The following is a 144,179-nucleotide window of genomic DNA, read 5'->3' on the forward strand; positions in this document are numbered from 1 at the left end:
AACGGGTCTTCTTGCGCTCGAGCAGAGATTGCACGCTCCTAGTATTTTGGTGCTCTACAGAACTTCTGCAGGCATGTTTTTCACACTCGAGCGGGTTTCTTTGCGCTCGAGCGGTGGGGCTTGAGCGGGTCCTCTGGCGCTCGAGCGGGTAGTACTTTTTGGTGTAAGTTCTGGGAGGGAGAAATCTACACTCGAGCGGACTGGTTTTCGCGCTCAAGCGGATGTACTTTATTCTTGTGTCTTGGCGCTCGAACGGGCCTTATTGCGCTCGAGCGAACCTAGTTTTTTGTTCTTGACGCTCGAGCGTTGTGTTCTCCGCTCGAGCGGGAATGTCGTATATCAGTTGGCAGCTGGGCATTTTAAAATCACTTTTTACATTCTCTCTCTTTCTCTCTTACTTTCTAAAAAGACATTTTGAGAGTTCCTCTCTCTAGAAACTCCCTTCTCTCTAGGGTTTGATCTAGTTAGAGTGTTTCCTTTTCCTTCGGCCTTTGTAATAGTTGGGTTGATCGTCGAGGGCTACGTTTTGATCCGAGAATATTGAGTTTTGGAGCACGTTGAGTTTCTTCATCTTCTTTCCTTGAGCTTCGAATTTGAGATAGGGATTCCTACTCACTCTTATGGTCTTTGACCTAGATTTTTGGTTGTTTTGATAAAGTGTTGAAGTTGGGTAAATTTTGGGACTTAGGGTTTCAAAATGTTAAAAGAGGATTTGTTATTTTGAGTCTAAAATGTGTATTGTGGGTTCAAAATAATGATATCATTATTGGTTGTTGATATTTATACCATTGGGTCAATATTTGGAAATCGGGTGGAAAACCCTAATTTTGGAAAAATTGTGACTTTATGGAATTGAGTTGGAAATAATGAAATTGGTTCATTATATGGTTGAATAGTGGAGTTAAATTTATTAATCGCTCACTTTTGAAAACATTAATATTTTATCTGTTGGAGCTTTTATTATCTGTTTAGAAATAATTGCTTGGGCTACCGATGGAGGGTAGTTTTGATTGTTGTAGACAATGCATGATGATTAGGCAAACTAAAACTAATCAATTGGATATGTCATAGAGTATGACAGTTGATAAAATACATTAACGTTATGTATTGATTGATTGTGTATATGACCTTTGTGTATATACGTTGTGTGTGTGGGAGGAGATAGGGGATGTACTCCACGGTTTAAGGGAAGATAGGGGATGGACCTCTAAACCGGATGTTGTTTGGGAGGAGATAGGGGATGGACTCCACTGATACAGCTCATATGCTTGTCAGATAATGTGTTGATATAGCTCATATGCTTATCATTGGAAGTGTTGATATAGCTCATATGCTTATCTTTGGAAATGTTGATATAGCTAATATGCATATCTGTTGAAATGTGGATACAGCTTGTATGCTTATCTGTTGAGATGTTGATACAACTAGTATGTTTATCTATCATAAAAATGGGAAATGTTTAATATGAGTCACTGTCTCATATAAGTGGTTGGCCAGGTTCTGAGCCGTTGATGTAAATTGTGAAATTGATAAGAAATGGAAATTGAAATGAAACATGATCATAGTGGCCATGAAATGGAAATGGGTTATGAATTGGTTTATGAAAATTGAACATTTATCAATTACAATGTCTTAGTCATTGCTCATACTGTGTTTAGCATATCTCTACTGGGCGTTGGCTCACCCTTTATGGGACATTATTTTCAGGTACAGGTAGTATGCCACCTCCAAGGGCATAGCTTGGATGATGATGAGAGTTGAAGACTCTTTTTTTTGTTTATTCTGTTTGTATTACATGTATATCAAGCCAAGAGCTTATTTTGTATAGAGTTAATACTCTTCTTTTGTGTAACCAGGTGTAGACTTGGAAAGCTGTAAGCCCATAGGGCATTTGCTTTTGTTGTTAACATGTAATACAGTTGTAAGAATTACTTTGATGAATAGAAATGGTTGGTTTCTTTTATATCAATGCATGTCTAAAATGTTGAGTTTTATGTATTATTTTGAGGGCGTTACACGTGGCCTTAGGCAAACGAGTCGAGGTTTCCTAAATTCCCCCAAAATAAATTATTTTGGTGGCGACTCTGTATCTGGCAAAGCAGTCCATGTTTGGCACTTCTTTACAAAAATCTGTTTTCCAAAACGATTTGCCGGATTTGGACTCTTTGGTGATTTATCAATCTCACATTGCACATTGTGAGATCAGATTAAGAACCGACACAAATCTTGTCCGAACCGTAGCATGAGGCCTAAGGCTGCGTCTACAGTTTCTTTATCAGCTTAAGATGTGTGTTTGTATATATCGCAAAATCAGATCAGAGAAATATATATATATATATATATATATATGATTTTTCCAAAGCACGTGATTTTTTTAGATATTTTTTTTTTTTTTTTTTTTTGAAAATTTAAGCTCAAATCTGGAAAAGGATCATCTGTTTGTGTGTGTGTGTGTGTAGATAATCATCTAGATCCTCCTCTCTTTTTTTGGTAGTTATTGTTTTTCTCGTTGTTGTTGTTGTTTATGCGTTATTTGTTGATGATGAAATACATTGCAGATCCATATGTTTGATTTGAACAGATAGTGTATGGTTTTCTAGCGAGAAAAGACTAACTGGAGTTGTTGAATTTGAATAGATAGATAATAGGAAGAGATATAGATTTTTAACAGATAGATTTGTTATTGTTGTTAGATTTTCGACAAATAGATTTGTTGTTGTTATTGAATAGATAACAAAACTGGAATAGATAGATTTAAATAGGTAAATGCAAAAATTGAACATATAAAAAAGTTTGGACAGATTAAGGGAAAATTGAACAGATTGTCAAAATATTTGAACAGATAGATATAAATTTTAACAGATAGTAAAAAAATCAAACAAATAAAAAAAAGTTAATCGATAAATTCTAGGGTAAATTTGAAAACAAAATGTCATCCAAAACAAGCAAAAGGACTTCTCATCAAACTAAATTTACAAAAGGTGGACCTATTACTAACAAAAAAAATATCCACTGGACCTAATGCCTCCCTTCTTATATTGGATTTATTACCAATTTTCTCAATTATTTATTAGAATTGTTTTATGCATATTTATGTATATATACAGTATAGTGAATATATAATAAATGAGAGTACCTTTTTTACTTTGGAACTTAAGCGAGTACCAAAGTTACCGATCTCTTCAGTTGGCACTGCTCTTTCTTTTAATTTATTTATTGATTTGTTTTTATTGGAGAGAGGATACATCCATAACAGAGGTGACTAGGCATGCAATCATCTCATTTCTCAATCTAGCCTAGCCACGAACTTCACGTAATCATAATTTCATATTCAAATCAAGGTTTCTTTTTTAAATCAAAACATAGATTCTAGATATTTACAAATATGAAACTACCTCTAAATATGAAGACCAAAACATCAAGTCATCACATAATGCCGCAACACTTCCATTGTCTCCATCAATCTTCAATTTGGGCTCTTTGACATAGTTAAGGAAATATGGGATTTCTAAAGACTCGTTATAGCACCACTACTCTTGCTCGCCAATATCAGCTTCTTAGTTAACTTCATCACATGCGCCAAGAGTCTGGTCAGTATATCAATCTTATTCTCTCCCAGATGTATGTCGTTTAGGATCAATCGTCTTTGTCTGAACCTGAATAAAAATGCAAGGAAGATGCTAGTTAGGTCTCCACCTATCAAGATGAACAACACTTGATCTCCTTTTTAATGGCCCTTCAGGATGATTTTGAACTTGTTCATGCTTCTCTTCTCCACCGCCATCCGCTTTCGACCTTGGAACATGCCATCTTAGAGCTCCTTTCTGGAGAAACTCATCTTGGCTCTCTCAAATCTCCTCATCTTCACAATGTTTTTGCCACTTCTCATCAGCCTAGTAAATCACCTATTCCACAATCATGTACTTATTGTCATACTTCTAATCATGGCTTACTTACATGTCCAATTCAAATTTAAAAATGGTGCACCAAGACTAGCCTTAGCCATTATTAGAGTGACTACTTCAAGAATCCCAATAGCCAGCCTCATGACAGTCATTCCAAAGGAAGTCAATCTCAATCTCATCACCACTATCGGCTCTCCGCACATTCTCATTATGTTGCTGCTACTGCTGCCACGTATTCCTCCTGTGTTACTCATCCAGAGTCCACCCAAACCTTCACTCTTCATGACATTGAATCCATAGTCAAATAGGCTCTATCTATTTTTTAGTACACCCTCTACTGCTCTTTCGTAACCTCAGGTAGTTCCTCATGTTTTTTTTTTTTTATTTTGCTTATTGCAATCATTTGATACCTGATTCTACTATTTTTTTTCCTTCTACCATGTCTACTTCTAATATTTCTACCATCTACACTGCTAATGGCTCTCCCATGCATGCTAGTCATATAGATCATGTCTCTACTAATACTTTTTCCCTTCCTAGCACTTACTTAATTTCTCATCTTATTTCAATATTATTTCTATTAGGCAATTTTGTGGTCTTGGCCTTATTGTTCTCTTATCTTCCTCTGGTTGTATTGTTTAGGACCACCGAATAGGACAGATTCTTGGGATCGGCCGTAAAAATGGTCATTTTTCCAAGTTCATTTATCTTCACATTCCATCTCAGCCCTCTCCTTCTACACCTATTGTCACCGCTTTCACCTAGTACTCTCAACCTTTGGCATTCTTGTCTAGGCCATGTGTCTTTTAGTCGTTTACAAAATTTAGTTTGAAGTGGTCAGTTAGGTCATGTTACAAATAACTCAGTGTATTGTTTATCTTGTTAACTTGCCAAACATCCATCTTTACCATTTAATAAAATTGTTTCCATGTCCCATGCACCTTTTGATCTTATACATTTTGATATTTGGGGCCTTCACCACATCATACTATGGGGGGGATCTACTTATTTTGTAATTTTTATGGATAATTTTACTCGATTTACCTGGTTATTTTTAAGGAAAAATCATTCTGAATTACAACAACACTACTATGATTTTGCCAAGATGGTCAAGACCCAATTTTCTTGCACTATCAAAATTTTTCATTTTGACAATGCCCAAGAATATTTCAAAAAAATAACAATATTTTTTTGAAATTTCTCCATCAAAACAGCCCACTCACTCGCTCCTCTTGTCCTGGCACCTCTTAACAGAATGGTCGTGCCAAACGCAAACATCGTCACCTTCTTGATATTGTTTGTGCTCTTTTAATATCTACTCCATGTCCTCACTGCTGCTTACATTATTTATTCTGTTCCCTTTCTTGTCATCAACAATCAAATCTGATATAAGTGTCTCTATAGTAAGCCCCCAATTTATTATCATTTCCATGTTTCTGGTTGTGTGTGTTTTTTCTTATTATGGCCACATGAACGTAACAAATTAGAACCTCGCGCTCGTCTTTGTTGCTTCTTGGGCTATGGCATTGAACATAAAGGCTATCATTGTTGGGATCTCATCTCTAAACATCTTTATGTCTTTAGACATGTGGTCCTTCGAAAACACAAAATGTTCTCCTCCATGTCTCCATTCCAAAAATCTAATTCTCCTACTATACCCTTCTTTACAAATCTCTCTATTCCTTTATTTGTTTTATGTTGAGCTTGATATAGGTACCGATAAGCTTGCTGCAGCCTTGATTCCTTCTCCTAAACCTGACTCTCCTGACAGTCCTTCATCTCCATCCCCTATGCTTCATCCTCCTGCTAGTGATCCTCCTACTTTTCTTGAAGTCCCTACATCCATTGACCCTCTGGAGAGTCCCAATAAGTCCTATGTAATTCCTAGTACATCTCTTTGCCACATTACCCGAGTAAAATAACCTTCTATCTTTCTTTGTGGTTATCATTGTTATTCTAATATTCTTTCTCAAAATGAAGCTCTCTCTTATCATGAGACCAGTATTAACCCACTTTGGCAGCAAGCAATGGAATAAGAGTTACAAGCCTCGTACTAAACTGGCACATGGGATTTGGTTGACCTACCTCCCAACAAGCCTTTGGTTGGTAGCAAATGGGTCTACAAGATCAAGACACATTCTAATAGAGAATGTTATAAAGGTCACCTCGTTGCTAAAGGCTTTACACAGGAGTAAGGAATTGACTATAAAGAAATTTTTGCTCCTATGGCTCATCTCACTTTTGTTCGAAGTTAACTTGTTGCTACAATTCAAAAATGGCAATTATTTCAGACGGATGTCAAAAATGCCTTCTTGAATGGTTATTTTCAAGAGGAAGTTTATATGTAACCACCTCTCAGATATCCTCACTCACCTAATCAAGTTTGTAAACTTTGAAAGGCACTCTATGGACTTAAACAAGCTCCTTGAGCATGGTTTTCTAAATTCACTTTAACTATCTAGGCCCTTAGGTTCTCTTCCAGCTCTTATGATTCTACTCTTTATCTGCAAATCTCAGCATGGTACTGTTCTTCTTCTTATTTATGTGAATGATATGATTCTCATCAGTGATGACATTAAAGGAATTTCTGCACTCAAGAAAGCTCTTAGTTAACACTTCGAGATGAAGGATCTGGGTACTCTAAAATATTTTTTGGGTCTTGAGATCCCCTCTAGCTCTGATGGCTATTATCTCTCTCAACCCAAATATGTTTTGTTCTTCTCATAAAGGCTGGCCTTACTAATAGCAAAACTATCTCCACTCCTCTCGAGCCTAATACTTGCCTCTAACCACTAGAAGGCACACCTCTTATCAATGCCATCTTATATCGGCAGTTAGTAGGCAATCTTGTTTATCTCACTATATGTTGTTTAGCTTGTCAGTCAATTTTTGTCAACTCCTCAATCTACCCATTATGCTATTGTGCTTTAAATTCTGTATTATGTCAAGGGAACTTTTATTTCATGGTCTTCATTACTCTTCTCATTCTACTCTCTCATTACGTGCCTATTCGGATGGTGATTGGGCTGGGGATCCAATAGATCGTCACTCTACTAAGGATTCTATTTCTTCTTGGGTGATTCTCTCATATGTTGGTGTACCAAGAAACAAACCTTGGTCTCTCACTCTAGCACCAAATCTGAATATCGTGCTTTTGCTGATACCGCTCAAGAGCTTATTTGGCTTTGATGGTTACTTTCAGATATGGGTGTTGCTTCTTCAATTGCCATTCCTTTGTTCGTCAACATGTTACTCAAGGCACTATTCAACTTCTTCCTATTTCTTCTGCTAATCAAATTGATGACATCTTCACCAAAGCCCATCCGCCATTACGTTTTTAAGATTTAGTTTCCAAACTCAAGTTGATTTCTACCTTGCCACCTTGAGTTTGAGGGGGGATGTTAATATATATGACACTATATGAAATATATATATTAATATGATATTATTTTGTCAAATATTTCTTATAAATATATTGTATTTCTTCCATAGTCTTGTAGTGTTATATACATCAATTGAATATAATTCTCTCTCTCTTTGCCCATTCTCCTTTTCTTAGTTTACTTTATTTTGCTTTCAATTTTTATATGTGATAGTTACACAAAACTACTTTTCGAACATGTCAATCAACCCAAACATGGCTTGATCAAACTAGTTTCAAAAAAATAAAAAATAATAAAAAAATAAAATAAAATAAAATAAATAAATAAATAAAAATTAAGGATTGAAAATCAAAATTTAAATTCCACAATAACATCACAAATTATGTGTCAACTTTAAATTTGTTATAAAAGGCAACTTTATTTTCATTTTATTTTGAGTGAATTGTCTAACTTAAATTATGGGGGTCTACATTTCCAAACAAAAAAATTAACTCAAAATTATTATATTTTTAATGAAAAAAAATGAATTCCAAATATAGCCTTAACTAATAACTAAGCTCAACTGATAGATCTTCATTTATCATATCATTTGATAAAATAAAATAAAAAACAAAACCTTAAAGATTACACACACTTTGTAAGGTAAAAAAAAAAAAAACTATTTGGGAAAATAGTTTTTTAATGGGATAGCTTTTAATGGGATAGTTTAAAAATAATTGCTGATAAGTGGCGACATATACTACACATTTAGGCCCCATAAAATACACTTGTTATGCCCATAATCGTTGTTATTTTATTCTAATAGATTTGTTTATTGTGTAGGTCATTCAAGTTTTTGCGATGAAAGTGTGTCTAAACGAGAGTACTATAGGACCAAAGTACCAATCTAATCGAAATTAAAAACTCCAAGTTAAAGTGCTAAAACACAAGGTAAGCTTAGGCGCAAGTCGTGCTGTGCCCGAGTGCACACCCATGTGTTTACTGATTATGTTAGCCCGAGTGCAGATTATGGTGAGCCTAGGCGCAAGAGATCTTATTAGCTCAGGCATACGACGTGTTAGGACAATGAAGGATGACATAGTTTTTTTTTTTTTCATAAAAAGGGGTTCTCACAAAACAAAAGACGACACAAGAGGAAAGATGAAGGAAACTCAAGGTTCCAATGATGGAGTTCTCTACATCCATAGCATTCTTCATCTTCTCCATAAGCAACTAATCTTCTTTCTTAAGGTGTAGATGAAACCCTAGTCAAGTAACCTTATTTTTTTGTATTTTACTTTGGGATTATTTGTTAATACAATGATTGTATAACTTTGAGATAATTTTCTATTCAATTAAATTCATTCTTCCAATCGTGTTTGATGTGCTTAATTTCTGCAATTTTAAATACATGGCTATACAATGGTAATCTTTGTACATGTATGTAAGAGTTGAGATAACTCACACCTAAAGAAAACAAGATGTCCTGCAACCCTAGTGTAGCATAGATTTTTTATACTAATCGAAGATGAGTCATGCTTAATTCTTAAAAACATGAATTCTCTTGAAGACATCGTTAAGGCTTGTAGCCATAATTGTTCACTATTGTGTTAAGCAATTAATTCTCAAATTGATACAATGATTATGGCTATGTGTGGAAACCACGCCTTTCGGGTGCACCCAAACATCGTGCCTAAATCAAAATTCATTTCATCTTATCGCACATAAAATGTAAATCATATGATCTATAGTGGTATTAAATGATTTATCCTATAGATTACCAAAATAGGTCGATTCACGACAAAGAGTTGTCACTTAGTTTTTTCTGGAGGACTAAGAAAATTGTTTGACCCTGAAACAGACATATAGGCACTAATCCATCATAACCAAAAACCTTGGCTTGGGAGTTTAGGTACGAAATGGAAAGAGCACCCCTTTCGCCCAATCATTTGATTGGCTTCTACCAATCCTTTACTTTATCAGATTTTATGATTCAATTGACTCACATAAACTCAATTATTAACCCTAAAACCTTTACTAAGCTATCAACTACATGATTAAATAAATAAAATAAATTGGAAACATGAATACAACTATATAAGCCATTGATTTTCACAAAACAAATCAATTTTCTTACTAAAAAGACATGGCTTAACCAAACATGGCTATAAACATGACTGCCAACTCAAGCAATATCACAAAACAACCAAAACACACAATTCAACCATCTAAAAGATATAACTTGCATTATTGAAAACAATACGTCAAGCAAGCAACATGCTATGAAGAGAAAGGACTTACCTAGTACTCTTCAGCACCATGCCAATAAAACGTGTAACAATATACAATGATCCTAAACATGGTAACTAATGCATGGAATATGAACCTATAACCTAGTAAGGTTGTTCATGGGTCGGATTTGATCGGTTTTTGATCAATCCGCCGACCAACCCGACCATAGTGGGTTGATGATGTAATCAACTACTTTCGACCGATGTGGTGTTTGAATCAACCGTGTCAGAGATTTGGTTTTGCGATTGGCTTTGGTTGAGTTCCACGGATCGCAAAAAATCATAAACACAAAAAATAGCACACACGGGCGCACGCACACACACACAAGAAGAAGAAGAAGAAGAAGAAGAAGAAGAACGATTTCAATTAGAAGTAAAAGAAGATAACATGTAAAACTAAAAATTAAAAGGGGTTTTAAGAAATGCTTCATGAGAGAGGAAGAAATCATAAAACAACAAAGGTAATAAGATACGAAGACACACAAAGAATCATTAAGCGTTCAACCATTTTGTTAAGTAGTTTTCGATTGGTCGCTATTCAACATCAACTAACCAGGAATAGCATAGTTTAAGGTTTGGCCCTTTACCATCGAGTTAAGGATAAGTTTTGGAAATTAGAATAATCGAAGTAGATGAAGGTTTTTTTTTTTTTTTTTGAAAGGGGAATAGGAGGGAAAAGAGAGAGAGAGAGAGAGAGAGAGAGAGAGAGAGAGAGAGAGATACAATTAACGATGGATTCTGGAAATCATAAAATCATTTTTTGAGAGAGAGCAGAGAGAGAAAAACTTGAAGAGGCCTGAGGGAGTAAGATTCACGAATGAGTTTTGAAAGTCGGAATAATCAATTTCTTTATTGGGGGAGATAGAGAGAGAAAGAACTGAAGAGATATATATGAGAGAGGAAGATATACCATCCTAGATGGGTTTTGAAAATCAAAATAATCAAAAAAAAAATTGGGAAAGTGAGAGAGAGAGAAAGAGTGAGAAAATACTAAAGGGGCATGAGAAAAGAAGATACACAAGAAAAGAAAGGGAGGCAAAGTGACCTCATTGTTAGGCTATACATATCACCTATGACCTACTCTTTAGTCTATCAAAATCAAGAGCTAAAAAGTTATTGTCACTGTCAGGTTATAATGCTTAGAGATAATGGTAATATGGAAAGCCATAATACAAAAACACGAATGATAGTAAATATCAGTCATATCAGTTTTTGTCGATTTCAATATATATTGAACCATAGCTTGCCTGAAAAGGTCAAATTTTTTTATTGAAATCACCCACAGCTGACCGTTCTTCACTATGAAACCTTTCATGAGTTGATATTTTGATTTGGATTAGTCAATTTTGCCAGATGATTCAGGTTTTTGTACAGCCCTATAACTTGGTTAGGCAACTGACATAACGAATATACAACGACACTAACACTTAACATATAATAATCAAAACAAAGATAACATGTATAAAACATGATAAATCTAAGAAACCTAACTAAGCATGTTAACATGCAACAATAATCATGAGATTAAACTAACAAAATAAAACTAAATCTAACACACACGAAACTACATCTAGCCTACATGATAACATGCAAGTATATGACCATCTAATCTTTATCAAACATAAAAAACATGACAAAAATATACTAAATCAACCAAAGTTTAGAACAATACTTGAGATTTGAGTATCAAATCAAAGAACGCAACTGAAAAGGTGAGAAAACTTGCTCAAGTGCTTCCCTCAAGCTTTGGTTATGGATTGATCAACTTGTCTTGATTCTAGATCAACTTCAACTCACTGTTTTGTTGTTGTACTAGGGTTTGATTTTTGAATTTGGGGCTAAAGAATGAAATTCTTACTCTTCTAGTTCAACTTAACTCTCTTTTTAACTCAAACTCTTGGGATCTTCAAAAAGTGAGTGAATGAGGAATATTTATAGGATTGAGCAGCTGTAGAGTCTAATCTTGGATGTCTTAGGGTTGCCTCATCTCTTTCTCACGGCGCCTCCTGCTTAATCAATCAATGATCCTAAACGAACCACGATTCTACACCATTGAAACACTAGTGTGGCCACCCTTTCACACGTGCAGTCGCACCACTCTTATGCGGTCACACCTAGCCTCTTAAGTAGTCAGGAAAGTGATGTGAAGCTAGAGGTGCTCTAGTACAGGTTGACTTCCTAAGTGTGGTCGTGTGTTGGTTAGCCTACATGTCCACTTGATCATGAGTCGACTATTCTGCTCATGAGCTATCTTGTTGCCTAAGAAAGACCAATTCACTTCAAATTGAAGTTTTTAAAGAAAACTTAGCTAATACTTTAGGAAAACTTTGTCAACTCGGTCTTAACTGGACCTCTCCCCTCCCTCCCTCTCTCTCTCTCTCTCTCCCTCTCTCTGAAAAAGGCCAAAAAGGTAAGTGGCAGGTAAAAATAGTCATCGAGGTAAAATGGTCATTTTGGAAAAAAATAAATTTTGGACATGAAAAGGTTGATACAAAAACTCACAGTAATTCAAAGCATCTCTAAGATCAAAGTTCACCATTTTTATAATTGGGAAGCATTTAAGCGCCTGAGTCTTAATGGTCAGTTAAAATGAGATATCTACGCTACATAGTTAGTGGTGGATTTGAATCCCCTAATCTTTTCATATTGAATTAACCATTTAACTTAAGTTTTTAATTAATTTTTATACTTCAGTATTTAAAATCTCAATAGCTTTCAAATTAATTTAAGAAGGAATTTTCGAATTTAAAGCAACTCAGCCTTCTAGTCCCTTGATAATCAATATCTGAACTTGTCATTGTTCTAGAGAATTAGGATATAATTTAATATTTTACTTTTGGTTGCAAAGAAACCGATCAAATTTTTGTGCCATTGTCAGATATTATTAGTACAGTTGCTTGAATTTTGAGACTTTATTTATATATTAATTCTTAGTTTAAAATTTTTTGTAAATATTCTTTTTACTTTATTTTGTTTGACGAGGTATTCAAGTTATGATGCAAATGTTGACACTCTATTTTGACTGATCCTAAGACTTCAGGTACTTGTAAAACTCCCGATGATAAAATCGTAATTACTTCATCTTTAGAATACTTGAGGTTGTTTAGAGTAGCTATGTAGCCCCGTTTTAGCCAAAAATTAACTTCTTATAAAAAAATGACGATTTTACCCCTAAACCTATTTTTTGCTAAAAAATAGCTTTTTAACCCCAAGAGAGAGAGAGAGAGGCCCGATTGTGTGTTGATTTATGACATTTTCCAAAATTATTGATTTGTTGCATCAAAAATGTTGATCAAGAGATAATTCAGGCTTACTTTGTTCACAAGCAAGCCAAGGGCATGGGACTCTGCACTTGTGGATGCATAAACGACGCAAACACTAAGGCAAATTGAGCACATGCACTTGAGTTATACGCGCGCACCTATCTTGTGCGTATGTACATATGTTGTGTGCTTGCACGAGCTCTGTGCGGACGCACTTCCATCTGTGGCATAGCTAGTTTTGGTAACTCAATTTTGATGCAATTGCGAAAGGAGGCAACAAGAGGAAGCAATGGGGAAGCCCTAGGGTGCTCCCTAAGGCTCCTCATTGCCTACAAAAGGAGCCTCTCCCCTCTTCTATCAACAGGTTAGACTTTTGAGCAAAACTTATGAGTTCTTGAACACTTAAAAACAATCCAAGGCTTGAAGAACTCAAACATAATCAGAAACCTAAACTTGAGGGAGACTTGCAAGCAAGAAAACTTGGGTTTTGTTGTCTTTTCTTCACATTTCTTCGGTTTATTCAAACTAGCGGGTAAACCTCTGTTATTTTCCTTATTTCAGTAATCTTATGGTCTATTTTTCAGTATTTAATCATGTAAGGTTGTTAGCATGGCATGATCATCATGTAGTTCATTGATTCCATCAAATTTTTTTGCCCTTTTTTTGGCATGTTTTATTTATTTGCTTTAAACAGCATGTTAAAATAGGGTAATCATGTAATATTCATTCATATAGCCTGATTTGATCAGCATGTAATATTCATCATATTTTTCTTTTTATTTGTCAAGTGTCGTATTTTGTGCATGAAATCATGTTAGTAGCCTCAAACCGGGCTTAGGTTCATATTTTGTATGTTTAGATGAATGTTTGGCTCATATTTATTTCATGTAACGCATACAAGATGCTTTGAGTGGGCATCCGAGTAAGTTTCCTCTATTCTTCATAGCATGTGCTTATTCTTTGCATTGTCCTTTTTAATAATCCAAGTTAAATTATTTTCCATGTAAAATTAGATGTTTTGAGTGTTTTTATAAATATTATTTGCTTTAGGTTAAGTTTGTGGCCATGGATCATTAAAAATCCATTTTTATTGAAAAATAATTATGTTCTGGAAAATGTGGCTTTATTCTTTAAATCTAAAATAAATGATATTTATTTTATTTAAATCACCTAGTTTTAGGTTAGTAAAGGTTTTAGGCTTAATAATGGCTTGTATGAAATAATTAATCACTAAAATCATAAATATTAGTAAAGGTCAATTTTCGGATTTAAGACCACGGAGTTTGGTGGGAGTCCATTATTGTTTCAAAAACCACTCATCTTACTTGGTTTCTCATCTCACACCTCTTTATTCCTTTATCTCTCTTTTGTGTTTTTAGCACACCCCAACTTACTTTTTCCACTCATCTCACACCTCTCTATTCTTTTGTCTTTATTTTCTTTTTCTCTCTTTTCCCAAATATGGTTGATGGAAAATTAAAGGTGCTGAAGGCTTCTACCCCTTAGTCGGCAATTTCATACCATGCTCGAGCCCAACTAGTGGAGATCGACTCCGTTAAAGAGTGGTACGGTTGGATAAGCTTCCGAACTCACAAAGACATAGCTTGGAGTTCCTCTTGGTTAGCACTTCTAGTCATGACTCGAGAGATGTCCCTATTTCCAAGTGTAGAGGTGGTTGGCGTAACCCATATGGTCCATTATTTTCCTTATCGGATTATTCGGCAATTTAGATGTGAGCAAGTGGTTCATTTGGGTTCTCTTTCATACCCTCCTTCTTTTGCTTTATGGGCTTCTCACTTAAAGGCAAATGCCAAGACTTGACAAAGCAGAGACCTTATGACCACCGAGCAAGGCTTTTGTTGCAGACTATCACAGGCATTCATTGAGTGGCTCGAGCATGAGATCCAGTGGGCCGAGACACATAAGAAGAGACCATCCAAGAGGATAAAGATCGAGCAATCCTGACTTGACTCACAGTACCTTTAGTTTAGTGTTTAAATCCCATTTCTCTTCTCTCTTTCTCTCTCTATCTCTCTCTCTCTCTCTTTTCCTTTTTTTTAGCTTCTAAAGACCTTAATTGAAAGAAAATTGGTTGGCTTTGCTTTCATTTGTCATTTTTGAAATTATCATTAATAAAATAACGCCATGAAGTTCATTCCTTTTGTTTTGAAAAGTGTTTGTGTGTTTGGTCTATCAGAAGGGAACACAAATTGCTTAATCTTCTCATTAGAAACTATCACAGTGACAATTTTCACAAGCTCACTAATCAGGCAATTCTTTAGCCAGACCCAATGGATAATGCAACCAAATCCCTTTCTTCTAAAAATTAGACATTCCAATGCTAACAGGTGCCGGTGGATGATGAAATCTGAATGGGATGGGGCAGAACTCCACGGTGAAGTTGCCTACATATCTCAACGGTGAGAATTAAGCCATTCGTAGTTCAGGATCAAGTTCACTCGGGTATTGACATTCTCCTTTTGTGTTCTAACTTTTGCCAAGATCACTTTTTTTGAGTTTCCAATCTTACAAGTTTTTCTTTCTTTCTTTTACTTCTTCTTTTCTTTTCTTTTCTTTTTTTCTCTTTTTTTCTTTTTTTTTTTTTTTGGTTTTTTCTCTTTTCATGCTCTAAATTTTACTTAGGTTGCCTTTTTAGGGTTTTCGACCGAACGAGCTCTCACAGGGTCAATATATTGTGTGAATTTCATCCCATTCAGATTTGTTAGTACCGGTGGTTCCTTCCTAACATGCTGGCTTAACCTCTGCTTGACTTGAATGTCCTTCTTAAATCACATTCTCAGAATGGTGCTAGCCTCGTGCTTTCGTCTCTTATGATGGGAGGGCGCTCTTTACTTTGTGCTGGGGAATGGAAAATTACCCCAGTTTGATCAATGCTTGATGCTCTAACTACGGATTTGGTTTTAGGGTCTAAAAGAGCCTCCGCGTTGCAAGGTCTTTGAATCAATTCCAAGCATGCCTTTATAGGATTATAAAATGGTGTTTTTTTGAATTCTTTTTGAAAGAGCAACTAAGAGTTTATGTTCCGACAAGATAGTATGGATCTAAACTAGACCAGAGAAGGATTTCCATTCGTTATAGCTAGTGTATCCCTAGATGTCCTTTTTTTATACAGTTTTCCTCTGCAGAGGATTTACTGAGTGGCTAAATGTCGAATGGCTCTCTTGTCCTTCTCCGTTGCCCCTTATGGATAGACCTTATTTTCTATGAAATTCTATATGTCGTAGTACCAAGGATGTCTATCTTAGGCTTCTTCCACTGTAGCAATCAACTCATAGGTTGGTACATATTTCTGTTCTATGATGATTGGTCTCATTTTGATGCCTTCAAAGATGTCGACCATGGATGCTAGGGTAGCCAAGGCATCGGCAAACCGGTTGTTCTCTCTTAGCGTGTGGGTGAATGTGACTTTCTCAAACCTAGGTAGCAAACAATCCAGATTTTGGTGATACACTATCATCATTTCTTCTTTGACTTTTCAATCTCCTTTAGCTTACGTGACTCCCAAATTTAAGTCACCTATGACATCCAACTGCCTTGCCCCTAGTTTTAAGGTTGCTTCTAGTCCAGGAATGCAAGCTTCGTACTCTGCTTGATTGTTTGAAACTTCAAAACAAAGCTTGAAAGCCAAAGGCATATGGTATTCATCGAGGGCAATGAGGAGGACCCTCTTCCATAGCCAATTTGGTTCGAAGCTCCGTCAAAGTACAATTTCCAAGTCTCTTCTGTTACTTGCATGATCTCCACATCTAGGAACAAAAACTTTGAGTTGCATTCTCCACAAATTGGTTGGTCTTCTAGGAACTTTGCCACTGCTCTGTCTTTCAATGATTTTCTGGCTATGTGCTTCAAGTCAAACTAAACCAGAAGTAACAACCAACGTGCTAACCTTCCAGTTAGTACTGGTTTTTCGAATAGATATTTGATGTGGTCTAATCTCAAAACCAGCACCACTAAGTGGGTGAGCAAGTAATGTCATAACTTTCTAGTGGCCCACACTAATGCTAGACAAGTTTTCTCTAATGTGTACCGAGCTTCATAGTCTAACATTTTCTTGTTGAGGTAGTAGATGGACTTTTCTATCTTCACTTATGACTCTTGTGCTAGCATACATCCCATGGTTGAATCCGTTACAAACAAGTACAAGATTAGAGGTTTCCTGGGTTTTGGTGGCAATAACACTGCTGGAGTCTGAAGGCACTGCTTAATTTGCTTGAAGGAGAATTGACATTGCTCATCCCATTGAAATTTGGTCCCCTTCTTCAAAAACTTAAATTGTGGTTCATAGGTCGATATCAGTTTTGCAATGACTTGCACTTTGCCTAGGAAGCTCCTTACCTCCTTTTCAGTCCTTGGCGTAGGCATTTTTAACATAGCTTTGATTTTTGAAGGATCCACCTCTATCCCTCTTTATGTGATTAGGAACCCTAACATTGTTCCAACTGTTATCCCAAATGTGCATTTTTGTTGATTTAACCTCAATCTATACCCATAAATCCTCCCGAAGAATTTCTCTAGTGTAGTGCAATGACCTATTTCTTGGATTTGATGATCATGTCGTCCACATAAACCTCAACCTCTTTGTGAATCATATCATGCAATAGCGTGGTGGTAGCCCTTTGTTAAGTTGCTCCGATATTCTTCAACCTAAACTACATGATCCTATAATAGTACGTTCCCCACGGTGTGGTGGAAGCTATCTTTTCTTTGCCTTCTAGTGCCATCATAATTTGATTATACCCTAAAAACCCATCCATGAATGACAGAATTGCATGCCCCTACTATGAAGTCTACTAACTCATTAATGTGCAGTAGTGGAAAGTCATCCTTTGGACTAGTTTTGTTCAAATCCTGGAAGTTAACATAGACTCTAATTCTACCAACTTTCTTAAGGACTAGAACTATGTTTGCTAACCACATCGGATACTCTGACACTATTAAGAACCCAACATTGATTTGTTTAGTTACCTCTTCTTTGATTTTAAGTGCCCAATCAGACTAGAATCTTCTCAATTTCTGCATTACGAGTTTAGCTTCGGAGTCTAGAAGGATTTTATGTGGTACAATCTCAAGATCAATTCTAGGCATACCTTCATAGGACCACACAAAAACATCTTTGAATTCTTTCAAAAGAGCAACTAGGCACTTCCGTTCCTCTAAAGACAGCGTGGACCTAATCTGGACCATGTGAGGATTTTCCTCATTGCCTAGGTTTATTGAAATTGTCTCATCCATTACAGGTTTAGAGTATTTCCTTTTTCTATTTAATTAAGTCTTTTATGCTTTGAGGAATTTCTTCCCTTAAAATCATTTTCATTTCCATTTTCAAAATCAATGGGGTTAATGTTGTTAACTATTGGCACCGCGAAGTACTCAGAATCACTAGTTATATTATTAATTGAAACAAGGGTGTTTACATCAGACTCAAATTCAAAATACATAGAATACTTAGACTCGATTCCTACTCCAAGATTTATAAGCTCCAGGCCACTCGAATTGGATGATGTGTCAGAATCTAATAGGCCAGATTTTGACTCACTACTAGACTCACTGTCAAATTCATAAAGAAGACAATTTTCAATGATCCAGTTTTGTTGTTGCCCTTTCATTCCATCCACTATGTCCTTGGTGGCATCCTTTCCTAATGCTCTATTTTTCAACATTATCATAGAATTGAAGTTCCCCAAGCCAATGTGGTTAGTCTCAATAATTAAGCTAGTCTCAAAGTTAGCCCATGTTAATCAGTCTTGCCCATTTTTTTGAATCAGTAGGAATTGGTTTTCTTTTGAATTAAATTAGTCTTTTTCTAGACTAGATAGGCTGGCCTTTTTTGGGTTAGATGGACTCTTTTTTTTTTTTTTTTTTGAGAGGGGGGGGATGAACTTTTTCTAAACTAACTGGACTTTTTCTGGGTTGGATGGAAAGCTCAGATGGGCTTGGGTTGTCGTTTGCAAATCTTCTTCTTTGGTAACTTGAGTGACACTAACACGGGCTTTTCCGTTGACTATATTTTGAGTACGAGACAACCGATTGAGTCTGGCACACTTGGTTGGGAAACTTCTTTCAAGGAGTGATGGTTGCAAACAAACCTAAAAATAGGCCGATGAACCCTAGTCAAATTCTATATAAACTTACCATAGGAATTCAAGATCATCATCACCAATTAGGCAATAGTTTCCCAACCAAGGATTTTTGAGGAATTAGAGTTCTTACCAAAGTGATCAATCAAATAATTACCTTCCCATTCATATCATCTATTTAAGGAATCTAAATTCTATTCAAAAGTATATGATCAAATCACAGCTTCTTTATTTCAAAATCATTCAAGGGGTCGAATTTTATTCCAAGAAATCAATCAAATAACCATCTCACAGTCAAATACATTTTAAGGGAATTCAAAATTTTATTCAAAGTGGAAAACTCGGTCACCACTTCCTTGTTTAACACTTTTCCATAAAATTAAGATTCCCACAAAGTCAATAACTCAAAGATTATTATTCAATCAAACATTTTCCATAATTTCCAAAACTCCACTCAAATTGGAAATTTTTTTTTTTTTTTCCTTCTCATTTTTAGGAAGTTGTATCTTGATCATATAGTTTCTCATAGAATTGGGATTATGCTTGAATTCTATGTTCGGGGAGGTAATTATTCCTTATTGATCACTAAGGTAAGATTTAAAATTCAAACTCAAATTCTTTAATTAGGAAACTATTTTCTAATTTATCATTTATTTCTAGAATCACAATCACTACCTAATTGAACCCAAATTTCCATAATCAAATCATTGCCTAAATGATCCCCAGATTTCTAGAATCAAATCACTACTCTGAATAACCTCAAATTTTCAAAATCAAATCACTGCCTTTCTGACCACTGATTTTCATAATCAAATCACTGCCTTTCCATTTTTGACAAGATACCATATAAGCACATAATTTGCATTCATGCCTATTTGGGATGGGATTGCCCTTTCCTAATTTTGAAAGAAAATCTAGGGATTCATTAATTCATACAAAAAGGCAACAATGCAATCTTGAAAACGGAAATTTCATGTCCTATTTTGATAGATGCTAAAGCTTTTTATATGCAAAGGATAGGTTTATTCAAGATGGTACATTAGCTATGACAATCAATATTCCTCTCATGCAACCTTGGAGTGCCAGGAGATGATCAAATGGTATTAACAATCAAACTCTGACACTTGCTTGTTGATATTAACATAAACCACGAGTGGCAAGCCATCCAGGATATTAGCAATAAAGTGATTTTTTCAAGCCCACAATGGTGCGATGCAATTAAACAATTAAGACACTAATCTTATAAAATAGAAAATTTCAAGTCAAGCTCTCTTAAATCTCCCTAGCAAAGTCACCAATTGTGGACATCGTGCCTTTTTGGCTATGAGTCATGTTTCCACCCAAGTGTGGTACCAACTCGCTTATCCCACATCAAAAAAGTTGCCATTTAATTTTATGACGAACTAAGAAACCTTTAACAATGAAAACTAAGCTAAAGACCTGATCCGTCATAACCAGAGATTACCAGTTCGGAAGCTAAGGTACAAAAGGGGAGGTCATTGAAAGAAAGTACCCCTTTTTGCCTAATGTAGAGATTGGCCTCTACTAACTTTCTATTTTATAATTTTAATCAATAATTATTTCACACAATCCATTTTAAGCCTAAAACCATTACGACCCTAAACCTATGTGATTTAGATAAAATAAATATCATTTATTTTACATTGAAAGAATAAAACCATATTTTTTTCAAAAACAGTGATTTTTCCATAAAATGGATTGTTAACAATTCATGGTCATAAACTTAACCTAGAATAAACAGTATTCATGAAAATCATCCAAAACATGCAATTTTGCAAGAAAAGTATTTAACTTGGATTATTGAAAGACAATACATAGAAGAAGTACGTGCTAAGAAGAATAAAGAAGACTTACTCAGATGTCCACTCAAGCATCTTTCATGCACTACACTAAATAAACATGAACCTAATATACAACTAAACATACAAATGATGGCACTAAGCCCGATTTGAGGCTACTAGAATGATGAAGATGCACAAAAAAAAAACTAACAAATAAAAATGAAAAATATGCAGAATATTATGTGATTACTTAGTCGTAAACATGTTTTAAATAAAATAGATGAAACATGCAAGAAAATGCGAAAAACTAAAAATTAAAATAAATAAATAAAAAGTGATTAACTACATGATGATCATGCCATTCTAACACCCATACATGATTACATATTAAGGGGAAGAAAAAAAATAAAAAATAAAAAAATAAAAATAAAAATAAAAAAAGGCACTGAAATAAAGAAAAGACAAGGGTTTACCTACTAGTTTCAAAGAACTGAAGAAATATGAAGAAAAACTAAGCTTTTCTTAGTTTGCAAGCCTCCCTCAAGCTTAGGTTCTTATTTTAGTCCAAGTTTTCATGCCTTAGATTATTTTTTTTATTGCCTTTAGTTGCTATTAGGTGAGAATTTCAGAGTTAGAGTAAGAAGGTGGAAGGAGACAATGTTTTCACTTTCAAAAGTTGTCAATATGCACTAAAAGTTCAACCCATGAAAAAGGGGGGGGGGTGAGCTTTTATAGGCACAATGAGCTTGGGAAACAAGCTAAGCAAGACAACTAGGGTTGGTCATCGCTTTCTCCCTAGAGCCTCCCTCCAAAGTCAGTTTAACAGCCTTGAAAAGTATCCAATTCTGGATGTTGAGGGAACGTGCGATCGTGCATATGAACTGTGGCCGTGCATAAGAAGTGCGGTCACACAAACCAGATGAGACCGCATAAGGCATGTGCGGGCGCACGTGCAGTCGAGAGTTTAGGTGTCAACTTGCATGCCTACATACGGAATTGCATGACTTTGGCTACCTTCACTGCAGGAAATTTAGCTTTTAGAGACGTTTAAAAAACATCGCTATAGGTCTAAAGAATGCCACTAATACCTTTTGTGATGCTTAGCACCAAACACTGAAGTCACGACCGTCGCCGTCTGAAGAAACGTCGTTATATTATTAAAGGCGGCATTTTTAAAAACACCACTAAATATTGTACATAACAGTGAAATGACGTCACACTGATATTTAGCAATGTTTTAAAAATTTTGTCACAGCGTTTTTTTTTTTTTTTAATCTAATCGTTGTGTAGTGGCGTTTTGAGAAACGCTGTTACATCTTCTTCTTTTTTTCAAATTGTACTAATTTTATGTGGTTGAACTAATTGAACTAAAAAAAGGCGTGTAAGAAAGCTAAAAATAACGCTAATATGAAACAATAACTCCTATTCAAACACAAAATGCAGCATTAATTCACTTTCCCATTCAATTCAATTCAATATCCAATCCCCATTAACCACAAAATAACATATCCACAAATCATGTTTTAGCATAGAAGCTGATATAGAATAGAAGCTGTAGTCTTCGGTGGTCTGGATGCCTGCATCAGAACATCGAAATCAGAATGAGAAAACTAAAATTCTGGTTAATGAATGAGAAATAATTCAAGTTTAAACTTTAGATACATCAGTTGAAATCAAAATGGTCAAAAATAAGTCAAATTACTTAAACTTCAAGAGGTTTTTTTAAGGGCATTGATAAACAAAAAATAAAATAGTTGAAAATTCTTAACTATACTTACTTTTGTAAAGAATGAACAACAATTCAAAACTTGTTAACAAGGGAAAATGATTAGCCATTCACAAGAACCGATACTAGTTAATAAAATCGTCATGGAGCATATTAAATTCAAGGCATACAAAAAAAGAATGGATCAAATTGTTTCCATGTTTGATTGCTAACTTAGGGGGAAAATACATGGAAAGATTGATAACAAGATGATTATGCTAATTGTTAATTGTCCACTTACAGTAAGCACAATACTTCAATTTTAAAACACACAATTCACACTGGCACCTCATCAACTGCTTATGAGTATATAGTCCATCAGACTCGAACCAAAGATCCATAAATAAAACCTACAATACCTAATTTTTGGATCAATATCCCCTAGATTAACCACTTTCAAGAATATAAGGAGAAATTGAAGCTTTGGTAGGTCATGCAATTTATCGAACAGTTAATGGACGAGATAGTGAAATCATATGTTCAAGTTGATAGCGGAAAGGGAAGTAGCTGCATAGATTAAAAACCAACAATGGCTACATAGACAAAGTGATTAGGCTTCTTCCATTTCACCAACCTTCCCCACAAAGAACATACAACACCATGATTAATGTTTTAAGATACTAGCTAAAATCAAAATTCCCACAAAAACAAAATTTAAAGCAACATACATTTGAATAATGTTTTAACCTTCATCAGACATTATCAAGACAGAACATGGAATCATTAAACTTTAAACAATGTATCAAACTTCACAATTCATGGGTTACTAGAAAAGAACATTTTACAGATTGGTAAAATCATCATGGTTTCAAGCATCAAATACTGGGTCCATTTCTTCTCAAAATGCTAATCTCAAAATGGCAATGGATGGATTTCCCAAAAAAAAAAGCTAAACATGACTCAACCCATGCTGAGTGGAGTTCAATACTAAGATCTCCTATAGATCTAAGGTCTTGAAAAAATGGTAATTAAAATATATCACTTTCTCCAGTTCAAGAAAGCCAATCATGACTCAACCTATGCTCAATGGAGTTCAATACTAAACTTCACAAACAACGAAAAGACTTCTTTCTTGCACATAAATTGCAATTATCAATAGCAAACACATATTAAATCAATAACAAAGTATAATTCTTTATCTATATAAAGCTGTTATATCCACAAAATCCATCACAAAACAATAGAGAATCAAAACAAAAAAAAATCAATCCAAAGCAATGACACAATGCAAATACTAAAAACATAACCATGATGATAAAGATGTAGCAAAAAAGAATGTCCCACAATTATAATCTCTAACATTGTAAAAGACAAAGAAGAGTGTGAAATAAGTGTTTCTTTACATGCAAGAGTGTAGAAAAGCTTCCCATTGTTAGTTCTTCTTCTTCTTATACTTCTTTGTCTCTTTATTTGAAATGTGAACCTACATTTAATAAGAGCAAGTATTTTAATTAATAAGGTCTTATCTTTTCAAAAAGGCTTTGATTAAATGATTACCCACCTCTTGGGATGAAAATGTATGAGATTGTTGTTGATGTGGCATTGGCTGAACAGTAGGATGACTACTAAGTGAATCCACAACCTATAATTCAATACGAGGCTTCAGTTGTATAGTAGCTCTACTCAATTTAAAGCAATAACTAGTAGAAATAGTTACAGATAATATACTTGTTGCCTATGTAATGGGTTTGAGGGTGCAACAATTGGTGCAATGGGTACGCCTGCAGCTTGCAATTGAGATTCTAAAAACTCAATTCGTGGTTGAAAATTTGTGCATATAGCCTGAATTTGTTTCTCCATTATGTCATTCATCTTCGACTCTAATAGTATTTGATACCATTGAAGTTGCTCTTCAACTTGTTCTTGAACTCGAGTTTGGAAGATATGCTCTTGTGATTGCCTATATCTACCTCCAAAAACATTAGTGGAGGACGATCCTAATCCAAACGTTCAAACACAACCAGGTTGCTCCGGGCCCATAACTGTGAAGATCTGCTAATTTAATACAGCAGGGTCAGTAGAAGATCCCTCTATGTGCTCCGTTAGCTCATTCATTTGAGTCTGCAGTTTTGAATTCAATAATTAGCCTCCAATATAAATCATATTAAAAGTCTAGAAATAAAGTAGTATCACATACCATAACCTCATTAATTGGATCACTACTTTGCATCCCATCTTTCATGTATGCGGCCATCCACACCTATAGTCGACTAGCAGGAACCCCATTATTCTTTTTTGTCTCCTATAAATAAAAGACAGATAAAACAAAACATTAGAGTGAAATCAAACAAAAATTCTGAGAATGACAATGTAATAACCCGGCCCTCTCATGTGCTCAAATTCCCTCATTATTTGTGTGATTATATGTGTGTTTATGTGTTTGATGTGAAATTCCATGTTTAAATGTGTGAATTATTAGTTTATAAAAGTATATTTGTTGGTTATGAGAAAATCTGTTCAAATTGTGACTTTTGGACAGGAAATTGGAAGCCTTAGAAGCGTAGTAAACTGAAATTGACTTTACGATTATGATTAGCATGATTTTTAGGACATTATATGAAGTTTTGTAAAAGTTTGATTCATAACTAATTAATTAGAATTATTTAGGCTCAATTTTTCATGAACCTTAATTTGGACTCATAACTCAAGTCATGGTGGAAATAAAGGATACATATATGAGCCTAGAGTAAACGCTTAGACTCAAAAAAAAAAACATATCCCCTGGGAGAGTTCTAGAGAAAAAAGAGAATAGAATAGAGAGAGAGGAAGAAGAGACCAACCAAGAGCTTAGAGATTGGAGAGTTTGGAAAGGGATTTCAAGAATAGAGTTCAAGGTATGTGTAACTCAACTAAACTACCCTAATTTTCTGTTCAATTGATTAGCATCAAGCCTTAAAATGAAGTCTTTACACTCTTATAAGCTAGGGTTTTGATATAATGATCTTGCTTGAGTAAATATCCATGGAAATCATCAAGATTCATTGTAATTGTTTTATTTAAGAGTTGATTCTTGTATTTTGAGTTTGTCTTGAGTTAGCTTAAGAGGAATCACCTTCTAATATTTAGTTTTTGCATGCTTTGCACTCATATATGTGTATGTGTTTGTATATGTTTTGGCAAACCATGAAAAGATGAAGAAATGAAAGAAGAGTGGCAATTTGAGTTGTATATATGCAATTAAAATAGGTTATGATCTAATTGAGCTTAAAATTTATGGTTAATTATGATCTTATATCATGATGTTGAAGTGCATTCGCTTGTATTAGACCTTAGGAATGTATTAGGAAGTTTGATTTTGACGAAGTTTCGGACTACTCAAACAGAGCCCAGGACTGCACGTGTGGGGCTCATGGCCGCACATGCGAGATGCACAGCCGCACGTGCGGGGCTCACCGCCGCACATGCAGAAAACAGGGATGGCAAATTGAGCATTCTGAAATAAAAGCACGTGCGGCCAGTGGAAAAAATTCTGTCAACTTCTTTTGCTCCTTTTGACCCTCTGAATTTGTTAATGTGTCCATTTGATCCTTTTGAAATGCTTAAAAATGAATGGGAATTTAATGAATCGGACAATTGATTAAAGAGAAAAGGCTAAGGAAAAGTGACTTACTTACAAGTTGTGTGCCATGTGCAGGTCACGTACCGGAAAGGACCGTTGTACAACTACATCACTGTGAGTAATAGTAGTGTAACGATATGTCTTATTTACGTATTATGCTAATACTTTATATACTTTTGCTCGTGAATGGCATATGTTATGTAAATTGTGTTTTGATTGGAATAATTGGAATGATCGAGCAATGGTATATGAAATGGACCTAAGGTCATTTTGTTTCTATCATAATTGATGGGCCTAAGGCCGTTATGATATTGACTGTTTATGATGTATGGCCTCAAGGCCGAGGGAGATGGAGACATGCCGATGTTCCATCTATCCTATAATGTTACGAATAGCTGTTGATATGTTGGGCCCAAAGCCATTCTGTATTATGTTAGGCCTGAGGCCGTTCCGTCTTACGTGGGCCCTAGGCCATTTTGGAATGAATTCATGACTAAGACAAGCACATGACTTATGAAAATATTCTTCAAGGCTTATGCTCATTCACATGAACCTCCTTACATTGCTATTATTCACTGAGCCTTGCTCACTTCGTGTTTTTGTATATGTATGTGGGTGACCAACTTGGAGGCCAACCTTAGGTCAGCTCCAGGAGCCTTTTGTTGACCCTGTTTTGTTGAGCCTCCCCAAGCGAAGTCTTTTGCCTTTTTGTGGAGTTCCCTCTTATATCACACATTGTTGGGTCATTGGTGATTTTGTTGAATATTCTGTTAATATGTATAACTTTTGGATTATCAGCTTTTGTGTACACCTACATAACTTGGACTAGTATATATGTGGACTGTGTATGACGTATATATATGATGACATATGTTGTGAATCCTGGCATTTACACACTGCTCAATGGACGTTCTGCAATTAGGCCCCGTTATTGTATGAATATTTTGTTGAAATTTTGCTTTGAGGCCCCAGTACAAGCCGGTCATGACCTAAACTTTTAAGGGCGGGTTTGGGTCATAACAGATAAGGTACATAGAGTAGAACAAGGTAAGAGTAGGTCGCAGGCATGTGTTGTCCACTCTTTTTCCTAATTTAGCAAATATTCCTAATTACATGATAGAGTGGGAAATGATATACATTAAATCAAATGTGGCAATAAATTGCAAAATATATATATATATATATATATTAAAAATAAAAATCAAAGCAACTCCTTTCAATCCGTTAACAGTAAGGGCATAGTAGACCTTACCACAAAATTAAATCAATTAAAAATAAACAAAAGCAAGAGATGGAGAAGTGGAGAATTAGTTAGTTGATAAGGAAGAACATAAAAAGAGGTTGCATCTTTCAGATGTTGGTTCAAACACCAAAAATGCCACAGGTAACAACCCTACTAGGTTGAGTAACAACTTGATGGTCTAGTGAAAAATTTATTATCACTCAATTTACAAAGGAAAGTAAAAGACTTTTAATTGATGTGAGAAAATAATTATACCTCCACTCGAACTACTGAGAAAGGCCTTCTGTCTGTTTTATGTTGTAATGTCTTCTTCTTCCGAATTTTTCTATTATTCTTGCTTGATTTCTGTTACATATGACATTCATTGAAGATATTATCAAAAAATATCATATATAAACATTTTTTTACATAAATAAAATTGTACTGATGCACTTTGAGTGCCCTAATAGTATACCAAGGCCAACAACTGATCCTCATGTACTCTATCCGGTCAATTAGCCAACCTATCTGCATTATTCTTGAAGGGTTTGTATCCCAATTTTTTCACTCGGCTTTTCTAATCTCTCCATTTCTTCCCAAATGAAGTCATTGTTATTTTCATAGATTCATCTGCATCCATATGAGCCTGCATTACAATTATACAAACTTGTAATATACAATATCAATTACACTTGATAACAAATTTTCATGAGGACCAATATTCCAATACAAAAGCTTCACAAATGCATTCATATTTACCTTTATCTCCCTCCATATGTTATCTTTGTTTTGTTATGGGACATAATGCCAATTCGTAAAAGTAAGCGGTGCCAGACTCCCATCTAGTGCCAAAACACCCAAATGTGAAGCAAGGGATATGTATCCTTCAACTACTTGATTCAACTCATTTGAAACAACTTTAAAATGCCATCAGCACTTGTACCCCATGGACCATGCACATATGTGGAGCCCCTCGTTTGCTTTTATGTGGCATGACTTGAACTGGGACCTATAAAAAAATCAAAAAATGGGGCCAAAGATCAGTCACAAAAGAAATAACATCTCAGGATGAATAAATTAGTGGCAAACATAAAAAATGGGTTAATGACGGTCTGTATAACCAAAATACAATGCACATATGTACAACAAAGTTTAGGACTCTGTTTCAACCAGGTAAACCACAAGAATTATTGCAGCATTTACATTCACCTAACAAAAGTATCAATAGAAGTTGGAGGAATGTCGGGTCAAAGATAACTAACCTATATAAAAGAAATATCAATGGATTCACTTCAACAGAATCATTAACATAAAAGCTTATACGTACCAGCTGAAACTAAGCCACATGATGTACTACGGCTACATGATCTGGTAGGAAGACTGCCTAGCTGATACCATGATGCTGGTGGATTAGGTATGACTCTCATCTTAAGTGTGGTCTGCGTCTCATCTGAACTAGAACTATTAGAGCTTGATTGCTCACTCTCACTAGAAGAACTCTCAAAGCTAGAACTCATAAATAATCTGTAAAGAAACTACAAACACAAAAGTAAGGACATGATAATCTGTAAAGAAACTACAAACACAAAAGTAAGGACATGATAATCTATAAAGAAACTACATTAATAAATATACAAAGGATGCTACATCTAATTCAAAGTACATAAAAGGAAAAAATGGCCATTTAAAGAACGCTACAATACATATATATACACTTATGTGCAGCTGATATAAAGGATAAAATCAAAGGAAGGATTTTATTAATATGAATATCCATATAGAAAACACAAATGTAAAAGTGAATATGCGACCAATTACAATATCATATCCTTTCTTCATTAGCTTCAAATTGTGCATCTGTCGATGCTTCAAGAGGTCTAATAGTTTCGTCAACAGTTTTTCCATCAATACCTTGCTTAACCCAATTCATGTCCTTCCCACAATTAAAGGAAGCTGCATCTAACTCTTGATCACCAAATCCTTTCATTTCGTTGTGATGTAGCCCTTCATTAATAGTTGGTTGTTCTCTATACACCTCATACAAGTGTCTAGGTTTCATCTTGACTAAAACATTCCAATCTTCTTCAACAGAATCATTAACATAAAAGACTTGTTGTGCCTGAGATACTAATATGAATGGCTCATCACTGTCTTGTTTCTTTGCATATAACAAGTGATTGAAATTAACAAGTGTAAAACCAAAATCATCATACTTGAGTCCCTTATTGTTATCAATCCAGTTGCACATGAATAACATGTATCTATGGTCGTGTGAGTAATACAATTCAACAATATATGTCACATACATATCTTTGGCACTTGCATAGCTAGAAGTCTTTGCCCTCACTAAAACCCCACTATTCTGAGCTTTTCTTCTCAACTCATGACTCCTCGTATGATACCTAGTACCATTAATTATATACTCACTAAATCTGGTGGCCTTTCGACTAGGTCCCAAAGCCAAAATTTTAATCTCATTTGACAACGCTACATTTTCAGTAGCTAACTGCTCTGCAGCCTATTTTTTTTAAAAAAATTTATCAATGTGGGTGTTTGGGAAGTTGCTATTTTAGTTTTTGGCTATTTTAGTAAGCTAAAATTTTTGTATTTAGGAAGATAATTGGATTTTTTTTGTAGTTGGATGTGATATTTGTGAGAAAAAAAAAGTGAAATGATTATGGGTTTGATGTAACATTTTGTTTTATTAGCTATTTTAGCATATTTTGTCTTTTTTTTGGATTTTAGCCTAAATTAGGCTAAAATCTCACTTCCCAAACAGCCCTGTATTAAACATCAATTAACAACTTCAAAAAATATAGAAACACAAGGATTTAAAAAAATAGAATCGTGAGAATTGGAAATTGTAAACATGTAAGTTATCAATACTTACATGACAATTGAACCATTTGGGAAACTCATCATTGTGACGATGATCTACATCATAATCTTTGAGACGACGATATGACCGCTTAATAAATTCACGATATTCCCTACACAATTAAACTATTTGTATAATGCAAGATAATTATAGTTGGTATAAATAAATTCACGATGAGACAAAGGTCGCGTCTATCTTACTCTCAATATGGGACAACCACAGTAGTGTTAAATAACACATACCGATGAGCATGTACCCATGTTATGTTATCAAGCACAAACCTTTTTCCTTTTCCAAACGCCCGCCCCATTAATATCTCAGGATTGTCGCTAACATCACAATTACTTAATGGTTGATGCAATTTCGATTCGACATCATGCAAGTACCTTGAGCAAAATGTCATACATTCTTTGACTACGTATCCTTATGCATTTGAACCTTCATGACGACTTTGATTACGCGTGTATAATTTAAGCTTCATAAGGTACCTATAAACAAAAAATGCATACATGACTTCCAAGTATAAACAAGCAAATATATATAAAATAGACATTGGAGTAGAATTACACACCTTTCTACAAGGTACATCCATCAATATTGTACTGGACCGGCAATCTTCGCTTCTTCTGCTAGGTGAATGGACAAGTGCTCCATTATATCGAAAAATGATGGAGGAAAAATTCTCTCAAAATGGCAAAGTGTAAGAGCAATTTGGGACTGAAGACGATCTAGACCATCCACCTTTAGGGTTTTGCAGCACAACTGCCTAAAGAAATTGCTTAACTCAATTAATGGTTCAACCACTTTATTCGGTAACAAATTTCGCACTACTATTGGAAGTATTTGTTGCATGAGTATATGGTTATCATGGTTTTTCAGTCCAAATATGCTATGCTGTTTGAGGTTAACCCGACGAGAGATATTGGATGCGTAACCATCTGGAACTTTGATATTCTTCAAAAGTGTACAAAATAGACTTTTCTCTTTGTTGTTCATGGCAAAACATGCAGGAGGCAAATAATACTTGTTCCCAACCCTTTTCGGGGGATGTAGTGCCTTTCGAATTCCCATATCTTTCAAGTCTCGACGAGTATTTAAGTTTTCTTTCCCTTTCCCATCAACATCTAATATCGTCCATAATACATTATCACACATGTTCTTCTCAATATGAGTCATATCAAGATTGTGGCAAATCAAATAATGCTCCCAATATGACAGTTCAAAGAAAATACTCTTCTTCTTCCAATTGTGACCTGAGTCCTCCTCATTTTCCTCATTTTCCTTCTCCTTTTTATTCCATTTGCTAGATTGTTGACGCTTAGAATTCAATTTGAACTTAGGCTTAGGCCCTAATTTTCGTAGAACATTAACCCTTGATAACTAAGTTGGACATGGTTCAAATTCAAGAGTGCCATCAAAAGACGCACCAGCTTTTCAAAATTTATGACCCGCATTCAACCAGCGATGATACCGCATGTAACAAAATTTCCTTTTGTTCTTCAAATATCGAGAATGAGTATATGTGTTACAAGGACAAGCTAAAGCGCCTTTTGTGCTCTATTTAGACAAAATTACATAGGCAGAAAAATCATTTATAGTCCACAATAACACCGTATACATTCGGAACATCTAATTAGTTTCCGCATTGTATGTGTCAACACCATTTTCCCACAATTCTTTCAATTCATCCACTACAAGGCGTAAGTAGACGTCAATGTCACTTCCAGGTAAAGAAGGACCATCAATGAGCAATGTCAACATCATATGAGGCTACTTCTTGCACAACCATGATTGCACATTCTATGGTATCACAATAACTGGCCAACTGCTATGAGCGACATTCATTGCCTTGAATTTATTAAATCTATCCACTGTTAAACCTAGTCTGACATTGTAAGGCTCACTTGCAAACTTGGGATACAAATTATCAAAGTTTTTCCAAACATGAGAGTTAGCCAGATGTCTTATTTTGTTATCATCAATTTTGCCCTCTGCATGCCATCTCATTGAAGAAGATGTTTTGGATGACATAAACAATCTTTGAAGCCTTGGAATCAAAGCAAAGTATTTGACAATCTTCTGTGGAATTCTTTGTTGCGTCTTCTTAACATTATTCTCCTCCCCTCAAACTATTTGTATCTAGGCATATGACACACTATGCAATTATTCATACTAGTTGTTTCCTTCCAATATAGTGAGCAATCTCTTAGGCATGCATGTACCTTATGATAATCGAGGCACAAGTCCTGAGGAGTTTCCTAGTTGCATAAAATGACTTTGGCAAAGTTTCACACTTTGAGAACGCATCCTTGAAAAGCTCAAGCAACATCATGCAAGACTTGTCACTCCATTCACTAAGGCACTTGATATGCAATAACCGAACAACAAATGAGAGCATTGAAAACTTCTGACACCCAAGATACAACTCTCTTTCAGCCTCCTTCAATAAATTGAAGAATTTTTTAATTTTTTTCATCTGGACCTTATTTAATACCAGAACTTGCTGCTTTGTGAATAAAACTTGGTGAAGGAAGTTCAAATCCCTCATATAGTATTTCATTCGTTTCATCACCATCTTTCGAATCAGTTTGCCCAACATTCAAATTGTGTGGCACAGGCGACGACAATTTCTCCCCATGAAAAATCCAATTGGTGTAACTTGGAAGAAACCCGTTGATCATTAAATGTTCCCCTAAGAGGCCATTCTCCACTAATTTGATATTATGACACTGTTTACATGGGCATGTGACTTCATTCAACAACGACTTATTTTCACATGCAAATTTAATAAACTCCTTAACCCCTTGTATGTATTCCGGATGCAACCTATGCTGATTTATCCAACTTTTATCCATCTAACTCTGTCTTACACTACAAATGTCACTGCCAAATCAACAAAGTTCAAAATTACTATCTCATTTTAATTAATCTCAACCTCAATTAAGTACCTTATAATGCATGCGACATGACATCATTCACCTCTAACCGGTCTCTAATATGTTAGTTCATCCTACTTTCCCATTCAAGAATGCACGGTCTATATTGTAAAAAACAGTTCATACCACTCTGTTCATCTCTAATGAAATTTCAGCAGCTTCTCCCCATAGTTCTCCAAGTACACAACATAGACTGGGTGTACTACTACAACTTGTCTAGTATGCACCCGAAGAACATGATGAGCCGCTACACAAAATCTCTACGAGATGGACTGTAAGCGGTAGAACTACTAATTACAATATAGACTTGTGCTCCTAAACTGTCCAAACTAGACAATCCAAAAAGAGCTTCATCAAAGATGACTAGGTGTCTCCAATTAAGATTCTTGGACGGGCCTAAGGCTATTTATGCATGCATGCACCATTAATGATTGCATGCCGACGGTGCAATCTAAATCAATACTATCAAGCATACTAGAAGCATTTCTAGCATGAAGCATATTAATGAAGAAACCAAAAGTTTCTACAATGCTCTTGAAAGATTATGATAGATTCAAGAAATAAATTGCTGTCACGACCCGAACCCGCCCCCATGGGTTAAGGACGTAACCGGCCAGTAATCCTAAGATCACCTACGGCCTCAAACCGAAACAGACTTAACACATCAGAGTAAAGGGGACCAAAGGGAAGCCAAATTTAAAACTTTGTCCATAGAGCTGTGCTTACATGGCACATCAAAACAAACCATACATATGTACGTTAATAACTCACAACAAAAAGTGTAATGACATAAGATTCTATACAGACAGGATCATCCAAACTAAGTCAACCCATGAAAACTATACACAGACGTATTCAAAACTTCGCCGACCTGACAAAATGTAAATATATAACAAAAGGGCGAAGACGGGTCTCGTGCGTGAGACACAAGGGCTGACTCTCTCAAAACCTTAGTTGCTCCATACAGACTTCACTGAGGCTGGGTCTGGACTTCTCTTGGCTCACCTACAAACACATGAATGAGCGTGAGCGAAAGCCCAGTGAATAATATCAAATCAGATACAGGAGTTACATAACAATGTAGAATAACATGTTCCAAACGGCCTTAGGCCCAATTCCTATTTCTATTTAACAGATATATAACCATACGAAATTCAAATCAAGTGACTGTAGCTCCAAACATTCTGACTTTTGGCCCATTCAGATTTCCATTCATGTCAAAACGGCCTTCGGCCCGTTCATTTACGTCAAAACGGCCTTCGGCCCATTCATTTCTATCAAAATGGCCTTCGGCCCATTCGTTTACGTCAAAACGGCCTTCGGCCCATACATTCATGTCAAAACGGCCTTCGGCCCACTCATTTCTATCAAAACGACCTTCGGTCCATTCATATATGTCAAAGCGGCCTTTAGCCTACTCGTTCATGGCAAACGACCTTCGGCTCCTTTGGCCTACTCGTTCATGTCAAACGACATTCGGCCTACTCATTCATGTCAAAACGGCCTTTGGCCTACTCGTTCATGTCAAAACGGCCTTTGGCCTACTCATTCATGTCAAAACGACCTTTGGTCCATTCAAGTTTATCAAAACGACCTTTGGTCCATTCATGTTCATCAAAACGACCTTGGGTCCATTTATACTTATCGAAACGACCTTGGGCCCATTCATGCATTCATATCAGACTTACGTCCACAATCCCACAACCCCAATCAGCAATTCATAAAGCTTAAAAGGGAGTAAACAATTGGACATTCACAAGCATTCAGATATCGATATTACTCACAGTGATCGGCTTGTGGATTCGCCCTGGAGCTTGACCCTACACATTCCATGCACACAAAAGGGTCATTAACAATTCAATCCGTTCTTTAATTCACATATTCCTCTTTAGGCTTTATTATTATCTCATCAACTCATTTACAATGCTTAACATATGCCTAAGAGTGCTTGCAAGTGAAAGAGAACGGAAAACAGAACACAAAGTGCAAAAACAGAATTTCAGAAAATAGGGTCCCCGCTCGAGCGTGGACTTCCCCGCTCGAGCGGACGCTTAAGTCTGCGAAAGTACTGGTTGCCTTCTATTCCAGCTCGAGCGTGAGCTCGGCCGCTCGAGCGGACCGCCTGTCTACATAGCTCCCCGCTCGAGCGGGAACCATGTCTGCAGAAAATGCTGGGAGCTCGATTTCTCCGCTCGAGCGTCACTTAACCCGCTCGAGCGGACATCAAAAATCTGGGTTTTCCAGATTGAGTTCTTGAGCTTCATCTCGACATTCAAAGGCTCTAAATGCATGATTTTGACCCAAACTTCACATAATCATATACTAACATGGCACAAACATAGAATTACAACATATTGAAGCTCAATTTCATAATCTATTTACATGCATGGCTCATTTTCCACCAACTCATTACCAATGTAACCATTTCATGCATTCAAAGCTCATATCTTCAATTATTCAGACATGCATGCCCATTTTGACTTCATTTTCATTTCAAATAATGCAATTAGTGCTCATTCCCATAAGACTCAACAAAGACATGCTTGCATGTGGGATTACACTACCAATCTTTCACAATTTCACAAATTACATGCTAGATTTTGTGATTCCATGGGAGTTCATTACATGCATGCACATATCAAGCCTCAATTTCAACAAAATGATCTCAAATCATGCTCTTGATCACAAACAACCCTTGAACACACAAGATTACACATTAAACTCATGAATTCAAGAATCAATGCTTACCTAGGGGCTCAATTCTTCCAATTTATGGTCAATTCTTGAGTTAAATCTTCAAATTCCCAAGCTAGAGCCAAAAATTGCTCAAGTCTCTTCCCTTCTCTCTCTATAGCCGGCCTCTCTCTCACTCTCAATTGTCTAACTCAGATTTTGAGTTCTAAGAGAGCTAAAGGAGAGTGCAATACAAATATACAACAAGCCCCACTAACAAATATTTTAATATAAAATAATGGGGTACTTAATTTATCAATTTAATCAGTTTAAATTGACCAGAACCAATTTTCAATTAAATTTCACCGTAGGCTCTAAAAATTATGCCAAACACGATGGCGTAATCAATTTCGGGTTCTGTGGCCGATAAGGCCTTCAATTATATTTCCAAAGCCGATAAATCAAACAGATATTCCTACGGTGAACAGATAACAATTCAAAACCACATAACGGCACACAAAACCATAACAAACGCATAATCGTATACACATTAAGGACCAATTAGCATATTACGGAACAGGGGTATTACAGTCTTCCCCCCTTTAGGAAGTTTGGTCCTCCAAACTTAATTTACCTGTAGCCGAAAATAATTCGGAATACTTCCTTATTCAACGGTTCCATTTCTTTTTTTTTTTTTTTTTTTTTAGCCACTTACTTAGCCCCAAAGTCAAACAAAACTCAGTTCTTACTCAGTCAGAGACTTACCTTTTCTTCCATACAAGGCCTGTATGGTGCCATACCGAAACTAGAGTGTAAACCGTCGTCGTGAGTAAGGTCTGCCAACGATGAATAGATCTTTCCAATTCCTCGAAAATCTAAGGTACACATTTGGAGCATTTCTCCCAGAGTCTAACAAGTTCTTTCTGATCATACATCAATTTGCGGATGGAAAAACAGCGCCGAATCATAATTCAGTTTCGTATCAAATTTGTAATTTGTCCAGATCATATACAGAAATCATAAGTCATGATTAAGTTCACGTGACACATCCATTAGCATTAACAGAACAGAACAGAACATATACACGTGAGGTTACGAATAACCAGTTTCATAAGGGAACCTTCGGGTCCGGATAACATAACAGAACAGAAGCTGAGCCCCCATTGCCTCTTGAAGGCTTTTCAGAATTCAAACGCATTTTAGAATTTCTGCCTAAACAATAGATACTGGGACCCCACGCAACCGAGCGATCTTATCGATGTAAACAGTGGCTAGTCTACAAGCATCATACAAAATTTTATAGGGAGAAATGGGCAACTTCAATAATTTTACCTACAATAGCCCAAATGGGACTTACACCTTGGGTACTCAAGGTAGCCCCACAACGAAACTCGTAGCCACATATTCCCATTTCCATTCCAAAATGGGGAGAGGTTGAAGTAGTCCCACCACTATCTAAAATTCAACTTCGACCTGTTGGCACCGAAAAATATTTAGACATATTCACCAACTGACCTCTTCAAGGTAGGTCACCAACATATTTATTTCAAGGTCAGCTAACTTTATCACAGAAGTTCGGTCTATTCCGTGTCACAAAAGTTCAATTCATTCTTCAATAACTCCCCAATTCACGATCTGATTCGGTATTTAGTCCAGTGGCTCATCACAATTATCCAAGGTCAATTAAAAGTCTTCAGGAATATAAGGTGGATCCAGATACTGATTCCCGAAACAACAAAGGTAACATCGAAGTAATTACCCACACAATACACATAGTCCAGACATCCCCGTAATACTGATTGTAAAGTACAATAACATCGAAGCAGGCAATTTCTGACATAATACACGTGTTCTCAATTCATTCAACAGTTTACAGTTCACAATTCAGTTCAATATTCAATTCCCTGTTCTATCGAGTCTTTCCACATTATCTGATAGTCATCAAAAGCATAAGGCAATTCATATATAACCCTCCATAATGGCAAAAGTAGTATCAAAGGAATCAATCACATGTTAAGCACAATTTACACATCCTCAGGGCTCCAATTACAGAATATAATGGCGTTGGGCAGGCGTTCACAAGGTGTACTGAATTCGCACACTTATGGATAATCAGGATTTTTCAAAGCTTCTTGAATGTCTATAACATTTACATAATGCCAAAGGATGACATTCCAAACAAAACAAAGGAATAATCGTCTCGGAATCGAAGCACACCCGTTCGCGACCGTCGGTGGCCGATTCCAGATCGATTAGTCAAACCCACCCGTACGAAACCGTCGGTGGCAAAAGGTATCTTAATCAAAGGTGCTACATAGGCTTAACGTCCCCTAGCACAAAAGGACACTCTAAGAATGTCATCAAAGTAACACAACACCATTCACTATAACCTGATTTCTCCAAAATCCGATAACACTGAAGCAACCACTCTCCCATACACAACATATTCTGATCAGTCAAGGACAACTGTTCAGTACTGCTTATAGTCAAATCAATCTGCCATCATCAGTCCCCATAACATCAAACCAACCAGGATGGGACAATACACAAGCATCGTTCCTTAAGACACCCAATCACGGGATTTGTACAATTCAGTTCATCTATAACACATATGTCCTCAATAGTTGAAGGTTGGTTCTCAATGGTGTTCATAGGTAGATCAATCCATTGATAGCCTACAAAAGGTCTTTCAAATAAGTCAAACACTCCAAACGGATTCAAGTTTTGGGTCCATCAGTTTTCCTGCCAATAATAATCTGGTCAATTATTTATAGACAATTCTTAACCCCTTTTTACAAAATCAACTTAGATAGAGGTTCTTATCAATCAATTCAGACAAAGGTTCTATTGGATCAAGTCAGATAAAAGTTTTCTCAAATAGGGTACATTTGATTCTGTAAAGCTCACTTCGTTTGTTTAGGCACATGGCTAATAGTTTCACAACTGCCCTGAATTTATCAGTTCTCAAGGTCGTATCAGAATCATTCATCACAACTGTTCATATCAAAGTGTTTCAAATCACGTACAATACGGTATTGTCCGCATAAGTTCAGGTATAGTTACATAAGCATGCAAGTGTTCATATCAGGAGGTACGTATCATAATCAGTATAGCAGTTCCCAAATAAGCCTCGTATGCAAGAACACGGTGCACAGTAATATATTATACAAAGTTCCTCGGGTACACATAGTATGGGATTGCTACGCAAAAGTTCCAAATTAGTCACATCACCCAATCAACTTTCTACCAATCAAAATATATGGTCTCACAATTAGAGTTCATCATTTAGGGCGCTCAACTTGGTCACACGATTACAGAATCATAATTCCAGTGGTTTAGTCATTGAAGGCGGTGACATAATAAATCACCCTGAGCATAGGTGTAGATATATATATGTGCACGTGCAGAGTCAATCAATATCCCAAAACGTATTTCACAAATTTCCCAAACGGGGCATATACTTCCAATGAATACAGTCTCGATCATGTGAGTCTAACCAATCTAGATACACATACAGCAGATATGAAATATATGCCGATCCGAATCAAATAATATCCCAAGCGAAGATGTACAAACGTACTAATTCAGAATCAATCAACACATAAGCATTCATTTGTACACAGTATAGATACCTGGGATGATGGTTACAACATTCTGAGTGCTTTCTGGGATGAGTGTAATTACTCCATCCTGAGTAGCAATTCCTACCACTGGTACGGATTTAGCCAAGGCAGGGGATTCATTCACATTTCGTTCAATCCGGGGACAGTTCCTTGCCGTATGGTCCATTTTACCATATCTATAACGAGCCCCAGAAGTCAGATAACAAACTCTTCGGTGTTTCTCACACTGGTGGTGGCAAAGGTTCTTACCGTAGCGGCAACTGACGCTGTTGTCTCAAGATCTCTGCCAATTCTTGTACTACTTTTTCCGGACTATCCAGTCGGGCTGTGGAAGAACCTTCCAACCCGTGCGCCCTTAATTTGCCCATACTCTACACAAATTCTTATCAAACTTTACCAAATACTGGGATGCCCAATATGAAATTAAACACAAAATCACATGAGTACATTCGCACATAGGCACATTGTTATATTCTCCTTTCGCATATCGTACGCAATTAATCACTTACGTAACAGGTAATTGCATATTTATCAAATATCGCATGCTGAACATTTACTAAGTAATTATACACTCAAATCATGTTCATATTCCACGTAGACACCCATTGGCAGAATCGGATGCACATAAACAACCTTTCGTGATTCATATATTCATGTATGTGCATTATATCAAAACAAACTTATTGTACACATTAGTGTAACAATTCATATCTCATATTCCAATCATGTGTGGTACTTCCTTTAGCATAACATAACATAACATATTGGTCAAGCATAACAAGTTCCATAATGGAACCTCCGGTACTGAGTAACAGATCTCATACATAGGCCACGGTATTGTTTCCCCCGGGCGAGGGCCTCATGACCATAAGCCACAGTATTATGTCCCCTAGGCGAGGGCCTCTGCTAAGGATACCACAATTATGTTCAAGGAGAATTTAGGAAGTCATTCATACACAACATAGCATTCCAGGGTACTTGTCATTTCATATCATTAACAAATATTTAAAGTTAAACATAACTTTACGGAGTTCTTATTCACCGTCTGATTAAACTTGCATTATACAATACACAAAAGATTCTACGAATATGCATATACTAGAGAGTATATGTAATCAAACAGTTTGCCATGCAAGTACAGCACAACTTATAGCACATAATTGCCCAAATCAAAACACCTAAGCATATTCTCGATGCTTTCAGATTTATATTTATCACGTGAATGCATCCTAGATCTTTTCTAGACGCTTATTGCTCTTTTGGACAAGTGTGTGAGTTATTAACTTGGCTCTGATACCACTCTGTCACGACCCGAACCCGCCCCCATGGGTTAAGGACGTAACCGGCCAGTAATCCTAAGATCACCTACGGCCTCAAACCGAAACAGACTTAACACATCAGAGTAAAGGGGACCAAAGGGAAGCCAAATTTAAAACTTTGTCCATAGAGCTGTGCTTACATGGCACATCAAAACAAACCATACATATGTACGTTAATAACTCACAACAAAAAGTGTAATGACATAAGATTCTATACAGACAGGATCATCCAAACTAAGTCAACCCATGAAAACTATACACAGACGTATTCAAAACTTCGCCGACCTGACAAAATGTAAATATATAACAAAAGGGCGAAGACGGGTCTCGTGCGTGAGACACAAGGGCTGACTCTCTCAAAACCTTAGTTGCTCCATACAGACTTCACTGAGGCTGGGTCTGGACTTCTCTTGGCTCACCTACAAACACATGAATGAGCGTGAGCGAAAGCCCAGTGAATAATATCAAATCAGATACAGGAGTTACATAACAATGTAGAATAACATGTTCCAAACGGCCTTAGGCCCAATTCCTATTTCTATTTAACAGATATATAACCATACGAAATTCAAATCAAGTGACTGTAGCTCCAAACATTCTGACTTTTGGCCCATTCAGATTTCCATTCATGTCAAAACGGCCTTCGGCCCGTTCATTTACGTCAAAACGGCCTTCGGCCCATTCATTTCTATCAAAATGGCCTTCGGCCCATTCGTTTACGTCAAAACGGCCTTCGGCCCATACATTCATGTCAAAACGGCCTTCGGCCCACTCATTTCTATCAAAACGACCTTCGGTCCATTCATATATGTCAAAGCGGCCTTTAGCCTACTCGTTCATGTCAAACGACCTTCGGCTCCTTTGGCCTACTCGTTCATGTCAAACGACATTCGGCCTACTCATTCATGTCAAAACGGCCTTTGGCCTACTCGTTCATGTCAAAACGGCCTTTGGCCTACTCATTCATGTCAAAACGACCTTTGGTCCATTCAAGTTTATCAAAACGACCTTTGGTCCATTCATGTTCATCAAAACGACCTTGGGTCCATTTATGCTTATCGAAACGACCTTGGGTCCATTCATGCATTCATATCAGACTTACGTCCACAATCCCACAACCCCAATCAGCAATTCATAAAGCTTAAAAGGGAGTAAACAATTGGACATTCACAAGCATTCAGATATCGATATTACTCACAGTGATCGGCTTGTGGATTCGCCCTGGAGCTTGACCCTACACATTCCATGCACACAAAAGGGTCATTAACAATTCAATCCGTTCTTTAATTCACATATTCCTCTTTAGGCTTTATTATTATCTCATCAACTCATTTACAATGCTTAACATATGCCTAAGAGTGCTTGCAAGTGAAAGAGAACGGAAAACAGAACACAAAGTGCAAAAACAGAATTTCAGAAAATAGGGTCCCCGCTCGAGCGTGGACTTCCCCGCTCGAGCGGACGCTTAAGTCTGCGAAAGTACTGGTTGCCTTCTATTCCAGCTCGAGCGTGAGCTCGGCCGCTCGAGCGGACCGCCTGTCTACATAGCTCCCCGCTCGAGCGTAAACTTCCCCGCTCGAGCGGGAACCATGTCTGCAGAAAATGCTGGGAGCTCGATTTCTCCGCTCGAGCGTCACTTAACCCGCTCGAGCGGACATCAAAAATCTGGGTTTTCCAGATTGAGTTCTTGAGCTTCATCTCGACATTCAAAGGCTCTAAATGCATGATTTTGACCCAAACCTCACATAATCATATACTAACATGGCACAAACATAGAATTACAACATATTGAAGCTCAATTTCATAATCTATTTACATGCATGGCTCATTTTCCACCAACTCATTACCAATGTAACCATTTCATGCATTCAAAGCTCATATCTTCAATTATTCAGACATGCATGCCCATTTTGACTTCATTTTCATTTCAAATAATGCAATTAGTGCTCATTCCCATAAGACTCAACAAAGACATGCTTGCATGTGGGATTACACTACCAATCTTTCACAATTTCACAAATTACATGCTAGATTTTGTGATTCCATGGGAGTTCATTACATGCATGCACATATCAAGCCTCAATTTCAACAAAATGATCTCAAATCATGCTCTTGATCACAAACAACCCTTGAACACACAAGATTACACATTAAACTCATGAATTCAAGAATCAATGCTTACCTAGGGGCTCAATTCTTCCAATTTATGGTCAATTCTTGAGTTAAATCTTCAAATTCCCAAGCTAGAGCCAAAAATTGCTCAAGTCTCTTCCCTTCTCTCTTTATAGCCGGCCTCTCTCTCACTCTCAATTGTCTAACTCAGATTTTGAGTTCTAAGAGAGCTAAAGGAGAGTGCAATACAAATATACAACAAGCCCCACTAACAAATATTTTAATATAAAATAATGGGGTACTTAATTTATCAATTTAATCAGTTTAAATTGACCAGAACCAATTTTCAATTAAATTTCACCGTAGGCTCTAAAAATTATGCCAAACACGATGGCGTAATCAATTTCGGGTTCTGTGGCCGATAAGGCCTTCAATTATATTTCCAAAGCCGATAAATCAAACAGATATTCCTACGGTGAACAGATAACAATTCAAAACCACATAACGGCACACAAAACCATAACAAACGCATAATCGTATACACATTAAGGACCAATTAGCATATTACGGAACAGGGGTATTACAATTGCTCTCTTAAATCAATCAATAAAGACCAAACTATTACGCCTTCAAATGAAAGCAAGCACAAAGAAAGTCAAATTTAAAAAATATAAAAATAAAATAAAAACAGCCACAGGCCCAAGTAGCTTAAGAACAGTCACAGGCCCACAATTTTAACTCCTCATCATTGAAAAACATTGAAGAATTATTTCAAAGAGTTATTGTCTATCAAATATTGAACAAAAAATACAAGATTTAGATTGTAGCAAAACGCTGCAATCCAAACCAGTAAACGCACTTCAGAAGATACTATAAACATTATTGAAACACATTTTTGTCCCAATTGGCAAAGAATCCAATCCATCTTCACTTAAAAAAGCACATTAGTTGATTTACTATCAAACCAAATGACTGAAAATTTTCCTTGCCAGTAGAACCATTTACTTCAATACCATGAATGTAAATCAAATGTGAAATCCAAACATGTTACTGACTACTACTGAGCGCCAACAACTACGTGATTCTCACACAACCAATATTACTGTTTATCATATACTACAACTACACAAATCCAGCAAGAAACTACAAAGATGAACACTAAATTAAAAACTATAATGAAGTAAAGAGAGCCAATTAGGGAGCAAAAGCACCATTAATCACGAGTCAGTTCCATAATCAACATTCAATCTAATGTCACAAACTTGAATATACAACCATTCCAGCTACACAATTTTAAAAAAGGCATTCAAAGAATAATCACTACCATAATCATCATTTTCCAACAAATCACAAAATTAATTATCCTTAAAACGACAATTAACTAAACCATAAATCACCAACTTACGGGAGATTTAACAACGATAATAAGTGTGTTATAGAATACATCTCAAGATCCTAAAAAGTGAATTGTCAAGAGACAGAAACAAGGTTGTAAACAGAGAAATTTACAGCAAAAATACCAATTGGGCATTCCAGAATTGATCCGAATAATATTTCTATCTGTCAATACATGTTAATCCAAGACAGTTAGACACATACGATTTCAAGTGTTTGAGAAAGAGAGGTGGCATCAATAGTCATATATATATATATAGAGAGAGAGAGAGAGAAAGAAAAAGAAAGACAAATAGAGGTATAGATCTGAACCTTTCTGTTTTCTCTTCAACTGCCTGCTCTCAATGCCTTGATCTCTACATTCACTTCCCCCCAATTCTCAATCCTTATCTACACAAATGAAAATCAAAAACCAAATCGACATGGTGGAAGGAAGAGCTTGAGAGATAGAGATAGAGATAGAGATAGATAGAGTGAGAGAGAGAGACGGTGGTGCTCACATTAGTAGACGACGATAGTCCTCACTATTACAAATGATGGTGGTGGCAGTGGAGCTTCAAAATCGAGACAGAACTTCGAAATCGAGAGAGTCAAAACTTTGAAATCGAGAGAGAACTTCGAATTCGCTTTGAGATAAATCACTAAGCTAAAGAAGGTTGGTTCGATCGATTGAGAGAGATTAGGGTTTAGAGAGGGTTTAGAGAGAGAGAGAGAGAGAGAGAGAAAGTGAGAGAGAGATTCGAAATAAGGGTTTTCAATAACATAAGAAATCTATCTGAACTATTATCATTTGAAGGTGTTTTTAAACGCCTTCTATTCTAAAAACGATGTCGTTTTAAATTTTTTTTAAAATGCGATATTTATAAAACACCGTTAAATATTTAAGAAGTGGCGTTTCAAAAAACGCCGCTAAATAAATACCGTTAAAACCACTTTTTCTTGTAATACTTGTGATCCAAGTAAGCCTAAATTGCCTTTCAATCAATGATTTTTATATAACTGGTCACTAATTTAGAAAATTTCATTAATCAAAATACAATCGAGCTTTCCTCCTTCCCTCGGGGTTTGAAACTTAGTTTTTTCATTAAAAATGTGTTTAGGGATAGAACAGTTGTTTTTGTAAAAAGTCCATTTTTGGTCAAAGCATGGTAATAAAGGTACTATAAGCAATCTCAAATATTCTAAGGATGGTGCAATTACCATTTTATCATTGGAAGGCTTGCAAATATCCAAAATCTTGGGGTCAGTTAAAATGGGGTGTCTACAATGACTTTCTCTGCTAACTACCTCCCTCGACCACTAACCACCTCTCACTATCAATAACCACATTTCATCACCACTTCTTGTTGAAAACAACCTTTAGCTACCACCTTAGGCGGCTAGCCAACCATCATCTTTGACCATTGGTAATCGCTTTCAGCTACTACTTTTCGTAGCCAACAATCACCTCTGACCACTGGCCATCGCCAACCACCTCCCACAGCTGACAACCACCTTTGGTCGTCATTTTCCAACCATTAACAACTCCTCCTGCCAATCACCCGTTTAACTTATTTTCCAACCATCAACTACCACTTCCAGTCCGACTTGCATATGTTAAGCATGCCACCAGTGTTCATTTTGAGCTAGGATTGAACTCTTTATGAGATTTCTAATTGCATTACTTATAGCTTCCTTGTTCATAGATAAAGCGAATTTGGATATACAAAAAATAAAATTAAAAATAAAAATAAAAAAATAATAATTACAAAAATAGGCAAATTACACCGATGGCCCTTACATTTTGTCCCTTGTGTTATTTTAGTCCATACACTTTCAATTCGTACAATTTTGACCCTTGATTTTAAATTTTGTGACAATTTGATCTAATTGATAATGTCAGTAGTGTTTTTGATTGAAAATAATTGCTAAATTGGTTAAAATTAACTCACTGAAGTTAGTAAATTTATAATTTTAGTCTAAAAAATATGACACATACCACTTACATGTATATTTTTCATAATTAAAAAATATTCAGAGTTGTAATCAATTGAACCAAATTAAAACAAAATTATAAATTTAAGGTCAAAATTGAGTCAATTGAAATTACGATGACCAAAATGATACCAGGACCAAAATATAAAGATTATTGTTGCAATCCCCCCCCCCCCCCAAAAAAAAAAAATTACTCCAGACCTTACCAAATGGCACATTCACAAATAAAAATAATTTTATTCACACACTTCAAAAATGTAAAATGAAGCATAATCTTTGATTACTTTAAAATAACAAGTTTTATATTTAAGAAGTATATTTACTCCACTCAGTGATATATACTCCATTGTTTTTCTTGATTTAAAATATAAATAAACAATGGGTAAATTAGGCTTTGCTCATTTTATATTTGGTTAATTTTTTATTTAGCCCTTAAAATTTATTTTTTTAATTTAACTTTTTATATTTTAAATTTTTCTTAATTTACTTTTAAAACTAATTTCTATTTAAAATTAGAAAAAAAAAATATGCCATGTTATAAAAATATATTATTAAATTAGAATTCAAGCTATCAGATATATAAGTTATATATAATAAAATATTATTACGATAGGTGACTATCAATATATATTTTTTGTTTAATTTTAGATATATATTAATTTTTAAAATAAATTGAAAAAAATTAAAATATAATGGAAGAAAGTGTAATTTATCCAAAAACAATTGGAATAGTGACTTGACCAAATGACCAATAGAAATGAGACGGGGTGCCCTTACGCGGCCTCATAGACCACAGTCCATTGGACGGTCAAGATGTTTGTAGGAGGAAGCAGCAAAAAAAAAAAAAACGCAACTCCATCCCCACGTGGTGTCTTATTTCCTCTCTCTCCTATAAAATCCCACACAATTCCAGTCTTCAAGAGAGAGAGAGAGAGAAATAAATAAATAAATAAACACCACCATCCTCCTTTCAATTCAAGAAAACATAATTGTTTTTTGATTTCTTTGTGTCTCTATATCTCCCAAGTCTTAACAGCCACAGCGCACATCATGGAAAACATTGGTGATGAATACAAACATTATTGGGAGACTAATATGTTCCTCCAAACTGAAGAATTGGACAGGCAATTAATTTACTCAGCATGACTTTGATTTCCTCATTTGGTTTTGGTTTTGGTTTTAATTTTGATTTTGATTTGAAGCAGTTGGGGATTGGATGAAGCGTTCTCGGGGTACTACGATTCGAGTTCGCCAGACGGAGCACAATCGTCGGCGGCATCGAAGAACATAGTGTCAGAGAGAAACAGGAGGAAGAAACTCAATGAAAGGCTCTTCGCACTTAGGTCTGTAGTCCCCAACATTAGCAAGGTGAGCAAGTAATAAAAATCATTATTAATATTAAAGTTGAGTAAAATTTGAAAATCATGTTAGTTATAGCTTAGTTAGTCTTAGCTAGTATACTAACTAGGATTTGGGAATTGATTAGATGGATAAAGCATCGATAATCAAAGACGCCATTGATTATATACAAGAATTGCATGAGCAAGAGGGGAGAATTCAAGCGGAGATAAGGGAACTTGAATCGGGAAAGTCAATGGAGAACAAATACAACTACGCAACTGTTTTCGATGACATGGAAGAACAACAACAACAACATCAACATCATGATCATGATCATGAACAAGAAGACTTGCCTGCTTTGTTAAGATCCAAGAAGAAGAGAATTGATCTCACCTATGATTCTCGATGCTCTAGGGCTTCTTCTCCCTCTCCCATTGAAGATCTCGAAGTTAGTCTCTCTCTCTCTCTCTCTCTCTCTCACTCAAAAAATTTTGGTTAATATTATTTTTTAATTAACTTTGATTTGATTTTAGTAGTGTTTTGTTTTTAATTAACTGATTGTGACATAATTTCCACCTCTAAAATGATACATATGCTGTCTTTTCCAATACTGCAATGAAATTTTCTAACATAAAATATAAAGGAAAAAGCCTCAAACTCCCAGTGGGCTACTTTTATTTTTTTTTCATTTAATGGGAAGGTAACACTTCACTGGGGAATGTCAGTGGGGTCGCTCCACTGGGGGTCGGTAACACGGCTCAAATATAAATCATATACTTTTTTCCTCTTCATAAAAATATTTTCACAATTTAGGTCAAGTTTGACATACTTCGAATAATTCATCTTTTTATTTTTTTATCTTTTTCCATTACATTACTTATTTACTTTTTTACACATCTTTTCGTAAAAAGACAAAAAAACACACTTATTTAACCATTACCCACGCTATAAATATTGAAAGTAATAATTTTCTTACAACATATGCAATTTTTAATTGTTTTGAAAAATTTACAAAAAAATACATCAGAATTTATTCTTAAAACATGATAAAATTTGAATTTTTATTTTTTTCAATCTAAACTTAATTTTTTAATTTAAACCATCAGTTCATTTTTGTCAAAAAAAACTAATGAAAAAATAACACGTATTTATTTATAAAATGTTTAAAATACATTTATAAGAGATTATAATATAGATTTTTGCTAATTGGATGTTAATGTGGGGTTTACAACAGTTAAGGGTGTCGTATATGGGAGAGAAGACAGTGGTGGTGAGCCTGACATGCAGTAAAAGAACAGACACAATGATAAAGCTTTGTGAGGTTTTTGAATCTTTAAAGCTCAAAATCATTACTGCTAACATCACAGCTTTCTCGGGGAGGCTCTTGAAGACTGTCTTCGTCGAGGTCTCTTTCTCTCCCTTACTCTCACTATTTTTTCACTGATTATTACTGGTTACGCGCGTTATTAAAAAATTAATAAAATAAAATATCACATTTAAATTATAATTATTATATATTTTTTTATAAAAATTTAAAAAATCAAACAAATAAACTTTAATTAAAGATTACTTACACCAAAATTTCTTCAACGGTGAATATCATTTTTCCTCCTAATATATGAATTTATACATTTCAATTTCTTTAATTATTTTTTTAGAATATAAAAAACATTTATATTGAAAACAATAACAACATATAATTTTTTTAATTGTAAAAATCATACAAATATATTTTTTTAGAGGTCGAAGAAAAAAAAAAGATACATTTTTATAGTTAAAGAATTGAAATAAAAAAATTCATAAATATAAGAATAAAGTAATATTCACTAATAATTAAAAGGGTTCTAATATGACTAATTACTTCAATTACATGGGCTACTTAATATTATTGTTTTGTTATTTTTTTATTTATTTTTAAATTTGAGTCTAAAAATTAAAATTTGACATTATAACACAGAAGAGCACCGAGAGTTTGGCACTAGGTATTAAAATGCTAAATTTTGGCCCTTTTTGACACGTTAATTTTTCGTTTAAAATGTCGATGATGATTATTTTAAAATGATTAATTAAACACACATGGCCACAATAATGGATTTTAAAAAAATTTTAAAAAAAATTGTCATTAATGAATATTTTATTTTTAGATTTGGTCATCCAACCATTAAAAAACTTTTACATCACAATTCTATCGAATCATATCAATCTGAGGAGTCAAAGATGGATCAACATTCGGTTGTTTAACACAAATAGCTCTTATTTACTAAAAGACCTTTAATATAAAAAAATAATAATAATTAATTTTTATATTTGACATAAAAAATGATTTTCTAACCTCTAAATTAAAATTATAAAAAAATAAAACAAATAACCAACCAACTAAACTAACCCATATAGTTCAAATCTTCAGTTTGACTCTCAAAATTACTAACCTTATGGGGGTCAAACTCGAAATAGAATGGAATAGAATAATTATTTCTTAAGTTTTTTTTTTTTTTTTTCCCTTATGAAATGATCACTGAACCCAACACTTACATTGTGTTTAAATCATGAATTTCTATTGAGATTTGAAAAGGATAAAAATGAAAAATTAAAAATTAATTTATTTTTCACTCACATTGCCCTCACATTTTTCCCTAATTGTTTCCTAGTAAAATTTTTCCTAATTGTTTCCTAGTAAAAGTATCTCCAGCAACCATCTTTATTTATTTTAGTTTTTAGTATTTTTTATTTTTATATTTTAGAAGTGTCTCTTCTTTTAGCTATTTACTGTACCAATAATATTCCCTACTCTCTTTATAGTTCATTCAAATATTCATTTTAGCGTTAATAAAACTAAAATATTTTCTGAGTTGCTTGTTGATTTGGGAAGATGAGCAAGCAAGAGAAATAAATATTTTTAAGGTTAAGTTGTCTTTAGTGCCTCCCAATATTTGTTGAGTGATTTCTAGATTTCTAAAAAAAGGAGTATATATAAGCAGTATGCACATGTTTTTTTTGAAAAATATTTCTTTATTTTGACTATAATATAATGACAGTGAGACCATTTAAAATGGTCAGATAAACTTTGGGTGATAAGTGCTCCCAAGAAACATCAAGTAGTTTTTATATATATATATATATATATATATATTTTATTGTTAAACTACATTAATCATCAATTATGGAGATCTGATTATAAAGAATTGGGTGTGGTTGTGGGTCTACACAGCGAGGTGGGAACCGTCGGACTACTTTAATAAAGTCACGAGGTTCGTTTTTTGCAAATTTTTTTTAAAATTTTTTGTTTAATGTGATGATAATGATTTGCTGTCAAATAATACATATGGTGTATCTGAAAAGTAGAGAGAATAATGTGATAAGATATTGGAGAATTTTTTTCAAGATTCTTAATACTAAGATTTTATAAGATAAAGAGCCTACAATATTTTCATACTGATTGAACTCGGTTAACATCTTTATAGAGAAAATTCAACTCAGAGAAATTTCGTCCCAACTCAAAGAAATTTCTCTAATTTCACAAAGAAATTTTAAAATTTCTCAATGATCCTAGAGAAATTTTGAAATTTTTCTAAGTTTAGTAAAATTTCTTTGAGTCGAGGCTAAAATTGATCTGAGACAATGATTTCTCTGAATCAAATTTTTTCTATGAAAATGTTGAGAGATCTTAGCTAATAAAAAAAACATCTTGGACCTCTCCCACTACACAAAATTAGAGAGGGATATTTCACTAATTTTCTCTAAATATTTTATTTTATTAACTATTTTAACCGATCCCAAACACCTCATGAGATCAAAAAGTAAAAATGGCCCTCAAAGTTCAAACACCAAAAATAAAAAAATTCACTTTAAACATATGTATTATTAATCTTTCTATCTAATGGCCCCAGTTAATGGGTTCTGTGTGCTTTTGCAGCTTATTATTGTGGAGGGCTTCTTATTTATATTCAAATATTTTTTATATTCACATAGTTAGTTATTTAACTTTTTATAATAAAAAAAAATATGTAAAAAAATAAAGAAAATAATATGGTAGAATGTTTTTTTATACGTTATTTTAATTTGGAATAGATTATTTTAACCCATCCCCAACACGATCAAAAAGTAAAAGTGGCCCTCGAAGGTTCAAAAACCAAAATTAAAAAATTTCACTTTAAACATGTGTATTATTAATCTTTCTATCTAATGGCCCCAGTTAGTGGGTTTTGTGTGCTTTTTTCTATCTAATGGCCCCAGTTAATGGGTTTTGTGTGCTTTTGCATCTTATTATTCTGGGGGCTTCTTATTTATATTGAAATCACATAATTTGTTTCCCACGTTTGTGTTGTTTTGACGTAAAATATTTTTATTAAAAACATTCTGCTCATATTTTGTTATTCTGTTGAACAAAAAGTTAGTAAAATATTTTTTAAAATAAATATTTTTATTATTTGACAGCAATGACTTGTCTTTAAAAACATTTTTTTTAATGTAAAATTAATTTATAAGAAAATTATTTTTTTATAAAATACTTTACGTCGAAACAAACAGAGCATACATATAAAATTTAGGGACAATTCCAAAAAATAAATAAATAAATAAATAAAAATTGAGGCTTATAAGAAAATAAATCTTGAATTTTTAATTTTGTCAATTTAAACCATAATCTTTTAATTTATTTTCAATCTAAACTATTCGCCTATTTTTATTAACTAAAATCGACAGACAAAGAGTATTTTAGTTATTAAACTAAATGTATTTAAATAAATGTCTAAAATATCATTTTTTTATTGGGTTTAATGACTAAAATAACATTTTTCCGTTGATTTTATTTATTTATTTTTTAAAATAGACAAATGATTTAGATTAGAAATAAATTAAAAGTTTTGAATTTAAATTGACAAAATTAAAAACTTAGGATTTAATTTGTTAAAAGGGTCAAACCTAACGGTTTTTTTTTTTTTTTTTGTAATTTTTCCTAAAATTTATTTACAATAAAGTACAAATTTTTAATGTTTGTGATGGGTGTGGAGAGAAATTAATTGTGTATTGAGAAGCTACCATTGTAATATGCACTTTTGAAAAATTAATGTACTTTTTTTTTTTGTCACAAATTAAATGTGATTTAATAAAAATAAATCTAATAATAAATAGCATTTCTCTCTTCTTTTTTTGGACACTTAGGGGTGGTTTGGGATGATCAAAGACTTTTTAATTTTTTATGAAATATGGGTTGAGTAGAGGTTGAATTTGAAGTGATGCGTTAAAGATGTTATATGAAATAAATAAGATGATATGACTTAAATAGAATAGTGACTTTTTAACTTTTTGATTTTTTTTAAATCATGTCAAATAAAGCCTTAATGTGGATATGTGATAAAAGGAAGTTAGATTGGAAGATTATTAATCTTAACATGGCTACAAATATAGTTCTTCCTTTGAAATGAATTAGTCTTAAAAGGTGGTTGGACATATAATCATGGCAGTTAGTATTTCTATAATAATTTGCAATATCATATAAAGTTAGCAATTTTATTAACCACAATCTATTTTTGTTAGCTGACAGTGACATTTTCTAGACCCAATCACTTGAAAAGGAAAAAGAAGAAAAAACTCAAAAATAAAATAAAAAAGTCCATCCCTCTCGTTTAAGTAAACGAGGCTACTCATATATGAAGCGAATAAAGCTTGGGACCCCCAGTGGGGCTGCTGGGGGTCCATTGTGATTGGTTGAAAAAATTGTTTTTTTTTTTTTTTTTTTTTTCTTTGTGTTTGGCCATTGGCAGCCCCCCATGTGGCACTGGGGGGGTGCTGGGGGTGCCAAAATGGTGGGGTCTGTAGCATTTCCGTATATGAAGCGGAAGTGAAATCATTAGACCTACAGTCCTTTAACACATGAAAAATGGATCCTAATTCTTTTGTTTTAATGTTACCTTACATGATATAAAAACAAGGGTCTAGCTTGTCTCAAATTGATATTAAAATTGGACCCGTTTAGTCTGGTTTATGAGATTTATTTTTTGGGTTCGTTTCGATAATCTGAACCGTTAAATGTGTAAAATTCGTCGAGTACTATATATCTATAAAAAATTACGTTGATCGGATATCAATAGTTATGTGATCAAATCAGTTTTATATAAAAAAAAAATTGACGGTGAAAAAATTAACGGATGATAAAAAAAACTATTTTGTTCACATAGCTATCGATATCCGATCAACGTGATTTTTTACAGGCATATAATACTCAACGAGTTCTACACATTGAACGGTTCGGATTATCAAAACGGGACTCACGGTGAGCCCGCGACGGTTCATTCTGATCTTATACTAGACCAAAGTCACTGGCTAAAAGGAAACTCAAATGGAAGTGAACTCAACTAGGAAAAAGTTATTATGTGCTAATTTTGGCATTATCACATAGTACGATAATTGAATATTATTAATGTATATATATTTGACTTTATCACTTTGTATTAATTTTGTAAAAAATAATGAATTGTTTTAGGAAAATGATTAAAAATTGATTTTTTGACTTTTTTTTGAAAAAAAAAAAAGTGTAAAAAATGTAAGAAATGATGTAACCCAAAATAAATTAAAAGATGAAAGATCGTTTTTAACTATCTTTCCAAAATAACCCAATATAAGAGATAATAATTGGTAATGATATGGGACATAATCACATGATATCCAAAAGTACCAAATAATTTTTTCATTGGTGAATTATGCTAATAGTCCTTATAGTTTGGAGCTTGTATCACTCTAGTCCCTGACTTTTCAATTGTAACACATTTAACCCTGAATTTTGAATCTTGTTTCAAATAAGGACAATTGAAGATATCATTAGATTTTTCAAGGATAAAATCGTCAATTTGATAAAATATAAACTAATTTGACAAAAATAAATGTCAAAAAATTATTTTTGAATTTTTATTTATACTCACTAAAGATAAAATTATGTAGAATTGATAAATCTTTTAGATTTTTTTTTTTTTTACCAAATTAATTTTTATTGTGTGTTTGAATGATGATCATGTAAAATTAATTTTTAAAAATTAATCATGTAATTTTTATTAATTTGATCAATTTTACATAATTTTATCTTTAGTTGATAGAAATAATTTTTAAAACATTAAAAATATTTTTTTGATATTTATTTTTATCAAATTAGTTTATATTTTATTAAATTGACGATTTTGCCCTTAAAATTAAACAATAGTATTTTCAATTGTCTTTATTTAAAACAAAATTCAAAATTCAAGATCAAATGTGTCACAATTAAAAAGTCAGTGACTAAAACGACATAAGTTCCAAACTATAAGATCTGTTAGCGTAATTTGCCCTTAGGAGTGGGGAGGACCCATATGGAGATGTAGATATTTAAAGACAGGACAAAATTCAAGTAAATGAGTCCACATTTCTCACAAAGAAAACGATTGATGCTTCTTCCCATGAATTAGGGTGAAAGGTTCTTGAGATTCATGTTTTCCCCATATGGGTACATTTTTTTTGATAATGTTAAGCTCGTATCTCTCCATTGTTTTAGGGATTTCTATATGTATTAGATTGGCGAATATTATCAAAGCTTAAAATCAAAAAATTATAGATTACTACATCACTATAAATTTTAGAATTTTCTTAATGCTGTGTTTGGTTGGGAGATTTGGTGAGGAATTTGGAAAGGGAAATGAAAAAGGTAGGTGAAATGTGAATAAAATATGTATATATTTCACATAGTTTCACACACCTTTTCCCTTTCCATTTCCAAATCCCTCCCCAAATCTCCCAACCAACCACACTATAAATGATTTTTAGATTTGGAATAAAAAATTGTTAATGTAACTCTTGTATAACTATTAATTATGGAATAAATATAACTCGTCGGGTAAGTGTGAACTAATAGCAGACAATATATAGTTGATATAGTCCAATTGAAAACGTATAACTAAAAGTCATACGTATTCTATTTCATTTCATTTTTTATTTTATTTTATTTTATTTTTCAGGCTGAGGAGGAGGAAAAAGATCATTTAAAGATGAAGATTGAAACTGCCATAGCAGCTCTCAATGATCCAGAAAGCCCTATGAGCACCTAATGACATGAGAGAGTTCCTTTTCATCTTTATGATGAACAATCGAGTGATTTGTGCCTGAATTGATTTTCTATTTTGTTAGGGTTTTTTCTTTTTCGTGCTATTTTTGCTTATATTTATCTCGTTGTTGTCTTGCATGAAGAGTCTATATTTTCTCTCATTACAAATATTTTAATAAATAAAATGTTTTTAATAAATGAATTGCTGGCGGAAATGTTTTCTTTTTTAAGATAAATAAAATTGGAACTAATGTTTGCATGATAAACTATTTTTCTATCGATTATGGTTAAATTTAATTTTATTAATTGTGACATGTCGATTATGATCACATTATTTATTGTTATTTATTCTATTATTAAGTGAAGGTACTATTATTAAGTGACGGCCTCAATTGGTCTAATGAAGCTTTACTCTCTCCTCATGTCATGTGGCAGTGTTTTTTATTTTTTATTTTTTATTTTTTTTTTAAAAAAAAAAAGGTTAAACAAAGAGGTGCATAAGACTTGAACCCAAGGCCGGCCCCGAGGGTAGGCAAGAGATGCCTGCACCTTGAGCCCCTAAATTTGGGCTGAAAATAGAGGCTCCCAAATATAATTTTGTATTTTAGATATAAATAAAAAAAAAAATAGGCCCAAATACTTAGGCCCAATTGAACATGAGGCTCAAAAAAAAGTAACAAGATTAGATTTTTATTTTTTTAAAATATTTGTAATTATTGTTTCCTATCTTAATATATAAAAGTAATTTTCTGCTTATAATTTTAATGATTATATGTGCAAGTAAATTTTTTTGTAACTACAAACAAATAGAAAAATTGTAACTTATCGTTTTATATATGAATTTTTATTTTTGTTCTTTCAATGTAAGAGGGTCCTATTTTCGAAATTCGCTTTGAGTCCCTAAATCTCAAAGTCGGCCTTGCTTGAACCTCTGATCGTGGATTTAAGTAAAAAGACTCATACCACTTAAACTAAATATATTTTATAATATTAATTTTATTATTATTTTATTTTATTCTTACTTATTTGAATTATATACGCATTTCGTGTGCGACCGCTAGTTTTTATATTATTATGTTATTATTATTGTTTTTTTGTGGATGACGTAAATATGATTCCAAAGCATCAGGTGGGTCATGGCAAGGAAAGTGGAAACGTGGACGATGTTAGCTGTGTGAACTTGCTGTAAGGAACATGGGACAGGGGAGGGTGCTGTGACCTATTGTGGCCGCCTGTTGAGGTTTTTATCAATTATATTTTAATAATTTGAATCGTTTATAGTATAGAATTTGCGGAATATATTATTTATGTAAAAGTTGAGATTAATCGGATATGCGTAATCTTATGATCGGATCATAATTGTTTTTTTTTTAAAAAAATTATTAAAATTATGTTAATCGTTTATTGATTAACATAAAGTGTTCTTGTTATAGGTTACGGATGTCTAATTAACTTTATTTTTTTTACCGATGATCTGTTTGACGTATGTTACAATATAAACGATTTAAATTATCGGAATAAATTCGAAAAACACTCCCATGAGCTCACAACACTGTGTTGTGCCTTAGAGGCACAGCACCCTCCCAGGTTTCTAGGAATATAGCACGAATGGAAACTGCCTGGGGGTAGTTGCTTGAATGGAAAAACTATCAAAGCAGTTAATTACCTATTGTTTGAAGACTTTATCCTATAAAGAGGCTAAGCAGGGACACCCATATGGATCAAATTTTCTGTTTTTATTCTTTTATCTTAGAAGTAGTTTTCAAGTAATTATGAATTGTAGATGTGATGACAACTTCAATTTTAGGAACACGAGTAGTTGTGAGGTAATTTAGTTTCTTAAAATTGTAATCATCTTGTACTCATCAAGGTATTACAATTCTGCTTTTGTGATTGTTGTTTTCAATTCAATTACATACTTATTCTTTCTCCTTTTTTTTTATTATTTATTTTTCTTGGCAATCATTTGATTATTAATTGATTGTTTGGTGAAATTTGAGTTAAGGTTCTGTGATTGAGGCTAAACAAAAATTTTGCTGATAACTAGTTATGTAGTAAGTGAACTTTGGGGCTAGTTATAAAGTTCAAAGTATGGGCTAATAACATTTTGAAATTAGGGCAAATTTTACTTTATTCTCTTGTGGCTTGATTTATGCCTATGTGCAGATTATTCTCTCATTATTTGAAAATAATCACATAATCCTTTTATGATTTATGGACTGAAATACACCATCAGACATTTCATTTCAAGTTAACAATAAGTGTGAACCATGTGCTAGAACCAAATGGGTTATGTGTATGTACTCAAGGAATAAATTGCAATTGGAGTAAAGTACCAAGGGGTAAAAGTGAATTTTGCTTCCAAAAAATGACAAAAATGGTTGTGATTTGCACAATGAGATTAATTATGTATAAAGACATTTAGCCTTTTCATTTAAACCATTAACTGGTCTTATAGTGGGGTTCTGTGATTAATTTCAAATTATAAGAAAAGGGTAAGATAAAATTTATTCTTAAACTTAACAACTATATTTTTAAAAATGTAAAAAAAAATTGTTTCATTTTACGTGTCATCAGTTTGAGCATCAAACTATCAAATCAAACCAAACCAAATCAAATTAAGCCTTAAGTCTCATCAAATAGGGTTGGCTATATGAGTCATTCTTCTCCACTCAACTCTATCAATGATTATTTAGTTAGTCAAATTAAAAAGATTCATCTCTATTGATTAGATTTGCCCACATCAATCTAAGTATGTCCCTTCTCCTAATACTTTTATTAATCCTTATTGTATCGCATCTCTTCACTACTGCCTTTGTTGGTCTCCGTTGTATATGACCAAATCATATCATTCTATTCTCTCAACTTATCTTCTATCAGTACTACTCTTACCCATTTATAAATATACTTATTCATAATTCTGTCTTTTCTAGTCTTGCTATACATCCACCTTAACAAGCTTATCTCAGCAACACTCATGTTATCTATACATTTTTTAGTTGCTCAACATTCCGTCTCATACAATATCGCTTATTTAAGTATCAAACTATCTTCAGAAATTAATTATTAACAATTCATATTGTTGAGCAATATTTATTAGTCAAGTGACAGTGACACATGCAAAGTTCAGGACGGATAGATAAAAAGTTATTAAGGATTTTGTTAATGTATATACTACAATAGATAAAAATATTTTTATACTTTTTATTACAGTCAATTTTATGCAAAATGTATAATTTTTTAAAACTTTCTAACATGTATTCCAAAAACAAATGGATATTATTAGCTTGGCGCAACAATAAACTCTCCTCTAAAAATATAGAAGTTCAATACTTTCCGCCAATGAAAAATCGCAACACACTAAATTGATCATCCTTTTTATTTTAACTTCCTAACAAATGTAAGTTGGTATATCTGATTCGTAAAAAAATTGTTCCATGATTGGTTTGAAGCACGACGTAAATAATGTCAAATGCTCATGAATAAAAAAAAAATAGAAAAATAAAAACAACTAATACCATCCGCTCGATGTTCTTTCAATCATTGACAACAAAGTTTAAGTTCTCTTTCATTATTGTTTCCTTTTTTAGTGCAAACAAGACAAACACAACCACACAAACTGTTCCAGTCAACGCTTAGTTTCCAAAGATAATATGATATTTCAATTCATGCTTCTATTTTTCCCCCTTCTTCAATTGCATTTTAATTGAATTCTAGGTTTTCTTAGCAACCAAATGGAACATAAAACAAAATAACTTATAGATTATAATGAACTTTTCATCAATGAATGATACAGCCAAATCCATGGAATTCAGTTTTCTCAAAATAAAGATTAAATACAGCGGCATTAATAGTCATTTAGGCACAAGAGTTCCAACGTCCATCACCTTCCACATCTATTGATTCGTACAGAATGTTGGTCAAAATGTCGAGCCATTAAACCCAAAGAAGGAGCGCTGGACCAAACAAAGATAGGCGATATCACCAGTCAGTAAATGAATACATTTATACGAAGTTCTTTTTTTTTTTTTTTGGATGGAACATTTATACCAACTTTACGAACTAAAGCATTTAGTGAAAGAATAAAAGCTAAATGAAAAATGAATAAACATTCCCTAGATGGCATTTTCAGTGAATAATAGACAGACACTGTAAAATTACTCCTTTCAGGATGTGAATCACAGTCATGATACGTACAATAAACTACGAGCAACAACGATGAAATGGAGACATGGTATAATTGCTCTTGACTTCTAGAACAGTCTTAATATAGATGCTCAACATGATTCTTGAAGTTGCTAAGAAAATGTAATCTCTAATACATTAGTATTATCACATTCAAATCTCTGGTAAGAATACTGAAATGTAGAACTCAAAAGTTGCATTGGGATTGATGGATTTGAAATAAACAGATTTGTATTTAACCATTCAAGGGTATGGGTGTACAGCTTAAAATTCAGATTTCATATGATGTACAAATAGATTTGCAAGCCGTATATGAATGGCTATTAATGGATAGATATAACAAGGTGAAGTGAACTTGAAATTATCCCAAGAAATAATAGCCCACTCTCATGTATATCTGTGAATCTAAACCTCTAACCTCACCATTTCTTATCCATCCATTCAAACTCAACCTAAACTTTGGGCTTGTTTGATTGGGCAGACTATAGCATAGGATTGGAATTATTAATCCATAATACTCACATCTCAGTGCTTGGTTTGCAATTTTTGTTATCTAGATTAAATTCCAATGGACATTCTATCCAACAAATTTGACCCTTTTTTTAATCTTACAATCAATAATACAAAACAAACATACAATTGACATTATATATTTTCAAATCCATTGCAAAACAAACGTGGACATGAGGTAATTATTTATCTCACTAATCCAGCTAGATAACCAATACTTTACAAATCCCAAGGATTATTAATCTCTCACTATTAATCCTTCTAATATAAACTGATAAATAATAGATATTTATCTCTTGCTGCCTATTTTTGACAATTTATCAACAGTTCTTCAGCTGAGCTCTTCACAGTAATAACCACCTTGCCAAACAGTTTAACCTTGTCTTCCTTTTTTGTTTTTCTCCCCTTAGTGCATGGATGTGTCTCAAACAGTTAGTAGTTGAGGCAAGATTAAATATACTACTCACTGTCAATTTGTCATTAAGGTATATATTTTTCAATGTGAATAGTCAAAACTCAACTACAATCACAACAATCTATATCTAAAAGCATTTGTGGTGGTTGATGCCAAAGCATAATTTTAGCATGCTACAGTGTCAAAATGTTATAATTTGATAATCATGGTCCAATGGTGCAAAAATCATAATATGTATATTTCCTTTTATTATTTTGCTAATACCAAATAAATAAATAAAAAACAATTATATATCACAGGATTAATTTATACATGTTAAAAAAAAATTTAACATTTTTAAAAAAATAAAAGAAAGAAATATTATATACTTGAGGGGTCAATTTCGTCATTTAATTAGCTAATCCGGAGGTTGCCTCAATCTACCCATTGCTATCCCACACCCCCATGGGATGGAGTTATCCCACATATGGGGGACTATTAGTCCGACCGGACTATTAGTCTGACCTTCATTTTTCTATCCAAACATTGAACTAATTATTCCATTGGACATGGAGTCCAATCCCACGGTTGTATCCCACCAAACAAACACCCCCAAGAGTTTTCCAAATCTTGTGCCAAGTTTGGCACAAAGTTTGGATATGTTACAATTTGGTAAAAAAAAATGGGCAGACCAACGGAGATGAATTTTGGAGAAGTCTTGTCAAATTTAGACTTTAACTAGCATGTGTTTTAGCACACCATTGAGGATTCACTAACTGGAAGAAAGAACAAAATGGATAAAACAGGCAAATTGTCGGGCCAAGCTAATAAAATTGAAGTGGATGCTGAATGAGTTCATGGATTTTTTCTTGGCTGGAGAAAAATCATATGAACAATGAGAGAGGATAAGAAAATTAGGAGCAAGAAGCTTGTAAAAATACAAAAAAACAGTAGATGGAGACACTGGGAAAGGTGATCAAGATTAGGTTTGTCTTCTAATTAAATGAACCAGACAAAAATGTTGGAACCATTGGACAGGAATTTCCTTAGCTTCAGTCCAGTGTGAAGAGAACATGTATCAGACACACAAATAAATATATATACATATAAAATAATAATAATAATAACAGAAAGGAACAAATCAATAATTACCTGAACATCATAAAATTTGATATAAAACCGTGAACAATCTATAGAAAGCTTTGTTTGAAGAATATCTGCAATTGTTGAACTCAATTTTCCATTAACACTTGGTCCAAGACCCCCAATTGAGATCAACTCCCCATATGCAGCTGGCTCTTCTGTACCAGCAAATGCAACAGGCACAGCTCCATTCAGCACTATCATCACATACTGAAGAATGAAGGAAAACATAAATGAGTATATGAGTAATGTCAAACAACAAAAACACTGAAATGGAAGAACATATATCCAAACTGATTGCAAGATTAGTAAGCAAGGAATCTAGAAAGGCCTGACGATAAAAAATATAATTTTATATTTCTCTTATAAGCTTGCATATTGATGTCAATTATTAAAACAGGTCAATAAAAACATTCAGACATATATACTGCATTTCTATATGTAAGTACACACATGCAGAGACAGAACAAGAGAGTCAAAGACAGGCAGACACAGAGTACATTTCTATCTTAATTCTCATAATGATAATCTCGTGTACTTGATCTCCAACTCTGACATCGGTATAAGGAAAGAATAAAAAAGTACATCACAAAAAGAAGGCAAAAATGAACAAAACCCTGATCCACTTTCGAAATAATAAATCGAAGTAAACAATTTGGCAAATTGTCTTGTAAGTAAAAATACCAGTAAACCATATCTTAAAAGGAGCACACGCTTGGCCTATTTATCTAATTACAAAGCCGTATGTTCTGATAATTGGATACAAAGAAATAAGTTTCACAAGTAACAAATCCAACTAAGTTACATGATTTCTCTGTCTATTCGTCCTAGCCAACTGTGAGGCAATGATATATTTTTTAGGTTCTTCCAATGATCAATGAATCCAACTAAAGAAAGTTACACGGTTTCTCTATGCCTATTCCTTGTAACCAATAGTGAAACAATGTTAATATTTTTTTTTATTTTGTTCTTCCAATGAAATCTATCCAAAAAAAAAAAACCATTTTTTGCCTCACGAGTGCTGACATTTTGGTCTTTAGCATTTTCTTCTTTGTTTTTCTTCTTCTTTTTTATTTTTATTATTATTATTATTGTTTGGCTGACTATTCCTAGTGACGTATTTTCTGCTGGAAGATTTCCATAGTGCGATGATCATTTCTAATCAATTGCTACTGTGATTTAACAATTTCTGATATGTGCAAGGATCCCACAGTCAGGTGAAACCAAAGAGTCCATTGTGTCATGACTACCATTAGGTTGCCAATTTCATGACTTTGTAACCTGAGGTAGGAAGCTTAACCACTACATTGGAAGCACATGGACAAGCTAGAAACCTTGTACCTTGAAAGCTTGAAGTGCTATGGAAGAACTTCATTGGCATAAAAAAAGCTTTGGACAAGGATTGGACCAAGAAGAACATGAAAAATGGGCTCAGTAGTACATTTGGTCAGCACGGTCAACTAACATTGGAAGTTGGTCACCAAGGTAGTTCTAGTCAATCTGGCGACCAAACACATAGATTGGTCAACCAGAGTAAGTCTAAGTAGGTTTGTCACACCCACAAGCTGGGCCAGCCAAACAATGAAACAACTTGGGTCGGTCAAACAAATTGAAAAGCCCAGCCCACATTTCTCCTTAAAATCCAGCTATTAAGGAGAGGGAAACTGAAGTCTTTAACTAGTATAGATGGGGCATCTAGAAAGCACGGATACGGATACAATACGATATGGATATGACAATACGACAAAATCTAAAAAAGTAGGATACGAGTACGGCTAAGATACGTTTGTAAAAAATAAAAAAATTATTAGCAGTGAGTTACACATAAGCTCAAGAATGTTGAGAAACCATAGTAACTTTATAATGCAAAATATTAATCTTTAAGAATTAGATATTAATTTAAACCAATAGCTAGTTTAGTTTTTAAATTTTCAATAGGTCTTGCAAATATTTCATTTTAATATCAAGTCTAATATGTTGATATTATAATATCAAAACAATCCACAACTTGACCCTATACTTTTTCCTTTTGCACTAGTCAAAAATATTCTATGCAAGTTTATTTGCTTATTTATTTATTGATATTTAATTTTACTATTATTATATTATCTTATTAATCCTTATTTCTATGTAGTTATAGGGGACATGCATGATACAATCAAGATATGTCAATTTGATGAATTTTATTACTTTAGTTTACTATGCTATTTTTATAAAACAACTAAGCAAAGTATTGTAAAAATATTCTATTTATCCATCCTTGCACTTATATTATATTATGATGTTATGTAAGAAATGATACAATTCTAATTTCGTAAAAGGAGTAATACATGACTTGGAACATTTGATACTTCAAAATTAATTAAGAAATATCCGATAATATGTGACTTGGAACATCCGATACTTCAAAACTAAATATCCGATACTTCAAAATTAATGAAAAATTAATTAAGAAGTATCTGATACTCTTAATAAGTATTTAATACGTATCCGTAAGTATCCAAGGAGTATCGGTATCTGATACGGATACGATACGGATACGTCTCCTTATTTGAAGTATCTGTGCTTCATAGGGGCAACTAAAGGCAATGTGGGACACATTCGAACACATCCCCCTGGACCACCACATATAGTAGCCGAACAAACGGCACACCAATCATAAGTCCAATCAAGTTCTAATACCAAATTGAAAAGCTCAGCCCACACTTTTCCTTAAAACCTAGGTATTAAGGAGAGGGAAACTGGAGTCTTATAACCAGCATAGATAGAGCAACTCCAGGTGATGTGGGACACATTCCAACACACCCTCCTAGACCACAACATATAGTAGCCAAACATATGGCACACTAGTCACAGGCCCAACCAAACTCTAATACCAAATTGAAAACCGCAGCCCACACTTCTCCTTAAAACCCAGGTATTAAAGAGAGGGAAACTGAAGCCTTATAACCAGTACAGATGGAGCAACTCCAGGCGATATGGGACACATTCCAACAAAACATTGGTTGTGGACCGACTAATTGGATCTTTGTAGTTCTTGCCTAGCTACGTGGGCGGACCAACATTTGAAATCAGGCTAGTCAAACATGGGGAATTTTGTAAACTAGCCCTAGGGTGAGATTTCAATAAATACAAAATGTCCCTCATTTGGTATTCTTGATGGGGAACAAGCCATTTGAGAGCAATAGCATCTCTATACACTCTAGATCATATCTCATAGAGGATTTCCCACCTTCTATGAGTGAGTGTGTGCTTGTGACGCCTTCAACACATTGTTTAAGAGCTTGATCCAAGGCAGTCTCGAAGATTGTTTCTGTAAACAAAGTATAACGCAGCGGAATAAAAATTATGGTCATACCTTATAAACAGAGTCTGAATTGAAGGATCTCGTGGGTAAATCACGTGCTTCCAGAATCTGATAAACCAACCCAGCAGTGAAGTGATATTACAGAATGAATATCACCCACACAAATCACAGTGCAAATGACTTGATCGTTGTTTTTGGGAGAGAGTCAGTATATGGGTAAAACTCAGATCATACGTTGTTTTTCCCTTTAATCACCCATAACCCATATACCAGATATATAATGTGTTATTATTATCTATCCATATCAGTTAATGGAGATAATATCTGTATCCTGAGTGGCTATCCTAAATAGGTTTGAATTCAATTTCAAAACCTATTTGGATAAGATTCAAATTCAAATTCAAATGGTCATGCCACATGGGCGCCCATTACTAACATCTCCCACTCGCACATGAGTTGGCATGACACTGCCACATCTCTATCTCAATCTCCCAAAAAATGAACAATCTCATACTAGCCACTGCACCGTGCGACTGCTGAGAACACCTGCATGTGGGAGCTCTATACTAGAAACTCAAAATGAGCCAGCATAGAGACATTAACCCAAAAAGAACAGAAATAGTGTCTCATATACCCAGACCCATCTAATTACACTGGTCCAAAAAACATCTCTAATCCCTCAAAAAGAGCATGTTTGACCCTCTTAATTCTTGCAATATATTCACACTCAATTCGCCTCTCATACAGAGCGATGTGAGTTGCCGGCAGTGAATATACAACAGTGGTGTAATACTAGATGATCTTCCCTTTGCACTCATGCCATTTAGTTTAGGATTGACCGCTTTCCCAGTGATGTCCCTTAAGGCCGAATCATGCATGACCGCAGGCAACATACCAAAGTAGCAGAACATCAACCCCTTACCTTATGACATAGTCAAAAGTCACAAAAGGGTACATAAATGAAAGTCATATCAATAATGACACGTAAGACTCACACGGTGAGGAAGCAGGGATCCATTCTCTCACCTCATTACTCAGTTGCCAAGCACATATAGTATGAATACATGCTACAGTGGAGTAACTCTTCCATAAAGAGTGACGTCATACTCGATACACCGTACAGATATTAGTCTAGTCGCTTTCTAGCGCCTAACCCGAATTCTCTATTTGCTCGCCTTCTAGGCGCCAAATGAGATCTTGCATCTGGCTAATCATAACAGGCACAACATAGAAAGTGGGTACTAACATCCATGTTTGGTCCTTAACATGACCTCATCTTGGTTATAACCAAGGCGACATACATAGTGGATGATTTAAGCCTCTCTTGGCTCCAAATAAAAATAAACCACCAGTCTCATCCTTGCTCGCTCCCAAGCGCCAAGGGCGATTGCTCGTGTGAGTGAGCCAATCTTGCCTACTGACATCATCATCTGCTAATCATTATGACACAAACCATAATAGTGTCAACATCCCATCATCTCAAAATAAGTGATCGATTTTAAAAAAAAAATTGACCACAGCTTGCGCAATTATAGATTCCAAACATAAGCCTTATCAGCACCTCTTGCGATAAGTATATACAACGGAATCCACCATGTGCGCCTCACATGAAGTAATTTAAGATCACTTCCTCTTGCGCAATAACCTCTCTAAAGATATTTTGGTGACCAATTTGCGTTCATTCTTAATGCGCCCAACTAGCGCATTGAATCTTACAAGGAACAAATTAATATACTACTAGTAAAGCATTTTATCCACAGTCTAATGAGCAAGGTCAATGTCTAAACAACTCAGTTGATCATTTACCAAAGATAACACTTATCATGCCGAATACGTCCACATAGCGTACTTTAGGCTCCCACAACAAAGAAAAGATCAAGGAATATAGGTCATCTGTTTCTTCCAAAGATAACCCGAGGATTCACTCAATAGCTAAGGCTCTGGCTTTTACCGATAAATAAGTCAATGGGTTTGCAATTTTGCATCTAGAATTGTTCTAGGATATTCCTTATGTAAGTCATCGAAGACAAACCGAGAATTTTCCTAAAACAATCCCTAAGGATCGTACATCCGAGCATATAAATTACATCACCCATGTCCATCATATCTAAAATAGAGGACTGCCCACCCTAGGTGGCGACAACCTTATAAATTCCTGGCTCATAATGACTAAGTAAGGAAAAACCTTCTTTTGGACCATTGATCATGCCTCAGTGGTTTTCATCGATCATCGTTGGCCTATCATGGCTTGACGAAATCTAAGAACCACTGTTGGATAACTGCTTTAGGCTGTAAAAGATTTATTAGAACTAGCAACCTTTTTGCGCTCCTAACTTTTTACCATAAAGGCAGAAGGTAAATCCCTACGGATCTACTTATCCAATTTTCTAACGAGAAATTTGGGTCACAATGTCCACAAATCAATGTTCCAAACTTATGTCAATCATAGCCTAAGTCAAAATAACCTCACTCCCCAGGAGGAAGTCTTCTCATGGTCTACACTTTCCTCAATGGTGCGACTTTTCGGTATCTAGCGAGCCTTATGCCTCAACAATGACTATCCAAATTACGCATAACTTTAGAACAGTTTCGCGTCATAATGGAAAGTCAACCAAATTATAGAAATGGTTAATCCTCAAAGACTTTGTCTTAAACTACGCAACATTGATCCACTTTCTAAAAACAGGGGACTAGAGCCTTTGGCATTATCCTAAGCTCTTTATCATCTTGCGGAGCAATCATGAATGTTTCCCTCTCAATCACCCAGTGATGATGTGGAAAATTTTCACATTTGCTACCACGCAACTAAGAATGTAGAGTATTCTTCTCTAATGGAGTAGTCCATTAGTAGGCACATCGCTCCCACTGTCCCTAGGATATTGGAAATTTTTTTCCATTCTCAACTAGGCTACATAGAGCGCTATGCTTAGAATTCTCTATCTTATAGAGTTCCAAAAACTCTATTCACGTCACCTTTACTAATAAAACTTTATGTGACTTAGTTACACTACCACAAAGCTGCTTACCTATATGCACATGACCCGGAGGGTTTATATGACCGCATACAATAATGCACCACACGACCCTTTGTGTTTACAAGACAGCATACAATAATGCGCTATAGAACCCTAGGTCTTAACTTCGCAATCTTATGAGAAGTAAAATAAAGATAAGCTGCTTAACGGTTACAGATCGCTCATAGATGGCTCTCCGCTAACCCATTACTCAAATGGAGTGTAAAATCTGATATGGAGGGTATTTAGTTAGGGACATAGGCAACAAACTAGTGCAATTCCCAATTGGGAAACATTTTGCGCCATTATCCACCTAACATTAACAATATTTAATTCCTTATCTCTACCACACCATTGTGTTGTTGAGTACTAGGAATAATTAATTTTCTAAGCATCTATCTCTCTTCACAGAGTTTTCTAAAATAACTCAAATAGATACTCGCCACCTTGGTCAAAACTAAAAGCATGAAAGCTATTATCTCATTGATCTCAACCTTATATGTGCTATGTCAAAAATCATCTCAAAACTTTTGACTTACGGGAGATCAAATAGTCTTGACTCAGATGCGTATCGTAATCTATAAATGTGTCAAGATTGAGGCTTAGCTATCATACCCTTACATATATCTAGTCACAAATATCATAGTGGACTAAATACGCCAAAACAAATGACCTTCTACGGCTTTCCTACTTACTTGTGCGCACCCATTGCGAACAAAGTTACACATTCATATAAGAGCAGGATGTCATAAGCGAGTGGGCCCGAGAAGGCCTACTCAAACCATCGTGTCATCATCTCATTAATGTGATTAAGTATAATAAGCCACTGGTTTATGACCAATGTCATAAACTAATTCCAATCATCTTAATGTGTGAGTTCTCGAAGACAAGTTTTAAAGGTTTAGGCCCAACTAGGTAATGACTCACGACTAAGTCATATTCACTAGATCATAAAAAGGATGTCATGAAGATATCAAGTGCGCCTAAGTCGTTATTTTAACTAGTAAGTGCTAATCTCCTGCACCTTCAAGTCAATTTTATTCTCCATACACTTTACTGCATCTAGTTGAAAGATGACGATACTCCTCTTGCCATCTCTGTTTCTCGCTTCATAGTTACTTGCAATTAATTCTACTATCCACAAGAAGGAGAGAATAAGCTATCAACTATGGCAGCTTCTGAAGTAACTTAAGCGCGAATTAGGCCAAAGAGTCTGCTGGAAATTTGTGTTAATGCATATAATATGATAGTGGTGTTGGTGGTAGATAGTGGCATGTATAGAATATGATAGTGGTGTTGGTGGTAGATAGTGACATGTATAGAATATGATAGTGGTGTTGGTGGTAGATAGTGGCATGTATATAATATGATAGTGGTAGATAGTGGTAATATATAATATGTAAGTGGCATATAATGGGTTATAATGATGTTTGTAATATCTCCTATATAAGGAGTGTCATTTGGTCTTGTAAAATAAGAAGTTTTGAATATAACAGAAATATATTCCTTCTTCCTCATATTTTCGGAGTTCTTCTTCCTTATATTTTCTAAGTTGGTATCAGAGCAACAAAAAACGCAGCAGCCCTAAAACCGTCATAGCCATGTCGGAAGTCACGTCCGAAACCACTTCAACCCCTGCCGCTGCCATTCCGGTGAAAACGTCCAACTCTCACTCTGTCCAAATCACCACCATCCGCCTAAATGGTGATAATTTTCTCCGCTGGTCACAATCTGTCCGGATGTATATCCGTGGGCAAGGAAAGATCGGTTACATCACTGGTGACAAGAAGGCTCCTGCTGTTAATGATCCGCTGTTCGACAGTTGGGACGCTGAAAACTCCATGGTTATGACATGGTTGGTCAATTCTATGGAGGAGGATATAAGCTCTAATTACATGTGCTATCCTACTGCACAAGAATTGTGGGATAATGTTAGTCAGATGTATTCTGACCTAGGAAATCAATCTCAAGTTTTCGAATTAACTTTGAAGTTGGGAGAGATTCGTCAAGGAGATGATTCCGTCACCAAATATTTCAATTCGTTGAAAAGGTTGTGGCAGGATCTTGACATCTTCAACACATACGAATGGAAATCGGTTGACGACTGCAACCACCACAAGAAAACTGTGGAAGACAGCCGTATTTACAAGTTTCTTGCCGGCCTCAACATTGAGTTCGATGAAGTGCGAGGAAGAATTATTGGCAGACCTCCTCTCCCATCCATTGGCGAAGTATTTGCCGAAGTCAGAAGAGAAGAGAGCCGAAGGAGCGTCATGCTTAAGAAAAAAGGTACTGGTGAATCAATTGAAATTTCGGCTTTAATTAGCAATGCTGCGGCCAACAAGGCTGCAAATTACAAGCGCAGGTTTGATGATAAGCCACGGGTCTGGTGTGATTTTTGCAACAAGCCTCGCCATACACGCGAAACGTGTTGGAAGATCCATGGCAAACCTGTCAACTGGAAAAGCAGCAAACAAGGAGAGAAGAATCGTGGCTTTCCTACCGCTAATGAAGCCGATTCAGGTCCCTTCAACAAAGAGCAGATTGATCAACTCTTAAAGCTGATAAAATCCAACTCCTCATCCGGTACTCCTAGTGTTTTGTTGGCACAAACAGGTAGAAATCCTAAAGCCTTCTCTTGCCTAAACTTCTCTCCGTGGATCATAGATTCCGGTGCCTCCGATCACATGACTAGTTTTTCCCATTTATTTAGTACCTATTTCCCTTGTTCTGGTCATGACAAAATCAGAATAGCCGATGGTAGTTTTTCACCTATTGCAGGAAAAGGATTTATTAAACTAACTGAGAAAATTAATCTCAATGCTGTTCTTCACGTCCCCAACTTAGCCTGTAACCTTTTGTCTGTCAGTAAACTATCTAAGGATTCTAATTGTCGTGTTACATTTTTTGAATCCCATTGTGAATTTCAGGACCAGAACTCGGGGATGATGATTGGGCGTGCTAGGATGCTTGAAGGTCTTTACTACTTTGATGAAGTACCTGTTAGTAATAAAAAAGCTCAGAGCTTTAATAGTACTAGTTCAATCTCTGTTCGAGAAAAAATAATGCTATGGCACTATAGGCTAGGACATCCTAGTTTTCTTTATCTGAAACATTTATTTCCAGAATTATTTAAAGGGATTGATTGTTCTTCTTTTCATTGTGAAAGTTGCATTTTTGCAAAATTTCATCGCTCTACTTATTTGCCAAAACCTTACCAGACTTCCAAACCTTTTTATTTGATTCATAGTGATGTTTGGGGCCCTTCTAAAATCACTACTCTTTCTGGTAAAAGATGGTTTGTTACATTTATTGATGACCATACCCGCTTATGTTGGATTTATTTGATGAATAAAAAATCTGACGTGAAAAGTTTATTCACAAATTTTTACAATATGATTGAAAACCAATTTCAAACCAAAATTGGTATTTTACATTCTGATAATGGAACAGAATATTTCAATGAGCAGTTGGGTGAGTTTTTGAAAAAAAATGGGATTTTTCATCAATCTACATGTCGGGATACCCCTCAACAAAATGGCATTGCAGAACGAAAAAATAAACATCTACTTGAAGTTGCACGTGCTATAATGTTTTACATGCATGTTCCTAAATATTTATGGGGTGAAGCAATTTTAACAGCCTCTTATTTGATAAACAGGATGCCTACAAAGGTGTTAACATACAAAACACCTTTCGATTGTCTCAAAGCTTTTTTTCCTGACACGAGGTTGTTTTCTAATTTACCCGCCAAAGTTTTTGGATGTACTGCCTATGTTCATGTTCCTAGTCAATTTCGTTCAAAACTTGACCCTCGTGCTATAAAATGTGTTTTTTTGGGTTATTCCTCAAACAAAAAGGGGTATAAGTGTTTCGATCCTCAAACCAAGAAATTTCATGTGAGTATGGATGTGTCATTTGTGGAAACAAAATCCTATTTCCCCAACACTTCTCTTCAGGGGGAGACAAGTGGAGTAGAAGACCGTTTTTGGGATATTTCTATCCCGCTCCCCAATGTCATTTATCCTACACAAAAACCACATATGTCTGATAATGATCACTTAGGAGAACCAAGTTCTATGGTGCCTAGTCAAGAAGATTCTTGTTTAGGGGGAGAAGTACTACAAAATGATCTAAATCCTGAGCTTCAGGTTTATACTAGGAAGCGATTTCATCTGAAGAATAATGACCTGAATGTCCATCCTAATGACCCGAATGTCCACCCGAGTTCTGGCATCGAAATTTTAGGTAATCCTATTCCTTCTATTTCCGACCTTGATGTTCCTATAGCAATTAGGAAAGGTGTCCGAAATTGCATTAAACATCCTATTGCAAATTACCTCTCCTATCAAAGACTGTCTAAAAACCATAGAGCTTTCACATCTAGGATTTCACACTTGTTTGTTCCAAGAAATATACAGGAAGCATTGGATGATCCGAATTGGAAATTAGCAGTCATGGAGGAGATGAATGCTTTAAGGAGAAGTGGTACTTGGGAGATAGTTGATCTACCCAAAGACAAGAAAACAGTTGGGTGTAAATGGGTGTTTACGATAAAATGTAACGCAGATGGAAGCGTTGAGAGATACAAGGCGAGACTGGTGGCTAAAGGCTTCACTCAAACTTATGGGATCGACTATCAGGAGACGTTTGCTCCTGTTGCTAAAATAAATTCCATCAGAGTACTGTTATCTCTTGCAGTAAATTCAGATTGGCCTCTACATCAACTTGACATTAAGAATGCATTTCTCAATGGTGATCTTGAAGAGGAGGTGTTCATGAGCCTACCGCCGGGATTTGAGCAGAGACTTGGAAGCGACAGAGTATGCAGATTGAACAAGTCATTATACGGACTCAAACAATCACCAAGAGCGTGGTTTGAACGCTTTGGGAAGGCAGTTATCAGTTGTGGCTTCTCGCAGAGTCAAGCAGATCACACAATATTTTATAAACATTCAAAAAACAGTAAAATTGCAATTTTGATTGTTTATGTTGATGACATCATTTTAACTGGTAATGATGAAGCAGAGTTAGCAGCCCTCAAAGAGAAACTCGCAAAAGAATTTCACATTAAGGATCTGGGAGCTCTCAAGTATTTCCTCGGAATGGAATTTGCAAGATCCAAGGAAGGTATATTCGTTAATCAGAGAAAATATGTTCTTGATCTCCTTGGAGAAACAGGTATGCTTGGTTGTAAGATGGTGGAGACTCCGATCGAGCCTAACTTGAAGTTACAAGCTGCTAAGGCTGAAGAAGTCAAAGAGAGGGAACAATATCAGCGACTTGTCGGGAAATTGATTTACTTGTCTCATACGCGGCCTGATATTGCCTTTGCAGTCAGCATGGTAAGTCAGTTCATGCACTCACCAGGGGCAGAGCACTTTGAGGCCGTTTATAAGATCTTAAGATATTTGAAAGGAACTCCAGGGAGAGGCTTACTGTTCAAGAAACATGGACATCTTCAAGTTGAAGTATACACAGATGCAGACTGGGCAGGAAGTGTTACAGACAGGAGATCAACATCCGGATACTGCTCCTTTGTAGGTGGGAACCTAGTTACATGGCGGAGTAAAAAACAGAATGTGGTAGCTAGAAGTAGTGCAGAAGCAGAGTTCAGAGCTGTTGCCCATGGAATCTGTGAAGTAATGTGGATTAAAAGAATTCTTGAAGAATTAAAGCTTTCTCACCCGACACCTATGAAGGTCTATTGTGACAACAAAGCAGCTATATCTATAGCTCATAATCCAGTTCTACATGATCGCACAAAACATATAGAAGTGGATAAACATTTCATCAAGGAGAAAATCAATGCTGGCATAATCTGTATGACCTACCTTCCAACAGGTGAACAATTAGCTGATGTGCTAACGAAGGGACTACACAAGAAGCAATTTGATAAGCTGACTAGCAAGCTGGCTATGGAAGATATCTTCAAACCAGCTTGAGGGGGAGTGCTGGAAATTTGTGTTAATGCATATAATATGATAGTGGTGTTGGTGGTAGATAGTGGCATGTATAGAATATGATAGTGGTGTTGGTGGTAGATAGTGACATGTATAGAATATGATAGTGGTGTTGGTGGTAGATAGTGGCATGTATATAATATGATAGTGGTAGATAGTGGTAATATATAATATGTAAGTGGCATATAATGGGTTATAATGATGTTTGTAATATCTCCTATATAAGGAGTGTCATTTGGTCTTGTAAAATAAGAAGTTTTGAATATAACAGAAATATATTCCTTCTTCCTCATATTTTCGGAGTTCTTCTTCCTTATATTTTCTAAGTGAGTCTAATTCAACACAATGCTCTTACAAGCGATGCGTCAAATTCTAAGAGTCATAACAACCTTGTCAACCTTGATCTTTTCATTACTATGTTGTAACGTTTGCGCTTAGTGGTAAACGTTATTCAAAAACGTTAGCCTAGCTAAGGAAACATACAAAGAAGCCCCTCCTCATGTCTCACACTCAAGTGTGGAAACAATAAGTGTCCAGACTTAGACAAGTTGGCAATGCTAATAGATTTTGCAACTTCTAAGCGCTAATTTTTTCACTTAGTGTTTAATAGATTTTGCAACTTCTAAGCGCTAATCTTTTAACTTCACGTGATATTTCAACGCACACTATTATAGTGCATGAAATTTTTGCTCCATCTATTCCCAATAATTGGGTAGAGAGCAAAATACTGCTCATGCTGGCTACTTGTCTTACACTTGATGACTAATTTATTTAAACTCGCATTTTTTGGATGACGTGACTCTTTAATGTTACTTCATCCAATGATGTAACATTATTTACAAGTCAAATTACAAAGTCAATCCGCGCAGCTCAATAGTCAAGATCATATACAGATCTATTGAGGGCTTACTAGTTTCATAACTCCAAAACTCGCCAACCAAAACTATGTAGCGTGCCGCTAACCACAGCGCACACATTAGTTTTTATTATGCCAAACAAGGCAAAAAAAAAACACGGCGACTTTGAGTCATGTTTCCTTACTTTGGCTCAATTAAGACTTGACCTAAAGTCTCTAAGACTTTTGCTCATCTAAAGAATGAGATTACATTGTTCACATTTGAACATCTTTACTAAGTCTAGGTCAACCAATTAACTTTCATAAGCTAAGTCAATTTAGAGAGAAATTCGCATTGGGATTAATTTGATTAGCATAATATAATTTTGCCACAAAAATCTAAATTAAATAGTGACAATATTACACAAGTCGCAAGATCGAAAATCCGCTATGCTCGTAATCATCTCTTGCGCCACAGGTGACAATTATCTAAAATTTAATTTAATTTATGCGCAAAATATTGGTTTTCGGGAGTAAATCTACAAAGATTTCTCTTAACCGAACAACCTCCCACTGACTATGGCATGTCAAAGCATGATAAATTTCATACAATAGCATCTTTATGTAAATTTACAAATAACTCATGCTATATTCATTTAATAATGGAATTCAAATAAATAAATAAATAAATAATCATACTTTTCTAATTACAACATATTAGAAACTCAAAAAATATGTTGTATTCAATATTCAAATTATGCCATAATTAAAGTGTACAACATTTTGAAATTTTCTGGAATTTTCTGAAATTTTCTGGAATTTTCTGAAATTTTCTGGAATTTTAAATAACTAATAAACACACATAAAATTAGAAATAAAAAATTCAGAAACTGATAAACAGAAACAATATTCCCAGTAAATAGCAAAACCTTTCAGAAGTCTACAAAAAAAATTTTCAACCCCAGAAAATTATTTATGCAATACCAGAAGCATTTTAAAGCATAAAACATGAATTATTAACACAGAAAAAATATTTTATATTTTCGTAAAATTTTCAAAATTTTACAGAATGTAGAAAAATTAATTCTGAGTCTAACAGTACAAGCAACGCATAAAACAAATATGTAATGAATTAATTATGACCATTTAACGCGATTCAGAATTAAAAACAAAACAAACAGCGCCTAACACATCAGCAGCCAAGCCGGCGGAGGAAAACGGCGCGGCTCAGCGAGCCCGGCTCAGCACGCGGCTCGAAGCGCGACTCAGCCCGCGGCTCAAGGCACGGCGCGCGTGGACAACGCCGCGGACGCGCGAGTGAGGGGGCGTGCAGGCGCGTCGGCAGAGCATCTGGTGCGTGGGAGCGCGTGGGAGCGACTCACGGCGTCAGGTGGCGCGTGCAGACCACGCGCCGCCTTCCAGGGTGTTTTCTGGTCCGATTTTTGTACTGCCGGACTCCTTTTTTCAAAATAAAACCATTTATGGTATGAAGAAAGACATTAATGAACATAAAAAAAATATATTTATGCTCCTAATCTGATAAAAGTAGATTTTTTTCTCCTCTACAAATATTCATGTATATAATGTATACATATACATAAAAAATATATACATGATTAAAGAAAACACGAAAATATCCATCAACTCGCTCTGATACCAATGTAAACAAAGTATAACGCAGCGGAATAAAAATTATGGTCATACCTTACAAACAGAGTCTGAATTGAAGGATCTCGTGGGTAAATCGCGTGCTTCCAGAATCTGATAAACCAACCCAGCAGTGAAGTGATATTACAGAATGAATATCACCCACACAAATCACAGTGCAAATGACTTGATCGTTGTTTTTGGGAAAGAGTCAGTATATGGGTAAAACTCAGATCATACGTTGTTTTTCCCTTTAATCACCCATAACCCATATACCAGATATATAATGTGTTATTATTATCTATCCATATCAGTTAATGGAGATAATATATGTATCCTGAGTAGTTATCCTAAATAGGTTTGAATTCAATTTCAAAACCTATTTGGATAAGATTCAAATTCAAATTCAAATTCAAATGGTCATGCCACATGGGCGCCCATTACTAACAGTTTCTTATGGTAGATACAATTTCTCATCTTGGTATTGTACTGTTTTGTTGTATTACACTATTGCCATTACACACACCTACACTCTGGTCCAACATATGAGATCAAGGTGAACATCATGTTTTATGTGATAGGAAATTGTGTATTAGTGGTTGTTGGTTTTGGGTTGAACCAAGAAAATCATATTACTTGTTTTTGTTTGTTGTATGGTTATAAAGTTGAAATTTATCCACATGAAAACATGTAAAGTTTAGTGGAGTTGCACCGATGAGTATTTGGTTGTGGATGTTAGCACGAGATGTGCCAAACAACTATAATCTTGTGTTCATGTTTATTACATTTCTTGCACATGCTTTGTATATATTGAATGTACGAGATGAATGCTTAATTCTAGACCACTTACAATATCAATGCATTAGAACATTTTCAGTTATTGCATACTACCATCTTAACTTTTCCTAGAGTACATTGATAACTTCACCATGTCAGCAAATAACTATGCAAAAGTCTAGAGCTTCGTACTTCACAGGAAGTTTTGCTGTCTTCAGGTATAGCAACCAATTTCCCAATTCCACATCAGTTGGAATCAAAACAACCTATAAAAGTACATTTGGATTGAAAGATTTGGTGAGAAAAAAAGAAATGGATAAAAAAGATAAAAAAAAAGAGAAAGGAACACTCCTCGCTTGAATGATTGAAGAGGTGAGAAATGGTGGAAAATAGGAATCTCTTAAAAATGGGTTTGTTTTTCATCAAAATTGGTGAGATTTGGTAAGAAACCAAAATTGTTATATAATTTTTTTTCAAAATACTTAAATTGTCAATGTAAATAAATACAAAATATTAAAAATATAAAGATGCATATATACTCTTTGGTTTTTATTCATCCGAAAACAATAGTGAGGAACAACAAATTTTAATTTTCTAATTTTCTAATTTTTTTAAATTTTTATTCTCTTCTCACCAAAGTGAGAAACCATAATCTTATCATTTCTTTTCTCATCTGCTCATCAAAATGGATCCTATATAAAGAACATGGCAAAATATTATGCTAGTTTTGGTCCTCAATTGTTTGTAGGAAAGGAAAAACTCCAACTAAACTATTGCATTTTCATAAAGGAGAAAGTGGTGTTTTACTGACACAGAGGGCAATTCTTTGGGTTTTTCCATTACTGAATGCAAAGAGATTGTAACAAATTTAACCATAAATTTTCTTGATACATGAGCAAACCAAATTCTCTAGCAAATTAAAGGATTAAAACCCAGCAATTTAAAAAATAAATAAATAAAAGAAGTTCTGCAACTTTCATAGGGTAATATAATCAAACAGTTGACAGACATTGCAATGACTAATAGCAATGAGAAGAAGAAGAAGAAGAAGAAAGCAGTCTATAACCATAGATTAATGAAATATATATATATATATATATTGTTAGGGAAATGGAAGAGGGAAGTGAAAACTCAACAGACTCGGGCTTGCCAATGATCTTGGCAACAGCTTTAGTAGCATCCCTGAGAATGTCAGACGCAATCACAGCATCTACTGGAACATTGGTGAACAGATTCAAAGTGGGCATGGCTTCTTCTTCTTCTTCTTCTTCTTCTTCTTCTTCTACCACTCACTCTGTGTGTGTGTGTGGCTCTGTTGATGAGAACTCAGGCGGAGTAGGGGTTAAATTAGCAAAAGGCAAAAATGGGTGGTTTGAAATTAGGAATGCAAATAGATAACAAACTGTAAGCGCTTCCTTCCTTCCTTCCTTCCTTCGCGTTCCACAGACCCCACTTTTTTGGCTGTATATGCTGAGCCGGACGGCACGATTCTCTAATGTTGTTGAGAATTATTATTATTATTTTTTTTTTTTTTTTTAAATAGATCGCACATTAATTATAAATATAAAAAAATATTTTTATATCATAACACTGGTTCACAAATAAATAAGTCAATAAAGCCTAACAACAAGGAAACCAACTAGCTCAAGTCCAATACAATTACCACTAATTACATATAATTTTATAATGGGAAGGAAAATAAATCACAGGGTTATCAAACTCTTCTATATAGGAGTTGAATCTGATATCTTACATTATAAAAATGTATTGCACAATCACTAGACCAAATCTCCTATTTGTCTCTAATGTTGAAATTCAGACAACAAACATTAGAGTTCATTTTTTAATGTTTTTGTTTATTGTGCAAGGCATAGTAAACACTATTATGCGGTCATATAGTCTCATTTTGAGATTCATTTTGATGATCAAAAATGTTTACTATTGTACATTGAGTAGAATGTACCTACAAATAATCGAGTTGATCAAATATTATTAACCATTTCATCGATTTGCATTTGTATTTACAAAAATATATAAGAAATGTGATTTGGAATATATAACTGAATGCAAATATTAATCGATGAAAGGGTTAACGATATTTAATCAATTAATTTTTTACAAATACATTATAATTAACGTACTATAAAAAGTGAACGTTTTAAATTATCGAAATAAAATATAAAAAGTGAACGTTTTAAATTGTACCAAAATAGGCCTATGTTGCAGCACAACAACCCCATCTCTTTAATTACTAGTATTTTTTTTTTTTTTTAAAAACATTTCGGAACATTTTGGTCAAGAACACCCCTTTTTGGCTTCTCTTTTTTCTTTTTCTTTTTTTTGTAAATTGATTATTTTGTGTTTGGAAAAATTACATAATTCAAAAAATGTGTGTAACGTGAGTAATACCCATATTAAATTTATGAAAAATTTACTTATAAATTTCATATGAGGAATGTTGATCTATTTGGTTTTAAGAATTTTTTCATAAACTAATTAGTCCTTTTTGTTTTACAAAGTCATATTTATTTGATTTGGTACTATTTGACTTTAAGTTAATGTCTTTTTATGATTCATTTTTCTAATTTTCTAATTCATTTTTAAAAACTATTGGTAAACAATTAGATAAAATAGAAACTTCTTTTGAAGATTACTCCACTAGTTATACATCCACTAGTAAACCTTTAGACAAATCTCTTATTAATCTTTCTAGCATTAGGAAACGGTTAAGCCTAGTCACCCAAGACACTAATACTATTGAAGCTATTAAACAATTATTTACTAAGATATCTACTACATCTAACGAAAAAGGAATTACTGTCCTAACACAACAAGCACCTATTAAATTTAGTAGTGACTCCGACAAATCCACAAATGAATTTGATAAATTAACCAAACAATTCCAAACTACTAATCTTAACCGAATCACACATCCCAAAGTTAATTATGCTACTCTTACCAAAAATTGATATCCTAAATCTACGCCTCCCGATCTTCAATTCGAAGAAACCAATATTAACAACCAATTTTTTGTTTCGGCTAAAAAATTATATGAATGGAATATAGATGGTCTTAGTGAAAATCAAATTCTTCAAAAATTAAATCATATGTCTATGGTTGCAAATAGTTACCTTAGTAATTATCCTGATTACACTCAACCTGAAATAATCTCTTTACTTACCTATGGTTTTACTAGTATGCTCAAATCTTGGTGGGATAAATATCTCACTTCAGATCTGCATGAATCTATACAATATGCAGTCCAATTAGACAAAAATGATATCCCAATCTTTGATGAAAATATAAAATCAAGTAAACCTAATAGTATTAATACTTTAATATTTACTATAGTCAAACATTTTATTGACACACCTTCTAATGTCCATTCTCGCATCCATGATCAGCTTAGTAATTTAACTTGCCCTACTTTAAGCGATTTTCAATGGTTTAAAGATGTTTTTACCTCTAGAGTCATGATTAGAGATGATTGTACTGAGTCATTTTCAAAGAAAAAAATCATTAATGGATTACCCAATCTTTTTGCCCATAAAATTCGAGATGTTCTTAGTCAACCTACTGGTATTATAGAATATGATAATTTAACTTATGATGATATAATTAGTACCATTCAAAATGAAGGATTAAAAATGTACATAGATATGAAACTTAGTCAAAAATCTACTAAGGATAAACACAAACCTAAATATGCATTAGGAAATTTCTACGAATAATATGGTCTACATCATGTTGCACCATCACGACACAAACATAATAACAAGAGATCTTCACACAAATACCCTGCTAAATGTAAGAAGAAATATTCACCTACCAAATCACCTGATAAGTATTTTGCTAATCCAAGAAAGAGATATCACAAGCAAACTAATCACTTTAAGAAGAAGTCAAAATCTATCCAAGATGTTACTTGTTACAATTGGGGGAAAAAGGGTCATTATTCGAATAAATGTAAAGTTAAAGAAAAACTTAAGAATAAACTTAATCAAATACAAATTACTGAAGAAGATCAAAGTCAAATATTCAACATATTTAAACTAATTAATACCCCAAATCAATCTCCTGATCATTTTAGTCCATCATCTAGTGACACCACTCCCTTGAGTGAGAATACTGACGGAGAGATTGAATTAGGATGTAGTGATACTTGCTGTAAACAAATCAATGTTATTAATAGAATTCATATTAAAAAATGGCATTCGAAAGTCAAATTAGTTATTAATGATTTTAAAATAGAAGTCATAGCCCTCATTGATACCAGAGCTGATTTAAATTGTGTTCAAGAAGGTTTAATCCCCACAAAATATTATCATAAATCTAGTGAACAATGAAGTTCTGCTAATGGAAGTCAAATGCATATTAAATATAAATTACCCAAAGTACATATTTGTCAAAATAATGTTTGTTTTAAAACATCTTTTGTTCTAGTCAGAAATTTGACCGATAAAGTCATCCTAGGGTTTCGTTTATTTGTTTACTATATCCATTTACCACTACTAACCATAGAATAACCGCACAAGCTTTTGGTCAAATAGTGACTTTTGAATTCTTGTCTCCTCCTGAAATCAAAGAATTAAATCAATTAAAATAATATTCTATATCACAATCTATGAATCAGTTAACCAAACAACTCAAATTTCTCAAAGAAGAAGTAAAATACAAAAGAATTGAAACTCAATTGACTAATCCAATTCTTATATTCAAAATTGATAAATTGATAAATTTAAAAACCAATTAGAAAATATCGTTTGTTCCACTTTACCTAGTGCTTTTTAGCATAGGAAAAAAACATGTAATTACACTCCCTTATATTAAAAATTTTAGTAAAAGACAAATTCCTACTAAATCTCGACGTATTCAAGTGAATCATGAATTAGTGGAAATGTGTAAAAAAGATATTAATGAATTATTAAAAAATAATATCATTAGTAATAGTAAGTCGCCTTGGTTTTGCCTTATTTTTTTATATTAATAAAAATGCTAAACTTGAACGTGGTGTTCCACGATTAGTCATTAATTATAAACCGTTAAACAAAGTTTTAGAATGGATACGCTATTCAATTCCTAATAAAAAAGATCTCATTAAATGACTTAGTCAAGCTATCATCTTTAGTAAATTTGATCTTAAAAGTGGATTTTGGCAAATACAAACCCATCCTAATGATCGTTATAAAACTGCATTTACTACACCTTTTGGCCATTACGAATGAAATGTCACGCCCTTTGGATTAAAAAATGCTCCTAGTGAATTTCAAAACATTATGAATGAAATTTTTAATCCCTTTAGTCATTTTTCTATTGTCTACATAGATGATATTCTCATTTTCTCTAAGTCAATCGATGAACATTAGAAATATCTTAATTCCTTTCTCCATATTATCAAATATAATGGTTTAGTCATTTCTGCTCCTAAGATTAAGCTATTCCAAACTAAAATTAGATTCTTAGGTTATGATATACATCAAAGTATTATTATTCCTATCAGTCGATCTATTGAGTTTGCTTCTAAGTTCCCTGATGAAATCTTAGACAAACCCCAGTTACAATGGTTTTTAGGTTCTTTAAATTACATTGCTGAATTTTACAAAGACCTTAGGAAAACTTGTCAACCCCTTTTTGATAGGTTGAAAGATAATCCTCCTCATTGGTCTTCTACTCATACTATTATTGTTCAACAAATCAAAAAATATGTCATGACCTTGCCTTGTCTTGGCATTCCTACTGAAAATTCATTCAAAATTATTCAAACTGATACTTCTGATGTTGGTTATGGTGGCGTTCTCTTTCAGAAAATCAATCCCCAGTCAACTTAACAAATTGTTAGTTTTCATTCTGATGTTTGGAACAAAGCATAGAAAAATTATAGTACTATTAAAAAATAAATTTTATCTATTGTTTTATGTATTAGTAAATTTCAAGATGACATCTTAAATCAAAAATTCCTATTACGTGTTGATTTGCAAAAGTGCTAAATATGTTTTGGAAAAAGATGTTCAAAATATTACTAGTAAACATAATTTTACTCGATGACAATCCATTTTAAGTATTTTTTATTTTGATATTGAATATATTCCTGGTAGTCAAAATTCTATCCCTGATTTCCTTACCCGAGAATTTTTATAGGGAGGATAGTGCATCATGCCTACTCCTTATTGTTCTACAAACAGGTTACAAGCCGCCCAATACTGCAAAATTATTCGCTATTACAAGTTTAAAGTATCCTACAAAATGACCCTACAAAACGACCCTTACCTTCATCAAGACCCTTACCTTCGATTCAATCAGATTAGAAGTTATCGCAATTTCGTTGCTCATTACACTAATCTAGTTAACTTTCATATGGATAGATTAGATGTCCTCAGTGGATGCTACTTCTGTCATTTTTATTACAAATGTCAAGCCACAAACCTACTACAAAACCTCATGCCATTATGCCAACCAATCAACCCATTGCTGCACCTCCAATTGATATAGTCAACCGATACCAAATTCATGGTAATATTCCTTAACCTAGTTACACTTCGCTCTAGCTTCAAACCGTTTTGCCTGCCAATCAATTACGCCAATGCCTCCTAACAAGTCTACCCCAAGAACAGATTATGTTCTTAAACAGTCATTCAACCTTCTTTTACAAAGAACCAATCCATAAAAATATCCACAATGTTCTTGAATTGGTCAAATCCTATTTCCCTAATGGATGACATTTTATTCCTTCCCATTCTGATAAGTCAATAGCCTTTTGTAAGGATATTCTTTTCCACCATAAGTCAATAGTCATTAAACCTATTTATGATCGAGTCCAAACTAGTAAAATCATTTATCATTCCTTGTACATTCACAATATTGTTTCCATGGGAGAATGGGGTCTCCCTTTTCTGCTCTGAGACCTTCCCAACCATGATATATAATATAGTTACTATGATTACATTGATGCTTGGTTCAAAATCTTCCTATATCAAAATGAGTCATATAGTCATTCTTGGTTTTTCTCATTTGACCACAAATTCAAATCAGAATACCCTTCTTGGTTCCTGAGATGGTGGTCACAGCATGGTGCCATCCCAAAAATCATTCCTTCTGAGTTAATAGAACAAGTCAATTACTTCTCTTTAATTTACAAGCTCAGCTAGCATAAAAGTCAGTTTCCTTGGTTACTCCATTTTATGTCCAAATATAAAGTCCCTTAGATTTTTAAATGGCAATACAGTCTATCCAATAAACATAGTCAGTTATCAACATTTTGTTAAATGGTGGGATGCATTCAAAGCCTATCATATTATTGAACAAATCCAGCAAGAATTTCCAATTAACATTCATGCCCCAACTCCTGCAATGGTCAAGTCTTAGCAAAACCCAAATGCTTCAGTCACACAAGGAAGCCTACTTCCTCTCACTACAGTCAGACTTGGAAACCCATCAACCAGCACTGAACCTTCCAAATCCAAGTCTTCTAAGGCCAAGCCCAAAGCAAAGCCCAAGTCAACTCTAGCGATGAATTAATCCAAATGGCCAAATTATTGATGGCCCAAGCAAAGTCACAAATTGAAGATAAAGCCTTGGATGATTCAACCTCCTTTGAAGCCTCAACCAGTCATGATCCATATGGTCCACAATTCCAAGATGCTTAGGACTCATATGCCTAAAAAAGTCATTGGATTCCATATATATATATCAGCTTTAGTCATTACTCTTACTTTGAGAAAAGCTGCTGATATATATATATATATATATATCTTGATTCTCCTGTGCAGTCACGTTTCCTCACTGCAAGTAAAAAAAAAAAAAAATCTAGATCATGGAAAGATGCCCTCAACACCCATGTGCCTCTTATTTTCCAGCTTTTGAAGTCACAAGTTTTATAGTATTTTCCAGCTTTTGAAGTCACTAGCCTCACAGCTCCAGTCACCGGCCTCACAGTTCCAAGTTCACAGGCCTAATAGTTATCCACTTTGCTTATAAAAGAAGTTCCTCAGTCAAGGCAAACTCAGAGTTGGAAAGAGTTGAAATTTTCTTTCGCAGTTTCTCTCAGTTTCTGTAAAAATTTCTAGTTTGTTGTCTTAAAATTTAGTTTTTAAAGATGCATGTTGAAGCTGTATTTTCCAGTTACTTCCAGTAAACAATTCTGTATTTTCTAGTTATTTCCAGTAAATGATTGTAAGTTTATTTTGTATTACTATTTCTGCTTATCTATTTTATTTATGTATTTTAACTTGTTTATTTAATTTAGTTATTTTAACTTGCTTTATTTTATTTAATTTAGTTATTTTAACTTTATTTATGTGCTGCTTCCGCCTCTTTAGAAATATATATATATATATATATAAAGACTAAAACCGGCCAGTTCAATCAGTCCAATCGATTTTCTGATTTTTTCTTTCACCCCTACCACTGCCTGGTCTTCACTCTCCACCCGACACCCACTCTTTCTCCTCCACCCATCAACGGCACCCACTCTTCTTTCTCATTCTTTCTACCCTCTACAACCCCTCAACAAATGTAAGACAAATGATGGAGCTCACAAATGATGAGCCCCACATAGAGGACCCTAAGTTTGTTTTACATTTGTATCTCAATTTATGGAAAATAGTGTGCTCATAGCATAGTTGATATGATAATTATAAATAGATTGTATATAAGATTTTGGTGTTTAAAGATTGTATGGGTGTGAATTTGTATGATTTTGATATAATTTGTGCATTTAAAAACAAATTGTTGGTTGTTGTTCACTGAATTCGAACAACCAATTCCAAACAAAAATAGTTTCAACAACTTTAGTCTATTCATCAAACAATCACCAAAAATCTTTGATTGTTTGATTGTTATCTATCGGATATAGGATGGATTTAGAATTATCACTACGGGAGTACGAAAGTATATTTGAGTTGCAAATCTTTATAGTATAATATATATGTGGAGAAGTGATTTGGAAATACTCTTTGGATCCAATGGGACGCTTAAGATCCTCAGCTAGCCACCTGAGAAATAATGAACACTCCGGTCGGGAGTGCCAGAATTAGCACTCCGACAGACAAGTCAATGCATACTCTCTTGGTTGCTTATATCTCAAGTTTATACTTTTTCTCACATACCTTTCTCTGGTTGATGCTCCTCTATTTATATTCTTTCCCTTGGGCCTTAGGGTCGGGCCCACCCTTGATCTATTGCGCGTCTATTTATTCGGCTCTTGTTCTGCTGGTTGGGATGTCGATTATCCTATTCAGCTCTGAGGTCGACTAGGATCAATGCCGAATACAAATGCCGTCATTGACTGATCTCATACCTGTATCCGGCCTTATTGCCCCCCGGAATATTGGGCTCCCACAATATAATATTTTTCAAATTTTTGAAGGTACGATCGCTCCCACCCTCAACATTCTAGATCCATCGACAAATCTAGTTTGTTCCACTCTAACTGGCTGAACAAAGCTAAAAAAATAATAATAAATAAATAAAACAAAAACAAAAACAAAACAAACATTTAAAAAATAAAAAAAATAAAAAGATAAAGGAGGAGCGGCTACCATCAGAAAGTTAGATCGATCATGACCTGCCATATTTCTTCCCTTTGTCACCCTCCTACTGCCAGCATCCATTGTGGATGATATGAAATAGAGGGCGATGAAAAAAAGGAAAGTGAATGTTGATGGAATAGAGAAGGTTCAGAATGATGATACGTTTGAAATTACGAAGAATACATACATACGAAATAAAAAAATTTAAACCTTTTAAACTAACTATAATGTGGTGTAAATTAAAATTCCTGAATCCTGATCACAATTTATTTCTTGAAAAAAAAAGAAAAAATTTGCTTCACGAACAATGAAGCAAAATCAAAATCTAATCAATCAATTTTCAGATGACCCCAGAAAAGAAGAAAAAAAGAGAGCAAACAATTATATGTTCTGTGCATTCTTTGGGACGTCTCCATAATAATGAGGATTTCATTATTAAAATATATATATATGTTAGGGTTGTCTCCAAAAAAGAACAAACAGTGCATGATTTTCATTTGTAATGGCTTAATATGGGTGGGCATGTAATCTTCAGTCAGGTAAGAGAACAAAAAAAACTTTTACTAACCCACCACAAAAAGCAAATCAAACCCCACAAATTGTTTTAACCAACCTTTGAGGATTGAGGTTGGCTTTTTGCTCCATGGGATGGAATCTCCATAAAATCCAACAATACTAAACTCGAAATGTGATGATGCAAGGTCTAGCAAGTAGTAATTAAGCACAATAATGAGCTTATGAAACTTTAAAAAGCATAAATCTTTATGTCAAAAAATACCGAGATGAGCAATACAATTAGGTCATTTTTTTTTTTTTTTTTTTTTAGTTTTTTCCTTCAATGCTTAGCCACCTAGATTAAAAAAAAAAAAAAAAAAAGTAAAAAAGTAAAATAAAATTAACAGGATGAAGCATCATCATCATCATCATCATCATCATCTGTAGAAGAAGCTTTACAGAAAGACTACATTCTTCTGACAGGAATTTGGATTAAATGTCAGGAAGACGGAACTCCAAATGAACCAAGTTGCAGAATTCAGAGGCCGTAACTGTAACTACTATATCCTCCTCCTCCGTACCCACCACCATAGGGTGGTTGTGCTGATAATGATGATTCCTGGTAGTTAGAACTACCGAACTGAGAATATGAAGACCTCAAACCACTGTCCATCCTGCCATAGCTGCTACTAACTGGTTCTTTGTGGCTGCTAATGAATTCCTGCCCAAAAAAAAAAAAAAAAACCAAAACAAAACAGAACAGAACAAAACAAAAAAATGAACCTACCATCAGACTTCTTCCAGATACATCTTTTAATTCTGAGCAAAACAAAGCTTCTTCAGGAATTGAAAAGTTCCAGAACTTTTTTCTGGTGCTAAGGTCGCATGAAAAGAAATCATTTTAAATCAATACATGCACATGTAACATTTCAGAACTCAGATGGAATCCCACCAGCACGTCATTTTAACAGATTTTTTATTTTTATTTTTTGCACTTCATACTAATCTTAACATTCTTGCTATGTTATCATTGCACTCTTTTCTCAAAACAATTTATAGTAATTACAAGTTTAGGGAGAAACAAAATTTCCATTTTAATATTGTTCGATAACTACTTTCTATTCTTGAAAACAGAATAAGTGAAGACCATAGAGATGTTTTTGGCAAAATTATTTTCAAGACAATCACTTTAACCAATCCATCTCCAAGAAACAGTTTAAAACTATTTTAAGAGGTTTTAGAAAACTGAATTCATAAAAAATCGAACTTACCACCATTTATATTTCCAAAAACATAAAACATCGAAAACCAAATTTGAAAACAAGAACAGTGCCAAAGATACCATAGGTAAATTTTGCAATTAGACGAGACTTCCACCTGAATAAGTTGCTGAGCTGTCTGAACCTGAGATGATGTCCCTTTAATTTCCACTGTGATCTCATCTGGTAGTCCTCTACTCTCTTGCACAGTCAGGACGGCCCCACTAGAACGCCGTATGTATGCAATATTTGCCCCTCCAATCCCTATGATGTCCTCAGCATAAGAAAGTGGTATTTGCATTGTTTGCGCAATCTGATTAAAGGAAGCAAGATATCAGATACCAGGGCCATACAACACAACAATTCACAAAGAAATTCCAGCAGGAACTTCTACAGATTTGTGGCCTATTATGGATTTTGAAAGTATACTTGCTCTCTTTCATTATCAGTGAACTAGGCTTTTTCATAGCTCAATACCATCGCTGCTTCTCTAACTTCTCACCGGGTCTCTGGATCTCTATTCAGTCTTTTGACACTATTAACCGAATTTGCCTCAGTTTGGAGAATCCAGAAACACAAAAATCAACATCACAATCCTTCACACTCCCACTCATGTTAGTCTCTAATTTCGCACATAAATTTGAAAAACTACTTCAACACATGCTGCCAAACTCTTTCATGTGTGCCTCGTGCCTTCACACCATGTTCGTTTCGTATGCGGTTCATGTCAACAGCTCCAACCAGCCACTCAGTCGATTGTAACGTCACTAATGCAAGCATCTGACCTTATCTATCATGTCTTCTTGTTCACTGCCACGTGTTATTCCAATTCATCGGTTCAGTTCAGACAGTCCATGAAACATGTTTGAACGGTTCATTAATTTTTCCCCATTTAAGTTCATGTAGATCAGTTGTTGCTATTTTTCAACGTTTTGAATATGTTTTTGACAACTGTTTTTTCCAATTCTACCTCTGTAGTACTGTTTTTGGATCATACACTTCTACAAGTATTTAGGAATAGAGTGATTTAATATGTCTCAGGCTCTTCGCACCATCCCGGGAGGTCTCAAATAATATCCTACTTCCACACGTCACCATTTCAATGATATTGTGCTTTTATTCCAACAGATTCTCTCCAATTTAAAGTTTTTCAACTTTGCATGCAATAATCACGACTTTTGATCCTACTATTTTCTCTTCAAGACCATCAGTTTGTCACACTCCATCCATTTCTATGACTGATAGTTCTCATATACATGTTAGTCTTATCAGTCAAGTTTCTACTTCTAGTGTCCCTTTCTGATACTTATCTAATTCCTAAACTCACCTTAAATCTAATTCCAGTTAGACTACTAAGCATAGGCTGTAAGATTAGACTACTATGTGAACTAGTGGAACAGGCCAAAAGATTGGACAACTATATGAGATCATTAATCTTCACATTCTTTCTTGACTTCTTCCACACACTTCATCCTGCTATTTTGGCTCTCCCTCAACTCCTTCTCAGTGTTCTACTATCTCAAGTCTATGGTATTCTCGATTTGGTCGTAATACCTATTTTGATATTTTACGCACTTTAGTTTCTTTTGATCATCTAGGATCTGTCAAAGATGAACATGCTGATTGTCTTTATTGTCAACCTACCAAACAAATAGTTTTACCTTTCAACAATAGTGATTTTGTTTCTTCCACCTCATTTGATTAGTTCATTATGATGTTTAGGGGCCTTCTCCTCGCACTCCCATAGGGGGATGAAATACTTTGTTGTCTTTATAGATAATTACTCTTGCTTCACATGGTTATTTCTTACACACAACCGATCTAAGTTTCTACAGATATATTATAATTTTGCAAAAATAGCTCCAACTCATTTTTCTCATACCATCAAAGCCATTGGTGCTGATAATGCCATGGTATTAAAAGAAATGACATTTTTTAAATTTCTTCACCAAAACAGCACTGTTTGTCATTGTTTTTGTTCTGAAATATCTCAACAAAATGGTTGTGTTAAGCATAAGCATAATCTAGACACTGTTCGTAATCTCCCATCATTGGCAATCAATTTCCTTACGAACGTCTGTATGGTACTCTCCCTAACCATAGTATTCCCAAAGTCTTTGGATGCATTTGATTTGTCCTATGAAGCACGGACACAGACATAGACACGGACATGGTGATTTCAAAAAAATTGGGACACGAACACGACGTGAGACACGGAATTTTTTTTTTTTTTACATATATATATTTGCTACGTAAATTAATATTATATTACCAGACAATCAAAATTAATAAAAATTAACATTAATTCAATATATATATAAACATCACATTTATATTTATAGAGGTAAAAAGAATAAATAGAGAAATTAAAAAAATATATATTAGAATAATTATAAATACAAAAAAAATATAAAGAAAAAAATTATAATCCCAACACCACAGGAAAAGCGACCATTGCATCAGCGCACTATCATTATAAGCACACTATACAAAACAAAACCATTATTTAATAGTGACTTCTTGACTTCTGCCCCATCTTTATTTAATATTTCTTATAATAAGAAGATATAAAAAAAAAAATTTAAAAAAAGAGAGGAGAGAGAACAGATTCCGAGAAGAGAGACAGATGCTAGAGAGAAGAGACAACGGCGCGAGAGAGGAGAAGACAGATAGACGTGAGAGAAGCGAGAAAGAAGAGAGAAGCCAGAGAGAGGAGAGAGAGAGAGACGAGGTCGTCCACACATGAAGGTCGACTGGAACAAGCTGCTGCTTCTTCTGAGACTTCAAATCTGCGGTACACCTCTCTCTTCTCTTCTCTTTTCTTCTCTTTTTGTTATGATTTTGAGATTTAGGGCTTCTCTTCTCTTTTTGTTCTGATTTTAAGATTTAGGGCCAAAGCTCTGCGTGATTCTAGACACGGCGTGTCTCTTGCAAAAAAATAATAAAATTAAAGGGGCACGCCAAATGGCATGTCCCGTACATGTCGCCGGCGTGTCCCCGGCATGTCCACGTGTCCAATACCGCTACGACACTTATTCTGCCGTGTCCGTGCTTCATAGGTTTTGTCTTACTTCAGCCTCTTAAGTATACAAAGTTCAAAACCCAAGCACATCTTTGTTGTTTCTTGGTGAATAGAATCAAACACAAAGACTACAGATGTTGGGATCCCTATTCCAAGAATTTTTGTATTTCCCATCATGTCATTTTATAAGGGCACAAGATGTTCTCTATGTCCAAGTTCCACTTGCCATCTATGCCCACTTCATCCTTCTTTACGAATCCTTCTATTAAACTATTTCTTGATCATCTTGATACAAGTTCTTCTTCCAAGCCCACAAGCACAATCACTCCAGAGGTGCGTGCTCCATCTGGTGGTTTTTCTCCTGAGTCTCCTGCATCATCCTCTCACATTGATCCACCTCTTCGCTGTTCTACTTGGATAAGAGAACTACCTGTCCACCTCTTCGTTGTTAAAGTATATAGAGTACACAAGCACATTTGGCTTCATTGGTTATTCAAGGCTATAGGGTTTACACATTCTATAGCCTCAGTTCTCTGCCGTGACAATCAAAGTATTAACCATATTGCACATAATAATATTTTTTATGACCACAACAAACACAGAGGAATCAATTATAATTTTGTACATAGTTCGTGGCACTGTTCAACTTCACTCTGTCCCGTCATCTAATTAGGCACACGCACATGGCATCTTCACCAAGGCTCACCCACCAAAGATGCTTTCACGACTTAATTTTCAAACAGAATTTAGAATCTGCTCTATTAGTACAGTGAAAAGGGATATTAGTATATATCATTGTTTTTCTATATTTACTCTATCTCCAGATTTTAAGCTTCTTGCACAACACTACTTAAACATATTTATAGGTACAACAAGTGTTTATTGCTTCATTTCTAATACTAAACAGATTTGAATGTGAAGTTCTAAGTTATTTGATAACACAAATAAATCTCAATCTCAACCAAAATTTCAAACATATACGATGCCTAGTTAGAATAAAAATTACGTAACTCAAAAGTCTTACATGAGGTGCGAAGTAGAGGTTCTGGTCCAAGGGCTTAACAAAACATAGGAGAATCCTAGAACCAAGATTGATGAATTTGATGTATCCTCAAATCTAAAAAATTCCTTTGAACAATAAGAAAAATAAGAATCATTTCACAAAAGTGTGAAGAACAAATAGAAGATAACCATCTTATGATTGTTAAAATTGGGATCCTATGTAAGATTGGTGAGAAAATCTCGTGGATTGAATCGAGTATCATAAGATTCTACTTTCTATTAAAAATAACGCAAAAAAACAAATAAAGATGTTGTATATTAAAAGTAGAGTAAATTACAAATACAGTCCCTGAGATTTGCTTAAAATACGAATTGCCCCCTTCTGGTTCCAAAAATTACATTGCCCTTGAAGTTTCTAAATTCATAACAAATGGCCCTTTTTATTCATAAATCATCCAATTAATTAATAGTAGTCAATAATGTTAGAAATATATTTCAATTAATAATTCAATTAATTTTATTATTGTATAGAAGAGCAGTTAATAATTTATCTTCTTTTTTTTTTGTTAATTCTGTTAAATAAAAAATTCTAACAATAAGTTATTTGTAATTTTTCAAACCACAGGAGGCAATCTGTATTTTAAGCAAACCTAAGGAGGTGTATTTGTAATTTATCCAATAAAAATTTATGCCAAGTGGATATTTGTAATTTTTTAAACTACAAGAGGTAATCGGTATTTTAAACATACCTCAGGGGATGTATTTGTAGTTTACCCTTAAAAGTAATGTAGAAATACAAATAAGGATGTATATTAAACATAAGGTAAAAAATTACAAACCCAGCAATCCTACTTACAACCTTGTACCATCCCACACAAGTCTACATGTGATCCTCTATAACACCAATTCTACAGAGATTTTGACCGTTTGGGCAATTTAGGATCAAAGGATTGTACATTCATACCATCTAGATTGCGATTTTGATAACCATGAAACATCTTTAATCTAAATAAACCTAGAGAGCACTCTAGGGTCTTGGAGCCCAAGAAAACTTGAATACACAAGGTAAAGAGAGGAGAAAGGTGTCAACTTTAATAAAGTGAATAATAATACCAAAAATTCATCACCCCTTAGATAGGCTGTTTATAAATTACAAGAGCCCAATAAATATTAGAAAATAACGTTCTAAAAACACTCCTAACCAATATAGTAACCTACTAGGACTTAAATTTTATTATTGGAAACCTAAAAAATTACCAAGTGTCAAAAATAAAATTCCTAACTCTTAAAAAAATTACAAAATAAAATAAAAATATAGAAAATAATATTTTTTATTCATACAATTTATCCTACATCATGGAGAAGAAGAAAAAACAAGAGTGGATATCACTTCTTCCAAGCCTCTCCTTCACAAGAATGCGGGAGGGAGAGAGAGAGAGAGAGTTTGTGTGTAACTAACGCCTTCAACACAAGTTGTAACGATATTTTCCGATTTGGGCTAGGCCTTAACAACTTTAAAATGATGTGAATTCAGTTTTATAGCTCAAGAACTTTTCCCATCCAACCAATGTGGAACAAGATGTTACATTATCCTCACCCCCCACTAGACCACACATCCTCGTGTGGTGCGCGATGCTACACTTAGTTATGCACATCACTTTATTCTCATTGATGAGACTCAAGAGGTGGCTCGTAGAGTCCCGTACAAACCCCAGAGGCGACTCCCACCCCGCATAACTCACACATACCGCAAGGCAACTCCTGTTTGATACGAATCATAACACCCCCATCCCAAGCAATGACGCCATTGTCCACCTTGACTTAGTCCTCACAGCTTTAAAATACAAAATTACTTCGAAGAAGGTGAATTCCATATATAACCTAGGGACTCTTCCTACATTGCCGAAGTTGGACAAAATGTTATAGAGAGCAAAAACACAATATATTTGAGAGTCAGTTAATAAGACTAATCATTTAGAAATAGTAATTAGCATATCATCCTCTGGCAACTTGAGACAACTATATCATAAGCCGTTATCTCAGCTGAATCAACTACCCATCTGAAACTGAAAAGTTATACTCAAGCTCACAACAACATGGCTTTCTTAGAACAAAACATTATTAGCAATTTAAAAAAAAAAAGAAGGGATGATGATATTGTCAAAAGAAAAGTCATAAAGCAACCTCTCTATCAAAAGCAAGAATCTGATATCAGTTAACTACTGTCAAAATGATATATGGCTACTCTTTGGCTAGCCACATTAGACTTCCTAATCTTGAGATAAATCAAAATACAAAAGACAAGAATATGCACCACACCACAGCCAAGGCTATCTGATGTGAAATGTGCCTATGCAAAATAAACAGTAGTAGATAAATGAACTACTGAAACCAACCTGGGTAACAATAGGACCACTAGCACGACCACGTCCTGCAGAACGTATTCCTGAAAGTCCAGGATCTTGGCCATACAGTGAAATTCCAGAGGGAGGGATATGCGTTTCCAGCTGGGTTTCACGGTCAAAAAATAGAGACTCCCTCTTTGCTGAAAGAGGATAATCCGTGCCAAATGCAATTTCTGAAGCACCATGCGGCAATGACTTGTCAGCCCAGGTGTCTACTTGGCGTTCTTGTGAGACAGTTGAATTGTACTGTAAAAGAATAAACAAAGACAGTAAGTTCACAGTACCACAATCTATTACTTGGTAAACCTTCACAGAAACCAAACTTACACTCTTTTCAAATAGGGGAAGAACACTACGGTCCACCAAGAACTTTCGTAGGTGCCCCACCACAGATTCCAGAGCTTTAAGAACCTTGGGAGCTTCTCCCTGCAACTCCACAATCCTCTCATCTGAGTTGGCATAAAATGGCACCTCATCTGCCAGAAGAAAAAAACAAAGAGTTAGACATAAAACAGAAGGGACACAAGAGAGAGAGTACGGCTGGAACTAAAGCTTCCAACACTATCAAACATTGCCGACGGATAACACCCAAGGCGACTAGCTTGTTAATATCTCGGCCAGACTCCTGACATATTTAAAGTCGCACCCTTGTGGTTGGTTACTAATTACTCTGTTGAGTAACTTCTTCACATTTAATTATCATTTTAGTATTCTCATCTTTTTATATTCTTTCTAATTTTTTGGTGTAGGAGCCTAGAATAAACAAAAATGTTTATAGCTTAGTTGCACAAATCTCCTAATGAGGGTGATGTTTGGGCTCTAGAGTCGCGATTCTGCTGTTCAAAAGTAAAAATCTTGTTAGAACCACATTCCTGTCGAGATAAAAATCATCCCAACAAGGATGGAACCACTCAAACATATGAATCCAAAAAAATAAAAGAAAACTACGAGGGCAAAGTAAAATCTATAGAGAACAATATTTATCCTAGATTTTAGTTTTCCTTTTAGAAATTAAGGATTGAGAATTTTTTTAAAATAGATCTTTCAATTTGGATTTTGAGAATTGAAGGAGTAAAGATGTGTGGTAATCCAATGTCGATATTTAACATAGATATTACAACCAAGCAACAAAATCATTTCTTACAATATGTTTAAATATATATAATTAATTAACACCAGCCTAGGCTCCCAACCTGACTCTTGTATGTGCCCTAGCCCTACTCTGATGCAGCAGAATAAATTCCTTGAGTGTATGTTAGGTGGCCTATTAGTTGTAGCTTATTAAATAGGTGATGTAATACCATTGTACTTAGTTTTTTGGATTAAAGAATATACATTGTAATTGGAGTAGAGCTTGATTTCTCTCTCTAGCCCTTGGGGGTTTTATCCCTAGTTAGGACATTTGTCTTCTCTCTCTCAATTTGATCCTTGATTTCCATTTGTATTGCATTACCTTGAGTATATGTTAGGTGCACAGCTCTACATTTTCAATTACATCTATTGCTAACATTTCAAAATATATCAAACTTCACAAGGACATGAACCAATTAACAGCATAGCATCTTTAAAGGATTGATTAGCTAGTATTTTCATGAAAGGCAAATAATATGATGGAAATAAAGTTGGACACTGAATATTCATAAATTTGATCTATCATATGTGCAGTAAGGCCAATTGTCAACATAACCTGATGAAATCATGGTTGATTATGCACCAGTTCCTAACAATTTCACAGCTTTTTAAAAAACAATTAAAGCAATTTCAGAGCTTTTTAAAAAAACTAAAACATACCATTTGCGAGAACCCGCACTGAAGCACCAGTACTTTCTTGTATTGACTTGATTGAAGAGCCTTGCTTTCCAATTAGATTAATGGCCTGCATGGACGCCACCAATAACCGAATTGAAGAAAATGCAACTCCAACTGCTTTACCATCACCCTCGCTCTCAGGTAATGCACTCACACGTTTGAATACTCTTATTACAGCATCCATTGCAGGGGACAATGGTGCCTCAAGTTCTTCTTTTCCAGAAATTAACACCTACATTAAAAAAAGGGAAAAAAAATACTGCTCAAAATTAACATGCTATGCCTGAATAGGGGCTTGAACCTTGCATGCTATGTAGAGTCTATTCATATGAGTGGAAACAAAAAGGTACATGCAGAGATAACCAATTTCATGCTGGGAGGAAAACAAAACAAAGAGACGAAGAAAAAGAAAAAGAAGAAGCAACTAACTTAAAACTGTATTACAAACTTCAGTACCCTTCTATTATCCAGGTTGCAGCCATTGAATTGAAAGTTGCAACCATTAAATTCAATACATAATTAGTGGGGGCGGCGATAATGCCCCAGAAAAGAGCAATGATGTGTGGGCAGTCAAGGAATGGATGTTGCGCCGCTGATTTGCAAATAGTCATGACCCTTAATAATGGTGGCTTAGCAGTGTACTGACTATAGTTATTGTATGAGAAGTGAGGAAGTGACAACTGTGGTTGTTCTTTATGGTGGTTGTATAGTAGGCTTACCAAAGTTGAGGTTAGTGACCAGTGATATGATCCTAAGGTGGCAGGGCTTCTTGCAGTGACGCCATCTTGGCAAATGAAAGCGGGCCAGGGGTTGCAGCAACTGAGGTGCTGATATTGGGTTGCGGGATCAATGCATTGAATGACATAACAAAAATCTTGACAAAATCAAGTATGAGAATTTTTGTTTTTTTTAAATTTTTTTTTTTTATGTTTCATGTCAATTAGGTTCAGTTAAAATTGGTGGTTCACAGGCAAAAGTGAAGTCAACGCATCACACTCATTCCAAGGGGAGCACAAATCTTGGGTATAAGGTAATTAAGTCTCAGAAGTTTTCCAACTTTTTGCATGTCTAAAACAAAACATTAGAAGCATACTATACAAGCTTACAAAAAAATAAAAATGGTCAGTATTTGAATACTGGTTAATTGGGACCAGGAATACACAAAATAGTAACATAAAAACGCATGGTTCAACTAACAAAATGGTTCAATATAAAAGCTACTAAATAAAAAAACTAAGTTAAGATATTATTACACAACCAAACATCAATCAACAAAATGACAATGGTTACCAAACAATAGTGGTGTGAGCTTGCAATTGTAGAAGAGTGGAGAAAATGAAAAACAGCAACCACCGTGGCAGTGAAAATGTCAAAGGGGATGGAACCAGTTAAATAATGGAAAAGGAGTTGAAATAGCAGTCATAGCTGTCACCAATGGTCATAGCAAAAGCAATTCCATCTGTATTAACAGAACTTTCTTTTAACAAAAACTAAAAAATAAAAGAAGAGGCAGCTTAGCCCAAATAAATGCAGGTCTAACAAGCAAAGAGAACATGAAAGCCATAGTCAATTGTAAGGCTGAGAACTTCAAGTGTTACAAATGCAATTACAATGTCCGTATAGTGCTGATGATGATGGTCCCATGATGGTGAGATTGTGAAGTAATATTAGGCTGGTGAATGTGGTAATGGTGAGGCACTGATGCTTGCAGTATTAATCATACTTCTCATGAAAATTGAAGAGAGTGAATAATCAACAATCAATTCATTTATTTTAATGTTAATTAGGTTTCACCAGGAAAAATACAAAAACAAAAACAAATATTAGGAGTGGAAATGTATAGGCAAAGCCATTAACCTGCCTAAACACACCCAATATAAATGAGCAAAAATCCAACCCATTTAAAAAATTGAATTAAAATGAGTAATGACACATTTATACCTATTTAAAATAAACCCTAAATGGGTAAGTATTAAGTTACCTAATAAACTAAAAAGCATGAACACGAACATGTGACAAGACATGAACATGCTAACACATAAATTTGCAAAAAAATTAAGATACGACATGTGAGGGACACGTAAAAAATATATAATTTTATATATTTATTGCATATCTTATATAAGAATAAGCAATTATTATATGTCATAGATGACTATTTAATTCAAAAATAATAATTTTTAAACTCTAAAGAATGAGAATATGTATAAATTTAAGTAATTTTCTTTTATAATTAGATTCTAAATTATTTTATTCAAACTAGTAACGCGTTTCATGTTTGTCTAAGTGATAGAAACATGTATTCCCAATTGTCTGAAGCATATCCGAATGTAAAAAAATTGGAGGACATGTTTGTATGTGTCCAAAATGTCTTCAGAAGTGTCTGACAAGTGTCATGTCGATGTCGAACAAGGAGTCAGACATGAAACGCCACCTTCTTAGAAGTGTTGGTATTTCCTAGCCAATAAGTATCCATTAGACAACCTAACCAACTTTTATTTTTGTTCAGCCAGCCCAACTGCACACAACCAGTGCCATCACAGCCGCCACCATCACCGTCACCGTCACCGTCACCGTCACCACCACCATACACTGTGAGGATCCAAATCCAAAACTTTACACCTTTTGTTGGGAGTTTGGCTTTCAAAAACCAGTCATACCCCTTGTGTTCAACCCAAGATCTTCTAAGATACTCAAAACTTCGAAATACTAATCATGTATCGGTAATATTTAATGACCTTATTTATCAAAGAAAAAAAAATATTTATTGACCTTGATGATACCAAAATGGTACAAAATTCTAGTAGGTCACCATCCAAACATAGCCACTTTGATAATCTCTATATTGGTGGTGCCTGCCAATTTGGTAAGCATTGCTGGCAGGGGCAGTGATTGTAGCATAGGTATGGTCAATCAATTTTGGATTTTACAAAACTAATTAAGTTATATGGTTCTAGATGTTTAGAAAAGAAAACATGATCCATTTATGCTATCTTTGGATCTTGATTTGTGGGTAAAAAAAAGAAGAAATAAAGAAAATAGAAAGAAAAAAATGTAAGTTGAAGGTTTTTTTTTTGGAGAGGGCAATGAAAATAAAATAAATACATATCGCCAAAAAAAAAAATATTGTATTTACTCATTAAAAAGAAGTATTTAAGCAATTTTATTTCCCTTTCATTTTGATTTGTCTACAGATGATGAAAATGATGTCCCCTCCTGCTTTTCTTTAAAATATCCAATATCCAAACATAGCCTTCATATTTTTAGGTTTGGAAAACACGTAAAACCAGGTGAATTTGAAGTGAAATCTAAAAAAGGAAACCAAAAAGAAAAAGAAAAGAAGTCATTATGCATGGCGATGGTAGTGGTGGTGTTGGGATGGTTTTAATTTTAGATGTGAATATATAACTGGGTTAATCGACGTGTTGAGCTTGACTTTAAATAAATGGGTTGGGTTGTGTTGGGTTGTGTATGATATGATATGAGTAATAATCATGTAGCTAAATGGGTAAAACCCAACTAACTATTAATGACCCAACCAGACCCACTCGAATCTGTCCACGTGCCACCCCTAGCTCATATAGATTCAACACAATGAATGGTTATTTTTAAAAGCACCTAAGTTCCTTTTCTATTGTTAGCTTATATTTATAAGATAAGAACTAAAAAGTTCAAAGAATTCAGAGCCTGCATACAGAGTAAATACCTTAAAGAGGCTCTGAAACCCAACAGTGTAACCTTACATATGATTAGCATTAAAATAGAAATAACAGTTGCAAAAAGTTGAAAACTATTAAACAAAATCATTGAACATCAATTTAAAATACAGAAAGAAAATTATTAAAAAAAAAAAAGAAGAAAAAAGGAGTGGTTTTCAAGAATAAATAATTAGATCGGATCTTCCACATAGTTATCAATTCAACATCAGATCACATGATCCAGATTGCAAACACTAGTATTCATGATACTTTTGACGTAAATCACATTTTTAACAGGCTACCACAAATTTAGATCAAATACAGATGAAATACTATACTGACAAGCAACTAAAACTAAATCTAACTTTGCTGCATATTCCATGAAACTAAAATCCCAATTTCAGTCTAAGAAAAGACACTTAAAATAGCATATCGCTATCAATTGCCAGAGACCCATAGCTTATTGCAAACCCATAGCCTGGCTGTAAATGGATGATTGCTTTTTTAATTTTCAAAATATGTTCCTTTCTTTAATTATAATTTCTAAACCTGATGATTGCCACTGTGATAAAAGTGGGTTACAGGGTTATTTTAATAATATAATATGAAATTATTTATTTTCCCTTTTTATATAATTTAACCAAACAAAATATGACATAAATCATTTGTTCTCTCAATAAAAAAACGCACAATATTTTCTCCTCTTTTTTATTTTTAATCTTTTCTTTTATAATCCTAACTTAATCATTTATTTTCTTTTCTCTCTCTCTCTCTCTCTCTCTCTTAGGTTGCCACTGAAAACCACAACCCTAATCGCATGCCCAATAACCTTAATAAAGCAACACACACTACACTACTGTTGAGGAATTAGCAAAAGCCAGAAATAAGGGAAACCCTAGAAATCAAGTAAAGTAGATAAGACTCACAACGCGATCAGGAGAACCAACTGGGCCATCAAGGACGCGAATGCGGGCGCGAGTCTCCTCGCACATTTTCTTGATGAGCTCGCCCTTGCGACCGATGATGCTGCCGACTTTGAGCACCGGAACAATAAGCCGAAACACACAGTCCCCTGGCCATCCCGGCCACTTCTTCTCCGCCGCCGGAGCATCTGCACCCGCCTCCGTGTTCACGGTGGCGGTGGTAGTATCAGATGTCTCTGTTTGTGGGTCAGCTCCCAGCGCGTAGGCTGACCCGTTCTCGGCGTGTTCCGTAGTCACAGCAGCTGCAGAAGCCATTAGAGAGAGAGAGAGAGAGAGAGAGAGAACAGGTTAGGGTTTTATGGTAACAAGCAGCAGCAAGAGGCTGAGCGAGAGGCGGGAGGAGAGAGAGGGTTTTATGGATGGGGTGGGAACTAGAGTGACGCAGTCGCGGCGAATGACGGTGAAATATATATAGAAATATAGAGGGCTCGCTCAAGCGAATTCCTTTTTTGGCGCACAATTGTACTATTTCTAATACAGGCCTCTTTTAGGAACAAGGTAATTTAGTAATTTAGTAAATTTTTTTTTTTTTTTATTATTTGATTAAAATATGAGTTAAAAAAAATTATGTTTAAGATAATTTTTTAATTTTTTATGAAAAGATGGGTATAAAATAGAGAAAAAAGAGAATTTTAACTTTTTAGTATGGATTGTTGATTTTTTGACTTTTTTTAATAACTTTTTGACTAAGTGGATTAGTTCCCAAACGAGGCCACTAGATACCAATAATTTAGTGGCTCTAAACCCACAACTAGTGAGGTGGCAAGGCAAAAAAAAAAAAAAAAAAAAAAGACACAACACAGCATACACTGTAGCAGCACATCATTAGTGTAGCTCTAATTAGAGCTTCCACACTCATTTTCTTTTTCTTTTTTTTTTTTGTTCACTTTATTAGTGGTGGATTAGAGTTGTCAAATTAGTGGTCTCTATCATGATTGTTCTAATAATAATTATGTTTAGTTTAATTTCTTAAAAATGATTTTTAATTTTTTTTTTTTAACCAGTTCTCATTTGTTTTAGTGAACGTTTTTCATAATTTTTTAGTCTTTTTTTAAAAATTTTAAATTTAAATACAGCTAGTATTTAAAAAAATAACTAAAATATGAAAAATATTTTAAAAAATTGAATAAAAATTACGTGTTATTAGTCCATTTTTAATAAACTTATAAATATAAACCCTTTTCAAAATAATTTTGAAAAAATCAAATCAAACAGAATGAATATTTGAAATTACAAATTAAAAAATTAAATTTGAATCAAATTACAAATTAAACATGTCATTTTATATTTAGAGTTGGTTTTTTAATAACTTTTTTGTTAATTATTTTCTGTTTTAAAATAAAAAATTTTGAAAAAATAACACTAAACAAAAATAATAAATTTTGAAAATTTTCATTTTACCTCCCTCAATTATTGTCTCCTGTTATTTTAATCATTGAATTAAAAATTGTGACATTTAACTCTCCATCTATTAATTTTTTCAATTTTTTTGTTCACACTACAAAAAGAGAGCTCAATTATACCCTTTCATTTTTATTTTTTTATTACAACCTCTTTGTAAAATTACCAATTGATTCCTAAAGCCTAAAAAGTAAACATATAATTTCTCATCCCACCTATCACCCTTTTCCCTCTCTCTCTCTCTCTCCCTTCTCTATTCTTGTTCCACCTTCGATGATCCTCATCCACCATTTGCCCACCACAGACAGCCTCCCCACCGTTCACCCACCTCTGGCAACCCTCCATCCATCATTTTTCCACCTTTGATAGCCCTCTCTTAACCTCTCAATACCCTCCCCCTTACCTCTGATAATCCCTCTACCCCTTCATATTTTTTTTATCGTTTTCATTGATATAGTTTTTATGAACCGTTCAGCTATAGTTTTCCGAACACATGACTTTTGTTTAGTTGTAGGATGCCAAACAGGCAAGTTGTGTCCGATTGTAGGATGTCAAACATAATGGGTCTGTACGTTTGGCAATGGATGTAAGGATGTTTGAATTTTCTTCGGTAATGATTGTTTGTATGATTTGATTTTGTTTCGCAATGGGGCTCTGGGCTGTTTGGTTTTGTTCGATTCTAGTGCATTGAGCAAAACTTGAACAACCATCTTCAGATTAGATTCGAAAATGTTTAAAAAAAAACTTGTTTCATTTTTCTACTGGTCATTCATCACTATTTCTTCATCCATTATGTTCTTTTTATGATCAAAATGCTACGATTCACACTTTTTTAAGATGTTTAATAGAGAATATGAAATGTGAAAGGAAGACGAGGAATAGGGTTGAGAAGGTAGTGGTCAGGGATGTGGGGTAACTTCGAGAGTAGTTGAAATTTGCAAGGTGGTGTTTGGAGGTGGAATAGGTCAGGTTTGAAGGTTGAGTGTAAAGAAAAGATAGAGATTATAGATGATGGTAGAAGTGGAATTATAGTGTGTCAAGAGATAAAATAATTTTTGAATAAAATGTAAATACAAAAACAGTATAATGAGGCAAAAATGGCGGTGTAAACAAAATTGGCCATAAAAACATCTTTTAGGTATATGATAAATACGCTTTTACCCTCTTGAACCATCATTCAAACTTTACCCTCTTCAATTAAAAAATTACACTTTGTCACTTTTAACCATCAATTAATATCAATATAAATTTTTATTAACAATCTATTATATAAATACAAGAAAAATTAACATGTAACTTATCATAACTTTACAAATACTATAGAATATCTAAAATGATATAAAGCAACAATAAGGGCAACTAGAGAGAAAAAGAATGGGAAATATATTTATTTCAAGCAATTCACAAAATTTAAGATATCATGTGCAAATCATATGTCAAATTTTCATCCATTTATATAACATATTCTTGATGAATAGTTTATATTGATACAAACTGATTGTTCAAAATGACAAAGTATAGCATTTTTTAAATGAGAAGGATAGAGAGATTGTAACATCCCACAAAATCTTCTTTTTAATCCACATATCTCCGGGTTTGGACAATTTGAACTTTAATCCATGAGTGGATTAATTAAATGACCTCAAAAAAAGTTTTTTGTTTTTAACTTTTTCCAAATAGAGCTTGAGTACCAAATTTTCTACTAAGTCTTCTACCTAACTTGATCATTCTAAGTAGAGCTTAGGATTTTGAATATACAAGACTTGCAACATGGGTTTTTGTACTAATTTTGAAAATTAATTAAATGACATGATTATAACGCATTGTGACTACAAAGCTCAATGAAGCCTTCAAGAGGAATCGCCTAATTAGCAATCGGCCATTACATATCTTCAATTAGCATGAATTGTCTATGTGAATGTACAATCATAGGCATGACTTGTCCTTTCTAGGTATAGATTATCTCAATTCTTAATTGAGAAACACTATGGTACACACCCCTTCATATGTACCTTGTTACATATTTTTGTGGTGTATGTTAACGTATTTTTGTGATAAATGTTATATATTTTTCTGGTAGGAATTACGATAATTTGTGCTTGAGAAATAAAATTACACATTTTTGTGATAATGTTATGTATTTTGTATTGTTACACATTTTGTGGTTAGAAAATGTTTGGATAAAAAAAATATGTAACATTACCATAAAAATATATAACACTACCATAAAATACGTAACTTCATTTCTCTATCAAAAATTGTCGTAACTCCTACCAGAAAAATATGTAACATTTACCATGAAAATGCATAACATCACAAAAATATATAACAAGGTGCATAGGATTTCCCTTCTTAATTACATGTCCAAATATTACTATTATATATGTTATATTTGAGATCATAAAAATTAAACACAACTATTGAATGAAGCATATTGAAAACCAATTTGAGGGTAAATTATAATTTGCACTCTTACACTTTGTACTAAATCTCATTTTGGTCTCTACATATGAAATTGTTATAGTTAATCCTTGCACTTTTGGACAAGTGTCAATGTCCCTCTTCTGTTACTCTATTATTTAAATTTTTAACAAAATCCAATCATGTGACAAGCATATGACTATAAGATAAAGACAAATGAAAAAAATCACCCCCATTTCCCATTTCCCACATATACATATTTCATTTCAAAATTTACATCAAATTATGACTATATTCGGCTAAAAACAAAACTTAGATTGTAAATGATTAAGGAGATGAACTAGGGTTTTGTAGAAATTGGAATCACGAAACTCTATTTGCCACAGTAACGCAGTATTCCGTCTATTCTTCTTCATTTCTCTACTACATTTTTTATTTCAAAAGCTCTATTTTCTTACATCTTCGTCTCTATTTTAAGCATATGAACATATATATATTGTATTATATAACTCTCAAATGTTTGTTACATGACTGAATTCTGTTAAAGACTTAAACAATAGAGTAATAGAAGAGGGACATTGACACCTAACCCAAAGTATAAGGGGTTGACTGTCATGATTTTATATGTAGGGACTAAAATGGGATTTGCTGTAAAGTGCAGGGGTGCAAAGTGTAATTTACAATTTAATAAAATAAATCTCAAAGTCATACAATTGTCATAATGAAATAATCAATAAAAAACACATATACAAAACACTCAACATTAGTTAATTAGGGTTTCATTTAAACTTTAAAGAAGAATATTAGTTACCCATAGTTGATGTGGAATTTGCATCGTTAAATAGAATTTCATGAATTTGTTTTGGAAGCCCTCTTCTTTGGCTCTTTCACCCTTTTCAAAGTGTTTGGACCATTCAATCGTCTCTCTTTGTTTTCCACATTCTCCCATTCTCCCATATTTTTATATCCAAGCCCTAAACCCAAAATTAAAAGAAAATCCTAGATAGAAAATACTTCTTAATTTTAGAATTGGATAACGGGGTCAAATTTTACCTAATAAACATCCAAAATAGAAAAATCAAATTTCACACAAAATTGTATCTATTCAAGTTAGATTTTGAATGCCAAAGAATCACCTCAATTCAATATCAAACAAGAGAGATATATCTAAAATACTGAAACCTATATAGAGTGACTACTATTGCAAGATTGCATTTAATTCAACATACATCTTCTAGGCCTTTAGGGTTAGGTTGGAGCTTGACTCTCATACTTCGAATACTCCAAAATCAAGTACAATTTCTTCTCACCAACTTGAGTGATTTGCATATACACAAAAATTATTAAAACAATCAAGTGACAATGATTTAAGAGTTTAACAATTGTACTTTATGGGACCTTTATGTCATTTCATTCACAAGTAAAGCATACCCAAACATAACGGATTGTTGGTGGTGGTTGACTCCTATAACAAAAACAAACGGCATGCTATAATGATTAGTTAAATATGAATCATCAAAGGTGACAACAACACTAAAGTATTGGCATGCGAATCTCGATCTCCCATTTGCCAAAAACAATTTCCCATGAGGAAATTAGAGTGAAAAGTTAGCTAGCTATGTAGAATTACACTTTACACCAAGGGCACTGATGATATGTTCTTCTAGTGGTTACAAATACAAGGAACTTGATTTTTGTGGTATGAAAATGAGGTGTTTAGTTAGTCGACCATTTCATGCTTGTTGATTGTTTCCTTAATGAACCATCATGTTTTAACTAAACACCAAATATGACAAGTAGTTAATTTCGGAAGCGGCGATGCATGGGTAAGTTTAGCTTCTTTTGATATTTGTGGGTATCATCTCTGGAAACTCCCGTAAGACTATATTCATCCCACTCGGGTAACCTTATAGTTCAAAAGGCTTGTTGCATACGCTAAATACAATCATGGGTCCTATGAATGTGGCTTAGCTAATTTTACTTATATATATATATATATATATATATATTATTTTTGGCTTTGCTCAAGGATTAACAAAATGTAAGTTGAGAGATGTGATCGAGGTTAACAGGTACCACATTGAGGCCATCTAATTTGTATTTATAGTCCTTGAGATATGATTACTTGGCAGATATTATGTGTTATATGTTTGTGTGTGTGCATGTATGATAGGAGTATCTGATAAAATGGTTAAAAAATAGTGGAACTAAAACCATAAATTCTCTCAGCACAAGCAAAGGACACGTGACAACCACCACAACACTGTTGAGATACTGTACGTATGACCAACTTCCTCTGCATGAGTAGCCATCCACCGCATGAGCAGCCAGCACCCAAAAACATTTTGTCAAAGCTCCACACGAGCGGCCAAACCTCAAAATGTATGCGCGGAAATGAGAAATGACTTGGAGAGAAATTGAGTATAAAAAGGAAAAGAAAAGAAAGGAAAATGGTTCCAATTCTTCTGGTTTGAAAAATGAGGCAACTAAGGCTAGAGATGAAGCAAACCTAGCACAACCATAGGGTTCACCATCTCCTTCATTTCCTTGTCACTCCTTCCTATCTCCATGAGTGGCTAAATATCATAATTACGATTTTGATGAAACCCTAGCCAAGTAACCAAATTTTTATCTTGAGAGTTTTGTATTCTATCATTTAATTGGAATCAATTGTAAAGCTTTTGACTTTTTAAAAAAAACTCATTTATATCATTTCTTTTCATTCAATTTTTGTGATTACGAATGAATGATTTACCTTAGTTTTCATTGTTGTTGTGTTCGGAAGTTAAGACGGGCTATGTTTTCACCAAACAAGTGTAACAACCCTCATTTTGACTTGGCCATACTGGCATACATTTAAGGACGATCTTGTGTTAATATGTACATTTGCAAATCTTGTCTTGTTTTGCTTGAATGATTGCTTGCATACTTTGTTCTTGCCTGGTGTGTTGCCGAGGTCGTCTTAAGCCTAGACACCTTTGAAACCTTTATCACTTAGGACTATCTTGGAACCCTTTTGGTTGACCTCCATCTTCACCTTGGCATATTGGCCGAGATGTCACCATCTAGGCCGAGGTGTGCGTCACCTAGGCCGAGATGTGCATCATCTGGGCCGAGATGTTAATATCTAGGCGTTCGAGATCCTTGATCCTTGCATGAGTGATTTTGTTCCTGGAATGGTATGACCTAGACCGAGGTGTGGCACACCTAGGCCAAGGTGTGGCACAATTTAGTCAAGTGTTGTCCTTCCAAGCCGATGTCCTTGCCCTTTGATTTCCGGAGTCTTGTTGTTAGCCGATGTTGTTTCTTGCCGGTGTGTTCGTGCCGCCTAGCTTGTTGAGTACACTTTGTCTTGGTCTTGTCTTGTCAAGTCAGTCACCTTTTTGAGTTGAGCGAATCAGCCGATGCCACGTGTCCCGACAGAGGGATTAAGTCAGTGTTTATCGTGTGAAGCATATCATTTTGTATCAATCTTGCCTTTTAGAGAGAGAAACTCTAGTGAGAAGGAGGAGAAGTTTGAGCTAGAGAGGGTGACTTCCAAGCTTGATCGTTAGAGCTTGAGCCGTTAGATTCGAGTTTTGAGGTTAGAATCTTAACCTATTCTTGTTGTTCTTATTCATCATCTAGCTGTATTGCACGATCAAACCTGTTCTACACACCATTCATCGATTTAAAGTTGGTTTTAGAAAGAGAAAACGGTTTTCATGTGTTTTTGAAGAAAAGCCTCGTTTGATCCGAAAGTTTGCATCGAAGCTCATGCATTTGTGTTTGTTTTGATAAGATCCTTGAGTGTGGGTACCCAGGTCCACATTTTTGTAGTTATAGCATGAAATCTCAGCTTTTGTATAGCAAGTTTTGATCTTTGCATTCATCTTCCTCATGTTCATGTTCTTCAAGTTCTTCATGCTCATGTTCTTCATGTTTATCAAGAGGGAAACCCAGATTTTTCCCGACTTCACTTTTGAATGTGGCCATCGATGCTACATCTCGGCAAGGAGGTGTGGGACCTCGGCCTAGACCTGGTAGTTGCCCAGCGTGTTTTTCCAAGGATAAGAAACTGTGTTTCAACTTGATTGACTTAGTTTTTAAAGAATGTCGAGGTCATTTGCATGTAAGCTAGACTTGTTTTGAGTAGTGCATTCAATAGACTTTGCCATGTGTTGTAGGACTTGGACTTGCCTTGACCCCGACGTTTGAAGAACTAGGTGAGTGGTGTTTTTAATAAAGTTATGTTATACGTTTTGATAAAGACTTTGCTTTGCTTTGTTGTGAAAGTGCTTGTTAAGCATGAATAATTGTCCCTGTTTTGTATACCAAGTATGATCTTGCCTTGATGACCTTCTCGGAAAGTCCCCTGTGCTGGAGGACTCTAAACTTTCGCAGCACATCTTGTCTTGAAAGTCTCTTGTGCTGGAGGACTCTAAACTTTCGCAACACATCTTGTTTCGGAAGTCCCTTGTGCTGGAGGACTCTAAACTTTCGCAGCACCCTTGATTTGTACTCTAGTATTAAAGGGCTACGGGCCTTGTAACATAGGTCCTTCGTGCTGGAGGACTCTAAACTTTTGCAGCACATCTTGTCTTGAAAGTCCCTTGTGCTAGAGGACTCTAAACTTTTGTAGCACCCTTGTTTGAGATGCCGCGTGGAGATGTTTGCCGGAATGTTATTATTTGTAATATGTGATGCTAGTAAGTATCCCTTGAAATTTTGAAGATTTGTTAGATGGACGAGGTCCATTCCTTGTTATATATAGAGTTTTGTCTTGTATTGTTTTGAAAGGATCTCGGCTATTATTCATGCAAACCCCTTTATTAATTATACCATTCACTGAGTGTCCAAGCTCACCCTCTCTATATATATGTAGGTGATGAACAAGAAGGCGGTGACGCCTAGATGTGATTTCTGGAGCTTGTTTTGGGTCTTGATTATGTCGGCAGTCTTGAAAATCATGCTTATCGACTTGTAATATTTGTATTTCGACACGTCAGCTGAGAAGCCTTTTGATCAAGATGTATGTTTTTGTATGATTGTTATGTCGGCAATCTGGCAGACTGTGTACTTAGACCTGTAATTCGTACAATTTGTTTATGTCGGCCTGTGGAGCCCTTTGCTAATACGAAAAAATGTAACCTGCACTTTGCTTGTTTGTAATTAAGTTATAACCTATATGTAAATGGTTGCTATCTCATTTGACTTATGCACAGCTCTTATGGACCACTTGCATTCTAAATTTTTGCTTCCGCACTTGTGAGCCCCATATATTTATATTCGGTATGTGTGTGAATTTTGTTAGTTGGCCTTCGGTAATCTCGGATTACTGGCCATCACGGCACCAAACTACTAGGGGCGGTTTGGGGTCGTGACAACAAGTTATGCCACAACCCTAGTTTAGAGTGGACAATCTGTGGGTCATACTCTTACTTCGAAAACAACAATACTCTCCTTTTCAATTTCCAAACTTGTAGTTGAGAAATTGGCCTATGCCAATCAATCATTTGTATAATCTAAGATGAGAATTTCAGGTACATTGGTGGATTTGGATCCCTAAGTTATCATTTCCTATTCTTTAACTTGAATTTTTTCTTGCTTATTTAATTGGGGTTTCATTGTTTATCTCAACAAACAATCCACCTCAATAAACTAATTTATGAATTGATAATTGAAATAGTTAGAATTACACAATTGTCCCTATTCATACGATACTCGTATTCTATTGTTTTCCTCATTTTAAAACCTTTACGGGAAGATTGATTGCAACAACCAGGTAGTAGGAGTGTAATTCGATCTTTGGGCCAATAATAAACGTTGTAGAGCATGGCCTACGCAACCACTGTCCCAATTTTAATTTCCTCAAGTTTGGAGATTTCATGTTGTCTCCTCTTCAATATTGAGGTATGGTTTTCTTATATTTAGTTAATATGGGTTTATAGGATGTATGTGTGGTACTTTATTGTACTAAAAATTATGATCACTTCATAACTCCATGGATTTAGTTTAGGATTTTAAATAATGAGCATTGATGGGTGCCAAAATGTACACATTTAGGCCCCCTAAAATATAATTATTAGTACTTGAATTATTGTTACTTGATGGTTTTAATGACTTTGTATATGTGTAGGTCACTTAGGCTTGTGAGATGAAATTGACCTTAATTTGAAACTTGAGAGACAAGGTCCAACCCAATTTGAAAGTCTCAAAAAATGTAAATAATGGGTGGTTCTATTTGCACATCATTCAGTATACCTAATTTCTCAATACTTATAGAATTATTTAGGATTATAATTTACTCTTAATACACCCTATTTTTTTTTCTTCTTCTTTTTTAAAATTACCCTTCAAGATAAAATCATAATTTGTGGTACACCCAAATAATAAACAAATCAAATAAAAAAAGAGTCCCTCTCTATCTTCCTCTCTTCTCAACCATGGTAGTCCCTTACTCTTGTTATTGGCAAATACTGAAGAAGTAGAAGGACATTGTTTCATCCCCATAAGTAGGTAAATTCCTCATGTTTTTTGTTGATTACATTCTTCGTTGTTTGGGATAGTTGTTGTAGGCTTTTCAGAACATTAATGGTTGATTTCAAATTTTGATTTTTGCTATAGTCGTTCCATTCTGGTATGCTAAACATATTGCCTTTGTTCAACTTTGAAAAGCCGAACAATGTTGACGTAAAACAAACAGAATATACGTTTTTAAGTATAAAAAAAAAACAAAAATCAAGAATTGTACTTTGATATTTATGTGAATACTTACCTCTGCTTTGATGGATTGCTTCAAAAAAAAAAAAATAATAATAATAATTACCATTCTCATCCGTTGTTTGATTTTGTTCAAACTTTCTTCTATTTGCAAATAACAACACAATAATAAACAATGATAGTGATGGTAATGGTGAGTTTTAGTAGGGTGGATTTAAATTTTGGAGTGAGGAATAAGATGAAGAGAAAATAATTGAAACTTGGGGAATACAATGAAAATACTTGAATATGAAGAATGCGTATAAGTCATTAAAGTGTACTATAAGAAAAAAATAATATTTTATTTTAGGATTTAACATGTATTGCCCTTATTAGTAAATTTATATTATGGTAAATAGGAATTAAAATTTTAATTGCTCATACTAAGTTACTATTTGGGTGCAAATAGAATCACTCGTAAATAATTGAATCAAGCAATAAAAGTCGAACCCATGAGGTTTGAAGAAAGAAAAGTTAGAATTGTTGCAATCCCGTTATAGAAGTCACTCTGTGCAACCTTCAATATTTTGAACTTATCTCTTCCGATATCATATTGAAGTGATTTAAGTAGCATTGGAAAGATAACTTCAAGGGATACAATTTTGTGTGAAATAGGATTTTTTCAATTCTGACTTTTACTAGGGCAAAAAAGGCTTGAAAGATGAGTCTAAAAAACTAGAAATAATTCTATCCAAATTTTCCTTTCATTTTGGGAAATTCTAACCTTGTGGGTGTTACTGAGAAGACTCCTAATGTTTATATATGATAACCCTATTAATTATTAGGGTTATTCATGATTTGAGAGAGACAAGGCGGAGGCTACAAAGACATGTACAGCTAAGAAGCTCTCCTCTTAGGGTTTGGATGAACCTAGTCAAGTAACAATAGCTTATATTTAGCTTGAAATTTTTGTTATTGATTCAACATTTGTATAAGATTAAGACTTTTCTATATTATTTCTTTGCTTTGAATCTTTCTACCTAGCACATGTTCTTAGTTTCTATGATTATAATTGCATGCTTATACAACGATTTTCATTTATTTTCTTTTGCTCGGTTAAGATGGTCTATGCTAGGAGATATGAGTCGTGCCGTGAGACGATTTGTGCTAGTATTGGATAGTCTATGCTAATCGTTAAACTATGAATATCCTCTGGATGATACTGTTGAGACTTGTAGTCACTAACAATCATAGTTGAATTGAATAATAAATCCCTAAACTGATACATCTCATCGATTACAAGGTTAGGGTGTATTTGAAACCCTAGGTCTTTCTATTTGATTGATACCACTTTAATTAGATTTTATTTGTTTAATTTAATTAAGCTCATACAAAATTCTCCCTTTTTACTTTTGAATTAATTTAGGAAATGATCTAAAACTAATACACAACTTAGTCGTTTAGTCCCTATAGATCGATGCTTGAACTTACCATTATTTTACGAAATTGAGGTGGTTTAGTTCTTTATTTTTTGTGTGCAAAACGACTTACCAAACATATTTCGTCCACAAATATATGATTTTGGATATCTATTCCACTTTGTATCTCATATATTTGAAAACCAACCAATTTATGCAAAATCGTAATTTGTTCCGTTTGGGAAGTGGGTTGGCTTTTTGGCTTTTTGGCTTTTTTGACTATATGAGCCTGGGCTCAAAAGCTTAGTTTGGGAAGGGCTTTTGGCTTTTTGACTTTTTTGATTTTTTTGTGAGAGAAGAGTGTAATGATTATGGGGTGGGATGGGATGTTTTGTCTGTTGTGGCTCATGAGCCTATTCTATCTTTTATGGCTCATTGAGCCAAAAAAGCCCAATGAGCCCTTGCCAAACCAACCATAAGTTGGGCTGAGACTCTACAATGAGAGATTGGAAACCCCTACGGGGGTGATTAGATGGTTCTTGTAATGAGTCAAATCAAATATGATTTATTATTTTTTGTTTTATTGTTCCTTTTCGGTATCTGTTAATAATCTCTTTAAATTGTTTGTGGGTTCAAATATTGGTTGGATTTGGATTGGTATGAATTCCCAAATCATTTAATTATTATTATATTTGTGATGTTGTGAATCATCATATTTAAATTGGTGAAAACAAATTACATTACTTTTGATTTTGACTTGTGAGGCTTGCTTGGCAATTTTTGAGTTTTAAATTGTTTTTAGATTTTAGTTGTTAAATCTATATGTAAATTTAATTTTTGGGTCTTATTTAATTAGTTCATATTTAATTATGTTAATGGTAGGAATCACCTTGAGTCTATTTAAATTATTTTATACTTTAATCTTAGTTACAGATTTATTCTAAATTATTAAATTTCATTTATTTTGAACTCAATTGATGACTGTTTGTAATCACATATTGTTATTGTTGTTGTTATTATTATTATTTATTTTATTATAGTAAGAGAGAGTCAGAAATATATGGGGTGTGTATCATTGATCAAAATATACAAGTTTTGTAGTGAGAAAAATTGTAATATTTTATAAATTATGTTATAAAATTTTATGATATAATTATAATATACTTTTCATTATATATATATATATACGTACATATAAATATATGTATAAAAAGATAAAATTAAATTTTTGGAGAGGGGCAGGCCCACGTGGGGTGCTGCGCCCTCGCCTTCCTCTTCATTTCACTTCATTCTCTTTTTTTATTTGTTCTTCTTGAGCAGCACAGAGTCTACTTTTTTTTTCTCTCTCTCTCTTTCTCCCTCTCTCTCACTCTGTTGGCTCTTTATCTCTCTTTCTGAAATATATATTTTTTAGGATAAATTATAATAATAGTTTCTAAAGTTTAACATCTTTTTCATATAAATTCTTAAAGTTTTAATTTTATCGATTAAGTTTCTAAAATATTAAATTCAAATCAATTTAGACTGAAGACAATATAAAAATAGAACATAACCTAAAGGTTACATAAAATTGTGATCAAACTCAGATTTAATTTATTGTTAAATTAATTATCATCTCCACGTGTATTTTTATAATTGGTATATTTCTCTCCAACTAATTAATTCTTATTATTTATATAAGTCTTCTTCTATTTCTATTATACTATTATTTATTTCTTCTAATATGCAATTATCCATTTTATTTGATTTTTTTTTGACTATTTCTGATATTATTTTATATTTCATTTCATTATTTTTTTTGTTCGGTCATTATTTATAATTTGTCTAGAGTATAATAACTTAAATCCATTTTTTTTTTATATTTTTCTGGTGGTATCAATTCAAAAGATTACCTTGGAGAGTTTTTTTTTATAAAGATAAGGATAATTATCTATATCACTTTATGCAAGAGCTAATTGCTTACCTTTATCTAATAATAGTTGTCAAACTTTATGTATAATTTCTAATTGATTTTTGTTAAGATTTTCGTTAAGTTCTTTTAATAATTTGATTATAGTGTTATTTTGTTTGATAATTATTTATAGTGTCGTACTATTATTTAAATTATCTTATTCAAATTCTTCAGTGTATCGAATGCTCATATATTGATTTTGACAAAACTGAAAAACCAAACTCTGATATAAACTCAAATCACATGCGTGAAGGATAATTAAGTTAACAATAAATTAAAATTCGGGCATTATAATAATTTTATATAACCTTTGGGTTTATGTTTTATTCTTATATTATCTTCAGAACTAAATTGATTTGAATTTAATACTTTAATGACTTAATTGACAAAATCACAATGAAAAAAGTGTTAAATTTTAGGGGCAATAGTTGTAATTTATCCTTTTTATATTATTTTTTATCAAACAAAACCTTCGATCTTCCATACTTAGAGTTAGAATCTCAGCTAGTTTTTAGGGCCAAAGTGTAGAGCATAGTGAGAGGGACATTTTGACCCATGGAGATTGAAATGTCGTCGAAAAATTGGGTGTTTCTTTCTTTCCTCTCCTAGAGTTTGAGGTAGGGATTTTTAAAACATTATGTATGTGTTTTACCTCTATTGTTTGTTATTTTGATAATTTGAGCTATATTGAAGATTAGGGTTTTATTTTAAACTTGTATTTAATGCATTAAAAAGGGAAATTCTTCATAAGTTTTCAAGGATTTTAATGTTTGAGAATAGTTATTGTGTGGTTCTATGATCTTTGAGAAAAACCATCTTTAAATTATGATTTCCTTAATTTTATCAAAACTCTAGATTGAGTTGAGTTTGGATAAATGATTGGTTGTTAAGAAATCCTAAATTTTTTTGAAACATGATGGATCTTGATTGAGTTGGAAAAACGAAGTTGAAACATTTGATTGTTACTCCTATTTTGAATCTATTGAAGATATGAGATTCTGTACTATTTATTATATCTTGAAATTTATATTTTGAACAGAGATAATTGTTTTGATAACCGGTGGAAGGTTGTATTGATTGTTGTAGAACTCGCATGTGAACTAGATAAATTGAAACATTTGCAAATTCATGAGTAACATTGATCATTGCATAATCTCATGATTAAATTTTCATATTGAATTTTGAGAAATTGGCTTTTGAAATTAATTCATTGGAAATATTTGAAGTATGTTGAATTATAGGGTAAATACTTTGGTAAATCCTGTTAAAGGGTGTAGAGTTGAGAATTAAGTTGGCTTGAGGTCCATGGTGAAAGTTTGAAAACACGCACAAAGTAGGTACCGAGTTCTTTTTGGTTATGAGCTGGTAAAGTGGTTTTGGTAATGCTTTGAGAGCCTACTTGCAGACACCAGCCTAGGGATTACTAGTGTCGTATTTACTGTCTCTTGTTTTATCAGATAGATAATTGAATTGGTTATGTTTTTGAACAAGTGCATGGCATGAAAATTTCGAAATGAGAAAATTCATGGCATATCATATACATTGCACCTCATGATATTGTTAAACTGCATGCGCTTTATTTAGATTTTCTCTCATGGGCTTTAAGCTCATTCCTTAGTGGAAACCATTTTTAGGTAATGACGGTGTGCCTTCGTCGAGATGAAGGCATGGAGGATCTTTTTGGAGTGCTAGGCTCAGTCTTTGTTTATTTTGTTTTGCAAGCCAAGGGCGATATGTGTATAGGTTTTGAAAATCATTTTGTTGTAACCAAGTAAGGCCTTGGAACTTGTAGCCTCTAAGGCATTAACTTGTATTAATTTGCTTTAACTTTCGCAATTATATGCCATAGATTCATATCATAGGGATGATGAATGTATGAATACATGTGATCATATTTTGTAAATCTTAAATTGAATATCATCAATAAAAGGATTGGAGATTTAGTATGGGTGTTGATTGTCGACATATCTAGAACTTCTAACGTTTTCACATGTTAATAATGGAAGTGATAAGATTTGGATTATATGTATGAGTTAATCTAGAAGGATTGAATTCATTATTTTGAAGGCGTTACAATTCTTGTGATAGACTATTGGCAAATACATGACCTAGGAATTCACCATGAATGACTCATGAATACAATTGTGTTTGAGATAAAACCTTGCTATTATTTTTATATTGTTGATTTGAAGGATAATGCCTTGAAAATGAAATTGAACTTGAGATTGAGTTCATATTTATTGTATCGCATCAGATCATATGCGTTGCTAAATTCATATTGTTAGAGTAGAAGCATTTTTTACTAGACATTGTGTTCATCTCTCGTTGTTTAGACTTTTCCAGATGATGATGATGTGCCACGACCTTGATGAGGCATGGATTAATTGATGAGCGTAGTGCTATTTTTGTTTGGCTTATGGCCTTGTTTTTGTATAGCCTTGAGGCTTACTTGTGAAGGGTTAAACCCTTTTAGTTAATGTAGCCCATGGAGGCCTATTGTAATGATCATGATATTACTTATTTTATATTTGGCATTGCATGCCATATATTTAAGAACATTTAGACTTGAATATAAGATTCTCTATGACAGATGTAATTCTATGAAATACGTCAATACAAATGAGGATGAATTATGATTATAAATCCAATTGAGTATCTTTCCTTCTTAGAATGTCTTGTCATTATTAAACAATTGTCTTTAATTAAAATCGGAACGGTTGCATAGCCTTCACTTTACAAAGTTTATTCTCAATTCAAAGATCGAATCGCACTTCTACTACCCTTGATCTTGAGTTTTAATTGTGGTATTAATGGTAGATAGAGAGTGTGAGAAAAGATGTAGATATACACACTAGGGAAAGGCTACTATGTGCACCCTTTTTGGATGCATATGGTATATATCTTATTACAAACAGTATAACTTTTTTTCTTCACAAAAAATGATAAATTTTTGCCTTTCGCAAAATGTATAATTTTTATCACAAAAAGTATAATTTTAGTTACACACAACTTTAAGTGCACATCATAACTTCACAATTCATAACTTTCATCACAAAAATTGGAACTTTCATCAAAAAATATTTTAAACTTTTCTTATAATGTGCAAGTGCACATTGTAGTATTTCCCTCTATAATATTATATATGTGAAGCCTTTAGATGTTGTTGACACAAAATGTCTCAAATTTTTGTATTTTACTAAAATACTTCTATAGTTGGTGTTTATGCAAAAATTATATTAAGATGATTATATGACTTGAAACCAAAATCATAGGTTTGACAAAAAAAAGTCCTTACCACTTGAACAACATATATTATATGTATATTTCTCTTTGTTATTATTTTTATACAATTACTTTTTTTCGAATAGAACGCACATTGTGTGTGTTGACCATTAGTATATATATAGAGAGAGAGAGGGATCTCAACTGAAAGAATAAAAAGGAAAAAAAAGAAAGGAATGGTTTTAGTGATGACACATTGCAGCCTTTCCCGATGCTCTGCACGTGTGAAGCCATCCGGTTGCATGTGAATTCCCTGTAGAACCAAACCCCTAGGTTGACTAGCTTTGATACATGTGTAGAAGCCCTTATTTGCTTGTAAGGACCCTAGCATTACAAGTGTAGGCTATTTGCCTACAAACTAGCCAAAACTATACCAATCAGCACATGCGAAGCACCCCTGTTGGGTGTTTCTCTTCCAAATCCGACTCTAAGTCCTAATCTCAAATCCTTAAGTCAAAAGCTCAATTACGGAATGGTTTAAATGATCAGCAAAGATTAGTACAAACTAATGATCGCGGAAACAAAAAAATTTAGTAGGTCTTATTACATAATTCAAGTCGTCTATAAAAACTTGAGTCACTACATTTTCTGTGGGTGTCATGACATGATTTAAGTGTGTTGGAAATTGGGTCGGGTATTGGACCCAGATTTGGGCGCCAATGTGGCATGACCCATAGCCCATTCAGATTACCCATGTAATTTGAATTTGAATTTTTGATTGTCCTATTTGTTAGGATAATCCACTATCTATCTACATCTATCTTATCCTATTAAGAGATATGGATAGATGGTTACATATCTGATAAATATATATATATATATATATTATATCAGATACGTTATGTAGGGTGGTATCTATAACATTTTTCCCATACTCTCTCTCTAACTCTCTTCCATCAGAGAACGATCAAGCTTTTGCATTGTGCTAGAATGTGTGATACTCATAATGTGGTATCACTCCATTGCTGGATGTTTTGTTCGTAGTTGTGAAGCATGTGATTTACCCACAAAATTCTTTGTTTCAAATTCATTTACATATCGTATGTCGAATATTTGTTTATCTGCTGCGTTATATATATTCGACATTGGTATCAGAGCCTTCATAGGGTACTTTAATGCTTATTTTTGTGCATTAAAATATGTGTATAACTATTGATATATGTATACATGATATATGCATGAAAATTAATATTTTTTCAGCCTTTCTCTGATCAAACCTGAGATTTACATATGTTGTAGTACATTTCATGTAGAACATATATGCAAAGTTTCATGAAAATCAAACAGTTAGATTTCAAGAAAAATAGAGATCCATTTTATATTCCCGAAACTTTACTTGCATGATTTACATGCTTTAATTTTAGTTTACAAACCTTACATATTTAGAATCCTTGTTTTGAGACCTTCGAAACCATATATTTTTTTGTTAGATTTGAACTTACGGTTGATGAGAAAGCTCAAACCCTAAATTGGGTTCTTTATGAGTTCTTAGTGGCTTGAGGAAGAAGATGAAGTGTAGAATTTCTGCAGTTCTACTTTCACTAGAGAGAGAGTGTAATACACCCTATCATTTGTGTTTATTAAATGTCAATTTTGAGGCCATCATTGTTTTTATTTTGGAAAATCAAGTCTAGTTGTACCAAAATTGGACCAAAAATCACTCCGATACATGGTGCGTGCGCCTTGCGCACCAAATGGCGCCGCCATCACGCGTTATGCACTTGCCACGTGTCGTCACTCGCCCATACGCGCCGTACGCGCTGCTAAAGCGGGCATTGTCCACTTGTGCACCACGCGCGCTGCCACGCCCGCGCCATGCGCCGAGCCGAGTCATGCCGTTTTCCGCACTGGCTTGGCACTTGGCTCCTGGATGATAAGGCTCTATTTGTTTGTTTGTTTTTTTTTGTTTTTGTTTTTTAAATTCTAAATTGCTTTAAATGGTCATAAGTAATTCGTTATAGCCTTGATTTGAGAGTGGTTGGTACTGTTGGACTTAGAATTAAATTTTTTATCTACTGTAAAATTTTCAAAATTTTATGAAAATAAAAATATTTTTTTCTGAGATAATAATTAATTATTTCTGGTTTAAAATGCTTCTGGTGTTGCATGACTAAGTTTTTGAAGCAGATTTTTTTTTTGTAGACTACTGTAATGGCTTACTATTTATTGGTATGATTTTTGTACTTTCCTAGATTTTGGAATATTTATTTCTGATTTGATGTTTGTTTATGAATTATTTAAAAGGCATGAAAATTCCAGGAAATTTCAGAAGTTTTTTGCCTAGAATATTAAATACAACATATTGTTATGGCATAATCTGAATATTAAATACAACATGTTGTACTTTACTATTTACTTTTTGTTATGGTATAATCTGAATATTAAATACAACATATTGTTGTTTTTTGCTTAGAATTTCTAATATGTTGTGATTATAATAGCATGATTAATTTTTTTTAAATTCCATTATTAAACGTAACATAGCATGAGTTGATTGTGAATTTACATTAAGATGCTATTGCATGGAATTAGACTAATTATCGCGCTTTAGACATGCCATAAGTAGTGGGAGGTTGTTCGAATGAGAAGATTTTAGGGATTATCTCCCGAAAACCAAAGTTTTGCATATGGAATTAAATTAAGTTTTGATAATTGTCACTAGAGGCACAAGAGATGATTACGAGAATAGCAAATTTTTGATCTTGAGACGTGTGTAATATTATCACTATTTAATTTAGATTCTTTTGCTGCAAAATAATTTTGCGTTGCTAAAATTAATATCCCTTGCGCATTTGTTCTCTCTCTCTCTCTCTCCCTCTCTCTCTTTTTCTCTCTCTCTTTCTCTGTATGTAGAAATATCAGCTAAGACAGTTGTGGCATACTTAACTAAGGGAGAGAAATTAGATGGCGATGACTATGACATACTACGCCGTAAGATCCAACATTTCCTTAATGAGCAAGAAGTTTTGAACACACTTGACCAAGTGATGGTTGAGCCTGAGCAGGGCAATACAGCTCAACATCGCCGTGATCTCGAAGTCTATCAGACTTGGTGTAACAAAGATCGGTGTGCGCGCTTTACCATGTTGAGCAGCATGTACAACGACTTGATTAGTGAGTTTGAGCATTGCCCGACCGCATTTGAGATGTGGGAAGCTCTCAAGAAAAAGTTTGGTGTCACCTCTTTGCCAAAGCTACGTGGGCTGACTATGAAGTTTGACTCTTATCAGAAAAAAGGCATGTCACTCTATGAAGCAGCATTTGAGGGTCATGTCAGCCATGATACATGAGTTGGCAGCCGCTGGGCACAATTTGACTCAAGAGCAGCAAGTTCAAGCTGTGATTTGCTTTCTGCCAAATTGTTGGGAGCATATGAAGCAAAACATGATGCATAAAGAGAGTGTGAAAACATTCGAGGACATATCGTATCATTTGTAGCTAGAGGATGAGCGCCTAAAGACGGCTAAGTCTGATGGTTCTGCTATGGTGGTTGAGTCAAGCTCACGTAGGACTTCTCAATTCAAGCATAGAAAAGTAAAGGGTGCTCCTAAGAAGCAAGCAACAGCTGTGCTAAAGCCCAATGACGCTAGAAATTTTAAGCGTAGGGGCAAGAGAGGTGGCAAGAAGGTAAAGGCTAATCTGACATGCTTTAATTGTAACAAAGAGGGATACTTGCTCTGGATTGCCCTAAGCAGAAGAAGATACTCCCTTATTTAATTTCTCATATTCAATGCTTTGTTTCTAGTCAAGCATTAATTACTCGTTCTCTTCATTTTTGGGTTGTAGACTTAGGAGCAATAGACCACATCACGAGGAACAAAGTAGGGTTCGTTAAGTATCGCTGAGTATCTACTGGGAGTAGAAAAGTTTACATGAGGAATGAGTCCAGTATGAAGGTGCTTGACATTGGCACATACAAGCTGGAAATGCGACGAGGGCGCACCTTGTATCTTCATGATGTTCTTTATGCTTTGGACATTCAGTGAAACTTAGTTTTAGTTATTAGCATGATGAACCTTGGTTTTAGCTTTTGTTTTGAGAATAATGGTGTTAGCATTTATTTGGGTACAATTTTTTATGGTATTGGTTATCTTTTGGATGGTTTCTTAGTTTTGGACGTGGATGATTTTAGTTTTAATAAAAATGCCAATGGCTCTGTTTCTTATATTGCATCTATTTGTGATAATGATTCTATGAGATGGCATGCTAGATTAGGCCATAGATAGGATGACTAGATTGGCTAGAGAAGGCCTTTTAGGCCCACTCGCTAGAGTCATTTTTCTTACTTGTGAGCACTATCTTGCTGGAAAGGCAACAAGGAAACCATTTGAGAAAGCCAAAAGGGCATCTATCCCATTACAACTTATTCATTCTGATATATGTGGACCAATGAATGTGAAGGCAAGGCATGAAGCCCCTTATTTTATCACATTTATAGATGACTGCACGCGTTTTGGCCATGTTTATTTGATTTCTCACAAGTCAGAAGCAGTAGATTGCTTTAGATAGTATGTTAATGAGGTTTAGAATCAATTAGACAAGAGCATTAAGGCTCTAAGGACTGATTGGGGACGTGAGTGTCTATCTAAGCAATTTAAAGTGCTCTGTGAGGAAAAAGGAATTATCAGGCAATTAACAATTCTTGGGACTCCGCAACAAAATGGTGTAGTGGAGAGAAGGAATTGCACATTGCTTGACATGGTTAGATCTATGATGGTGCAAGCTAATCTTCCCATTTCTTATTGGGGAGATGCTTTGTTGACTGTTGCCTACATCCTTAACCGTGTGCCCTCTAAATCAGTTCCTTTCATCCTATATGAGATGTAGACTGGCGAAAAGCCTAATATGGGGAATTTGCAACCTTAGGGTTCAGTAACTTACATACATAATGCTTCTTATAAGTTTGGGAAGTTGGGCCCTAGAGGAAAGAAGTGTATCCTCATTGAGCATTCCAAGGGCTATGTGTTTATTGGGGAGCACCTGGATGGAAGTGTGACTGAAATTGAGTCACGAGATGTGGATTTCCTAGAGGAGGATTTCCCTAGCAGAGGTGAGGTAACTAGAGATGTAGAGCTCTATAAAATAGAGGATCTATACGAAGGTGCACCTAGTAGCCTAGTAGAGAATGAGGAAATAATCCCTCAAGCTTCTAGGGACAGTGAGAGCGATTTACTTGCCTATGGATTAGATCCAATGGATGAGGATTCTCAAGACTTTCAACTGCTTAGAAGCAAACGTGGAGCTATACCCTGTCGTCATTTTGAGATTGAAGGGGAAGCATTCATGATTGCTCCGAGTGATGAGATGAAGCCTAAGAATCTAAAAAAGGCTCTCTCATCCCCTGCTAGTAAAGAATAGAATGCTGGAATGAATGAAGAAATAGAGTCTATGAAAAAAAATCATGTCTAAGACTTGGTTGGTTTCCCGCTAGGGCGCATGACTATTGGGAACAAATGGGTTCTCAAAATCAAGCGTAAGGCAAATGATTCCATAGAAAGGTATAAGGCTTACCTAGTGGCGAAAGGCTACACCCAATTAGAGGGTGTGGACTATAAGGAAACCTTTTCACTAGTTGTGAGGTTTGCCTCTATTCGCCTAATTCTGGCCATAGTAGCTTAGTTGTACATAGAGCTATATCAGATGGACGTTAAGACTGCATTTCTCAATGGAGAATTGGATAAAGACATCTATATGGATTAACCAGAAGGCTTTGTGGCAGTAGGTCAAGAGCGCAAAGTTTGCAAGCTTCAACGATTTATTTATGGCTTAAAACAATCATCCAGATAGTGAAATCTGAGATTTCATCGAGCCATTGTTTCTAATGGGTTTACGATGATCGATGAAGATCACCGTGTGTATGTTAAGCGGTCCGAGGACATTTTTCTGATATTGTCATTATATGTGGATGACATATTATTGGCTAGAAATGATAAGGAGATGATTGTCACCACTAAAAAGTGATTATTCTCTACATTTGAGATAAAAGACATGGTTGAAGTGAGCTATGTACTCGGTGTTAACATCCTTAGGGATCGCTCTAGGAGACTTCTCGGTTTGTCTCAAGAGACGTACATTAAGACTATCCTAGAGCGATTCCAGATGTAGAGCTGCAAACCCATTGACACTTCTGTTGTGAAAGACGAGAGTCTAAGCCTTGATATGGGTTCTAAGACTCCAGAATAAAAAGAAAAGATGGCCCGTGTACCCTACTCGAATGCTGTACACGCCCCGACATTTGTAATGCAGTCGGATTGGTGAGTCGTTACCAATCCAACCTAGGACCAACTCATTGGAAAACAACTAAGAAGATATTATGATATCTTATAGGGACTGTAGACTACACACTTTGCTACCAAAGTTTAGATCTACATCTAGTTGGCTATTGTGATGCTGACTGGGGAGGAGACTTAGATGAGCATAAGTCCACTTCAGGATATGCTTTCATGTTTAGTGATGGTGCTATTTCTTGGAGCAATAAAAAGCAATCCTGTATCACCTTATCGACTATGAAGGCTGAGTTTGTAGCTTGTTCATCTACCGTTCAGGAGGGCGTTTGGTTGAGGAGGTTCCTTAAGCATTTGGATGTTGTCACACACACACTTCAGACCTAGTGACTATCCATTGTGACAGTATGGCTGCACTCGCTTATGCTAAGGATCTTAAGTACCACGGGAGAACCAAACACATTGATGTAAGGTTCAACTTTATCAGAGACATTGTGGCACAGAAAGAAGTGATCCTAGAGCATATCCCTACGAGTCCCATGGTTGTGGACCCTTTGACTAAGCCCATTGCTAGAGATGTTTATCTTACTCATGTTAGGGCTTAAGGACTACGTAGGTGGTGATATATGTGTATTCAGTTGAAATCTTATTTTTTTGGGATATTTATGCCATAAGTATTCATATTTGTTTCGATTACACATTTATGTTTACTACTTTTTGCCATGGTTTGTGAATTAACACACACAGAATAAATAAATTTAATGTTAGCAGGCAAGATTGGCTCACTCACACGAGTAATTGCCCTTAGCGCTAGGTAGCGAGTACGGATGAGACTAGTGACTTATTACATTTGGAGTCAAAAGAGAGGCTAAAATTATCCACTAACTATGTCGCTTTGGTTGGAGCCAAGATGAGGTCTTGTTAGAGACCGACCATGGATATGAGTACCCACTTTTCCATGATGTGCCTGTTATGAATAGCCAGATACGAGATCTCATTTGATGCTTGAGAGGCGAGCAAATAGAGAATTCGAGTTAGACGCTAGGAAGCGACTTGTGAGCATAAAAGTGACTAGACTAAGATCTGTACAGTGTATGAGTTTAACATCACTCTTTGGAAGAGTTACTCCACTATAGCATGCATTCATACTGCATGTGCTTATAGGCCCATTAGTGAGGCGAGAGAATGGATCCCTGCTTCCTCATCGTGTGAGTCCTAAAAGTCATTTTTTCAATGACTTCACTTTGTGCCTTTTGTGACCTTTGACTATGTCATAAGATGAGGAGTTGATGTTTGATTACCTTGCTATGTTGCTTGTGGTCATGTATGATTTAACTTTAAGGGACACTGCTGGGAAAGCTGTCAATTTCAAGTTAAATGATATGAAGGTAAAGGGAAGATCATCTAATTCTATATCTCTGCTCTATATTCACTGTTGACAACTCACATCGCTCTATATGGGATGTTGATTGAGTGTGAATATAATGTGGGACCTAGAAGGGTCAAACATGCTCTTCGAGGGATTAGAGATGTTTTGGACCGATGTAACTAGATGGGTTTGGGTACATGAGACACTATTTCTATTCTTTTTGGGTTGATGTCTCTATGTTGGCTCATTTTGAGTTTCTAGTATGGAGCTCCCACATGCAGGTGTTCTCAGTGGTCGTAGGATTCATTGGCTAATATGAGATTGTTCAATATTTAGGAAGATTGAGATAGAGATGTGGCAATGTCATGCCTAATCATGTGCCAGTGGGAGATGTTGGAAATTAGGTCGAGTATTGGACCCAGATTTGGGCGCTCATGTGGCATGACCCATGGCCCATTCGGATTACCCATGTAATTTGAATTTGAATTTTTGATTATTCTATTTGTTAGGATAAACCATTATCTATCTACATCTATCCTATCCTATTAGCAGATATGGATGGATAGTTATATATCTGATATATATATATATATATATTAAATTAGCTACGTTATGTAGGATGGTACCCATATCATTTTTCTTATACTCTTTCCCTCTAACTCTCTCCCATTAGAGAACAATCAAGCTTTTGGACTGTGACTAGAATGTGTGATACTCATATCGTGGTATCACTCCATTGCTGGGTGTTTTGTTTGTAGTTGTGAAACACATGATTTACCCACAAAATTCTTCGTTTCGGATTCATTCACACAAGGTATGTCGAATATTTGTTTATCCGTTGCGTTATATATATCCAACAAAGTGGGTAAGCTAGATAGAATTTATGTTGCAAAATGGTTTTATTTTTTGCTATCTTGTTTTTGCTATCTTTGAGTATTAATTAAGGTAGGACCTAAGTGTAGACACCCCATTTTTGACCGCCCTTAAGAGTTGGGCGCCTCAGGTTGATCATTCGGTAATGAAAGTTGTGCTATGCAAAAGTTCAATTCCTTTGGCAAGAGGAGCTTCAAATCCCAACCTTATGCCCTATTTTTGGACCAAAGCTATTTTTGTCCAAAATTATTTTAGATCTTAAAACCCTCTCTTTCAAAATATTTTTGCCAAATATCTCTACGATGTTCTGAGGCTCGCATTTCGTTAAATGTTGCACTTTTCGGTAAACTGAGCAAGGGCAAAGTGGAAATAAATGAAAGAGATGTGAACTCTTTGAAAAATCTTTCAAAACACCTTATTTAGAGGTTTGGAGTTGAAGAAAATGGGAGAGGAGGGAAGAAAACTAGTTTACGAGAAGTTAGACATCAATTCGGTTAGGACTGAGCAGTCTTCACTAAAATAGGCATATCTTTTTACACACTTGTAATTTTGATGTGAGGCTTCCACCATTGGAAATTAGACTTCCGGGGTTTCAATTTAGACTTAAGAATGACCTACAAAGGAGTCTGGATGAAAGAGATATGCCTATTTGAAGTCGGGTTTGAAAGCAAAATTTTCTAGCCAGCCACTAGTGAGGTTTGCTGGCCATGTGCTGGCCATGGATGAGGTTTGCCGGACATGTGCCGACCAGGGGTGAAGTTTTCTGGCCATGGATGAAGTTTTTCGGCCACCAGTGACGGTCGGCCGGCCACTAGTGTCAAAAATCAATTTTTTGTGCAAATATTTTCCTCCAGTTGTCTCCCAAAAGCTCCAACTGTTTGTTTTGTTGATATTTCAACTTGAAGCTCATGTATTGCTATATATAGGGGACCTTCTCTATTTTTTTCAAGGTTAGAAAATTTTTTGGGAGTTTCTCTCTCTCTATATTCTCACTCTCTCTCTACATTTCTTTCTCTCTCTTGAACTTTTGTGCATAAGTGTATACAAGTATAGATACACTTCAAATTTGCCTATCAACCCTTAACCAAAGTTGCTTGTCTTTGGATTGAGGTTACTTGGGACCCTCTTTGAGCTCTATAAGGTGGTCTTGGCTTGATTTATTGCCTCATTTTTGTCTTTCCTTCAAGAGATATAACACTCCCCATTGTTTTGCATACTTGTTTTGCCATCTTTTTCAACTATTTTGGCCTGATTTTGAATTGTAAAAAACTCTATTTTTATGGCCTAAAGGTGATGGTTTGAGGCCATTTTCAGTTGGGGGTGTTCCACCATTCTTATTTCTTTGCTTGTAAAGTTTTTGTCTCTTTGTTCATCACTTTCAAACCAACTTTTTTGGGCCTTTTAACCACTGAATTTCAGAGGTTTTTCAGTGGAAAAAAAGTCATTTTGAAGTCTAAATTTGGAGGGGTTAGCATCCCCTCATTGTGTTTTGTTTGCATGCCTAGTTAGCTTTACATGTTAGCATGCTTTTCTAGCTTAACTGAGCTCAAGTCCAGCATGTTTTAGTCTCTGAAATAGCCTGTTTTAGCTCTGTCTTGGGCTGGTTATTTCTTTTGAGTCTTGTATTGCATAGTTGTAGTGTAAGTCCTTTCACTAGCTTGGCATTTTAAGGCTTTAACTACCATTGGTTTGAGTTGATTGCATGTTTTAGTGCTTTTTCTCACCTAATTTCAGCACTTATAATCTCTACAATCTCCCTCATTTCTTCACTTTTTCATTTGCTTTAAGGGTTGTTTCAACCTTAGGGTTGTTTAAGCTTGAGATTAAGGCTCATGATTAATGGTTTAATCCTCCTTTGAAGGTTAATTACCAATGGCATGAAGCTTCTCTCATGCCTTAAACTATCCCCTGGTTGACACTTCTTTCATCTTAGAAGACACTCACCAATGGACAAATTGGTTAATGAATGATTTGGTAACTAAAATGTGTAAACAAAATTGGCAAGTAAAAGTGGCAAGATAAGCATCTCTTTGTGTTGCATTGCATGTGTTCAAATCAGACGTTAATTTGAACACAAGGAAAATGGGACATTTCATACTCAAAAGTGATGAAATGTGCCATTTTCCTAGGTCTCCATTGCCCTTGATCATGCATGATAGGGTGATGGTCATTTTGGTCTCATTTTTGTATTTATTAAACTTGAACAATTGGTTTCACAAGCCATCATGTAATGAAATTGCTTGATTGATGGTTTATGAATCAAATTTTGTCCCTCCTTTGATTTCCCCATGAAAAGGAAAGCCAAAGTGTGTGAACAACTCTTGAGAAATACACTATTTTGCTCTGTTGTAGCAAGTAAGTCCAGGTTATCAGTGGCCGACAGCGACCACCAGTAGCCAATCGGCCACCAGTGGCAGCCGACCAGCCACCATTGGTAGCCGACTGGCCCCTTGTCGGCCATGAGTGAAATTTGCATAGTGTGTTGGTAAGGTGGAGCAGAGATATTCTGGAAGTGGGCAGCATTGTCAGTGTTCAAATGTGCAAACAGAGGCTTGCAGCAACAAAACGGGGGCTTTTTAGATGAAAATCGAGCACGTGCATGAGCCTCCCTTGCATTCCAAGCTTATTTAACATTTGAATATCTAGCTTAAATACGTGTTGTAGTTAATTAGTTGTAGCTAATTAAGAGTTGTAATTAATTAGTTAGTTCAACTAGTTATTAGATTTCGTTTTATAATTAGTTAACTAGAATAGTTAATTAATTCGAGTTTTGTAATAATTAGTTAGCTTAATTAGCATAGCTAGTTGGTTGGCTTATTCATTCGGACATTCTTTTGCGAGGGCGTAATATTGTAATAAGTGTGCGTGCGTGCATGCATGTCTTTCAACCTCACGTATTTCTCTCTTTTGTTTAATCACTTTTGATGGTTAGATTAGGGACATGTTTCAACTTAGCATATCGTATGCTTGCATTCAGTCATCTTGTATTGCATGCACTAAGGCTCGGCGCATCATTCAAACTGTATTGCCATTTCAATAATTCTTTGAATACGTGTCTAATCGCATGTTATTCAAATTGCTTCATATGCCATATTAGTAGCCGAGCCTATTAATTGCATTATTGCATGTGTTGCATTAGGTATCTTGTATAGTTAGGAATCATGCATAGTTTTCTAACTCATATCTTCTTAGCGTGGAGTACTAGGTGAGTTTTTATACTTTAGCATACTTGCATAAGTGTGAATGTTGCCATGATTAGCATGCTTGCCATGAGGCTATGTGCTTAAATACTAAACTGCTTGAATGCCTATGGATGAAGGCTTGTTGTTTGAATTGGAACGATTCAACAAATGTGTGTTTTAAGCCCACTTTGTTGAGTGGCAAATCATGTTTTAAGCCCACTATGTTTGGTGGCAAATTCGCAAACTTTAAGCCCACTTGAGGTGGCAAATTCAAACCATTTTTGCAAACAAACATGAGTTGAATTGTTCCAAATTGAGCAAACTAGTCTATACTTGCTTATGCGCATCACATAGTAAAACTAGCCTAATAATCAGAATAAGAGCACATAATGTTTATAAAAAATCATATCATGATTAGTAGAGACCGATCTTTGATCGAGCGAGCGGGGGTGCTCAATTCATGACCTTCCCCTCTCGTACCTAAGTCTCCGAGCCGAGGCAACTTTGGTGATGACGGACACGTGGCCTTTGGCACAAGTCATGGGTTTCCTAAATTTTCCCAAAAATAAAATATTTAGGTGGCGGCTCTGTATCTGGCAAAGCCGTCTAATTTTGGCATTTTGATTCAAAATCAGTTTTCCAAAACGATTTGCCAGATTTGAACTTTTTGGTGTTTATCAGTTTCACATTGCACTTGTGAGATTAGATTCAGAATTGCGGGAGTCTGAACTGTAGGACTTCTTTTCGATTTTTCGAAAGGGGGCGCGAAAAAGCCGAGCCATAGTTTCTGGCAACTCTGCTGGAGATTTAGAGAACTTGACTCGAACTCATGATATGTTATTTTATCTACATTTATGTGTTTCTTAGCATTTGCGTTTGTATCGGTGTGCCTAAGTCACTGTGTTTGCCATCTGCTATTCCTGAACGGTTTGCTGGGGGCTTTCTTAGAAAAGCTTGCCAAAAGGTTGACCGGTTGCGGGCTCTGCCATGATGGGAACACAACCCTTGGATCTGGATTACCGCTGTACCATTTGATCATTCTCTCACTTCTCGGTGTTAGGTGTGAGAGGTATATTAGGTAGTCTTGCTGAGGTACCCCATTTGACCAATCGGCCTAACTGCATATAGTAGAGCCATAGAGACTGTTCCAAACTAGGACATGATGCTTACCCGAATGCAGGAATTGTGTGAAACCGCTTGTTTTGAATAGTGAACCCTAGCTCCTCACAAAACTAGGACAGGGTAACCCTACCCTCTCATAGGGGTGTTTTGGCTCTCTTTAATGGTATGTGCTTTACAATGAAACTGTACACGGATGTGCATATCAGTTGCAAGGTTGGTATCAGTTTGTGGGGCAGAATTCAGTATAGAGAGTATAGTCACTCAGCTGTGATCATATCCGTTCTAGTGAAATTGGGCTGAGATGTTGTCTGTTTTCTCTTTTGCAAGGTAGTCTTGGAACCATAGCTTTAGAAGGCTCCAATATCCCCCAGGTGCTTTGGACTTGTATCGATAGACTTTGTCAGGTTGAAATTTGTTCAGAGGCAACCAGAGTTTACCTCACTTCCCCCCTCGGGTACAAGACGGAGGAGAGTCAAGTAGGATTCACTAGTGCTATGCTTACAGCAGTCACCCTTCGGTTCACCAGTATCCAGTCAAGTCCAGGTCATCTGCTTCTCACTCAGCACGAGTTCAAAAGCCGATTCTAAATGGCACAATATCGCTCATCCAGTGTAGAAGAACTCATACAACACTTACAACAAACAGTTGAAGCACTGCAGCAAGACGCTGCTCGTCAGGCCGAGGTCACAGCCCGTCAGACTGAGGTGATAAAAAGGCTGCAACAACAGCAGCCACAGCCGGTCGCAGCTTCTGCATCTCATCCATTTCCCACGGGTAACCCGACACCCGGAGCCACTGCCCATACTGCTAATGTCCAAGAGAATTAGGGCAATCCGGCAGAGTGGATCCCACCACAAATTTCCAAAGCACCTACGTCTCAAACTGAGGCTCCGTTTGAATTCGAGGTTGACCCAACTGCCCTCAAGGTCAATAAACTAGAGAAGTTATTCAAACGAGCACCACGAGTGAACTCCATCTTGGATTTAGAGGACAAGTATACTGAATCTGCAGTTACCTTACCAGAATGGTTTAAAATGTCGCATATTGACCGCTTTGATAGCTCTGGAGACCCAATGGTGCACCTTCGCCTGTTTTCTAATATCTTGAGGCCAATGGGTTTGACCCCAGCCCAGAAGTTGTCTCTCTTCGACTGAACCATATCTGGGATAGCTATAATCTAGTATGCTAAATTAGAGGACTCTGTGAAATGGAACTGAGAAGAGATAGCTGAGGCCTTTATTGCTCAATACTCCTACAACACACAGATCGAGGTCACAACTCGTGATCTTGAAGCCACCCGCCAAGAGCTAAAGGAGGGTTTCTCAGAGTTCGTGACGAGATAGAGAGCGAAGGCCTCGATGATGACTACAAGGCCTTCCAAAAAAGATCAGATTCAGATGATTGTTCAGAATCTGCATGGCAAGTTGCTGCAGAAGATGATCGTTCTACCTCTATTTACCTTTCCAAAGCTTTGTGAAATGGGGGTTTAAATTGAGGATGCCATCAGACAAGGGATCTTTATGGAAGATAATGAGCCTTTGAAGAAGAATGTTGTTTGCAGTTCCAATGCTACTATTAATGGTAGCACGGCTGCGAACTGCTCAGAAGTAAACATGGTTACCACTCTCCTCAATGGCGAAAAACCAACCACTTTAAATTGGCCCTAAGCCCAAAGTTTCCATCCTCTTTACATGAGTCTCTCTTGAGCTTTGAAAATGCTGCGAGAAAAGGGGTACCTAGAACTCCTAGAACTACGGCCCCTTCCAAATCCTCTTCCACCAAGATATGACCTAGCTAAATACTGTGCCTATCATCAACAGAACAGTCATGATACAAACTGTTGCATCCGTCTCCGTCATAAGATTCACGAAGAGATCATGGCTTCACCAAAAGGACCTTAGGCCACCCCTAACCTATTACCTCAACATCTCAATCTAATCTATACACTGCCATCCACCTACAACCCCAGCATATATATCACCCCAGTCCATTTACCCAAGCCTGAGTGTAGACGCGCCCGCGTGGGGCCCCACTACAGTTCGGACTCGATTTGTGTCACGGTTCTTAATCTGAACCAAAGAGTCCAAATCCGGCAAATCGTTTTGAGAAATAGATTTTTTGAAAAGAAGTGCCAAACATAGACTGCTTTGCCAGATACAGAGTCGCCACCTAAATATTTTTTTAATGGAGGAATTTAGGAAACCCTGACTCGGTGCCAAAGGCCACGTGTCCGTCATCACCAAAGTTGCCTCGGCTCGGGAGCTAGGGTACGATTGGGGAAGGTCAGCTATGAGCACCCCCTCTCACCCGATCCGAAGATCGGCCTCTACTAACCGTGATATCCGATTTTGAAAACGTTATGTGTTCTTATTCCGGTTATTAGCCTAGAGTTACTATGTTATGCACACAGCAAACAAGTATAGACTAGATTGCCTAATTTGGAAATAAGCATTGCATATCCGTTTGTCTTGAAAAACACTTTGGAATTTGCTACTCGTAAGTAGGCTAAAGCACGGATTTCAACGAGTTGTTCCAACTCAAACAATCTAACCCTCACCCATAGGCATTCAAGCAGTTTATATCACATAAGCATCTAGCCTCATGGTAATCATGCTATTATGGCAACACTCACACGCATGCGGTATGCTAAAGCATAAATGCTTACCTAGTACTCCGAGCCAAAACAAAAACATGTTAGCAATCAATGCATGATCCAAGTCCATGTTAAGTGGCTAATGCAACGCATACAGAATGTCACTAGAGTAGGCTCAGCTAGTCTATAGATGATAAGTGAAAATGCACAAGTAGCATGTATTCAAGTTAGATTTGAAATACTTATGCGGTTAGTATGATGCGCCGAGCCTGGTGCATGCAATACTGATGAATGATGCACACATGCATAGCATAAGGTATGCTAAAGTAAACATGTCCTAATACTAACCATCGAAAGCAGGTAAGTAAAAGGGAGAAAGAAGTGGGGGTTGGAAGACATGCACACACGCACCCACACTTATTACAAATTCACCCTCGCTCGGAGGGACCAAAAGAATAATACAAATTAATTAACCTACAAGCTAATTAATTATTACAGACCAATTAATTAATTAACAAATTAACTAATCTAATGAAAGCAGTAAACGGCCTCGGGAAGAGGGCCCAATGCAATACGCGCTCGGCTCCGCTCGGAAAGTCACTGCCATGCACAAGTTTGCCTCTGCTTTGACTGTTCTGCTCCTCTGAAAATTGCACAAGTCCCAGGGAGCACTCTATGGACACTTTGGAACACCACCGGCTAAGTGAGATCATCACCGGCCATTTAGAATGGTCATCGGCTAAACGTTATGCTCTCGGCCAAACCTGTTTTGCCGGTCGGCACCCAACACTGCCGGCCGGCCAATTCTTCCTGCTGAAACCTGCAGCCGACAGCAGCAGAGGGCAAAACAAGGCATGGCAGTGTATTTCAAGCAAGTGTGTGCACCAACACATCCCTTATCATGTTTGTGACTCAAGGGGATATGTTCCTTGATTCTCGGACCACCAATCGCGCATTTCAATGCGTGGTGGCCCAAAGAGTCAAAATGTGCAATTTCAATATGGAATAAAATGCACAAAACAAACAATGGGCCCCAACCTCCATCATAATCAATTCAAGAGGCAAGAGATGCATGCTTAATGTTATGCAACCTAGGCATGGAGGCTAAGTATGCAACATGAACATGAGGACAAGTATGCAAGTTAGCAAACATGCAAAGTGTAATCTTAACCATGCACACATGCAAGGCATGTAACATGTTAGGAAACTTAGCAAGAAATGCATGCCAAATGCAACACCATTTAAACATGCAACAAAATGTCATGAGCCAAGTACCTAAGCATACAAACATGCATGCAAACATGGTTGAATACCTAAGCATATAGAAGCAACTTTCAAGCACACTTAAAAGGGGCAAACATTGGCACATAGCATACATGATAAGCTTTGAAAAACATGTAGAAGATGATGCCAAATCAACCTACCAATGCAAGCAAAGCATGCATCCAAGCCCAAGGACTTAAACTATGATCATATGACACATGAAGCAAATGATCAAAGTGAATCAAAACAGTCCCAAATCATGCCAAATTAAGGTCAAAGACACACCTAAATGGCATCTAAATGGCCTATACATGGAAGCATACAAAAGGGGCCAAACATGGAGCATAAGATACCAACCTCTTGAAGCATTAAAGGAGCATCAAATGCAAGCATACAAGCATGCTATAAGGACTGAAATGGCATGATAAGTGGTTCCAAACCACTGAAACAAAGCAAGTAAAGCATGCTAGGGGGGTCAACACTCAAGGCCTACAAGGGAGATTGCATGGTAGCTATACAAAGCAAAGCATGGATGACCCAAATGACCAAAAACAAACCTTAAACACACTAAAACATGCATAAAAGCTTCACAAAGCTAAGCCAAAACATGCAAGCATGGTGGTCTAAATGCTAGGCACATGTTAAGGCAATTTCATGGCATTACAAGACAAGTATGCAAAGCAAGCATGGTGTGTCTAAACCAAGTAAAAATAGTAATATGGTATGTCAAATAAGCCCCAAAAACCCATGGAAACAAGGTCCACACATGCTAGGATGGGGTGTTCCTTTGAAAGGCCAACAAGAGGGTTACTCTACACATGCAATAAGGACATTTAACAAGACCAAACCAACTCTAGAAATGGCTTATGGGGGTCCTAAAACCCACTGAAAAATGCTTGATACAAGGCTTGGAAGCATGCAAATAGGAGCCCCTTTGGAAGGCCAAAAAGGGCAACAAACAAGGCAACAAGGAAGAGGGTCACCCCTCTCCTTCTTAGGACCTTAAACCACCATCCTCACCACTGAAATCCCTCAAGATTTCAGTGGTGAGGAGGCCCAAACAAGGTGGTCCCGAAGTTCACCAAAAATAGCACAAAATGGGGCCAAACAAGGCCTAAGAGGGGGTAAACAACCCCAAACACAAAAGCGTCCTTAATGAAGTATCTTAAACACAAAAAAAAGAACTTTTTTATGTTATACACAAAGCTCAAATCCGCAAGAAAGATAGGCTAAATGGGTGTGCAAAAACGGGGAATAAAGAGGGAAAATGGGTTACCTTTGTAGCCAAAAGGGGACAGCAGCCTCTAGACCCAAAAATGCAACCCTCAACCTCTGAAAACAAGACCCAAGAACCTCCAAGTGATGATGGAAGTGTTGTGCTAGGAGGTGTAGTTCAAATGGCCAAGAACTAGACCCTTTTGAGCCCTCTAACCAACACAAATGTAGAGAGAGAGGGAGATATAGAGAGGGAGTGATATATATCTCCTACATATCAGATTTTTCTAACCCCTAAAATGGAAGGAGAGGCTCTCCTTATATAGAGAAACCAATGGGGCAAAGCTTCTCTTAGAAGCTTGGATCAAAAGGGCCAAGCTTCTTGGAGAAGCTAGGCAAAGGGGTCAAGAGGTTCAAGCTTCTTCAAGAAGCCAAAAAAAAAAGGGTCAAGCTTCTTGGAGAAGCTAAAAAAAGGGTCAAGCTTCTTGGAGAAGCTAGACAAAGGGTCAAAAGGTTCAAGCTTCTTGGAGAAGCTAAAAAGGGTCAAGTTTCTTGGAGAAGCTAAAAAAAGGTCAAGCTTCTTGGAGAAGCTAAAAAAGGTCAAGCTTCTTGGAGAAGCTAAAAAAAGGGTCAAAAGGGTCAAGCTCCCTCAAGAAAAGGTCTCGGCCAGGAAAAGTGGCCGATTGATCAAAAACAGTGGCCGGCCGACCAAACACAATGCCGACCGACCATCAATAGTGCCGACCGGCCATCACTAATGGCCGGTGGCAAGGAAACAAGGTCGGTGGCCTCAAGCCATGGCTGGTGGGGTGTGGGGAGGGCCTACAAGCTACTTCCCACCCTCAGAAGCAAAACAACAAGTGTTTGGTGCAAAACCAGACACAAAACAGTCGAGTCAAGAGATCCTGAGGCAGGGCGCGTAGCCGAGACCTCCGGGAACTCAAGACGAACACGAACAAGGATGATCACCGAGTGTTCAAATGATGACGTCCAAGTCTTGAGGACGGTAAAAAATGGGGTGTCTACACTGAGGTGTTCATTTCAGAAAACATGAACTTGTGTATGATGGATGCACTTGAACCCCAATCATCTCAAACCCACAAACCCACTACTTTTGAGCTAATGAGCATGATTGAAGATCTTTAGAGAACTGTAGCAGATCTAGCCATTGGGATGTTGGCTCCGTCATCGACCACATCACATACTAGGAATTTTATGTCAAAAGGCTCCCCAATCTTGGGACGAGCTGCATTGGAAGAAGGCCAATCCCTTGGCAAAGTGGAGGCAAGGGACAAGAACAAGGCTGGGGCAAGTATTGATCCCTATGAATATCTTCAGTGGGCTATTGAGGCTTTGAAGGCCGAATGATTGAACAAATAGCAAGTGCTCGTAGTTGTTACAAAGACTGTGGATGACACTTTTGCCACTCAAGATGAGAGCATTCTGAATCATGGGGCAAGCCATGAAAAAGGCTGTCGTACTAGAAACACCCCTTTCAGCTCCAATCCTACACTTAGAAGAGATCATCAAACCCAGTCAACACCTACTAGGCCCTCTGTCAAGCCTATCAGGACTGGTAACCGCACCTTCAATCCCCTCTACATGACCTTGTCCAAAGCTCTCCAAATCCTTATAGAACAAGGTCATGTCAAACCTCTTGAGCCTCGGCCTCTTCCAAATCCGCGTCCAGCCAGGCATAATGCTGTCAAGTACTGTGCCTTCCATAAACAAACCGGTTATGACACTGACGGTTGTTATCGTCTTCGCCATGAAGTTCAAGATCTGATTGACAATGAGGTCGTTGTCACGCCAAGTCCTGCAAAGTCTATCGGCACTGGATCAATGAACTGGGGGGAGAATGTGACTATGTGATTGGGGGATGAACCACCTGCTGATGGCGCTTATTTTAGTCCAGATGTGGTGGATGGCACGCACTGTTTTGAACAATTTGAAAATGCTATTTATTGTACTTTCTGACTTGGGTATTGAGTCAGTTCTATTGTGTTGTATTGAGTTTGTCTTGTTGTATCGAGTCAGTTCTGTAGTGTTAGAGTCAGGTGATTTCGGGGGTGTTACCTCGGACATCACTATCTTGTTTTGTGTTTGTCTTTTACACTTATTTCCATTCCTTAGGTAGATTATTTTCCTTCTCTGGATGAGTGTATTCTTTTTGAAGATCTTCTATAGAGACTCCATCATTTGGTTCCGAAGAATGGTTTTCATCATTTTCTGATATGTAAATGTTGTCCATTCTTGGATTAGATTTTGCAACATCTTCACTTTCAACATTCTTTGAAACAAAGGAGTTAGATTCATCAAAAGCAACGTGTATAGATTCTTCAACAAGTAAAGTTCTTTTATTAAATACACGGTAAGCTTTACTGGAATTAGAGTAGCCAAGAAGCACAGCTTCGTCAGATTTTGCATCAAACTTACTGTAGACACGCCCTTGGGCCCCATGCTACAGTTCGGACTCGATTTGTGTGTCGGTTCTTAATCTGATCTCACAATGTGCAATGTGAGATTGATAAATCACCAAAGAGTCCAAATCCGGCAAATCGTTTTGGAAAATAGATTTTTTAGAAAGAAGTGTCAAACATGGACTGCTTTGCCAGATACAGAGTCGCCACCTAAATATTTTATTTTGGGAGAATTTAGGAAACCCTGACTCGTTGCCTAAGGCCACATGTCCATCATCACCAAATTTGCCTCGGCTCGGGAACTTGGGTACGATTGAGGAAGGTCAGCTATGAGCACCCCCGCTCGCCCGATCCGAAGATCGGCCTCTACTAACCATGATATCTAGTTTTGAAAAGGTTATGTGTTCTTATTCCGGTTATTAGCCTAATCTTACTATGTGATGCGCACAACAAAAAAGTATAGATTAGATCGCCTAATTTGGAACAAAGCATCGCATATCCGTTTGGTTGAAAAACAATTTGAAATTTGCTACTCGCAAGTAGGCTAAAACACGGATTTCAATGAGTTGTTCCAACTCAAACAATCCAACCTTCACCCACAGGTATTCAGGCAGTTTATATCACATAAGCATATAGCCACATGGTAAGCATGCTGTCATGTTTAACATTCACACTTATGCGAGATGCTAAAGCATAAAAACACTCACAGTGTACTCCAAGCCAAAACAAGAAACTAGTTAGTAATCATGCATGATCCTAGTTCATGTTAAAGTGGCTAGTGCATCGCATACAAAATGTCACTAGAATAGGCTCGACTAATCTATGGATGGCATGTGAAATGTGATAGATAGCATATATTCAAGTTAGATTTGAAATACTATGCAGTTAGCATGATGCGCCGAGCCCGGTGCATGCAATGCTGATGAATGATGCACGCATGCATAGCATAAGGTATGCTAAATTGAATATGCCCTAATACTAACCATCAAAAGCTGGTAAATAAAAGGGAGAAAGACGTGGGGTTGGAAGACATACACATGCTCACACACGTTTATTTCACAATTGCCCTCGCTCGGAGGGCCCGAAAGAATAATACAAATTAATTAACCTACAAGCTAATTAATTAATTACAGACCAATTAACTAGTTAAGCAAATTAACTAAGCTAATAAAGCGATAAAACCGCTTCGGGAAGAGGGCCCAATGCACGTATGCTCGGCTCCGCTCGGAAACCCACCGCCATGCACAAGTTGCCTCTGTTTTCACTGTTTTCCTCCTCTGAAGACTGCACAAGTCCCAAGGTACACCCTCTGAACACTGGGAAATGCCACTGACCATGAGGAATGGTCACCGGCCAAAGGTAAGTGGTCATCGACCATTTATAAAGGCATCGGCCAGAAATGGATAGACGGCCGGCACTGGAGATGGCCGACCGGCCATATCTTCCTGCAGGAACCTGTTTTGACAGCAGCAGAGGGCAAAACAAGGCATGACAATGCATTTCAAAGCAATGTTTGTACCACCACACCCCTTATCACGTTTATGACTCAAAGGGGTATGGTACTCGTTTCTCGGACCACCAATCGCGTATTTCAATGCGTGATGGCCCAAGAAACCAAGTTGTGCATTTTGGTGTGGAATGAAATGCACATAAACAAACAATGGAGGCCCAACCTCTATCATAATCAATTCAAGAGGCAAGGCATGCATGCTTAGTGAAATGCAACCTAGGCATGCAAGCTAAACATGCAACATGAGGATGCAAACAAGCATGCTAAGATGCAAATATGTAACAAGTATGCAAGTTAACGAGCATGCAAAGATGCGATGTGAACATGCAAACATGCAAGACAGATAACATGTTAAGCAATCAAAACAAGAGGAAATGCATGCCAAATGCAATGTGATTCAAACATGCAACACATGCGATAGGCCAAGTATGTAACAACCTGCAAGGCTAGCATGCAACAACACGCGAATGAGGGTCTTAGACTAGTTTGGGCAGCTCTCAAATAAGCCCAAAATAGTGGCTGAATGCTAAGGAAATAAAGGCCAAAACACACACAAACATGCATGCACACATGGCTCAAAACTTAAGCATCAAAGAGCAACTTTAAAGCACACTTAAAAGGGACAAACATGGACATATGGCATGCATACTAAGCTCTGAAAATCATGTTATAAAGGTGCCAAACCAAGTAAACAAGACAAGCCAAGCATGCAACAATGTCCAAGACTCAAGAGGGGGCTTAAACCAAAGCTATACGAAGCAAGCCCCAAAGGGCCAAGAGGACCTAAAACAGGTCCAATGCAGGTCTAAACAAGACCAAAGACACACCTAGATGGCATCTAAATGGTCTAAACATGGAAGCATACATAGAGGTCCAAACATGGAGCATAAGACACAAGCCTTTTGAAGCATTAAAGGGGCATCAAATGCAAGCATACAAGCATACCACAAGGATTGAAATGATGCTATAAGTGGTGCCAAACCACTGAAACAAGCAAGTAAAGCATGCTAGAGGGGTCAACACTCAAGGCTCACAAGGGGGATTACACGGTATCTATACAAAGAAAAGCATGGATGACCCAAGTAACCAAAAACAGACCTTGGGCACGCTAAAACATGCATAAAAGCTTCACAAAGTTAGGCCAAAACAAGTAAGCATGGTGGTCTAAATGCTAGACACATGTTAAGGCAATTCATGGCATTACAAGACAAGTATGCTAAGCATGCATGGTGTGTCTAAACCAATTAAAAACAATGCTATATCATGGCAAAATAAGCACAAATAACACTTAAGACATGGCCAACATGCACTTAAACAAGATACTCACACATGAGGCTAAAATGGCCAACATTGAAGGCAACAAGGAGAGGGGATGACCCTCTCCTTATTAGGACCTTAAAGCACCATCCCCACCACTGAAATCCAGAGAGAGGAGGCCCAAACAAAGTGGTCCCGGAGCTCACCAAAAATGCACAAAATGGGGACCAAACAAGGCCTAAGAGGGGCCAAACAACCCCAAACAACAAAGTGACCTTAAACAACTATTTAGAGAACTCAAAAACAAGACTTTTATTAGTTATACACAAAGTCTAAAAATAGATGCAAGGTAGGTTAAAAGACTATGAAAAAATGGGGAATAAAGGGGCAAAGTTCTTACCCTTGAGGACTTTCTTCAAGAAGAGCACTCCAGCTGCTTCCTTAGGTCCAAACCAGCTCCAAAACTTCAAGACCAACCTATTGGCTCCTCAGCAACCAAGGTAAGGTGTAGAACTAGGTGTTTGTGCACAAAAATAAGAACAAACACACACAAAGGCAAAATGAGAGGGAGATATAGAGATAGATAGATACACTATGCAAACCCTAATCTCAGAGCTCTTTCTTGAACTTCTGGAACCCTTGAGGAGGGAGGAGAAGGTCTCCCTTTATAGGGGATCACTCTTGCAAAGCTTACAAAACAAGCTAAGCAAGAGTGAAATCCCTCCATACACGTGTATGGAGGGGGTGCAAAGTGGGTGCCAGCTAGCACAGCTGGCGCAAAATATCTGCCAAAAGCAGATGCACAGTGGTCGGCCAGCCAAAAATGCCAAATTGACCAAATAAATGGCCGACCAACCAAACAGAGTGCCGACCGACCAAACATTTGGCCGATGGCAACAAAACAATGGCCGGTGGCCTCAAGCCATGGTCGGTGAGATATGGGGATGGCCAACAAGCCATTCCCTGCTCCTCAAAAGCAAAACACAAGTGTTTGGTGCAAAACCAAACACAAAACAGGCAAGTCGAGAGGTCTTGAGGCAAGGCGCGTGGCCGAGACCTCTGAGAACTCAAGACGAACACGAACAAGGATGATCACCGAGTGTTCAAACGGTGACGTCCAAGTCTTGAGGACGGTCAAAAATGGGGTGTCTACACTTACCTAAATTATCTTTATTATTATTGAGCACAAAACACTTACAACCAAAGGCATGCAAATGACTAATGTTGGGTTTTCTACCTTTCAAGAGTTCATATGGGGTTTTCTTGAGAATAAGTCTAATCATGGCACGATTTACAACATAACATGCAGTATTAACGAGTTTAGCCCAAAAATGTCTAGGCAAATCATTTTCATAAAGCATAGTACGAGCCATTTCCTCAAGAACTCTATTTTTTCTTTCAACCACACCATTTTGTTGAGGAGTTCTAGGAGCAAAAAAATTATGATCAATGCCATGCTTATCACAAAATAGAATAAAATCATCATTATCAAATTCTCTACGAAGATCGCTTCTAATACTACAAATAGCAAGATTAATCATATTCTGGATACGTTTACACAAAGCAAAGAATGCAGAGAAAGCGTCATTTTATATGGCAAGAATAACACCTATGTAAATCAAGTATAATCATCCACACAAACAAGACAATATGATTTTCCACCTAGACTTAAAGTCCTAGATGGTCCAAACAAATCAATATGTAGCAATTGAAGAGGTCTAGATGTAGAAATAACATTTTTTGGATTTGAAAGAAACTTTCGTTTGTTTATCTTGTTGATAAGCATCATAGAGCCTATCCTTTTCAAAAGCAATTTTTGGTAAACCAACAACTAAATCAAATTTCACAAGTTTTGAAAGCCAATCCATATGAGCATGTCCTAATCTTTTATGCCATAACCCACCTGATTCATTTATAGTAGATAAGCACTTAACATTATGGTTGGAAGATAAACTATGTAAATCAAACACAAACACATTTTCATGTCTATGACCTATAGAAAGCACTTTGTTATCAACAGAACTTTTAATAGTGCAATGAGATTTTTTGAAAGTAACTCTATTACTTTATCACACAATTGGCTAATACTAAGTAAGTTATGTTTCAAACCTTCAACAAGAAAGATATTCTCGATAATGGGTGAAGAAGTTTTACCAATACTACCTCCACAAATGATCATTCCTTTGCTATTATCTCTGAAGGTTACATGACCTCCTTCTTTGGATTTAAGGGATAAGAACATTGTTTTATCACCGATCATGTGCCTTGAGCACGCATTGTCCAGATACCGTCGATTGTTGCTGGATTTTGTCCTAAAGCACACTTGCAAAAATTGGATTTTTATTAGCCTGTTGATACCTATTCTTTCTTGGGTCCATGAGAGTTAGAATTTGAAGTGCTTTTGGGAACCCACTCATTTTTTATTCTAACAAAAGAATT

At 35.3% G+C, this 144,179-nt stretch overlaps 3 protein-coding genes across 5 annotated transcripts; 1 reads left to right on the forward strand and 2 right to left on the reverse strand.

The window, feature by feature from the left end:
• The first annotated feature begins 46,964 nt into the window (after nt 1-46,964).
• LOC114266302 (transcription factor bHLH35) lies at nt 46,965-55,781 on the forward strand. Its single transcript, XM_028207186.2, has 5 exons — nt 46,965-47,301; nt 47,383-47,545; nt 47,664-47,966; nt 48,753-48,923; nt 55,498-55,781. The coding sequence occupies exons 1-5, from the start codon at nt 47,228-47,230 to the stop codon at nt 55,585-55,587; spliced, it is 801 nt and encodes a 266-aa protein (XP_028062987.2). The 5' UTR covers nt 46,965-47,227; the 3' UTR covers nt 55,588-55,781.
• A 3,544-nt stretch (nt 55,782-59,325) lies between these two features.
• On the reverse strand, nt 59,326-78,856 carry LOC114266303 (Tautomerase/MIF superfamily protein). Of its 2 annotated transcripts, XM_082920659.1 has the most exons (4): nt 78,495-78,790; nt 76,639-76,695; nt 61,825-62,025; nt 59,326-59,539 (listed from the first exon to the last, which is right to left on the reverse strand). In XM_082920659.1, the coding sequence occupies exons 1-4, from the start codon at nt 78,603-78,605 to the stop codon at nt 59,504-59,506; spliced, it is 405 nt and encodes a 134-aa protein (XP_082776785.1). In that variant the 5' UTR covers nt 78,606-78,790; the 3' UTR covers nt 59,326-59,503. The 2 variants fall into 2 exon arrangements, with proteins under 2 accessions (XP_082776785.1, XP_028062989.1); XM_028207188.2 differs by lacking the exon at nt 76,639-76,695 and having other exon boundaries at nt 78,495-78,856.
• Nucleotides 78,857-87,602: 8,746 nt separating this feature from the next.
• Nucleotides 87,603-102,071, reverse strand: LOC114266304 (RNA-binding KH domain-containing protein PEPPER). Of its 2 annotated transcripts, XM_028207189.2 has the most exons (6): nt 101,502-102,071; nt 96,860-97,109; nt 95,396-95,544; nt 95,060-95,314; nt 88,758-88,952; nt 87,603-88,101 (listed from the first exon to the last, which is right to left on the reverse strand). In XM_028207189.2, exons 1-6 carry the CDS (start codon nt 101,811-101,813, stop codon nt 87,919-87,921), a joined length of 1,344 nt encoding a protein of 447 aa, XP_028062990.2. In that variant the 5' UTR covers nt 101,814-102,071; the 3' UTR covers nt 87,603-87,918. The 2 variants fall into 2 exon arrangements, with proteins under 2 accessions (XP_028062990.2, XP_082776786.1); XM_082920660.1 differs by lacking the exon at nt 88,758-88,952 and having other exon boundaries at nt 101,502-102,016.
• Between the last annotated feature and the right edge of the window lie 42,108 nt (nt 102,072-144,179).

This window comes from Camellia sinensis, chromosome 3 (assembly GCF_055761805.1).
Source record: "Camellia sinensis isolate YWXY chromosome 3, ASM5576180v1, whole genome shotgun sequence".
Classification (NCBI taxonomy): domain Eukaryota; kingdom Viridiplantae; phylum Streptophyta; class Magnoliopsida; order Ericales; family Theaceae; genus Camellia; species Camellia sinensis.

What these genes read in the sequence shown, in the direction of transcription:
- LOC114266302 (XM_028207186.2), top strand. Translation starts at nt 47,228, where the DNA reads ATGGAAAACATTGGTGATGAATACAAACATTATTGGGAGACTAATATG. An exon ending in CAAACTGAAGAATTGGACAG is followed by an intron (nt 47,302 to 47,382) that starts GCAATTAATTTA and finishes GATTTGAAGCAG; the next exon opens with TTGGGGATTGGATGAAGCGT. An exon ending in TGAAGACTGTCTTCGTCGAG is followed by an intron (nt 48,924 to 55,497) that starts GTCTCTTTCTCT and finishes TTTATTTTTCAG; the next exon opens with GCTGAGGAGGAGGAAAAAGA.
- LOC114266303 (XM_082920659.1), bottom strand. Translation starts at nt 78,605, where the DNA reads ATGCCCACTTTGAATCTGTTCACCAATGTTCCAGTAGATGCTGTGATT. An exon ending in ATTCAGACTCTGTTTGTAAG is followed by an intron (nt 62,026 to 76,638) that starts GTATGACCATAA and finishes TTCATTCTTCAG; the next exon opens with TATGTGATGATAGTGCTGAA. An exon ending in TCAAATTTTATGATGTTCAG is followed by an intron (nt 59,540 to 61,824) that starts GTAATTATTGAT and finishes TGTTTGGTCCAG; the next exon opens with CGCTCCTTCTTTGGGTTTAA.
- LOC114266304 (XM_028207189.2), bottom strand. Translation starts at nt 101,813, where the DNA reads ATGGCTTCTGCAGCTGCTGTGACTACGGAACACGCCGAGAACGGGTCA. An exon ending in TTGGTTCTCCTGATCGCGTT is followed by an intron (nt 97,110 to 101,501) that starts GTGAGTCTTATC and finishes TTTTTAATGTAG; the next exon opens with GTGTTAATTTCTGGAAAAGA. An exon ending in TTCCCCTATTTGAAAAGAGT is followed by an intron (nt 95,315 to 95,395) that starts GTAAGTTTGGTT and finishes ATTCTTTTACAG; the next exon opens with TACAATTCAACTGTCTCACA.